The sequence below is a fragment of the Neopsephotus bourkii genome, unplaced genomic scaffold (genome assembly GCF_033783945.1).
Source record: "Neopsephotus bourkii isolate Nb327-2 ecotype Australia unplaced genomic scaffold, CSIRO-AGI_Nbou_v1 NB_1624, whole genome shotgun sequence".
In the NCBI taxonomy this organism is placed as follows: Eukaryota; Metazoa; Chordata; class Aves; order Psittaciformes; family Psittacidae; genus Neopsephotus; species Neopsephotus bourkii.
This window is the reverse complement of record NW_026902099.1, coordinates 9,221,205-9,343,100: the sequence shown is the minus strand read 5'-3', so window position 1 is coordinate 9,343,100 and position 121,896 is coordinate 9,221,205. Positions and strand designations below refer to the sequence as shown.

The 121,896-nt window shown below is 37.8% G+C and overlaps 1 protein-coding gene across 9 annotated transcripts; it reads right to left on the bottom strand.

Moving 5' to 3' along the window:
* Positions 1-2,911: 2,911 nt before the first annotated feature.
* On the bottom strand, positions 2,912-91,225 carry CTTNBP2 (cortactin binding protein 2). 9 transcript variants are annotated; one of them, XM_061373044.1, is made up of 24 exons: positions 90,834-91,221; positions 79,985-80,092; positions 54,087-54,311; positions 47,804-49,457; positions 41,971-42,174; positions 36,513-36,612; positions 33,004-33,154; positions 31,677-31,931; positions 29,217-29,334; positions 26,909-27,184; positions 26,027-26,122; positions 25,530-25,609; positions 24,370-24,456; positions 24,187-24,286; positions 20,419-20,571; positions 19,970-20,157; positions 16,834-17,012; positions 12,780-12,985; positions 12,368-12,553; positions 10,528-10,588; positions 9,555-9,687; positions 7,553-7,654; positions 5,204-5,264; positions 4,260-4,520 (listed from the first exon to the last, which is right to left on the bottom strand). In XM_061373044.1, the coding sequence occupies exons 1-24, from the start codon at positions 91,122-91,124 to the stop codon at positions 4,468-4,470; spliced, it is 5,067 nt and encodes a 1,688-aa protein (XP_061229028.1). In that variant the 5' UTR covers positions 91,125-91,221; the 3' UTR covers positions 4,260-4,467. The 9 variants fall into 9 exon arrangements, 6 of the variants coding, with proteins under 6 accessions (XP_061229027.1, XP_061229031.1, XP_061229032.1 ...); XR_009728399.1 differs by having other exon boundaries at positions 4,433-4,520; positions 5,204-5,332; XM_061373043.1 differs by lacking the exon at positions 5,204-5,264 and having other exon boundaries at positions 2,912-4,520; positions 90,834-91,219.
* Positions 91,226-121,896: the final 30,671 nt, after the last annotated feature.

Sequence of the window (121,896 nt, the reverse complement as noted above, 5' to 3'; positions counted from 1 at the left end):
TCACTCTGGTATGTTCAGGGGCCTACAACTGCTGCTGCTGTGTCTGTGATGTGCTGGTGAGCTCACTGAAGCCTCTGTATCCAGAAAAGGAAAGCGCCACCAACTGGACCTGCCAGTTACTGGGGCACTGCTTTCTCCTAAGCCTGGGCTGCACGGCAGGACACAGGGGAAAGCACCCCAGCTCCTTTTGAGCTAGTATCAGCCAAACTACAATTGGACCACCACTGTGTGGAGGAAGTCTTTCCCCTCTTCTAGGCTTTCTTATGTTCCTCGAAATCCTTAGAATTCAAAGTCCTTTCTTTCCAATACCTTAACTACACAAAAGCAAACCTCTGCCCCCCGTGTCTGCTTTTGCTACAGCCCAGTACAAGCACACCTTGTACTGCCACCAACAGTTGTTTTGACTTCCAGTTTCTGAAGGCAGCCCACTTTGTAATCCTGGTCTCTTTAATTATGGTTTACACATTGTAAACATCGCTTTAGCCGGAGTTAGCACCAAGAAAGTGGTCCCTCATCCTTTCTCCAAATTGGATCCTTCCAGAACTATCTTCCACCTGTGGAGATTCTTCTGCTGCTCTGGTTTTATATGGAAGCTGAAGGGTTTTGATTTGTTTTGCATACCTTTTGAGCAGTTTATGGAAGGAATGTGCCCCAGCAATTCAGGCCTTCTGAGTTTGCCTTTGTTGGATGATGGAGCAGGCTTCTTCACCCTTTTATTGTAGAGCTCATGCTCAGCAACTCGGTAACGAGGCAAATGTTGTCTGATGGACTCGTTCTTTTGAGGAACATATTCCACGTTCTTTGCCATGAAATAAGAACCCTAAGGAGATGTGCTGAAAACTTTTCTTTTCAGGACTTTGGGAGCTCAAATGTTTAGGATTTACCAAGGTCACTGGTGGATGAGAATGACCTTTCACGTTCGTCTGGCTGAGGGGATTGAGCTGCATATAAGGAGTGTAGTGCAGTTATTGTCTTTCACTGACCTAGTGGCCTGTGGAATGAGTGCAACCTTAGAAGCTTCCCTACACTTTCTGAGGTGGTACTCCATGTAGGCAGGGTATCTCCCTCTTTACTTACCTCACCCCTTTTAAAGATATGGGAAGAGGGTTATAGATGGGAGTGGAGTGCAGCGTGGAGCAGCATGACTCACCATAGAGAGCTCATTTAAAACCTCTCTGCTGACAACACAGGAAAGAATGAAGAAGAAAGATTTTCAGAGACCCCCAGAATGGTTTGGGTTGGAAGAAACCTTAAAGAGCATCCATTTCCAACCCCCTGCCATGGGCATGGTCACCTCACACTAGACCCACGTTGCTCAAAGCCCCATCCAACCTGACCTTGAACACTTCCAGGGATGGGACAGCCACAGCTCTGGGCAACCTGTGCCAGTGCCTCACCACCCTCATACTGAAGAATTTCTTTCTAATATCTAATGTAAATCCTCTCTCTTTCAGTTTAAAGCCATCCCCCCTTGTCCTATCCCTACATTACGTTGTAAAAAGTCCCTCTCCAGCTTTCTTGTAGGCCCCTTTTGGTACTAGAAGGTGTTCTGTGTCTCCTCAGAGTCTTCTCTGCTTGAGGCTGAACAAGCCCAACTCTCTCAGCCTGTCTTCATAGGAGAGGTGTCACAGTCCTTTGAGCATCTTTGTGTCCCTCCTTTGGACTCAATCCAAGAGGTCCATGTCCTTCTTACGTTGGGGGCCCCAGAGCACGATGCCGTACTCCAACCCAAAATGAGTAGTCAGTATTACAAGCCATGTATGAGGAGCACTGTCTGTGGCATTGCAGAAAGAACCTGAAGATGTAGTGAAACCCTCAGTGCACGACCAGTGCCTTGCCTGACTTCTGCATGATCTGTCACTATCCAAATGAGCAGAGAAGCAGAGAAGCCAGTGTGTTCAGATGCAAACTACTGTATGGCTATATGCATTCACCTTTCGAGGGCAGAACTGATACCGTGTAAGAAGAGAGCTTCACAATTACTACAGAAGATTAGATTCAGTTAAGTGACTGAAAAATAGCATGTGATTGAAGATGTATGAAGATGACAGATGTGCTGAACAGACAGACATGTTAGCAGATAAAGGTTAACCAAGTAAATGATGCAGATGGAGGGAGATTGGGACAGCGGGCTAAAAAGGAGGGCTAAGGGGGGCATTGAAAGGCAATGCTAAATTTAGTGAGAGACCTAACTTTCAAGCATGAACAGAAAGTTACTCTGTCCTCTGCAGATATTCACTCAAAGTATAGCAAAGGTGACTTTTGATTCTCACAGACAATATGCACAGTCTTAAAATACGTCTCAAAATGTGCTTTAGGATGCTGTGCCCAAGATCTTCCCACACAGGAACACACTGCTAAGTTGTGATTTAAATGAGGTCTGACATCTCAAGGTGTATTTTCAATGTAGGACAAACCTAGCTTAGAAGCATGTCAGGACTTTTATTTTCTTTACAGCCATATTTAAAAAAAAAAAAAGCAAAAACAAAAGTATTTATTGCTATTCCCTCACCAGGGAATTCATGCCTGAGCATCTCATACAAGCTACTGCGCCACTGCTCGCACTGGTTCAGGGATCCTGGTTTCTGAGATCCATTGCTCTGCTCTGACCTGCAGCGGTTTGCAGCTGACTTATTCTGTTGAGAACCAACTGCAAAAGTACCATCTAATTTTTCAGCACTAAATTACTGGGAAAAAAAAAAAGAAAATAAAAATTAACCTCTAGAGAAATCACCAGCATTTGTCTTTGTTACTATCACAAAACAAATGGAAGTTTTAATAAAACAGTGGTTACTGAATGGTAAGGCACTTTCTAAATATATTGTGTGGGAAATGATTACAGAAATAATCTACTAATACTCTATACGTATCGAGATAACACACATCCAAACTAACGGACAGAAAGACAATATGCAATACAAAAATTTTATTGACATGAGCTTGGGATGACTGTTCTACATACAAAGGTGAAGCGTTAGGAAACAGTTCAGTAACCCTTTCCTTGTCCAGGCTTAATTTGAGAAAAATGCTACTTTGGGAGTTATAGGCATGACCATGTTACTGTCCACAGCTCTTAAAACCATCCCTGGGTGGCCCATCAGCAGGCACCCAAGTCTGGTCTTTGGAAAACTCTACACTTTCCTCTGCCTACCATAAACCAGGACCTACACATGAGTGTTTCCACATCACTCCATTCACAAGTATGCAACTAGTGACCGTAAAGAGAGACTGGGGAAATACACCCTTCATAGAAACTCTCCCTCCGGGGAACACGAGCTACCTCTGTAGTGGGGGGAAAATGATAAAGACTTTAATTTTAACTGCAACTCAAGTATAATTAATTCCACAGCAATTACATCTTAAATCCACAATAGAAATTGATAATTAATTACATAGTAACTCATGTTATCGCTACTACATTATCTCTGATAATACCGTAGTTAAGCTTGCGCTCAAATTCCTTTTCAGTAAAGTCTGTTTCTGTAAAACACTGTTATTTCTCAGATACTTTCAAAACACTAATGAAGTATATAAAAGTTTACAGTATACAAGAAAAGCTAAAATAAGAAATGATCACATTGTTTTCAGTTTTATCAAAGAGTAAGAGTCTGAGAAAAATAACTTATTGCATTTTAATTTCTCAATCTCTTTCCTTTTTTAAAAGATAAAAGTTATAACGGAAAGCTATGACATTTTAGATGAAGAAAAGATTGGGAGAAACAAAATCACAATTTAGCAGGCAGAGGATGGGGAAATCAAAGTATTCAGTATGGCTTGTAGCTGAAAGTAATTGATCTGCATTTCCAATCATTTTAATTATTGCCACATTCCATTAAGTTTTCAGTAAGTGAAGATAAAAACACGTCTTTAAAATGCATGTACAATAGCATTAAGCCATTGCTGTACATATTGTGCAACTCATCTGAATGCAGTTTAACACGTGAACTTAATAGGATATATTTATGTACAGTATATACACAAACAGAATCCTCTGGTAATACCCCTGAATATTATCAGTTAAATGAGTAATTTTCATAATAAAAGAAGAAAAAAAAAAAACAACTCAAACATCTTTGAAGGTGGCAAAACTGCCCATTTCTGAAGTTTAAATCAATATAGTTTCTAGCTGATTTACACAGAAATAAAACTGTGGTCCTGTACAAACTTTACATTACAGGGAAACAGTTTATTTTAAAAAAATATTTACATATTTGAGTACTTGGTTCTTTGCAATAGAGATTATATGAACACAGAAAATAGTATGGTAGGCAGGTTTATTTATTAGATTTTTCTATTGGTTCTTTTTTGTGCAAATTCCAGATCTCTCGTTTTGTGGTGTTATCTGCCTCTATTTGCCTTGTATTACTGCTGCTGCTTTTTTTAGTATTCTGAGAAGGCTGGGTGACTTTACTTCTAGGAACAGGAAGAAAAGATTTAACTCTTGAAACACCCAACTCTGTCTTTGATTTACTGTTGCTGCTTTCCACAGTTCGACTGCTGCTGAGAGGACGCGTTCCATCCTGTGAACAAAAACACCCATTTTCTATATAAATAATTATTGCCATTTGGGCTGAAAAACAACCAACCAACCCTACCAGCCCTGTAGAACCCATGTTATTTACAACCTTTTGCAGTTTAATGACAGCATCTTACTACCTGGTGAAGAAACTATGTCTCTTTTTTGCTTCTTTGACTGAAAGGAACTATCAACACCTTCAAATGGGGTGTTTGCCACTGAGAAAAAAACTTTAGATTTCCTTCTCAGCTGTTTCAGTTTTAGGAGTGCCCAAATAAAAAATGCATGTACTTTCTTCCATTAGCGTGGAAAAAATGACAGGTGCAGACACAGCTAAAAGGGAAAAATGGAAATGTAGGTAGTTACGAGCAAAAAATTCAGCAGTTACGGCTTGAATAAAGATAACTCATTTTTGTACCAGCAAGGCCATAAATAAAAACAAAATAATTCTGACAAAAGCCAACATTTCAAGAATGGAGGTTGAAATGGTAGTTACATTTTAATTATTTGTGCTAAGTAGCTACAGTCTTAACAATGGGACCATATTCACCCTGCCCAAATTTAGATACCTGAAAATGCCAAAGTCAGGTACGTTGTCACTGTTTGTTCCTTTATCGTCAAACAGAAAAAGGTTAGTTAAGCCATTTTATGATGGTCACTACCATACCTTTCATGAGAGATGCCTACCTTTCCACTGACAGGAAAGGTGAATTGGGACTGTTGGCATCAGCTGAATCCCGATCACCTTCTGGGCAGCAATATTAAAAAGTTCATTTTCACCATTACCATCAGCTACTGATCTTCACGTAAAGGTTGCTGTCATGAGAACAGACTACCCATAGCCACATATTCCTTATTAATTCCTGATTCCATCATTATTATTTTTTTTTTATCCTGGATTAAAGATTTTGCATCTCTTAACAGTTTTCTCTTTCCCCTTCACGTCCTTGAAAGCATTTCTTCTTCCAGCCAATTAAAAAAAATAATTATGGGTGTGTTGCCCTTTGAAGTCATTTGTCTCTTTGCTGTTGGTAAGATCTCTGCTCCTGCAGTACTGCTTTTGTTACCTGCAGAACTCTGTTTACTTTCAGAAAAGAAGGCTTTTCTAATTGCAAACTTTTTCAGACACCAGATTTTGCAGCTGAGTGTTTATCATTGTTACAAACTGCCTCTAAAAAGTTTCACTTTTTCTTGCAAACTGAGACTGTGCTCTTCCAGATTTCTGAGAAATTTGTTGTAGTAATGACTAAATCTAGAACAGATCTAGATTAGATCTCTTTCCCCTCTAACAAAAAGTTGGGTTCTCTTTCCTTCATTTTGGCCAACATTTGTGCACAAAGATACAGGAAATTATATTTTTTTTTATTCTGAATGAAATATTTTGACTAAGTTCTTCAAAAAACTCAAAGGTAGCCAAGCCTGTCTGCCTCCAAAGTCAACAGTTATGCTTTACGTTCTTAAAAGGCATTTTAAAGGAAAAAAAAAAATCACTGGGAAAAACTTACGGTAGGAATGGATAGGTCAGCTGGCTTACCAAATGATCCAGGCATGACCACTATGTGGAGCTCTGTTTTGGAATGTCCAAAGTTAATGTTTAAAGAAATATTCAAAAACAGTATATCTAAACGTGGATCTGCAATGTTAAAACTTTTTCCGTTAGCAGAGACTGTTCCCTGGATTTTAAATAAAATTACAAGAAATATCCCAACATTTTGAATATATGTGTATGAAAAAATACAATGGTGAGGGTAGTGGGACATCTCATCCAACTTCAGCTTTTTTAATGCTTAGGTCTGCAAGTTAAGCTGTTTTCAGGGCTACTTCACTGTACCTGCAGAAAAAATAGACCATCTCTAGAAAACAATGTGTCAGTAAGATAAAAGTGTCTGGACTGGACTCTACATAACCCCTTTCAAGGGAACATAGAGGGCCTAGTGAGGGAACACGGGCAACAGCCTCTGTTCTGGCTGAGGTCAATTGAGCTGTGTGCACAGGGACTCTCTTAATGTTCAAAACCACAGGCAGCCAAAAAGAAAAGAAAGAAAATTTTAACAGAGAAAGCGTAATTTTTGCTTTATTATCCAAAGAATGAAAACTAAATAGGAGGTAATTTCATCTTCAGGTTTAGCAGGGATGTTAGCACCCACAACTAATTATTTCAGTTTGAAAGGATGCCAGTGGACCTGTTAGACCTTCCAGTAGTATTCAGCTTATCTTCCCACTCTGAAACTGCTCTGAAGTTGAAGTTTGTTTACATTGAGACATTTAGTTTGTTTACATTGCCAGTATCACCCAACTTACAACATAGGGTTTCTTGTTTGGTTCTCATAAATAAGATGGCAAAATAAATATATTACAACAAGACAAGTATATTAAAACAAATAGCCAGGTAGAAAAAGAAACTGAATACCCTAAAAAAAATAAATGCTACTCTTCACAAACTCTGGTAATACCATCTCTTCTCAAAATTTCTACCTCTGAGATCAGAGCTTTCACACCAGAGCAGCTCAATTCTACTTAGATAACAACACTTAGGAAAACAGTGGTTTCAAATAATAAATATTTGGGTAACCACTGCAAAATAAATAAATAAAGGTACAAAAATGAACCACAAGCCAGCAATTTTGCATGAAGAATTTTGAAAGGTTTTACGCTTTTGCAAACTTACTGTATAACATTAACTGTGGGTGCTGGAGGGTGAACAATGAACTCAGGTTTTATTTCTCTTAAAAACTGATCCAAATAACATACAATGTCAAAGTAATGTCAACAATACTTGGCCTAGGGAGATGGCTTTATGTAAACATGAAAACTGAAGCAAATACATCCATTGTTTAATGAATCTTTAGTTTCTATTAAGACACATGGAAGAGACTTGGCATGGTATGTTTAGCAAGTTTCCTAAGAAACATGACAGTTTATTCTTGCAATAAACAGGGCCCTGGAACACAAATTCTTTGGATCCAATCAGGAATCCAAATTTTGGAGAAACTCAAGACACCTTCTCTATCCAACTACAAAAATCATTACACTTACCTTTTGTGCTGTTGTTTTATTTGGGTTAGTACCACTTGCTGAAAACACAGGATTGTTCTGGGAGTTACTGAACATCAATAGCTCATCCTTAGAATCTGCAATCTAAAAAAGATAGGAAAATTGTGATTTTTTTAGTTATTCACAGCAGAGATTAAGTTTCAATTTGCCAAATTTGGGAGTCTTTATTTTATTTTTCTATAGTTTCTGTGCAATACAATGCATAAATATCCAAAGAACATGTTAAATATTTTCGCTTTACTCTTGAGTGCATCTGTAGGAAATAAAGGGAGAGATTTCACATCAACCGTTATCAGAGGAAAGTGAAACGTACATTTCCAGAGCAGTACTATTCAGCAGAGCTTAAGGGTAGTTTCCCATTGAATTTTATCTAGCCCCAGGAACATCACAGAAAGGAATGATCCTCTTCTATTCCTCCTGCTATGTGTCTTGCCTATTTTTTTCCATCAGCCCTTGTAACCATCAACACAGAAAGTCTTATCAGCCTTCTCTCTTCACTGAAAACTGGTTATTTATCCTGGGGCAAGCTGATCTGATTCAACTCAGCAACTGCAAAAGTTCTCAATCTAAACATAACAGAGGCAGCAGAAACATATTTGAGTGAAAGGGCAAATCAGAGAGTAGAAGCACTTACTTTGATGGCATCCTGAAATTACATCACATAAAGAAAACATGCAACAGCACCCTCACTTCTGTAAGACTCCACTAGGCAGCTGGCAAATTAACAACAGAAATTCCAGCCATGGATGGTTCCACCCATGATGAGGAAACTGAACAAAAGACAGTGACATCTATCTCCTTCCTTATCTAACCCATATTTCCTTGAATTGTAAACAACAAGCAATTACATTTTAAATGTTATTAAACACAATTTTCAATTGGTTACCATTTCTTTAAGCACATCCCATTCTTTCAAGGATAGCTATGGTAAATCCCTGCTAACTGACTACAGAGGAGCTTGCCAGCTTGGCACATGTGACTCATGCAAGTACTGTAAATACTTTAAACAACCAACCCCAAACAAAACACTATAATAAAGGATCTTATTAAATAGGTTGAAAAAATCTTCCCAAACACAGTATTTCTTTTTTTTTAATAAAAACTTGGTTGACTTCTAAGGATAAACAGAATACTTAATAAAGTAAAACTAATGAAACTGCTGTTCAGGGAGATCCTAGAGGATGTAATTCACAGTCTAACTGGACAATAGCTGAAGACTGACTCCATCTGTGCTTCAAAAGATACCGAACAGCTGCACATCTACTTCTGCTGTGCTAGGAGATAAAAATGAAAAGAAAAAACAGCTGCACCTACAGGGAGAGCTGGATGCTTTTAGTGTAGAAGGAAAAATGAGAGAGATCCACGACTTCACCCTCTGCTCCAACAGGCTTCCCATAACCACCCACAATCCATTCCAGTGTGGAACACAGCCCCAAACCTGAGCTTTGCAAGCATCCCTCACCTTCTTATGCCACTGTTAAAGAAAATGAATTAGGCCAATCCATTCTTTCTTGCTTGGGGAAGCAAAATGCATTTTGCCTACACAGCAGAGGAGTTTTGAGCCAGTTCTGTGATGGCTATTGGGATTACATCAAACAAACCAAATGTGCAATGCATATTAGGAAAAACTTCCTATGTCCTTAAGGCTACAAAATAGTTTCCCAGTGGAAGCAATGATAGCGTGAAAGATAACATGGGGAGCAATAATGCAGCTATTGCCACCTGCGTTTATGAACTTTTAAATTTCAGCCTCCACTGAAAAAGTCTTTGCACGAAAAAATAGTGAAGGTGTAATTTAAAATAATGTATATTAAACTAGAGCACTTACTCTCAAATGTATAATTTATTAGTTGACTTTGGCTTATTCCCAAATAATTATTTTCTTCAGTTCAAGCAGTGCTTGTAAATTAAAAATTAATTTTAAACACATAGCAAACAACTGCATATGGTAATGTAGTAGATTATTTAAAAGCCTTGTGTTTACCTTGCTTATATCAGGCTCAGATTTGCTGGAACACATACTCTGAAGTTCCTGCACAAGATCTACTTCATCATCAGAACCAAGGGACAGTCTCTGCTCCAGATTTAATGTTTTCAATTGATCCTTCTCTGAAGATCTGGTTAAAAAAGAAAAAAAAAAGAAAGAAAGAGAACAATTAAAATTAAGCTATGATACAGAATTTAAGAATAAATAGTATACACACCTGAAAATAGTAATTTCTTTCCAAATCACCTTTACTACCCCAAATTATTCTCTTCATTCTTGTCATGGTTTAAGCTAAACCCAGGACAATTCTGAAATTTAACAAAGGATTCTTCTGCCTACTCTCTCCAAAGATTCTCCTCTTTTTAAGGTGAAGCAATCAATTTTATCCCACTCTCCTTTTTGAACTTCATTCTAAACACTTAAAAAAACCCTGGCATACTGGAAGCATAAATATTCTATGCTCTCTGTGCTTGAAGATCCAAGGCTTCATATTGAAGTTTCAAATGCAGTTCCCTCTGGCTAATTCATACACTTTCTTAGAGAAACTCTGTATCATTTAGACTAAAATGCATGCACTATACCATCGTGAATTGCCATTCAATAAGATGAATGAGCCAGAGGAGTTTTTATAATATATTGCCAGGTGAGAAAAGCATATGGGTGGCTTTTCATGGCACAGTAACTGTTACATAATATTCTCAAATCACAGGCTATTCTGTTATATATGAAAAAAAAAATGCAGTGCTGCAAGGTTTGAGTTACAGAAATAGATTCTAAAATTATATCAAAATTATTTTCTCTCAGAAGTTAAAATTAAAAAGGATTCCTTTCTTCAGAACCAAACCTTTGGAACCAAAACATTAACAAATACAAATTCTTCATATATGTGTTATAATATGCAGGCTTACAACATAATTTTATCATCTTTCTTGTTTGCTAAATGTTATAAATACCAGAAACCAAAACTTACTTGGTGTCGAGAGAAGCTCTTTTCTTACGGTTTGGTTGCAATATAGTCTTGGATTTTATACCTGCACAAAAGAGAGATTGACTTATTCGTGTGTTATCATGTACACTGATTTCTTTATCCTAAAATCGGCAATAAACTGGAAAAATGGGTTACTATTTACTGCCTAATTATATCAATAGAGTCTGTCAAAGATCAGAATACATCCCCTGAAACTGCTCAGAGTAGGATTAGGAACTGCTCAATTGGCAAACAGGGCATGAATTGCCAAAGCTTTTGTAGAAGACAGACCATTAAGTTTCTGTGTGAGGCAGCTGAACCACCTTTATTGGTTCTCTCAAAGAGAAATCACTTGTCAACAGGAAAAGACTTACATTTGCTTCATTTATGTAAAATCAAACAACTTACCTTTGGAAACAGGAACAACATTTGATTCTGACAGTCAGAAATGGAAGGCTACTGAAATTAAATTCACCTTTTTTTTTTTAACTTATATTCACATATATTAACTGAACTCCAAAAACACTTTCAGGAACAATATACTGTATCAAACATCCTACTTTAGGTTGTGTTCATCTGATATCTTAAATCCTCTTAGTGAGATTAGATAAATTCACAATTCAGAGAACCAGCAAGCAAAATCAGGACATTAAGCTACATTTCAGAAAAAGCAGACTTCTTTCTGAACAACAGCCAAAGAAATGAATAGCTCAATTTAACATTACAAAGTACCAAGTATTACAAAGCATCAAGTATTTCAGTCTTTTCTATATGAAGTAACTGAGGCTAGAATCACTGTTTCTAAAGTGTATGTGAGGAAGCCTCTAAATCCCATCCTAACTCTCCTCTCTGAAGGAGTTACCTTCATTTTCTGAAAGCAAAACAAGTAACTTGTTTTTGTCCTCTATGAGTTTTTCCTTGTTTATATTGCATTCAGTTATGGTATTCCTATGTTGTTCTTCTAGACAGATGTGTACTTCTAGAATAATGATATGCTGCTTCTGTACATACCCAGACATTATCCCAGTGTGGGTAAACTGCTTATTAGATGGCGTATGATCTTGAGTTGAAAAGACATTTCAAAAGTGTCAGTGACTAAGGTAACTTGCAAAGCCATACACATGCATAGACTGAGTCATATAAAGCCTTCTTTAGCAAGCAGCATGCTGAAAATGACGTAGGAACTTCCTGAAGGCATTACAGTACCTGTTACTACAGAGTTTTTTTTGCAATTAAAGTGAAAATCAAACATAAATCTTTTATTTAAAACCAAAAATCTCCTCCTCCCACTACAGGGCTTCTAGATTATTCAACTCATTTTATCTAGTAAGATTGAGCAAGGGAAGCATGATCTGAGGATGCATGTATTTGTTTATTTTCACATGGATTCAGACAATAGTCATAATTGTAGTAAAGCTATAAAGCACATGTAAAAACAACCCCAAATGTAGCATACTGAAACTAGGTGCAGAACTAAGGAGAAACTTTCTCTCATCAGGTGTTGGGGAAAAGACTGATAGAGAAATGTTCCATGCAGTATGAGGTGGAACCAGTCCTCGCTTTCCCATCATCTTAGCCAAAGCCTATCTCAATATCAGACAATGGGAAGGGCATTAGAACAAACAAACAAACAAACAAACAAAAATAAATTAGTTAGGATACCTCATAGCCACAAAGAAATATTTTTTTTGAGGAAAAAGTAAACAATTTTTTATTGGTAAACATAAACATGAGTGTTATTTAACTGAGAATTTTTAATCCACAATATAGAAGAAAAGTTAAGATTCATACCTATGCAGCTTAATGCCCCACACCTTTCAGAATTCAAAATATAAGGCTTTACCTTCAGTATGTGTCTCCTGCTTATTCCATGACTGAGAGGATAAATGGCCCGACTTTTTGCGAGGACTGGTGCTCACTTTTCTCCAAGAAGTATTCTCACCTCTTTTCTTAGTACAATTTTTGTAGCTTGAAACAACGGATAAAGGAAAATTTCCTCCCTTAAAATCTGCTATATAATTATCTAGCTCTGAAACAAAAGTATAACAATGTTAAGAAGAACTGACTGTTGAATATGGCTCTTCCTTAACTACCTTATCCAACTACTTAGTTTAGCAACTGGAAATGCTTTTAACCACATGCCTCCCATCATTACTACAGTCATGTTTTGCGCAAGTTTTGAAAAGGAATTGAAAAGTTAAAAGCCCCACTTTGGCCATATACAACTGCTTGCCTTTTAGACAGTTCATTGTTACCTGTTCTGGGTAGAGGACAGCCATGCAGAACAGCTTTATTTAGCAAGATACTGAGAGCAGCTTTAACAACAGCCTGTTGACCTTGGCTAGGATTTTTTTTGGCCATTACTTGTCCTGGTACAGATGATCTTTTCACAGAGGCTCTGGAGAGTATTGCTTCTTGAACTCTGGGAGCTATCACAGCATTCCATAATTTGGACATCCACCTGTAGGCACACAAATAATCCCTCAACTTCAGAGACAATTATCAAACCCCAAGATTTTATACTTTGGATAACATAGAAGATTTTGCATTTTCACAAATCACATACATTTTGGACTTAATAATGTACCTTATGTCAGAGAGGAACTGATTTTATTAAAGGTAGAGTTTACTTGTTTCTTTTATATTAAATTATTTGACCCTTCAGGTTGTTTTGGCAAACTATTTACCATCTGAGGCTTTGCCTCCTTCAGATAAGGACTATAAAACACCCTTTTCATTTTAAGGCTAACAGAAAGGATGTTCCAGAAAGATGTGTGTTTATGTATATACAAAAAAAAGGCCCTTTCACCTTTGCCAGTGCATGGAGAAGTTTCTGTGCCTGCAGGTGTTCATTCATAGCCTACTTGCTGCCAGCGTGAGAAAAAGGAGGTATTCAGTTATGACTGCACCCTTTCCAGTATTCCTCCATTTCAAAACTTGTCCAGTTTACAGGACTTTTCTATTCATACAGCTGCCTTGCTCTCACTCTCCTTTTGTTTATTTGATCTATGATGAACTCTGTTTCCAGGATGCTGTGGGTTTTCCAGATAGCCTGGTTTAGAGATTCTGTCTGATTACAAGAATTTGATTCAAAAGGACATGGTTCTTCTGGGATTTTTGCTTTTCTAAGGGAGAAATATTATGTTGTTTTTAGCACAGAAGTGAAAAATTTGTGTTAGGTAATAAATAAATGCTATTTTTTACAGCTTATAGTTCTCAAGGGATAAAGGCTACGAGTTTCAGACTTAGGGCTTGGCTCACATCTATAACAGACACTGAAGCAATCTTTTTTAGATCAAATCCAACTTTTTTTTGTTATAGCCTCTTATGGGAGGTAGATGGTAGGAGGGTTTATTTAGAAGAAATTATAACTATAATTCTGTGCTTCTGCTCTGCAGAAATCCATTCTAAAAAGTGAAGGCTAAACTGTCAGTTTGACTTAAACAAACCGTTTTGTTGTATACACTGATACACAAAAAACATCTTATTATCCAACAGATTTTTATTATTTATTTATTTTTTAGTTAGAATGCATAAATTATTTGATAGATGTATTTCTGGTTGGTTATGAAGCATAAGATTGAGCTTCTATGATGTATAAATATGCTACAAATGCTGGTATAAGCTTGATAAAAGTTAATTACTTAAAAAAAATGATACAGTTGTTAAAATAAGATGTAAAATGCATACTGGAGATGGTCCTTGAGGCTTTCTTAGCATAATACTATAGATACCATTTCATATAGATACAGCCTGCATCTGCTAGCAGAGTTAAGCTACCAAAATAAACAATTGCTTTAGTTTTAGTAATAAAGAACTCTGTTTCTGCTTGTGTAAGCTTTTGACATTTTGCAGTTCTATTCTATTTGCAATACTATTTCTATTTTGTAACAGAAATGGTCAGAAACGAATGCTGCAAAAATAAAATTGATTGAGCCCATTCTAAGCTAACAGTTAATAATTGATGGACTGTACAATGTCGTCTTGTCTAAATAAAATTCCAACCTGGTTTGGGCTCATCTCGATCAAGTCCCCAGTTGATACTTGCGAAAGGTAGAGCACACTCCTGCCCCTGGAAAAGAGCTGTAAAGTGAAACTCTTTCCTGTTGGAACATCATCTTTAATTCCCTACATCAAAACTGAGAAAAAATGGAGCTAAAATTTTCCTCATTTATTCACTCTACTCTCCAAACCATGGGAAGCTACATGAAATAGCACACAGCAGGAAACAATTTCCTGTCATGCCTTCTCTCCCCTTCCCGGCCGCCTGCTTCTGCCACTTGCCTCATGCTAACACTCAGCCCATAACAAACCCAGACTGTAGATAGCTGTTTACTGTCTTAATGAATTAAGCTGGCTCAGTGAAGCTTTAACAAATGCCAAAAGCAGCAGAATAGCACAGCGGAGAGAAGGGGCAAGAGGACAGGAGCAGTTAATTAGACTGAAATATTAGCAACCAGTGAGCTGCTAATTACAGCTATTTATTGCTAGTTATGTGACCACACTGTTAGTCATCATGCTGTTAAACTAAAAGTGTCCAGTAAGTGCTCTCTGGAGCTGTGCTTTCTAATTGTTTATTAGTGGACAAAAAAATCAGATTAAAATGAAAACTCAAATGGCATACCACTACTCTAGAAGGTTGTGCCCAAAATAAAGCATTGTGAATCCAGTCAAAGTTACACATAGAAGAAATCCAAACTCAAAATGCATTATTAAGGTGTCTACGGAACAGTTTTTCTGTCCTCTACTAATGCCATTGCAATAAATAAATGATTAAGACATTTCACAGGACATGATTCAAAAGGGAGGAACAAGATAGATGCATGGTATAATTTACTCTTTTTTATTTCACAGCACCCACAAAATTTCAAGTCAATGTTACATCCACATTAGATGGATTAGATTTAGTCTTTGATAATTACTCTGGATATTAGATAATCTGCCTTTAAAAAAAATACAGAACATGAACAAGCAAAATGTTCCAAGTTCTGTAGACAGAACAAAAGATAAAAAACCCACTGGGTATGCTAAGCAAAGGACCCTGTAAGAAAGTCAGCAGAAACCAGTACAAGAGAGAAAAGTCAGACAAGGAAGAGAAGTGGCAATTCAGGAGGAAACTACGAAGCAGGATGAGAAAAGTAATGCCTCATCTCTAGAAACCAATGTTATTATTGGAATTCTGAATAATTTTGAATATTAGGGGCTCATTAGAATCATAGAAACATAGAATAGTTAGGGTTGGAAAGGTCTAGTTCCAACCCCCCTGCCATGGGCAGGGACACCTCACACTAAACCATGCCACCCAAAGCTCCATCCAACCTGGCCTTGAACACTGCCAGGGATGGAGCATTCACAACTTCCTTGGGCAACCCATTCCAGTGCCTCACCACCCTTACAGTAAAGAAGTCCTTCCTTATATCCAATCTAAACTTCCCCTGTTTAACTTTTAACCTGTTACCCTATCACTACAGTCCCTAATGAATAGTCCACCCCCAGCATCCCTATAGGCCCCCTTCAGATACTGGAAGGCTGCTATGAGGTCTCCATGCAGCCTTCTCCAGGCTGAACAGCCCCAACTATCCAATACAGCTAAGCAACATCTTAGCATGCAATTAATCTATTTTAAAATTCTGTAACTATTTCTTGTATCACTTGCTAGCATTTGCAGGAAAGTTGGAATGTGAGCAGATGCTTGTGAAATCGTAGGCAAGAAGAGACAAAATTTTCATCATTCTTCTTTTATTCTAATGGTAATTTAACCATGTGTATATATCTGCATTATTTACTATGCTAATACATCTGTAAAACTGCACGTATGTTTAAAAATGATACCAGTATTAAAAAGAGTTCGAAACCATTCTCCAAATTTCCCACATCTGTAACTTTAAAAGGAAACTTTATCAAATTCTGATGCTCAGAATTGTAGAATTTTATTTTGGTCTGTTCACTAATGAACAGCTTTCTTTACAATGCTCTCTTGAAATGAAGAACAAAACCTTTAAAGGGTTGAGGAATATTAGCCATTGCAATACAAGTAATACTGAGCAACCTGTGTGTGTCAGAAAATAACTGAAAGATCACAACAGGACTGACTTTTAACCAGTGTTAGGCACCTAGTTCACACTTGTGCCCTTCCAAATTACCCTTCCAGTCATTAAATATGAAATAAAAATTTAGAAATTTCAATTTCCACTAAAATACTTTCAGGATTATTCAGTCAGGTGGAGTTTGGCAGAAACATAACTACTACATTTGTAATAAGTATTTAGTTGGCATTGAACAGTGTCAAACAGGAAACAGCAATCTTACTTCACTGTCACTTGGCCATGCCCTGGCACCACTGGACAAGAGAAGAAATGTTTTGGCCCCATAAGTGCTTCAGGAGCTCCTAGACGCGATAAGCAAGAGTTCAGCTGGTGCCAAACAGCAAGAATCCAGTCTATGATCTTGCACACAGGATCACACGGAGGAGGTACTTTGCCTCTGAACTGCAGGGAGAAAAGATGTTTGACATAAGGCCTCTGTTGCAAACACTTTTCCTTGAAAATCCAGGAAGGCCTATTTGTTTTTTCTTTTCCTGCTATATTGCCATTAAATAAATCAGGAACAGTCAAAAGCTGGTCAGACCTTTTTATAGAGTATACTGAAGTTTTCTTGTATTAAAACTTATTTCCGCAACTAGACTTTAAAAGATACCTCGTTATGCATAAATTGACATGCCTCTACTTTTTGTGGGAAACTGAGGCACAAATTTGTCAGCAGTGCTTTTTCTATGGTGTTTAGGATTACAAGAGATACCTACCATATCCTCTGCAATGTATGTGATATACAATTAAGGCGTATAAACATACAATCACACTGAAAATGAAGGTCTGATCCAGGCATGACCTCAGTGGATTTCCATATTGATTTTAGATTTAGCAGCAATGAAGGAAGATGCCTTCCTCTAAGACTCACATTTTTCAGTATGCCTTGTTAAAGGCAAATTATTTTGTGCCAGAAAAATCTTCTATTTCATCTGACTCCAAATTACAGTCTTCATCATCCTAATCCTAGGATTATCCTCTGGAACAGTTTGAATTAAAGGAAGCATTAAAAGATGCACTAGAGATAGTATTTGCTAGCACTAAAGCCAGAGCTTCTTGACAAGAGTCTACACATAAACAAGTTAAAGTTCATATAGAAAAAAAAACATTTAAATTTTTACAATATATCCTAATAGTTCAAAATAAGGGCAAAAGAGCTTTTCAGCTGAAAACAATATTAAGGCACAAACAAGGTATCAGAATACAGAGCAATGATCTCCGAAATAGTATTTTTGTGTTAAAACAATAAATAAGCTTTTACTTTCCTTTAGATTTTTATAAGACATTAATCTTCCTTTTATTTTTTACTTTGAAACACATTATTTCAAGCCCCACACCAACCCACATTTGAGTTTGCATTTAGGCCATGTTTGTATTTAGAAAAAAAAAAAAATCTACTGGCACACTGGGCATTTTCATTCCTTATTTAAGTGGGGAAGACAGAGGAAGAAGCATGCTTTTGTTTGGGGATTTTTTGTGTTTTTGGTTTTTTGTTGTTTTTTTTTTTCTCCAAATGGCCACGATCTGCATATATGCTTTAGCAGTAACAAATTAAAGGAGATTACCACCCAAATTAGTTCAACTTCAGTCAGAGGTACCAACCTATTACATTGCTAAACTCTAACCTGTGAGACTAAGGAGTGCTTTTAAGCCTAAATAAAACAGCCTGAAAATGACAGCTGTTACCTGTGCTGCAAGTCTTGGTAGGCAAAGCAGTCTGGCAGAATAAATTTGACCCTGCCTTTGCCTGTGAACAAGTCAGAATACCACTGCTTCTGGGATTGTATGCATTGCCGTATTTCTTGGCTTTATGCTCAGCTGAAGACAGTCCTTCTCTTTGATCTTGAATGATCTATGATCAAAGTTTTTCTGTCCTTTTATAAAGGGGCTTAGATCATGATATTCTCCAGTGTAGGCTTGAGGATATGATCTCTTTCCTTACAAGGACGGAGGAGAATTCTGCTACACGCTATTATTGCACTGTCCTCTGGCTTATACCTCATTCCAGCACTATAGTTTAACTGCAAGATACCAGCTTCTACCACTTGTCTATAGACAACTGTGACCCTCCCCATCCTTTCCAAGGATTCTGGAAACTATTCATACACTCAACCAGACAACCATTCATAGCAGTTCCAGCTTACTATGCCTGTAGGGATCCAAAGATTTAAAGTGCACGTGGAAAAAAAGGAAACAATCTTTCACACAGAAAAAAGTACTTATAATAACTATGCACCTGAAAAAAGTAACCTAAGTAATCTATTAAGAGTTTTCATTGATATATTTCACAATTCTTTTTTTATATTCTGTATTCATGCTCTTGCTATTAAAGAGTACCTAGGTTTCTAGATTTCCTCATTGAAATGTGCAGTTACTGCACATTTCCTCTTCAGGATCTCTTTGAAACAGTAAGCTTTCATAGATGAGAACTGTGGCACAGGGTACAGGAGATGACATTCCCAAGAATAAGCAAGACACATACAGCTGAACACTCAAAACCAACAGTAGGTCTGTTGTCTCACACTGAGACTCTTTAATACTGATAGCTTTTTCTATTCCTAGAACAATCTCCCATTTTAAGCCTGCTCAAAACTCTGCTGCCAAAATTATTTTCCTTTGCAGCTGCTTCAATTAAATTCCCCTTCCCAGCATCTAACACTGCCTGACTGTCTGCAGTAGCTGATATCACACCGGAAAGGTTTTCTTCCAACTAACTTTCAGGATTCCAGAATTCTGCTTTTGCCCACATCTCTGTTTTCATTTCGCATCCTCCATTTATTTATTCATCTTAAAAACAGACTTCCCATCTTTATTTTTGTTTGGAATTTTGTTCCAGCTTCAGTAGGCCTTTTAGCTCAAAACAACTTCCCTACTGATATATTCTTATGCCTCTTTCCTCTTCGATTTGAAAATCATAAAACTTCTTTTTGCTGTTTAAAATTTAGACAATACACACAGTACATAAACTATCTTATTTTACATATATAAAAAAAATTTCTCAAGAAAGGAATTTATTTTTGCTGAGCAGATTCTTGTTATCTGAACAGATTCTTACTATCATGTAAGAGATAAAGGAGAGGAGACAAAAGAATTACTGAAGGATATTTTCATACAGTGGATAAACAAGTATCCACTGTGCCATTATTTGCAGCCAACTTGAGTGTTTATGCTAATCAGCCATGGCCACACACCTTCTTAAATGAGGCCAAGCACAACATTTACACAGAATCTATCTTCCCAGAAGTATATTTTTCCTGAAACAACTTGGTTATCTGCTCAGCTTTTGACATTACCACTGTACATATTATTTCACAGACCTGGTGATGAACAAAATTGCTAAAACACATTAAAGTTCTTACCTTATTTATAACTTTTCTTCTTAAAAATCTTTGAAGCAAACCACGCATTGGTTCCCCATCCCACCTAAGTTGAACCCAACGAAAATGCTGCTGAACCAGCAGGTCAGAGCCATGAAGATGACACTTTGCGATTGTCCCCAGTAAAAAGCAGTTCTTATGAAAGTAAAAGGCACCAGAAACTCCATTTGCTAAAAAAGAACCATAAACCATTTTACTGAAATATTCAAAGCTTTAGCACAATTTCACAGAAAAGCAAGAAACAGTGACAGAAAGAAAACAGCCACCATAAATTAGCCTTAAAACTTGCTATATTTGGTTAAGAACAGCTATTTGCTATAAAATTAAAACCTGAATAAATTGTATTTTTCTGTTGTTCCCTTGTTTGCCATGTATTATAATACAGCTGTATTGTAGTAAAAACATTTCTCCATCCCAAATTCTTTAAATACCTCTTTGAATAATGCAAGGATTTTCCGAACTCCGATTCTCAAGAGGTGCCAGAAAATCTCCTAGTAATTCAGACAAAGAAGCTCTCTCCAAATTTTCTAAAATCACAATAGTTGTCTTGCTTACAGGAGGCTGTTTAACTGGGACCAGACAAGCTGAAATATAAAAATCCCATTAACGTCTACTTATGAAAATTGACTTTTACTTATATATACAGCTTTTACTGCTACTAATGCGACACAGGATTTTTATTTTATTTTTTGCCTTTTAACTTGTTCACAGATGCAAACAGACTGCATAAGATGTTCAAAACTGGAAGCATAAAAATCAAACAATGGAAAGAATATCATACTGTACAGTAAGAAAATAATTGAAAGCTAATATTAAAATATATTCCTGAAATGGCTATCATGGGATCTTCATAGACAGGAAGTATTTCAGCACATTGAAAATAAATATAACACAAAAGATAGCAAAGACCTCTGAAAACATTTATTTAATTTGCTGTAAGACATCTTAAACTTTTAACATGTACTCTTTATACTATATAGTGATGAAAGAGTTCAGAATATTCCACATTTGTAAGAAACTTAATCCAATAGTATCCTGGGATGCACTGGGAGGAGCCTGCTGGCTGAGGGATGTAATTCTCCCCCTCTGCTCAACCCTGCTGAAGCCAAATCTGGAGTATTGTGTCCAGTTCTGGGCTCCTCAGTACAAGAAAGATAAGCAGCTACTGGAAAAGGTCCACAGAGGGCCACAAGGATGATCAGGGATCTGAAGCATCTTTCTTATGAGAGATTATGGCAGCTGGGCCTGTTTAGTCTAGAGAAGAGAAGACTGAGAGGGGATCATATTAATGCATATAAGTATCTGAAAGGCAGGTGCCAGGAGGATGGTGCCAGACTCTTTTCAGTGTTGCGCAGTGACAGGACAAGAAGCAGTGGCCATAAATTAAAACACAAGAAGTTTCACCTCAACTTGAAGAACCTCTTTACACAGGTAGAGCAACGAACAGGTTGTCCAGGGAGGCTGTGGAGTCTCTCTTTCTGGAGACATTCGAAACCTGCTTGGATGTGTTCCTGTGTAACCTGCTCTAGGTGGCCCTGCCTTGGCAGGGGGGTTGGACTGGATGATCTCCAGAGGTCGCTTCCAGCCCTAATGATTCTGTGATTCTATAAGATTGCTTTTTTCTTTGCTACTATCCTCTCTTCAAAAATTTTTTCAATATCTTTAAGAATCACCCAAGTAATCAGAGCTAGTCTGAGGCACAAACAGCAGTGCCTGAGCTTAATAGGCATAAAATTTTTTTACATATTTATGTGTGTATATATATATGCATGTATGCATATATATACACATAATTTTTTCACATTTCAGGTATTTTCCTTTATTTTTCCTGACTTTAACATCTTCTTGCCTAAAGATACAGCGTTTACAGGTCTTCCTGTAAAACTAAATCCCAGGTGAATGCTTCTGTAATACAAGTATTAAACAAAACACTGGTTGTGAGTACATTGTGTCTTGCATTGTTTCATAACTTTTTGAGGGTAGTACTAAAGATGGTCATTAAGTAAAATGATGAGTAATAAGGCAAAACTTAGAGAAACTCACTGTAGCTGCTGACTGCTATGTATTAGCTTATTATTGCTAATTATTATTGCAGATTCCTGAATGTTACTGCCCTGTTTTACTAAGAGGATATAGCTGGATGGCAGGATGGATGGAACCATTTAGAGAGAGGAGGGTGTTCTCCTAGGAGAGAAGTTGTGGCAGAAAAATGGGTCAAAAAGCAGGCAGAAAAATGAGAGACTCTACCAGCAGCACAAGGCTGAAACGCAAGCACAGGCTATTAAGAGAAGTGTGGCTGACACAAAGTAAAGCATCCAAAAGCTTTCATAAGTGGCTAGTAAATAAACCAGACTAGGAATGATTTTCTTGCCTGCAGGCCAGACACCAAAGCCTAACTGACTTTTGACTAAACTTCTCTTCTCCTCTCCCAGCAATGTGATGGCACTGAAAATGACATGTGGAATAATCACTGACACAAGCTGTGCTCCAAACTGTGACCAGGATTTCCTGGGGAAAAAAATGACCTACACTGAGGTTACACTGGGAAGTATGCTAACAAACAGAACATAGCACTGCACACAGTTGTACAAGCCCATGAGGTGGCTCTGCTTTTGTTCAAGAGCACAGATTTTGTCGAGGTTGCAACCAAGAAAGCCAATGAAAGCTCCAGGATGAAAGCATACTTGAAAAATATGCCCCACACTGCAAATGCACAGCAGGTAGAAATCAGCATTCAGTCTCACTCACTGAATTGTATTTTTTCTATTCAAAAGTTAGTAATTCTAGTTTGTTTGAATAAAACATTCGTTTATGAGATTGGTAACCCTCTTGGTATTCCTGATCCGCCCATACTGAGAAGGAAAAATGTAGGGGCTGATTCTCTCAAAGCTCTGGCTGTCTCAAAGTTTCACCACGGCAGCACATGAGAATGCATCCAGAGGTGTTGCACTGGTGCAATCAAAACTGGTCTCATTTCAAATGCCTAAAGCCCACCCTCTTTCAATCCAGACAATGAAACATGTAAATTACAGTTCCTGGAACACCAGGCTATCCCAAGCAATAATGACATTTATCCCTTTTATTTTTAATGTGAATGACCATATTGCATAACTAAAGTTAAAATCCTAGAGCTGTAGAAGAGGCCATAGTAATAAAAAGAAAACTCCCAGATTTTTGAGTGAAAACGAAGTCTTGCTACCAAAGTTAGATTCAAATTACATTGCTAATTTTTGTCAACAAAAATCCCCCAAACTAAACACTCATTAAAAAAAAAAAAAAAAAAAAGAAGAAAGCTGTAAAGGGATGAAAGCAGCTACATATCCGAGAATTGCTTGCAAACAGCAAAACTGTATTTGAGCCAAATTAATTTAAACAATACCAGAGAAAAGGAAGCATATCACACAACTGACCCATGTGCCCCCATTTTTCTGATTCTACATTTAATTTGCTCATTTTCAAGGTCATTCATCTTTGGCTACATTGTCCTTTTTTGCCCCTCTTCCCAATCATTCATCATGAATTTACACAGGTACAGCCTACTGACCACTCTGAGAATGCTTTATTGTGGAGCACCCAAGTAACAGGACTTTAATCTACAGGTAGCTATTCACATCTATTAAGATAAAACTTTTGATTTCAACGGAAATTCAACTTCGTCCTGTAGTAATGGTCAGAATACTCATATGCAGTAAAATTTGTCTGTTCAGGTGACAAAATTTGGCTCAGATCCACACAAATATCCAGTAAACAAGCATATATCAAAAGCAAGTGGTCTGACTTTTAAAGAACTCCTTCACTGTAATAATTATAGCTTACGTTTTCATATCTTTTTCTTAAAAAATATAACAGCTATAGTAAAAGGCAACAATAGATCTTTATTTCTGATTCAGTAGATCTGAACCACAGCACATAGCGTTTAAAGGCTCACAAAGGGAAAAAGAAATGAGCAAAAAATATTAAGAACTATTCATTTTACTTAAATGTCATGAACTTTTGACAGAGCTCCCTATTGGACTGTCACACTTACTTCTACCTCAATTTAGACTCTGATTATTCTGCATTATTCTCCAAGCACCTGGAAAACTATGGGTTCTGTTAAGACATGCCACCATGCAGAAGATTTTAATATTTTCCTTTACTTTGTACCATTAAAAACTTTCCTAAAATTACCAAAACCAGTCCTGCTGAAATAACCTTACCACTGCTGATGAACAGTTCTGCAAGCTGCTCCTTAGAGAAACCAGCATCCACTTCAACTTTAACGATTTCACATGGGGATCCTGCAGCCACTTGTTTTTGCTGTGTTGAAAATTTATAGATTTGGTGAAATGGTGCAAACTCTAATTTATGAACTAATTAAATGTATTTGCCTGTGTTAATACCTTCATGCAGGCTGCTATCTGATATGCTATATAGTCTTGCAAACTTCCTTCTGGACCATGGAAAATGACATTACGATATTGTTCAACCTACAGACAGAAAATAAATTATTCTTGAAAGTTCACGTTTGGTTTGGGTTTTTTTTACCTACATGAGACAGTCGGCATCTAACAGACAAAATTCTTTGGTTTGCACTACTGGAGTTAATAATCCTTACTATATTAGTTCCAAAATAGGCAATATTTTCATACATCTTGGAAACATATTGATAAATTTAGATCCTTATTTGTAAAACCACATGAAAAGGTAATTTTTCTTTCTAACAATCATTAAATCTTGAAACATTCATGTAGGAAGGATGACTTTTGGAATCACTGAATCAAAATAGATAAACCAGAATGATGTTAAAATCAGAGTAGATTAATTTGCTCCTAACTTAAGGACTTACACTATGGACTTTATTTCCAATTCAAATGGGATCATGTTAACAATACTGCGGAATAAAAATGATTTAATCTATCTTAAGTGTAAAATTATTACTAAAAAGTCAGTAACAGCATAAAATCGTATCTTTGTGCAATATCGGTGAATGCAGCAGCAATCTGTGGCACGTAACTGTTCTAACAACATAAAATACTAACCAAGGACACTGCAGAAATTACGCTGATTTAAAATTAATTCTGATTTGACTAGCAATGTTAAACAAATGCGCTATGAAAGTTAACTCATATTATCCAATCATCCTTACATTTTTAGGAATTAAATAAATTGTAAGAGTTACAGGAGATATATATGTTAGTAATAAAATTCAAGTCTCAAATAATTGTTTACATGAATCTTACTCTAATTTACTTTCCCCTCAAAAAGCAAAATAAAATAATTTTAGAAAGAAGTAAGCTATCTCAGAGCTTTTAATACTTTTTCTTAAGCAGTTCAATGAATTAGATGGCAGCTATTTGAAGAAGTTAACACCCTCACATGACTAAATTTCTTGGGGTAAGATTTAGGGGGATCTTTATTTTAAAATAAAAGCTTTCATCCCATTCATATTTTAGAAGTCTTGACATTCTTTCACAGAGTAGACAACTTTTTCAGTCAACAGTATTATAGAAGTATTTTCATGTACAAATAGTGTGCAGAGAGAGGATAGCCTAGCACTTACCAGGCGGAGGTAATTCTGAAGTGTCTGAAGACGGATCATAGATGCATAAGTCACACTATTCAGGCAGCCTTCCTGAGGTCCTTTGTAAAGAGACATACAAGTAACTTCTACAAATCTCTCATGTTTATAAGCACATATGATGGATACATACGCTTTCCATGCAGTATTCTACAGTGATGTCCTAAAACTGCATGCTCTGCAAATTAAAATGATTTATCTAGCAACACAGATTCATGAGTATCCATGACATAAGTAAAATGGACACTACTACACAACCGAAAAAGGTTGTAGGGCATATACGGGCCAGCATATTTTCTAAATGTTGTAGACATTTTCAAATCTAGTTAAACAATTAATTGGACATGATATTTCTGAGGATCAAGCAAGAGGATCAAACAACACTGAAAAACAAACCCAGTAGTGAATGCTTTTCAAATTACATATTTCATATGGACTGTCTTGACATTCAAACCTGAAAATCATTAATTGACAATTACCAAACAAAAACACTGTGATATGCTCAGCTCTGTTGTTCTTCAAAAAGTCCCATGGTGGTTGGGAAAAAATCTGACCTCTTGACCATGAAATGTTTCCTGTTAAAAAGAAAAAAAGAGATATTCCTTGTATCTATATGAAGTGTCTTATGCTCAAGCATATTCACTTGCTCACAAAGAGTTCCATGCATTAAATCATACTATTATTTGATACGACTGAGGATAATAATGTTTTCTGCCAACTGAGACACAAGTCTAATAGTTAGCCTGTCTGCTATTTATCTTTAATGCAAATTAAAGTAAAATAAGATTATTTGCCCGGTGTAATATGAACAGGGTTTTTTTTTAGGGTGATAGGTAGAGGGGGGAAGAGGATTCAAGATGAGGCACATGAATTTTCAGAATCCTACACAACTACTACTATTACTACCATGTTTTGGCTAATTTCTCATTATTTTAAAGATTTGTGTGTTTTACCTTGATAAGTGAAGTTAAATAAAGCACTAGTAGTTCTGTTCTACCTATGCTGAGGATTTACAGTCTGGATTTACTGTACATCCTGCATGTACTGTAAAGACATAGTGTGGGCCTTGCTTTGAATTGCTTTGTTTCATTCTCTCTCTTCTGGATTACTAAATTGAATAAAGGACAAGCTAACATAGGGCCTCATGGTACCCAAGGTGATTAATGAATTGTATCAGACACAACTAAAAGTAAAGAATTATTTCATGCCAGCACTGTTCAAAGTTTCATAACTAGTATTGGTATTTCTTAGTCTAAGCTTTAAAACACCCAGAAATCTAAAGATATTTTTATCTTATTTACAAGATTTCACAAATTCAAGAAAACCCCCATTTTTTTTTCTTATTATACCAATATTGATACCTAGTTTGACAGATAATATACTGCTTGCACTGAGGCCAATGTTCGATTCTGCAGCACTACTGAATGACAGGTCATCTAGGCTCCTCCATCCATCAGAAGCAATTACTTGGAAATGGTTTGTCACTGCCTGACTCACTGCCTTTGAAAAATCATCCCATGATGTCTGTTTGCGGATATTTAAAGCACATATTGTGTTTTCTGTATCAAATTCTTCTGTACCACAATGGGCTGGTTCAATGCCACTGACTGAAATCCTTACAGGTACGTTAAGAGCATCTGTTGAAAAACAAAAAACAAGAATGTAAAACTCAGTTAGAAAAAAGTCCTATTATTAAAGACCAATAGCATGTAATATTGCAAATAAAAGCTACAAAAGAACTCCTTCTACAGAAAAGCAAATGGTAAAGAGCACACAGATCACCACCATCAAATCGGAGCAGTGATGACAAACAGAGGTATCCATCTTTTTTACATTACAAAAAAAATCAGTATTATGCTTAAACAACAGGAAGCAAGACATAACTTAATCTTTTATTTCCCTTTTACAGACTAATTTCTTTATTATAAATAAAGACATATGGCAGGTAGTCGTAATGATTCAGTTTATTGTGGTTGTGCACATTTTTATTATCAACGCAGAAAGCACTTTACTGGCACTGGTGCACAAGTGGAAAACAGCTGAGCCAAATGTCTTTAAATAAAAAGCTAAGAGGTAAAACAGAACATTCACTTGGAAGCGTGTATTTGATTTGCTGTAAGGTAAATTGACAAAATATTAAAAAAGAAAGTACAAAATTTACATGCACATTCTAGAAAAAGAAAGTTTTCTTAAATCTTGTTTTTTTGAAAAATGAAACACAACAGAAGCAGCAGTCTGAATCATTTAGATGACTAAAAGTTAAAATGAAACTATCTTCTAACTTTAATGCCAAAACAGTACCTTTCAGAAATTTTCCAATATTAAAAATAAGTGCATCACAAAAAGTTATCAGCTCATTATGAAATCTTGCAACATCAGCTTTGCTTTTGAGTTCGGAAGTCAAGTCTTCTGCTGATACAAACCAATGAAGCATTTCTGATGTCAGAAAAGCTCTGATTTAAACCCAGTAGCCTACCATAGGGAAAAGATTACTCAAAGGCACCCTTCTGGATGAGGGACTGTGAGGAATGTATCAAAGGCTTGCCCTTCCGAGAGCTGGATCTCAGGGAAATGAGCAACAGCTAAAGGAACTACATTGACTTCTTCACAAGGAAATGGGACCCTAGGACAGAGGAGCAGTGTATGCCTAAATTTCACTGTATGGGTCCTCTGTGGCACAGTTGGCAAACTTGGCCCACCCTGCCCCATCTTTCAGATTTGTTGGAGCACATTCGCCTGTCCTACATGCATATAATTCCTTACAATGGAAACCTTACTGGGTTGTGAGGAAGGTAGAGGATGGTACATGCACAGTTACCCAAAATTCAGTCTTGGCTTATTGAGGAGTATGCACATATAAAAGTGGTGTTTCCAAGCTTCCACAGGTCAAATCTTCTTGGGGCAAAAAAGCTAATTATGGTGGCACTGATGTTAACTACAGGCTTAACAAATGAGAGAAGAGAAACTGAGCCCAAATACTTTTGAGTATACAGAGCAAACACAAAATGTGTGGATGGACTAAGTTCTAACTCAAGAAATATAGAGGTCATCCTGCTCTGCCGAATTTTGAGAAAACTTATGGAGAAGGAAGACAATGACAGGTTCCAACAAAAGAACAATCTCCTGAAAGAAGTTACTGATATTGGAAAAAGGACATTGTCTGATGTTGTCCCCAAGACTTTTTTTTTGAAGACTAGAACAAAGAATCCCCTCAACACTAAAGAAGTGACAAATAAAATTCTGCTTTAAGAAGAGATTCAGATGAAACTAGATGATTGTTTTAACCTGAGCAAATTTGACAGCTATTGGCAACTAAGCATTTGGGTTTTTTAATGCAAGAATTTGAAGAAAAAATAAGAAGGGGATAATAGCTTTGGAAAAAGTAGTTACTAATGTTAAATTCAGAAATTTTAGAGATTATGGATGCTTGCACATGTATACCATATTTTCAAAAGGTTTAAAAACAAGGAAATAAGTAATTTAGTCACCTCTAACAGAATTTTACCATATGCTTTTTCATAATTTGGAGAATAGAAACTTGCCAGGTTAAGGAAACTTAATGTTGTGGTGCCAAAAAAGTGACAAGCTACCCTTTTCAAGTTTCTCTTTTTTGTCCCACAAGCTCTTTACTAAAAACATTTTTATGTCATGCTGATAACATTTACTTACTTAAGTTTTCTAGGAGATGTTTGCAATCATCAGTAGCAACATCATGTAATGTTCGATTACACTTATCTTTTCTCTCAGCCTCTAGTCCACCATGGCTGCAAAGGATTTCTAGACAGTTCTGCAAAGGTAAGAACTGTATTACTGACTTGTCCATTTGGTGCAATATAGAGTTCTACCAATACGCAGTTAGACTCCTAACTGAAATTCTTACACATCTTACAAAGATGGCCAGCAGTAGGGTTTCTGAGTGTCCAGATAATGTTCCTCACAGACTTTAAAGCCAGGAGTAAAAATATTTTAAGGCAGACAGACTTGAAAGTCTCAAACCAAGATTTTGAAAAAGCATACTGTACACAGCCAGGCTTCTACAGTCTTCAAACATCACGTGCTAAGCTGAATTGAGAAGTTCTTAACATCTGGCCACTAGTTCAGGTATTCACATAAAGAAATAAAAGCCCAACTATGCATCGTATTTTAAACATCTTGGCCTCAATGCTCAAGCAAAATTAAAAGAAATTCTAAAGCTTAATGCGGACTAACTAATAAATCTGTTCAGATGGCAATCCATAAAACCAGTTTTCACTTTGTGATTCACCAAACAGGAGTTTCCATTGTGCCTGATACCTGACTGGGATGCAGCAAAAGAAAAACAATAATTTTAAAAACAATATGTAAGCCTCTTCTTTATCAAGTAAATCTTTTTATTAAAGTCAGAGCACAAACACTTTGTGCATGCCAACAACATGATGCCCTCTTGAAATTCAAGGACTCCAAAAAGAGTCATATGCTTCACAAAAGCAAAAAATTATTACAATTCATTAGAAACAAGCTAGTAGCAGATAAATTTAGATTGGTACAATCATACTATTACATGAAGCAAACGTTAATGATATAGATCCTTCCAAACTAGGTGGGGGAGGGAGAGGGGAAAAAGAGGGAAGGGGGAAAGCACAGGACATGGCCCTTTCAAAACTGCATTCAATTATTCATCAGTGCTCAGAAGACACTTATTTCTAATGATCATCCGTTCAACAACAACACAGGTGGCCTTCATGAAAGCTTTGTCATTCTCAGACATGCCTTTCAAGGACAGACATCCGTATTAAAAAAAGACACCATCAGGAATTATACTAGTTAATACTTGCTGCAGGTTTGGCTACTGTTACCTGTTTTGTACCTGTCCTAACAGAAAGATTTTTGTCAGTATATTTGATACTCTGACACCTTTCACAAAGATAACAGTCATTCAAGCTATATTTCTATGTGAAGATTAAATTCTACCAGATTGCTGTTCCAGCACTTGTTAGAACTTCTTTTAAAAACAAAAAAAAAAACAAAAAACAAAAAAAAACAGCCAAAAACCAAAACCCAATTAGATCACTAACTTTACCAAAAGAAAACTGACTAGGAGAAAAAAAAAAAGCGTATTTTTTTGCCAGGTTAGTAACTTAATTCTGTCGCTCAAATGGGTGCAATGAATGGCAAAGACAGCAGAAAGCGGAGAACTAAAAGTGAGAAGTAGAGAAGAAAGAAGTGAGAGACAACAAAGTAATAAGGCTTATTTCCTTAGTAAAATGATAATTCTGTTGGCTCTGTTGCCTATGAAATAGCAGCTAATATGGCCTAGCATAATTCATCTTTAAAGAATGGCAACTACTAATCTCAAAAGAAAAGGGTGTTAAGTGCCAGCGCTGTTTATATGCAACTATCATGTAGTGTCATGAATGACATGTAATGTAGGTAAAGGATTAGAAAATGGAGTGGAAGTGTTAACAGTACTTGAAGATGGCTATTAAGCTTTCTTTAGCTTCTTAATATCGCAAACCTCTCTCAAGTCAATAAATGCATTCAAATACAATTGTGGAAAGTCTCTGCAAGGTCCCAAATCTTCCTGTTTATCATCAGTAAGACATGTCACGTTATTTTCCATGTTATCATTTATCCCAACATACAAAAACCTTATTCACTGCCTGCTAAAAAGGCTGCCCAGAATAACAAATTAAACTATGTATTACTGCACAAATCTGATTCTCATCTCTTTTATTCTCCCCTCCTTCCCTCAGGGAAAACTGTTCATAGTTAAATCTTCCCTAATGGTATCTGGGAACGATGTCCATCTAATATCTAGAAGTGCAGAACAGCAAATGAATTGGCATTTAGGGTGGATTCACCTCACCTTAACTTTGAAAGTAAGAATCCAAGTAATCATATTTTCTTTTTCTGCTGTTTTCCCAAATAAATAGGCATTTAAATACAATTCACTTCATTTGACACCTAGCTTCTAGGATAAATTTTCCAGTGAGAAGTTATCTCACTATCTCTGTTAAATTAAGTATGACAATAAACTAGATAACAAACACAGATTTGACACATAAGTTTTAGTTCTTTAAAGATAAAAAAAGAAGGACTTATCTTGCCTAAATTCTATCAGGTTACAGTAACTTGTTCAAACAAACTGACCTTAAAGCCTTTCGATGCTGCTACGTGGGCAGCAGTCCAACCCTCTTTGTCAGCATGGTTGATGAGATCTGCAGAAATAACAGGCTTTACTCTAGTGCTATAGTCGTCTTCTCTCTTGTATAACTCAAAGTAGTCTAAATTAGGCTCTGGATCAGTCAGAGAGTTCCCATTGTCTGGTTCACTGTAGTACATAAGGAGCTTGAGACTGTCAACATTACCAGAATCCACTGCTGCGTGAACTGGGGACCAACCATCCTACAGAAGCAAAAGCAAGAAAAGCACACTCCCACTAAACACATAGAAAAATGTTTGCAGAACTTGTATTAGCAATGAATCTGAATGGAAGGCAATGTTTGGAAATTAAAAAGATAAGCAAGAGTGACAATAATCCTTTGGGAAAACAGTGTTGCTTGCATATATTCGGGTTGGAAGAAAAAGAGGGGATAAAATGTAGCAGAAAGGAAATTTTACAGCTTTCTCCAATAACAGTCCAAGAGACAAAGACTTCAAAATTTTCAGTGGAGTCTAAGTGACACAGGACTTACATGTTGTTAATAAACTGTTTCCTTATCATGTATCAAACTAACACGATTCTAGCAATAATCTGTTTCATAAGTTAATCAACTTATCAGCCTGATATTTTCATGCTTTTGCCATCATAAGTTCCTCTCATTTCAAACAAAATAGATTTACTTTCAAATAAATAAATAAATAAATAAATAAAATCTGTGGAATAGCAGAGTCTTTGTACTGTTTCTTCACAGCCTGTATCCCCCATTTATAGTCATGTTTTCATCAAGTCTTAAGAAAAACTTCAGGAAAGCACACAAAAAAGGCAATACCTACATGTTAGTTTTGAGACAGTCCTCCTCATTTTCCTCTATAGATACACTGCTTTTGGTCACCTGTGATATATCAGACTTTACAATCCTGGCTGACAAATTTGGGGGTGGAGGTCCCCTCAAAGACAACAATAAAGCCCCCTAACATAAAAGGTGGAAGCATAATCCATATCTCCACTTCTCCACCTTAAAAATAAGTCAAAATAAAGGAATTCTGTTTTGCAAATGCAGTGCAAAATGCAGATGGAATCTGAAATATGTAAAATGATATGAAAGTCACATAACTTACAGGATTTTAGACAACACACAGCTTCAAAACCCCAAGAAGTATTACGAAAAGAAGAAAATATTAATTTCAAATTACGTTGCTTATTCCACCTTTAAAAAAAAACACCCTTTAAATAAATATTTTAATGTAAATATTTCGCGGTTGTTTGCAGATATTCAATACTATACAAGGTACTTTATGAAGTATTTCAACTTACACTGGTTTTTACTGTTCGATCTGCTCCACCTTCCAACAATAGCTTAATACAATCATTATTTCCATTTTTACAGGCCAGGTACAAAGGTGTCTGTCCTCTTTCAGCAGCATGGTTAATATCAGCCTGATACATAATTAATAATTCTGCACACCTAGAGCAAACAGTAAGGCGGTAAAATAATCTTATATTTGATATCCAAAACATCTTTATAACTTACAACATTTAAATATTTTTAATAAAGTACTGATTTTACAGATCTACCCATAATTTTATCCATCATGTATACACAAGTATAAAGTACAATTTTATATGTAAGCATAAAGACAGAAAATCAGATTACTTTAAACCTGTAAATCCTCATAGAATACCATATCTTAAACTACTTGAATCTTAAACTACTGTAGATGAATCCAAAATATGTGACTGCAAAACATTTAATTTCACAAAGCTACTAAAATCTGATGACAGATTCTTAAGAAAAACCTTCAGCTGAGAAAAAAAAAAGTAATATTTTCTGCTGACTGATATTTAAAATCTGATTTAATACTGATATTTAAAATACTTTTTAAAAGAAGGAAAAAGAAAAAAAGAAGGACTAGGACTAGCTTTAGATACCAACAAAAGGGTCACCTGCCTAGAAGAGTAACCTGTTGGGGCCAGCAAAACAGAAATGGCACTATCTACCTTTCACATCCCTGAATGGAAGCTACTCCGGAAGGATGGCTTAGGGTGTGCGGTAATGGATGCAAGATCCCATACTTCCTCATAACCCTGTAGCAGTAGGTCATTTTCTTCCCAGTTCTTGTGCCAGGGATGGCTCCTTTTCCCTTCCCAAACCCAGAGTTTCAACAACTCTCAAGATTTTAGAAGAATATTAATGCCAGTCTAGTCCTTCTGCAGCTCAAACATGGGCTATAAACGAAGTTAATTCCCCATCTCTGGGTAAATATTTATCAGTCCATGAATAGAATGAGATCAACAATAAATCCTCAAGGCAATTAATGCAATGCCAACTAACTACTGGAGAGGAGACCATACTATGACAAAGAAGATGACAAACTATTTAAAATAATGTAAGACATATATAAGAATGTATGTATATAAGAAATTACAGATTTAAAGCAAAAAAAAACCCACACACAACAAAACCCAAGTATTTTTAAAAAAATCTCTTTCAAGTTGTTTAGTCATAAAAAAAACCCCGATAAAGACAAAATGCACAATTTTAGAAAAGAGCAAACCATACAAAATTAATACGAATTACGTAGCTGTGCTTACTGAAAATGCTTAAATGAACAAAAAATCCACAAATATAATTAATGTTCTACCTTAGCAATGTTGCACATGTATCCTAACCATCTAGTCACAAAGGTCTTAAGACAGGCTCATAACAAGACACCTCCATAAAGCAATTCGGATTGAGTTTTAAGTCTGCTATAGCAAAATATCTGATTTGTTATTTTGCATTGTATTAAATGATTCTGGAAATGCTACATGGACTTTCCACCTGAACAGCATGCAAGGTCAGCCTAGCCTGGACCACATGGGAAATGATTTGAAAGTTTCTCCTAAAAGCATTTTCTGAATTGGTGATATTACTGAACATCCTCAAAAAACTATTTTTTTTTTCCCGGAGTATGTAACTAGGGCTGGAACGATAGTATTGTCTCAGTTCAGGAATAAGGTTAATGAACATGTCACAGGGGACTGGCTAGCAAATCTATCACAGGCAAGTACTGTGTAATTGATAGTAGTTTAGTGCTGTTATTAACCCCAGATTCTTAGTGGTGTAGTACAAGTAACAGGGACTATGCAACACAACATTTGAAAGAGGAGGGACAATACTATTGCCCAAAATTCTGCCTATTACTGATTTTTTTCTGAGCTAGAACTTTAAAGTGATCAACCAATCAAACAACCTGAAGCATTCTTAGTCTCTCTGGTATTTTTGGCTGGCCCTATTATTCCATGCTCACTTTTACAATTTGATTCACGTTTGGAATCTAGAAAAAGTGAAAGCAAGGAAAGCATTTAGAGATATCATACTCTTACATAACTCTAAAGGAAAAAGAATATAAAATCTGCAATATCATAACAGCAGATGATATACAGCAAAGTGTTGTGAGGGTAAGAAAAATATATAGCCTCCTATTTAACCAACATCTAAAACATTTATTTTAGTAAGAAAACGTGAAGAGTGTATTTTTTGGTTTGTCTTGTGAAGTCAAATGTAATTTTTACAGATTTTATGTAAAACAACCGAGACATTTAATGAAATATGTATTTCTGTGCTCAGAATGTGCTATTAAGAATCTGCTACCTCCGTATTAAAAATTCCAGTAGAAGATGTCCATTAGTTAATAAGCTTAAAGTCCTCCAAGAACTGGCAAGAAACTAACAATCCTTGTACACTTACGGAAGATCATGAGGAGGACAGAAATCCCACTCTTCATCACTGTTGGGTCAGGACTTATTACAGTATAACACTCAAAGACTCGGACCCCTACATGTTACTATATCAGAGTAAAATCCTTAAAAATAGTAAAGTGAATCATTAAAAGAATAAAAACCTGAAAGATAAGTGTAACCAAAGATACATAAACCAAAGGTAAAGTATGTAATAAAGATTCCTAGCCATGCTGTCTGAGATTTGCATTTGTAAAGCGGTTTTATCTGGACAAGGATGCTCTGGAAGAGATTACCTAATGGTTGCTTCCAACTTTCAGTTCTATTTCGTATGAGTCTATGATAGACAGTAAAGCTGCAGAGCAGAAATACATCAGTCTTCAGCCCCTCTGATGAAGAGAGGGAAAGTGAGGAAAAATAGAATCATCTGGATAAATTGTTGAATATTGGTTCTCAGTAGAAAAAGAAAACAGAATCTTCTAATCATGCTGTCATAAAACACCGATCTGTAAAATTAGCCTCAAAAAAATAAAAGGAAATTACTGTAACTACATTTTGAAGAATGTTCTTAGAAAGATTCTTTGGCTCATACCTAACTTTCAGGCTTTCAAAGTTACTGATAAAAAAAACAAAACAACCCTTAAACCTTAAAAAACCTGTTTTGTTGTTGAAAGCATTTGACTCTTTGTCACTCAGGAGAATACTTAGATTAATATTATTTTGTCTCTGAGTATGATATTTACAGTTCTCTATTCTTCAAAACAACCAGCACAAAATAATTTATTTCCTTCTTCCTCTGTTTATCCTGTATTATGGCTGATAACTCAAAGAAAAATAAGAAATTCAAAGGTATGGCACCCATGTAGACCAGTATCATACTATGGTTACTAAGAAAACATGGTCAGCAATCTGAAGAGCTGCAATATTAAAACCAGAATGGCACTTAAATATGAGTTTCAGTAGATATTTTCAGTAAATGATAGTTAAATACACAGTTACCTAAAAATGTAACAGTAATGTAATGGAAAAAGCATATAATATCATGTAAAGAGAAAATAAAAATGAGTAACAGCTGACAGGCAAAACCTTAAGACTTCACTTACTTGACATGTCCCTGAGCGACTGCTGAACACAAGGGTGTAAAGCCATTTTTATCAGCAGCATCAACTTCTGCTTCTGCAGTCAGCAGCAATCTCACACAATCTATAAATTGAGGAGAAAGATAGACTGATGCAACAAAAACAAGTGATTAAAATTACCAGAAGTTAAAACCTGCTCAAGGGGCAACAGCAGCAAATCTTTTTGACTATACATCACATACCTTAGCGAACCCAAGTAAAAGCTCTGGAAGCAGTTTGCAGGAGAGAGTTGAGAATTGATTCCATGGGGGCATCACCACTCTTTTGCAAAAGGGGCTTGGGTTGGATTCTACTGGGGTCCAAATATGTGCCCATTGCTGGGAGCTCCCACAGTGTTACCCAATTTACCTCTGAAGTGGGGATTTGAGTTATGTAGCAGCCCCTAAAGGCAGCACGGCCCCTTTGGCAGTCACATGACACAGCCCGAATATGACAGCCACAGGGGAGATGCACACAAGCTACACGTAAGTTAAGCAACATGATAGCCAATCTTGTTTTAGGATGGTGTGGCTTAGGACTGAAATGACAAATAAGACAAGCTGACAAACTCAAACCTTCCCCCAGTTGTTCCCATTCATAGATTTCCAAAACAGCATGCTAAAAATAGCACCAGCCTCATTCCACCATCATAAAGCCAAGTTAAGATAATTAATTACCCAGTAATTGAACTGCTTTTCATCCATAAATTGGAATATCATTTGATGCAATTACGTCTGAAGAAAACAATCTGCTCTATATTCTTGATACTGGTTCTAGACCAAAATAAAACAAGTCTTCTGTAGTTGAAACTATGACTTTGAAAATAAGCTCCACTAGAACAGCAATTATAAACTCCTGGCCTGATTTCTGAGCAAGCTTAACGTGCTCCGTCCCAGCACTGAGGTCCTGAAGCCAAGCTTTGCTTGTGAAGCTTATCTCTAGATATCAGAAAAATGCACTCAGAGTTACTTAAAAATCTAAGCCAAACTATTTCCTGAATGCATTTACTCCTGTTACAAATCTTCCAAATATTAATACAGATGTTGTGGAGTTGATTAAATAAATATTTAACATTAAGGAATAAATTTTAAACCTCTGTGAATTCTTGTAAATTAAGATTCATACATTCTTAAATAAGTCATCTGATCTGACATGAATTTTATTTTTTTTTAGAAAAGGTTGATTGTCAGGATAAGCTACCAGGACTTGGTTTTTTAAGTAATAAAGAAGCTCTCAATTAACTAAGTTACCTAGTATTTCCTAACTTGCCACTTGTAAGATAATACCAATTAAAATAAAATTATATTTTCAATCATTTTGTACAGAAAAAATACTCTGCTAACCACAACATGGGGTTTTTTCCTCTCTCCATTGTCAGTCCCAGTCTTACATTAAACAATTAACTCCAAAATACAGATTTCTGCTTAACATTTTAAAATACCTTTGAAGTTTATGAAGGATGTTGAAAACATTTTCTTCTATCAGTTACACATATTTGGCTAGAATATTCACTGGTTTCTTCATAAAGCATATGTTTGCCATGCAAAAGCTATGAAGAACACACAGAACAAGAACACCTTTCTAGAAAGGTATGGTTCACTCACAATTATTGACTGGCAGATCATTTAGGCTGTAGCTTAGCTATGTGAAAATACTGTTTCTGATGAAGGTCATTGAAAAGGGCTGTTTATTCTTAGGGACAGGTGCAAGCATGAGGAAATACAGCTACTTTCATAAGGTATACCATGTGAGCTAGTAAGCTGTACACAAGCCTTTTCTGGTGGCATATAAAGTCAGTGAACAACAATCTCCAAGAAGCCTGGGTCCTCTGGATGGATTTTGGATCGGGATTTGAAGAAGTGTGACTTGAGTAAGTCCAGGCTTATTAAAGCCAGTTCACTGCCATCTGCCACAGACTAACCAGCAGTGGAGATGACTGAGCAGAACGGCAGGCACAAGACAGACACTGATGTTGTCACTCAGTTTTAGGTTTTGGTCAGAGCAAAAACAAAACATGGACGCATATTAACACAAACACCTGGATACTTTATTGGTTTCCACCACAGCTGGGTAGTTAGTTCTTCCAGAGTGCTGACAAACACCATGTAGATACATCCAGTGGCTTGGCAGAGCTGACTCCATGTAGCTGTATGTCTCTGCACCTCATTTCTTTCTACTTCTCACATCATTCCAGTTTTTCCTATCAATGAGGGTGCCACAGCCTCCAAATACTCAGGATAGAAGAGAATCAATTATACCATAAATGCATATGATTAACACATAGCTGAGTCCAAAGGACATAATTATTATTCTCTTTACATCTCTCAGACTCATGAAGTCTTTATTTTATTCCATCCTCCTTAACGACCTTGTGTGCGGCAGAGAATACTGGCAACACAATACAGATATACAGGTACATTAGCTAAGTGAACTACTGTACATGTTATCAAGTGGTCAATAGTCTGAAGTGGCTCCTGCTTTGTTAATGGATCAAACCAAGATGGCCTGACAAAACAATCTGTTCAGCTATCCCAATCTAGTGGTTAAATCATAAAATTAACAGCTTCCCGATGTCCACTCAAACACAAAGGAAGTGTTTGGTGTATGCTTTTAGGGTGTGAAGTTCCCTCTCTCAGACCTACAGATTCGGGAACAGTGTGTGCTGGAAACAAAGCAGCTGTTAAAAGCTTCATGTGCTGGAACAACCCTCAGCTGCAGCTCTCAAGGCAACTCTTCCTGACCAGGAAGGCTACACATTTTGCAAATAGGATAGATTAGGAAAGAAAATTTGAGGGTTCTCTTCGTAACTCAATTTCCTCTACAGACTGGGCTGAAAACACAAAACAGTTGCTGCCACCATGCTGGTTACAATGTGCTCTACCATTCTCTAGTTATGGACACATCTCAAATCCTTTATTTCATCACTAAAAATGTGTAGCAGTCATTTGCTTTCCAGTCTTCCCAGACTCTCTGCAACACGGTGTCTGTTTCTGAAGGGAGGTACTCACTATGCTGGCTTTTAACAAGTGCAGAGCTACTCTTCTGGCCAACTATTTCCTAGGAGAAATCAGAAAATCTGGCTAGTTGACTTAGTAAAAACAAGGGGTCTTGGAATGCTGTGCATCTATTCAGTCACTAACTCCAGGTTGAAAGTATTCTCAATAAATTAAATCACGGTATGATCACCCACCAGGGTAAAATTATGTGTTCAGTCTTACAGCTGGACTTAGTGATCTTAAGGGCATTTTCCAACCTAAATGATTCTATGATTCTAAGGAAAAATAAAACCAGCCAAAAGAGAGTAACTTACTATTGCAAATCCTACTGAACATAATGAAAAAAATCTGTACAATGAGTTATATTATCCTTCTTAAAATGTCATTAGTGTCATTTCTTTCCACCAGGTTAGTGAAAAAAGCTATTATAAAGTATTTTTCTAAATGAGAGATTTATTCCTATGCTTCCTTTCTTAAGCCTATATATTTTTATATAAATCTGTTTTTCAAAGTCTCCATTTCGAAGAGCTGCACCTACCCATGAATTTGGGAACAAACTGCAAATAACAAAAAAAGGATTACATATTAAAAACAAAAACCCTTTCTCCAAAAATATTACATCTAATGCTGAAAATTTTCATATACTGCATTAAAGAGACACCAGTACTGCTGCTGTGAGATTCTCTCATTCCGAATTCATACAGTCCATTCAGTCACGAAACCGGAATGACTTGTACAACAAAGTGTTTTTCACATCCTGTCAACTATAAATAGAAGAGCAACACTAAAATACTTGTAATACATGTTTTAGCTTAAAAAGTAAAAGACACTAAACAACTACAGGATGAATATGCATGGTTTGTTTTTATTATTGTTTTCTCATACTTCTGTCAAATGCCTCTCTTACTTGTAATTTTGACAATAAAACAGGAAACCTAATTGCCTCTGGTGTCAGTAAGAGCTGCTTAGTAATTGTAATTGAAAATCAGGGTATTTGCTTTGAAACATATTAGGAACACAAAAAGAGTAAAGAAGAGCTGGGTCAGTTACAGTTTCTCACAAACACCAGCAATGAGAAATGGATGTAAGCCTAGCATATTCCACAGAACATTCATTCAGTGGGGGGGGTGGGGAAATAAATATAATAAATTTGGACTTAATACTGAAGATAAAAAGTTCGGGAAAAAAGTGCCAAATAATAAAATAAAATACAAATAAAGTACTTTTAAAATACTTTACAGGTCTTGGCAACAGGAAAAGAATCTGTCAGATGAAAAGGTCCAGATGTTTCTACAAAGTAAACCATAGCACCTAGCAAGCAAAGTCAAAATATAACATTCCAAATAAAGGGAAAATCACTTCTAGCCCTATGTCTGGTAGTAAAATTAACCCTGACCATGTCAGAAAAATGTACACTATCTCCCTAGCTATGGATTTTGGATCTTAATTTGACTTATTTTTAAAATACTTGAGAACAATAAATGGAATAGTCTCTCTAAATACTATTTTGAACACTGGATTGAGATTTTCTAATTGCGTCACCAACAAACATATTGTTAAATAAAACTACAAAATACTCTTGAAAGCAGCAGCATTAAAGGCAGATGTTCCACCTTCTACTGTGAAATAAAATCTTGACCTTACTAAAAATAGATGGATTTTGTTTTTGTCATTGGTGTTGGTGGATTTTATGTCCAAAACAGCATAACGGTATTATTTGCAGTGTAAGAGTCTAGGAGATTTCTACATAAGTAGAAAAAGCTACAGTAATGTGTGCTGGAATTTTAAAAAAAGATGCTGTTTGAGAGCCTTACGAGTCTAAAATTATCACTTGGCGTTTGTATCCATGAAATTTGTATCTGTTACTAACATATTTGCCTCATTTCATAAATATATTCATAAAATATGAAAACTGACTGTTCAAAGGTTCAAATATCCCACCTCATCAATACAGAGAATTGGGGTAGTGGGGAAAGAAAAATGTTATCTCAGTAGAGCTGCGAGAAGAAACTAAGGCTGTTTGATCTATTTCAAAAATAAGACAGTTTTTTTTATTTCCCAAGTAACATACTACTCTGAAACCTTCTTCCATCATTTTCACCACTGCTGCAGAAGATCGAAACCCTGGTGATGACCTACTCTTTCCTGCATATTCCATGTAGAAATCTAAAAGATCTTTAGTTTGATACAGAACATGGGGTGATGATACCTGGTGGAGAATCACCATGCAGAATGTTACCACTAGCAACAATGCTTTCTGTGTTACAAAATTCTGCCTCCAGAAGCATTGTTTATACATGTATTATGACTTTTTGTCATATAATCTTATCTATCTCAATTTCAATTCCAAAACAAACACACATTTGACCTACTTATTAAAAACCCATGAAATAAATATGCTTTCACGATTTCACATGAATGCTGTTACAAAACTTAGTATCACTTACCTGTATGTCCATTCGTAGCAGCAGAATACAAGGCAGAATAGCCATCTTCAGAAGAGTAATTAATGTCCAGTCCTTCTTCATTAAGCAGCATTGATAATAAAGTGACATTTCCCTGGGCAGCAGCTTGGTGAAGAAGGGTGGGCCTGCCACCCAGGGGGACAGGACCACCACTTGTTAACAAAGGGGTTAGGGAGGAAGACCAGCCTGTGAGTTAAAGCAACAGAAGTTAGATGGAAGACATCAGTAAAGCTCTGCATTTTCTGTGTTTCTTTTTTAAATTAAAAAGGATCTTCAAAATGACAGGAATTGTTAGCTTAGCACAGGTTTTGTGATGATGCTTTGTCTATACATTAGAAGGCATCCTGAAGAACAAAAACTCTGTACAGGGGTGACAGCTGTTAATGCAAATGAACAGGATTTCATTACAAAAGGTTAATGTGAAACTTGTTACGAACTGCAGTAGTAGCTGGATGTCTCAAAAAAAAATTATATTATTAAAATTCAGAAACTACTAAAGTTTTATACAAATTTTAACTGAATTGTTGGTATGCTGGGAAGGTTTTCTAAAGTGTCTAAAGAAAGGTTTCCAAAACATTTATTTTCATATATTTTCATATGAAATTATTTGCATATGAAATTTCATCTTCCTTTACAGTCTCAATGCAAACCTCAGTATTTATATCTCACCTGCAGTTATAAACTGCACAGAGAGCCCTTAGTAGTTGTAAGCAACTTCTAATAAGTTTTAAAAAAAGTAGGCATCATTTACACAAATAATACAGAAATAAATATATTTATTATTGAACCGTACCTTACTGTTCCTTTTACTCAGCAATACTTAACCAATGTATTATAAAATGCTCCAGTGAATGAATAACAGGTTATATAAAATTTATGAGTGAAAGCTTTCAAGTCACCCCATTAAAGAATAATATTCAAGTCCATTCAAGAATGGACATAAAGAATAATATTCAAGTCACCCTATTAAAGAATAATATTCAATATTGAAAGTTTAGGAGTTATCTTGGTTAAATATTCTGTTCATTACTTATCAGCTTTAGTAGGGAGCTTGTTAAGAATACGGAGTTTGCTGCATAAGGCACAGAAAATTTTGTGCATACCTTCTTGATCAAAGATTGCAAGAGAAAACAGTAGAAAGATTTTACTTTCCTTAGTTTCACTACTACCTATAAAAAATCCACATTAAGTTTAAAAAAAAAAAATTATGTTTCTCCCTTCAATAAATTTTTTATCCTGTGGCCACTATTATATGAGCCTGAAATCTGACAATAAAAAGGAAATTTAAGCAGCTTTTACTGTGGTTCTGCAAAACCCAAGACTGAGGAGGAGCTACCAGGCGTTACCTCCAGCTCCATCAAGCTAACCAAGTGCTATTCAATCTCCAACAACTAGAACCAGAAAAAACATACAGCAGCAGCTCTACCACGCTGGGATCATCTGCTGTGTGTTCTGAAAAACCGAAATTAAATACAGAAGTTCCCAACATAATTCTACAGAAATGATAGATTTGGGAACCTTACAAGATCTGGACAAATTTTAATTAAGGTCCAAACTTACACAAGAATCCACCATCTGAGCACCCCCAGTGAAGAAGCATAGTTTGATCCCAGTTCAAAACAACAGAAAAATAAATTATTGGAGTATTTTATATTTATTTCTAAAGGAAGCTAAATTTGTCATTACACATTCAGTTTATTAGCTTAGTATGTAAGGGAAACATTTGTAGTATTATCACCATGTTAGCTTACTATTCAACTTATTTATTTATTTGATATTGACTATAAGGAGCCGTCACTACAGCTATGAAGTTACTTGAAAATAAAATGTAATGTTAACTCCATCCATTTTCATAAAACTTTAATTCTGAAACAATCTTCTGACTATGAATGTGCTCACTAATATTTGTTTTTCCAGTATTTTTAATCTCTCTCTCTCTGTCTCTATCTATCTTGATGTTTTTAAATGGTACTTAACTAGATTTACTTTCTTGCCTTGGTATTCAATTGATAGTGGACACAGCTTAGGTGGCACTCCAGACTGCTAACGTTATCTGTCCATGTTTGTAAGTATTTTGTGAATTTGAAGAGACTGACTCTATGCTTTATGCATGACACTTCGCCAAATGCACTTTGTAATACAAAAAAAATTTATGTGTTCCCTTCCCTATTGAAAATGGTGCAAGTTTTTTGCTGGTGGGTTGGTTGTTTTGTGTTTTCCTAATAAAAGCATCATTAACAGAAATGTCAAAATAAAAGGATTTCATTGGTGCCATTTGTGGTATCTTAACTTTCATTCCAACTCCTTGAAATGAAGACTACATTGTTGCGATTTCAGGGATGAAATTAATGATGCTAGCTTATAATTAGATGAAAACCTGTTTAAAAAAAAAAAAAAAAGAGGATACAAAACCCAGATAGTAACATAAATATAACCTTACCTTCTATTACCAGTGTAAAGCAATATAATAACTGAATTCATCCAACAAAATACAGCACTGTTAGAAAATACCAATAAATAAGGTACACCATTGCAGATGCAAAAGTTAGGAAATGTGAAGCAGCTGTGAAAGCTTGTAGGGCATGCAGTGATGAAGGGCAGAGGTATAGACAAAAACAGCTTCTGGCATCAGCTTCAGAATGTGAGATGGTTAATTTCAGAGCCTTGATCCGTCCCTCACCCCCTGCTTTTATCTTTGAAGCCAATTGTATAGAAGAATAAATCAATCATTACAGAAATGAGCAAAATGAAAAACATATTTCATTGAAGAGTGACATAGAAAGCGCAAAACCAAGAAGAAAGTGAAAGCAGAAATCCCAGGGGTATGAAAATCCAACCGCCTACATTCGTTTTCATTTTGAAGTCTAACAGCCATTGAAATGTAGAAATCCAAACAGAGCAGAAGCATTCTGGTGCCAGTTCAAAGGCTGCTAAGTTAATGAAAACACTGTCACAGATTTTGAATCAGGCCATAAATGTTCATTGTAATTTCTCTATGTGCAGTCTGTTCAACATTAATGGCAAAAGCTGGTGTCTTTTCCTACTAGGCATGGAAAGAGCAACATGCAGCACAGTTCTCTGCCTTTAAAAGAAGGTATTGTCATGTTAATTTAGCAGAACACCTAACTGAAAGAACTGGTACTCATTCTAAGTTTACTTTGAATAGTTGCTTTTCCTATAGCCAAGATCCTCCCTTACTGAACATCAGGATGTAGATATGTTCTTACAGCAATCTGAGATAACTAGGCACTGTTTTAAAATGAATATATAGTTTACTTTAGTGATTAGACTATCATCAATTCTGAGTCCATGGCAAGAAGAAACAAACATGAGTTTGTTCACAAAAAATATAAAAACAAAGGATTCTTTCAAGACTTTTCTTAAATGTTAGTTTTGCTCTGCACCGTTGTTTAAAAATATTAACAAATTCTGATTGAAGCTCACTATTTACTATACAATAAAATATGAATAAGATTTCACCATGCTCTGCTTTAACTGGAAGTAAAACTGAAATTCTAAACATTTTCTGGGGAAAAAAAAAAAGTAAAAAAAAAAAAAAACAAAACAAATAAACAAAACCATTACAATCAACCAGAACATTAATAAAATTAGCTGTGCCTACAGAGCATGAAAATGCAGATATGGGAAGGAGCTTTCAGTAGTACTTGTAGAATGTTAGATGTTCACCTCAAGCAAACTCATACTTAAAAAAGGAACTGAAAAAGTAAGTGACATGAATTCAGGCATTACTGACGACATTATCTTACTGAAAACACTGTTATTAAGCTTGGGTTATCTCTTCTAAGATGAAGTCTATTTCCATGTATAAAATATATTTTCTTTTTTCTCAGAAAGAAATTTTTAAGGAAACGTCTTTCCACACTTTCATAACATCTGTTGCTTAAAGTTTATTTAGTTCTGCAGTTTGCCAGAACTCTTGGACAAAATAAATTAAGTTTCCTTGGAAAAACATAAATAAAATGGGACTGGAGAATAAGTGCAATAAAATATAAGCACTGGTTTGGGCAGAGACAAAAGAGCTCCTGAATATTTACCTGAATATTGCAGAATAGGTTATTAAAGTGCTGTGAGTCTGCTCAAAGCCAGTACAGGAAAAAATAACATCTCTATATTAATAAAAAATTGCTTAGACCTAACTAGTGTCTAAGCAATTTTTCTGTGCAGACTTCTGATTATGGAATATGTTTCCCATTTGTAATTGCAAAAATTAACAAAAAGCAGTGTCACTTACAAAAGACAAAGTGTCATATGTTCAGAGCAAGGATTATAAGGGGATTAAATGAACCCAAATGTTTCTATCCCTCCCCAAAACAAGTCAATGAGGTGTAAATGAATAAAGGTGATCTTGAGCACATAAAACAGCACAATAAAAAAAAACACAACAAATCAAACTAAAACAACAAACAACAAACAAAACAAACAGCAAACACACACACAAACCCAAACTATAATTTTTTCACAAAAAAATCCTATCTTTGAGAATTGCCTCTGAAAAGAGTCACAAATTTCATAAGAAACACAAACTGACTATTTGTCCGAAGGCTCACTGTTCTAAGAAAAAAAGTTTACACTTCAAAGTACAAACTAAAGCATTAACAATACATGGAGTTAGAAGTCAAGTAGTGGTAATCTAGCTTTTAAGAACATTAACTTGAAAAAAAAATAAAAACTGCCTTAAATGGTTACCAAACATCATTTAGTTAATGTAAGACTAGCTGAAACATGCAGCCTAATTCATGCTGATAGGAGTTGTGGAAGACAGCCTCTTGCCTACAAAAACTAATCACTCTGAAGATGATTTTGCCAATAATGGTATATATTAAAAAAATCTTTGATTATTTTTTAAATAAAATTTTATTTCCATTATGAAGCCTAATAAGTTTTGGAGACTATCTGGAATACTGGGAGACTAGATCTATCTGACACGGCAATCAGACTCAGCTAGGAATAAGAATTTATGATGAAGATTCAGGATACCCATATGAAAAACAACAAACTGAGAGGCAGCCATCAAATCTCACAGTTTTTAACTCTGAGAAGTAGTAGACAAATGGAAGATTCTGAGCTTATATTTTATGGTACTGTTCAGAAAGCAGTGAGGATTTTGACAGTGTGATGCCACAGATGTTAAAAGCATGACTGGGTTATTCCAGAAACATGAAGAAGGTCTTCATTGAAGCAGAATGGGAACAAAAATTCCTTAACAATGTGACCCCTAGAATCTCCTATATATACAGATACAAGTTTGCCACACACTGCTTTTGGAACAGCTTCCCCAGGATAAATATTCCACGGAAGATCGCCAGCAAAGGTAATTTTCAAAGCATTATTTCAGACTGATAAAACATTCTGAAGTCCAAAGTAACAGCATTCACCAAAAAAAGACAAAAACAACATAAAAACATATATATGTTTTATGTATACCATATATGGGGTGCAGTTTATGGCATATTATATATATGGTATATATATACACACACCATATATATAATATATATAATATACCATAAACTGCACCCCATTTCCTTGACACATTAGTCCTCGACCTTTAAAAAAAAAAAGTTTTCAATTTGTAACTTCCTTAAGGAAGCAAACTAATTTATAACATTAAGAAATCAGCAAAAGAATTCCCATACCCATGGAATGTGGAAAAAACATAAATGAAAATTTCAGCTTTTAGAAAGTAAAAAAAGAGAAAGGTATAAAAAAGATAAATAAAGCGAACAAGTGATGTATAGGAAAACCGACACATTCTGTTAGAGGGAGACAGTTTGTAGCATATCAATCCCTTTACCTGATGCTGTTACCAGGAGTCTGTCTGAATCACATGGTCTACAGGATGAAGCACTAACAGGGTTTATGGAGGAGCTACAGGCAATGGTGGTGGGAATGACAAAGGAATTTTCTGAACATGCAGGTTGGTTCAGTCCAGGGAAGTGGGAAGGCCAGGCACCCACCTGAGATGAGGCTATGGCTGGTATGGTACAGCCTGCAGGTGCCACAGATAAATCTATAGCAGGTTTTGGTGGCAGCTGAGGTGAGGACTTAGAAATAATTTCCTCATTTATTACCCTGATTCCTTGTGGTGAACTTGAAAGAGGTGAGGTCACGGTTTTGCTGTCAGTTTTTGCACTTGTATTTGGGGAACGACTACTATCCATTAAAACTTTAAGCTGTGGGTGTGGTGGAGAAGGAGTTTGTGAAAGCCCTGGTTTCTTAGGAGGAATGGGTGGAGGATTTCCTCTGTCAATTCTTGATACACTGGGAGTCTTTACGCTTGTTCTACCAACTGGGGGGTAAGTGGCAACCTCCATTGAATGTGATGTCCCTGACCGTGACAGAGTGCTGCTCTGAGGGCTTGTAAACCTAGAAAGGACTTGGGTAACAGTATTCCGAGCTACCTGCTTGGCAACTAGGTTGTCACGACTAGTAGGAGATACATCCCTTGCGGGAGGGCTTTGGGTTGTGTTTCCATTTTGGTCTGGGTCATTTGCATTTGTTTGAAATCTAAACCTAGCTGCTTGGATTCGTGGGTTTAGGCCTGAATGGCCAGTTGTGCTGGCAGATGGTGAATGCAAACTGTGCATAGATGAGGAATTCTGAGCTGCAGCAGTCGGTGCTGCAGGGGTGCAAAGGGAAGTACTACTTGAAAAAGGGGAAGTGCTACTTGGTAGATCAGGTGATGAGCCTGTACTTGGTCCATTTTCCTCAATTCTGTTTTGATTCTGCGTAAGGACAGGAGTTGTGGGAGGGATGAGTTCACTAGATGAAGATTGCCTATCAATTACAGGCTTCACCAATGCTGCATTGGTGCACACATTCATTACAGTATTGCCAGACACTAGTGGGTTCACTGTAGAAGGCTTTACAGATACAGTCAAAGGCATCTTCTTTACATTTTCTGTGCTACTGTCCATCACTACAGTATCTGTTTGGCAGGCAACAGTTCTTGAAATTGGCTCTTCTGTTTCAACAGAAACAGAAACAAGACTCCTATCTTTATTATTATCTTTATTTTTAAGAGAAAGACTAGCTTTACTTTCATTCTCCTTTTTTAATTGCTCAATCATTTGGATCATTTTATCTCTCTCTTGTCTGAGGTCACTGGTGTGCATTTCCTCTCTATGAAGTTTGGCACGCAACTGCTCTCTCTCTGTGTCAAACTCGGACAGCTGCTTTTCCATTTGAGCTTCCATTTGTGTGCTCCTTTGTTTCTCAGCAGCAAGAGACTCCTCCAATTCAGTAGCCTTTTTCTTTTCCTCTTCAAATTTTGACATCAGTTCTTCCAGTTTCTGGGCTTCCTCTACAATTCGCCCAGATAACTGCTTACACTCTTTCACTAGCATCAATACTATGTGTTTATTCTTTCCACGTTCTTCTTCAAGACGAGTCAATAGCTTTTTGTGCTCCAGCTCAAGATTCTGTAACTGAGATTTTTCCATTTCCAACTGTAAAAAAGCATAAATAAAAATTCTCATTAACAAGATGGAGATTTTCAGTATAACTTAGTACTAACCTGACACTGATATTTTAACCTTTGAGAGTACCACATAATCATTAGAGTTGGGATGGACCTAAAATGAACCTATCCACTTAGGAAAGGGATTTGTGATATCTGATAGAAGTGCCTATAATCTTATACGAGCAAAAGAAAAGAGTCAGGCATCTCTGAAGAAAAATTCAGAAACCAAGTAAACCCATCTACTTTCCCCTGTTAACAACACAGGCATCCCCTAAAATGATTAAATTCTTGTGATTCCTAAGTAAGGAGCTACCTGTTCTCCAGAAATTAGCCATAAGATATCAAAGAAAGTCCTCTTGCTAGTAAAGTAACCAGACACAAGCAAGTGGTAAGCTTTGTATATAAACTTTAAGTTCAGTAATGAAAGGCTCAGGTTTTAGGTCTTTCTCACACTGAAGGAGATTAGGGTTGAAATACACAGTCCATCATGCCCATAATAGGTGTCTTATATCTTGTTTTAACATTTATAAATAAAACATTCATTTCTGAGACCAACTTTTTGGCACAGGCACAAATTTCTTCCTTTGCTTACTAATAGTGGTATATCTCACTGACAGCAGTGTTGTGTAAACTATGTTAGAATCAGAAAACTACCTACACTGTGCAGACAATGGATAAGAGTATTTTTCTCCTCATTCATAAAGCCATCACCTCTAATTCATCTTACCTGCTAATTATGGTTTTATTCAAAGACCATGCTCTAGAAAAGCACTGGAAAAAACACGCTAATGCACCATCTTATAGAATACCTCCTAGTAATAAAACAACCTAAGTTGCTTTGTGTTTTCCTGGATGACTGATACAAAGAAACCAACCAACCCCCAAGGAACTGCTGAGTATTCCTTCTGTACTTTTTAAATTGGTTTAGCTTTGTCAGTTCTGCTTCATATTTATGTACAGATCAATACAGAAATACAATTCAGAATTGTACCAATACAGTGCATTTTCTACGTGGGCATTTTTTTTTCTGTAAGAACACTTTCAGATATATACAGAAAAAAAAATAATCAAGTGCTCACAAACATGAAAGGTTAATTTTTACTGCAACAGGAAACCATTTCATGCTTCTACATTATGACTGATTTTACAATGCTCAAAAATTAATCAAAGAAAAGCTGTGGCAAGTAGTACGCTAAAGATCTTACTTGGAATAAATGTTTCACTTCAACAGATGGAGGAAGAGTCATAGATAATAGATTCAGATTATAGTGTCATGCTAAAATGATACTAATTTCAGAGTTTAAGACAATTTCAGAGTTTAAGACTAATTTCAGAGTTTAAGACAAATTTCAGAGTTTAAGACAAGATACTAATTTCAGAGTTTAAGACAAAAAGAGTTTAAGGCAAAAACAAGAATATATTTACTGTAAACTGTAATGTGGGAAACAAGATGGCCTCAGGGATTGGTAATAGCTACTGAGTATCTCGTCTCTCAGTCAAAGCTTAAAATATTGTTTTGGTTGCTACATGAAACAGACATACGGGCAAAATAAACCAGCCAGGCATTAGAATATAACAGCTTTTTCAGAAGCCTCCTACTATAGCGCACTATTCCCTGTTCTCCCCAATAGATGAAATTTTCTTAACTCTGAAACCCTTTTTTCCACAGCACTGTAGATGTGTCTACAATTCATTTTTAACTAAGCTGCATTTAAACTAAAGCTAATATAAATACTATTTTAAATAGCAATTTTGTTACTCTCAAGTTATACCATAGAGTAACAGAACTAAATCACACTTGCTATAGCTCATTGTCTTGGGTTATTTCCCCCTCCCCCGGCATTACCACATGGAATTCACTTTAAATACTTAGCAAATTCACTAAGAAAACACTTAAAAACCAAGGGAAGGGAAATGACATACAGAGAACAAACAATAAATCCTGCATGAATTTATACTTGTAGATGAACGTCTGTCTCAGTCTCCCAACATTTCTGATCATGTTACCTGACTGTAATTTTCTCCTCCGTTTTCTTCAGAAGAATCAGAAAAGCATAAAGAGGTGATGGCAATACTGATGTGATGTATATTACAGGAATAGTAAAATTTCTTCCTGAAATAATTACCATTATCATAAGAAACAGTAAATTAAGAGGAAGAAATCACTGTGGGAAACTATACCTATGTTATAAATGTTATTTTGTCTTCCAATAGCTCAAAGCCTGTTTAGCAGTGAAGGGGCTCCACTGGCATTTTAAAGCTTCATCCCAGGTTAACCAATACACTCTGTACAATACATTTCACAAACCCAAGTCCACTCTTTCTTAAAAACAGTGTTAACCATAAAAAATAAGGTATGGCATTATTAAACAAACATTGTTAAATGAATAATATCAGCAACAACACCTCATGTTAAAGACAGTACAGCTGCAAATTAAATTAACAAGCTATTATGATGATGCTGTATTTAGGAATGGTCCCACTCATAATTCTCCACATGCAGAAAGACTATAGTTTTTCTCAAGCATTTAATTGTTTTTTTCAGAGCATCCGACAGTATTTGTATGCTTCACAAGCATTTCAAAGCCAGTGGAGCATCCAACAGTAACAGTGGAGTATCCATTTTCTTTTTTGTTAAAACAGATACAAAAATCATGGGAAATGTATACACCTTTTAATGCCTGGAAATGCAATAAGGTTATACTCAAAATGTCTTTTATCAAGATTTTCTGTACTTTATTATTCCTACACTTTGCTTTTGGACAAGGGACTGCTCTGAAATTATATTACTTTCAACTAATTACAAGCAGGTTTTAACATATAACTGGGATGAAATCAGTTTACCATACTATTATATCACTTTATTTTGTAAACATTACATATAAAGAATCCCTAATATATATACACTGCATTTTTTTTTCCTTTAGATAACAGATTTGGAACTAGCTGTAATGAGTTTATAAACTACGGCCTGATTTTTGCAAAGTGTGCTATATACACTGGATAGGGATAGCATCAGTAATGTAAACATCTGGAAATGTGTTCAAGAAAGATTTGAAAAGGGGTAGAAAAGGATACAGAGAAAAACTATAGTGTCCCACAAAGAACTAACCAGCAAAGGCCCTTCAAAGGTAAACACAGAGTGTATGCCTTGTGAGAAAAGGTTGAGGGAGCATGGCTTGCTTAATCTAGTGAAAAAAGACCAAGGGATGATGTAATAGCAACATACCACCCCTTTTAAACTGCCCTTACAATGATGACAGAGTCAAATTCTTCTTGATATTGGCAGGTGGGGCCCCATAACAAAAGGTTAACATGAAAAAATGCCCTTTAAGAGGCCCAGACTTGGAAAAATGTTCTTCACAAGGATAGTACTGCAGAAAAGGCTGCAGTATTGCCATTCCTGGGCTTTTTCAGGGCTCAGAAAGACAAATTCACAGATGACAGATGTACTGCTGGTAATAATCTGCTTTGAGCACAAGGTTTAGCCTAAATCGCATCAATGGGCCTCCCACAACCAACATATCCGTCTTTCTTTGAGCATGCCTCCCAACAAAACTACTTTGCAAACACTTGACAAAGAAGAACTGTCATTTGATTATCTGATTTGAGTTCCCAGGAAACTTCAAAATTAATTTTGATAGCAACACCAGGAAAAGCATTCAAAGAGATGGGAGAGGATGGAGGCTTAATACAAAGCAGATGACATTTGGAGATTAGGTGTTTGGTATATGGTAAGCCTGTGACTGGCAATCATTTGTGCACCTCTTTTATTTTTCTACATTCTGGCATATTGTTATGAATTGCTTTTTAAGATCAAATAAACAATTTATTCAAAGAATATTTTTAAGGTCACTATATTCACAGAAAAATCTCCAGAAATAAAAGTCCAGTCTGAGCCTGTTTAAAGTCTGGTAATATCCAGAGAGAATAAACACAGCTGTACACACACTTCATTACTGAGGGTAAGAGTGAGACAGTGAGGCAAAAGAAGCAACAGATACAGGAATCACGTATCTGGAGAAGGAGGAACTGCTCTTGAATGAAGTACAGCTGGCTCTGTATTTGGGTCACATTTGTCTAGGCTTAACTTTTTTTTTCCTTACATTAGGTCACCCTACTTTGTCAAACATTTCTAGAAATCCCTTAAAATACCCCAAATAATTTTCTCTTTACAGCAAATGTTCTGAATATGCAAAAAAGGATGGTTTTAGAATTACAATTTAGTGTTACTGATTTATGAAACAGAGCCACCATATATAAAATGCAAATAAATTACTTTATGCTATTTAGGTTAGAATAAAAATAACAGTAGCTCCTCTGGGCTTCAGTGGTGTTGGTTTAAAAATATACTGTGATGATGCTTTCTCAGCTCATGCTGAGCTATCCACTTACATACTGCATCAACTTGTAACAGTTACATTCCATTTATTCCATAAGTAGAGCTAAATTCATGGAATGAAGGAGGTGTGCACATAAAATATCACCAGAAAATCAGCACCTCACTATTTATGGCAATTAAGTGCTAACATTTTAACACTCATAATGATAACCTAGTTAGACAAAGACGCAAATTTTAAAAGTGGCTTAGAAGAATGAACCAAGGCAGGGATACCTTCTTCTGCCTGTTTTCAGCAGCAGCCAACTGAGCTGACATTCTTTCTTGCATTTTCCTGCAGTGAGCCATAACAGCTTCTAAAATGGATAGAGGATTCATGCATATTGGCTTCTTTTCTTTATTACCAGCACCCGCTTCAAAGTCTCTCTGAAGAGCAAGAAATGGGTCACTCAGATTAAATCTTCCATACCGCTCCTGGATGAAAACCTCTTTGCGCCGGGCCTAACAAAAAATCCAGACAGACAATGAGATAAACCTAAATGCATGCTTTGGTGTATATCAATACACAGAACAGACCTAAACCACAGAGAAAATTATGTGAGTTATATATGGTTTTAAAATATTTTCTTCACGTATTTGTTTAATATCTCTAAAAGAAATAGTTATGTTGCACACAGAGTTCATTATACTCAATACAATTCACTACATTAAAAAACTCCAAACCCTTTTCCTTCTCAGTTCAACATAGAAATATCAATTTGGAGCAGTTTCAGAAGTGTCACAAAAATAACCTCTTGGAAACTGGCTGATACAGAGGCTGATAGAGGAATGAGAAGAAAAACATTCTAAAATAAAGTTTTCTATTTCTGTGTATTAAAATGATGCTAATAAAAGATATGAAAACATGCTTTGTCTGTTAACCATAGTAATAAAATAAGTATTTTTCAAATAAAAACACTGACGGTACATTTACACATACAGAAATTTCCATAAGTAACAGCATAAACAGAAAGAAAAAATACCACCAAAGTTTTTCTGTAATTAAGACACTCCTCATATCTCTGTTCAAGAACTTCACAATCATGTTTCTCCATACTGGTATTTTAAAACACGGTTATATTTTTAAATTGCAGTACAATTCTTCATGGTCATTAAAAGAAAAAAAAACCAAACCAAACAAAGAAACAAAAAAACAAACTCCCAAACCAAATTATAAAATAAAGACCAGAGGTAGTTTTGCTTGACAAATATTTAGTTCTTCAGCCCAATGGAAAATGAAATCAGTTTCAGACAAGCTATTGTTATACATTTAATACAAAGTACACAGGAAGGCCACAGGTAAGTACTTACTTCTAACAGTCTTCATAGATATTGTTCCAAAATCTCAGATTTAAGACCTACCTAATTTGGGGGGCACATGGCAGGAGAGCAGTTCTATAAAGTTGTATGTCTCATAAAAACCAGGAAGAAAAAACACCGACAGTGCAGAGAAACACCATCAGAAAGAGGAATCCCTTCCGAAATGGATGGAACATTTATCTGTGATTTGGTTCAAATTCAGTTTTGAAGAATAACCAAAAAAAAAAGGGGAAGAATAAGCCAACTCCAAGATACAAAAGAGGAAGAATAAGCCTGATGCTTCCCAAATCAGTTAAAAGATCATTTGAAAAGCTTTAAGTTAAAATTGTAACATTTGAAAAAGGTCATAAAAGGTGACACGTATTTCAGGGCATGAGAAACCAAAGAACATAAGAACTATGTTAGAAAAACCCTAGAGACAAACTACAACTAACATACCTTAGTGAATGCCCAACTTTTTCCTATATATTGTCTACAAAATTGAAATGTGGGAAATTAAAAGAGAATCTGACTTCAACAGACAAAAGTGTGCTTACATATTCTGGTGTTTGAAATACTTCTGGTCTATTTTTTTATTTGGTATTATAAATAGAATTTGAAATTATTTATTAAAAAAAAAAGACAGCCCTTTGGGGCATAACTTCAGAAAAACCTTGGAAAGTTCATTCAGAGCTGAAGCCTAGCTAGGCTTCCAAAGTCAGATAGTGATTGGTTGAAGAGACAAAAATAAGATGATAGAACCTAGTTACTTTTTATAAATTGCCTCACAAATAACTCCTAGTCTAGTATTTTAATCCCTTAATTTTTATTTTCAATTTTAAAATTAAATCAAATAGCTAGTTCCAAAGGTAATATTGCAAAGCCAGGTGGGGAGGGAGTATATCTGTAGCGCCTGGTTCTACATACTGAAGTTACAGGATAGTATGCAGCTTAGGAATTCAACTTCCATGCAAAGGAAACAAAACCAAAACCCTGACTGGATTAAGGCACCAAGCAGCTCACAAAGATGACAAACCCAAGCAGTTTAAGAATTTAAATGGAGATGGAGGCACAATGCATATATGTAATCAGCAGTGTAAAATCCACTTGTTTTATAGAAAATGAGTCATCAAAGTAAAGGAAAAAACGAAAAAACACTGAGGTAGCAGCTCAGATGCAAGTAAGTAAGTAAATTAATAAATAAATAAAGATTACCAGAGCCCCCCATACTTAAATTCAGTAACCAACAGCAAAAAGAGAAGCTAAGGACATGAACTGGTCTCAGAGGCAAAGGCAACCATTCATGCCTTCAAGGAAACACAGGTAGAAAATAGTGAAATCAAGTATACTTTCCATATTTTTTTAATGACCCATGAGTAGCTGTCCTCTCAGCAAATACTGTATGTATGCAATATGAATGTAGTCTTTAAAATGTTTTCTAACATTCATAGAAATTTACAAAGCAAGCAAGGCACCTGCCAAAACAGCAATAGAATTGGGTGTCTCTATTCATTAATTAAGGGAAAGATTAAACTATATAGAAGGGACCAGCTCCACCTGAATGAAAATCAAAACAATCTTCTGGCATTAAGAATTAAAGTGGCTACAGGAAAATCTGAAAGCTAAAGACTGTGGAAAAAACAATGGGTCTTGAACAGCACATGATTTGGAATGACTAACCCTGTCTGTACAGCTGAAGCCATAACTATATCCCCACAAGCACAGGGTAAAACAGACTCTCAAACCATAAACAGCAAAGTCATCTTACGATGCTTCTAACTCAAAAGGGAGCTAAATGCAAAATATTAAAACAAATGTTTCCATGTTTCTATATAAGGACTAAAAATATAAAATAAAATGATGGGATGAGGATGCATGATTTCAAATGAAGATAAAGCAGCTTGGTAGAAGGGAATCAGTGAGTAGCTCCCTACAAGTTAGGCAGAAAGTTGCAAGTTAGGCTTGGTTGTTTTTTTTCAGATGATTCCTCTGGCCCCTAAATAATACTTCTGTCCCTTTGCACTTCACTAAAGTACATCACATATGAGGAACAGAAATACCAGAATCAGAAAAGTTTCTCTCTTACATCATCTTTCACCACTAACTTTCAAGTCATAAATGCTAGCAGCAGTATCAAGATACCTGATTTTTATGGCACTCATTATTTAGGGAATGTACAGTCTAATGCCATAGGGTAATGAATCCTTTAAAACAGTCTTTGCATAACTTGGTGGGTGTAAAGAATTTCTTCCTAATATCTAATCTATCTAAATCTACCCTCTTTCAGTTTAGCCATTCCCCCTTGTCCTACCCCTACAGGCCACTGTAAAAAGTTCCTCTCCAACTTTGTCAGCTCCTTTAGGTACTGGAAGGCTGCTCTAAGGTCTCCCCGCAGTATTCTCTTCTCCAGACTGAACAACTAACTACCTGAATAACTCACTGAATGCATTTTGAAACAGAAAATTTTCAAAACCAGGCAGAATATGCATCCACCATAGGAGGTAGTCAGGGCTGCTGCAATGTAAAAGGTGCTATATGAAATTATAAACCATCAGCTTTATTTTTCTGTACACACCTATCTCCACAGTGACTAGCCTTTTAATTGAAGGGCTGACATTGAATTATTTAAAGGTATAAAAAGACATCCCTGAGGAATTACTTTCTGCAGCCTATGCTAGTGGTACACAAAATTATGACTTCAGGCTTTAGCTAAATCCTCCAACAGGTAACTGCTAATGAAAACTGACAGTAAGCACACACAAATCAAGAGAAAATATCTAAAAACAAAGGAAAAGCCCTTTTAAATAGTTAATTAATGAAATTCACTACAGCAACAGAGCAAAAGCTTAACATTGCATACAACTGCTTTTGAATTCAGTCCAATAAGAACATCACATTTATATTATTTAAATCCTTAAACAGGATCTGTGATGTTAAACAAGGAGACTAAAATAAGAGAGAAACCAGTACTTAAAAACAACAAAAACCCAAAGGTTGATCTATAGCATTATATTAGATCAACAATGGACTACTAGTTTATACTGAAAAAAAATATAGTAGAACTGAAAAACATCTTCATAGAAGAGTGAAAGATGATCAAAAGGTACAACATGGCTGCTCTTCAAGGAAGAGCTAAGTAGAAATAGGACTTTCCAGTATGATACAGAGACAGTGAGGGCTAAGCGCAGTAGAGGTCTGCACACTGACAGGACAAATGGCAATTGTCCCATGATCTAATGAGGAGAATTCAAGTTGGAGACAAATTCTTCTCACTGAGCACTGATAAGCACTGAAACGTGTTGCCCAGGGAAAAACATAAAAACTGTTACTGGGAGATTTCCAAAACTAGATTGGATAAAGTCATCAGCAACCTGATCCATGTTTGACATTAGTCCTGCTTTAAGTAGAAGACTGGACTGAATGATCTCTGAAGGTGCCTTCCAACCTAAATTACTCTATGATTAGTGATTTCTTCAAGGACTGTTACATTTTTATCGTGTAGATGCCCTCAGTGGAAGGAAAAGCAATCAAATAGTTAATGGTGGAACAAGTCCTATGTCTTGGTTTGGATCATGAAAACAATTTCTATGACTTAGTGATACTTTGAAAAATAAAAATCAGCACTGAATGCTAGGGATTATGCATCTGTGTGACACAAGGGGAAGGTTTAGTCTCAAATTTTCTCTCCTAGATCTGCAGCCAAAAGAAGGGTCAGGCTGTAAGATAAACTGCTTCTTTTATTACTCTACTATGTACAGCAAGAAACTTCATTTACCCATACACCATTTTTTTTTCCACACTGTTCAAGTCACCTCGATGCAGCTATCTACCAGCTCTGTCCTGGACACTTCCATCTCTTAAGCTGACCCTTTGCAGTCACTGACACCATTTATCATCTAGCAGATGAAGACTGGCAGCGGGGTGTGCAGGAGTGGAGGTATCTGGATGACTGGCTGTGGGATAAGCAAATCCAGTATAAGAATTGGCCTTGCAGCCACTTGTATTTTATGTTCTACTTCAAGAGGTGAGGGAAATCTATTTTTGAGAGCAAACTTAGAATTATGAAGTCTAATTAGATTCCCCCCACCTCCCAGTTACTGAAACAAGAATTAAGGGGGCAGAGAGGCCTTCAAATAGTATTGATCGCACTGTGGACTTAAAGCTAAAAGCTTTAAAGAAACAAGGAAAAACAAATACGACACAAAAATAAGCCCAATGATGAAAATGAAAAATTAAACACACAATATATGTCATCTTGATAGTTTTCTTTTGGTAATAATCTATGTTGATATTAGTTGTACACATTTGCTGAAATGTGTTTTCATAATCAGATTACATAATCAGTAACAGAATATATAAGCAACAGTATTCTTTCCCCAATGTATCTCAGAGTTTCCTCTTCGTTTACCTGCCAAGTTAAGAGTTCAGCAAGTCCAAGTCTTCCATGCAGTAACTGATGATAAACATCAAAATAGGACTGCATGTCCTACACTGCTGTGGAACAATGGAACTGAATTAAAGCTGCCCCAGAACCCTTAAACAAAATTTCCTTCCTTTCAAGAGCGTTTGTTCCTCTGATTAATTTCCTTTTCCACTTATACTAAAGCTGTTTCAACAGATGTTGATAGGCTCATATTAATATTTTCTGTTGACATATGTATTAGGGAGTGGTAAAAAGTTTTCTAAAACTAACCGGCACAGGAGAGGAGGTAGTAAAAGCTTATGTTAAATGTTACGTTAAAGACAAGGAAGAGCCCTTTATTCTAAATAAAACTGAAAGGGTAATGAATTTTTTAAAAGAGGAAAGTGGCTGAAAGAGAACATGTTTATAAATCTTATTCAGTGGCATTGTACAGTGTCTTGAAATGATTTCCTGGAGGTATTTATTTAAGCAAAAGAGAATTATCAGTAAGTATATACTCATAATAAAAGCATTACTTTCAGAGACACCTGCATATGATGTCTTACTGTGACTAATTAAGAATGACTCTTTAAAAAAATGCTAGCAATTTGGTTACATAGTAGGGCTTGGGATCTTTCTTTGTTGGCTTTTTTTTTTTTAATGCAGATGTAAATTAATGTTTTCAAAGTATCACATGAGATGTCACTTCCATGTAAAGTTTTACAAAACAAACTGAAAATTGAAAAGTAAACATCAATGACTGCTGAAGGAATGGTATGCTGCAGCATGATTTCTGTCAACGAACACGTGATGCTCCATTTCTCCACACAGTCCTAACTACAGTCTAAATCCCTTCCTTCAACACCGTGACATTGCATACCTATGCTCTGAATGTACAGATACGTTGTTTTACAGCGCTGTTATCAGTAACCTCCTTTTAAGGAGATGTATTAAAAAATATATAATTTTAAGGCATAAAGGGTCAACAATGTAAACAACAGCAAATCGGATTTTATCTATTTCATGCTAAGCGTTCAAACATTAAAGTGGTTTGCAAAAAATCTATACAATACCCTTTTCTCTCCACTAAAAAGGAGATTTAACAAAAGTACAACATGCCTAACAATTACTTCAAATCTATGTATAGGAGGACAAACATTTAATTAACTCTTTAAAAATCCAATTACACAACCCAGGTAATGACCAAGCCTGAATTTCCTTAGGGATCTGTCTCCATAAAATGAGTATCACCCAACAGCAACAGTTTACTAATACTGCTATGTAGTGCAAACTCCTAATACTCCTAATACTGCTATGTAGTGCAAATACTACTCCTAATACTGCTATGTAGTGCAAACTCCTCCTTCTCCCTGTTACCTGACAAAAACCTCCATGAAAGGAAGAGGTACAGACAGGACAGGTGGACATGTTTCTAATTCTTCATTATTAATTTTCTCTCTCAGAATAATGAAAAGCCACTATTTCAGATTTTGTATTTAAAAATGAAAAGGCCGTATTACAAAGCTAAGATCAGTTACTAACACAACAGTACAACAAGGAAAACCAGTACAGTCAATATAAAAGGTTCTTCACTTCTCACAGATGTGAAAGGTGAAACTCAGGCCTTGCACTATGTTTCTAGATAAGGAAGGAGGAAAAGCTCAAATGGTGAAAGTACATGTGTTTTTAATTGAGAAGAGCCATTCAGATGTTCTATATAAGACATTGGACCTATTTTATCACAGCTTTGTTGTCTGATGCTTAAACATTCAAAAATTATAAGCCAGAATCTTGTAAGGAAGTAACACTGTTAAATGCTCTCATTATCAAACCACCCAGACATTTACTTCTGAATATAATACAGATTTTCATATTAATAAGTCTCAAAAAATAGAAGAGACTTGAGCTTTCTGGTTTCTTTAAATAACCATTTGGCATCTAACATTTTTGTATGTTCAAATTTACAGTTCAAATTCATGCAAATCAATTCATAATTCTTTGCATGGAAATGTGTCAGTCATTCTTCTGAAGAGCTGAAGGAAATCTGACTTCATCTCTAACGAAGAAAGAATACCTTAACCTCCATGCTTAGCAGTTAAAAAGTTTCTGCAGCTCAGTAACAGACAAAACATACCAAAGGCATTCAGATTTTCATATTTTCAAACTATCGAAAGCTCAGTTAAAATATCATTCCATATTAGTGCATGGCAATTACATGATTACCAAACTTTAATTATTTAAATGAAAATGTATGCAAATTATGAGTTTACAATGCACTCATCCAGCACAGTCAACATACATTCACAAAGTGAAAGTCATGTTTAACTGATTTGATACTCTTCTGTGATAAGGCCGATGAAGACAAAGTGGTGGATGTAGTTTTCCGCATTTTAGTAAGGCTCTTGTTACTGTATGACACAGCATCCTTCTGGACAAGGTCTCCAACTGTAGGATTAGCAGGCTCACAGTGTGCTGGATGAAGTACTGGCTGAAGGGCAAAGCTCAAAGGGGTGTAGTGAATGGGGCTATATCTGGCTGGTAACCAGTCACCAGTGGGGTTTCTCAGGGTTGAGTTCTAGTTCAATTCAGTTCTGTTCAATATATTCATCAATGATGCAGGAGCTGAATGTGCCAGCGGCAAGTTTGTTCATAATACCAAACTGCAAGGTGCTGTTGACTCTCTTGAGGGCCAAGAGGCCTTGCAGAGGGATCTAGATGGACTAGATCATTGAACAATGATTAATTGGATGAAATTTAACAAGTTGAAATGCCGGATTCTGCAACTGCATGTAGTAATGCTGGGCACAAGTATAGACTGGAGTGGCTGGGGAGCAGCCCTGCAGAAAGGGATCTGGAGGTGCTGGTTGGCACCAGGCTCAATAGCAGTCAGCAGAGTGTGCCCTGGCAGCCAAGAGGTCAAACAGCTTCCTGGAGTGCATCAAGCAGCATGACCAGCTGGTCAGAAGATTATCCTGCTGTATTCATTGTTGGCGCAGCCTCACCTTGAGCACTGTGGGCAGTTCTGGGTGTCACAGTTTATGGATGCAAAGGTCCTTGAATGCATCCAGAGGAGCGCAGTAAAGCTGGCGAAAGGGCTGGAAGGAATGTCTTACGAGGAGCTGCTGAAGACTTTGGGCCTGTTCAGTCTAGAGAAAAGGAACCTGAGGGGCAACCTCATTGCTCTCTACAGCTTCAGGAGGAGGGCAAGTGTAGAAGAAAGGCCTGAGCTCTTCTCCCAGGTGTTCAGGGACTGAAGAAGCTGAATGAATAGATTTAACTAAAGCTTATTTCTAGAATGGAACTTTTTAAAGTAAACAGAGTAAACTCTTCTACATTTTATATTTTTTACTTTATGGCTTTTATTAAAACTTTAAAGCAATTTTCCAGCTAGTACTCTCTTTACAGATATTGTTACTTAAAAGTTACAGACATCAAAATTGTCATATACCAGGTTATACTTCCGGAATAGCTAGCTATATTTTACTCTGCGATTCCAGAGAGAACTCTCTATAATCACTGTTGCTTTATTTTCTAAAATTTTCCATTTATCTGTACAAATGGAACACTGGCTTTTATAAGAAAACCAGTGCTAAGTGTTTTTAGTACACTGCCAGAGCTTCTAAGACAGATGCTTCTCTCTGGTAGAACTGAAGGTGGAAAGACCTAACCACCAGTCAGAATAGCATCAAAATGGAGTGGGAGGAAGAAAAGTGTGGGAACACATACACCCAAGTGTAACCAAAATAACTGCTGCTATATGAATCTTTTAACAAGTGTTGCACTTGCAAATGACCCAAATAAAATCTCTTCTTCATAATTATTTTTATATATTACTATCATAATTTATTTTGAAGAACCAAGAACAAACCTTATACGTTTTATTCCTTCAGCAACACTAACATGAAAAGACACACAAATAAAAGAAAGGTTATGCTATCAGTTGTACTTTAGTGTTACCGTCAAAATTAACTGTACCATTAACTGGCATAGAGGAAATATCTGGTGTATGTTCCCTTAACTAAAAGTGGAAAATTTTGGTTAATGTAATAATACAGACAGGATGACCCAGTTATATTTCTCATTGTGAGCAATGTGAGTAATGATGGCAACCACATCAAATATTGTAAATAAGTTAATCTAACAATGAAGTCACAGCTGTATTATTCATAAAGATCACAGAAATGGAGAAACAGTTACATGAACAAGATGTTGGAATTTATTATTATTACTTTTACAAATAGTGCATGTATATTTACTCACTAGTTTATACTGGATTATACAGAAAAATCAAATTAAGACATGAGGAATCAAAGGGGAAAGGCAAAGTAATTATCCAAATAATAAATCAGCAGAATACTTTCAGCTAAAGTGATAGTTACATGCCTGGCAACAATAAAGAGATTCAGAACGTATGTGAAAAACTAACAAAATAATACTATTATTAATTTAACAGTCACTGCTGGAAAGGGCAGAGTGAAAAGGATGTTTACAATGCAAGGTCATAATTTTCATATGAGAAAACTAGTCTAAGTTCCATACTTGGAATCTCCAATTTTAGAAGGGTATTTACCTGAGTAGTGAAGCTTTAGCTTAGTAAAAACCACATATACAGGACTTTTTTAATATAGTTTAACAAAAGTTTTGCTTTGCTCAATGCTTAATATCTCCCTTTGGCAAACAGCAAATAACTACCACAAGAAATAATGTAATATGACTGAAAACTTATTTTGTCAGTAGCTCCTAGAAAACGCCTTTACATGTGTCAGAATAGCAGCATCCCTCAGCTCAAAGCAGCTAACCAGTCCAGGGAATGCTGCTCCTACATCCCCAACATATATTGGAAAAGGTGAGACTTGGTTCCATTCAAATTGAAGTGCAAGAAATGAAGATGCTTCTTAAAGGAAAATCCAAATACAATTCACTTGACACCTTTCAACATGCAGAGAAAAGTAATTTTTTTAGTTATCCATGCTTACAGAACTTCATCATGGCTTGACTTCGCGAAAGAAGATTTGGGAAGGGCATTTACCCACGCTTACTACAAGCGTGCTGATGACTAAGAAGGCCAATGTGGGATAGGCAAATCCGGCTACAAAAAGCACAGCAGAAGGTCTCCTTGGGTGGAACAGGTGGGACATGATTCTTCCTGTGTTGTCTTTTCTCCTCGAGACTAGTTCTTCGTGAACTCTCAAAGGAGTCAGCAGCATTATGTGTGGTGTGCCTCCAAGTCTCCCGATTGGAGGCCAAGGTGGACCACTGATGGTAGTCAATATGTCCAAGGCTAAGGTATTGTTTCAGGGAGTCCTTATATCTCTTCTTTGGGGCACCTCTCTTGCGGCTACCGGTGGCAAGTTCACCGTAAAACACGATCTTGGGGAGGCGGTGATCCTTCATTCTAGACACGTGCCCTGCCCAGCGCAGCTGCAATTTCAGCAATGTGGCCTTGATGCTGGTGACCCCTGCCTGTTCGAGGACAGTGACATTAGACACATAGTCAGTCCAATGGATGTTTAGAATTGTACGGAGGCAGCGCTGATGAAAGCGTTCCAGGAGTTGCAGGTGATGACGGTAGATGACCCATGATTCAGACCCATATAAAAGAGTAGACAATACAATGGCTCTGTAGACACTGATCTTTGTACTTTTCTTCAGGTGTTTATTACACCAGACTCTTTTATGGAGTTTTCCAAAGGCTCTATATGCCTTTGCTATTCTGTTGTCTATCTCTTTGTCGATCGTGGCATCCGAGGAAATGATGCTTCCCAGATAGCTGAACTGCTGAACTGTCTTAAGCTCTCACTCGCCGATGGTAATATGGGGATGGCGATAATCTTCTTGCGGTGCAGGTTGGTAGAGGACTACTGTCTTCTTCAAGCTGACTTCCAGCCCAAAAACCTCAGCCGCCTCCGCAAAGCAAGATGTTAAACGCTGCAGAGCTGCTTCTCTGTGGGCAACAAGGGCGGCATCATCAGCAAAGAGCAGTTCACGGACAAGATGGTTTAGGGTCTTAGTGTGGGCCTTCAGTCGCCTTAGATTGAATAGGCTACCATCGGTACGGTATCGAATATAAATGCCGTCTTGTTCGTCGAGGTCTGCTGTAGCCCTTTGGAGCATCATGCTGAAGAAGATTGTGAATAAGGTCGGTGCGAGAACGCAACCTTGTTTCACACCATTGGTTATTGGGAAAGGCTCAGAGAGTGCGTCACCATGCCTGACTTGGCCTTGCTGATCCTCATGTAACAGAATAATCATTTTCAGGAACTTGGGGGGACAACCTAATCGTTCTAAGATCAGCCACAAGCCTTTCCTGCTCACAATGTCAAAAGCTTTGGTGAGGTCAACGAAAGTTACATATAACCCCTTATTCTGTTCTCTATACTTTTCTTGCAATTGTCTGAGAACAAATACCATGTCTGTGGTACTTCTATTAGCCCTGAAACCACACTGACTTTCAGGTAGAAGTTCTTCTGCGATAGCAGGTACTAGTCTGTTCAATAGTATTCTTGCAAGAATTTCACCAGCAATGGAGAGCAGAGTTATACCACGGTAGTTTGAGCAGTCTGACTTGACACCTTTTTTCTTATACAGAGTGATGATGATTGCGTCACGAAAGTCTGACGGTATTTTGCCTTGTTCCCAACAGCACACAACTAGCATGAAATTTAGCGTGAAGTGCTTGGCCTCCATGCTTCCATATTTCAGGTGGGACTCCGTCAACCCCAGCTGCCTTGCCAGTTTTCACCTGCTGTATGGCCTTAAGAGTCTCTCCCATGGTAGGGGCTAAATCCAATTCGTTTTTCACTGGATGTTGCAGAATGTGCTGGATTCCTTCGCCTTGGACTACATGGTTAGCACTAAAGAGGGTTTGAAAATGTTCAGACCAACGATTCAGGATGGAAATTTTATCTGTAAGAAGCGTTTGGCCATCTGCACCAAGTAAGGGGCTTTGAAACTGGAATGTGGGTCCATACACTGCCTTCAGAGCCTCATAGAATCCTCTGTGGTCACCCAAATCTGCACATAGTTGAGTCTTTTCTGCTAGGTTGACCCACCACTTGTTCTGGATGTCTCTAAGTTTCTGTTGGAGTTTCCTACATGCAAGATGAAAGGCTGCTTTTCTTACATGGCAGAGTGGCTGAGCGAGGTGTGCTTGATGAGCAGATCTCTTTTTTGTCAGCAATTCCTGGACCTCCTGGTTGCTATCGTCAAACCAGTCTTTGTTTTTCTTTGAGGAGAACCCAATGGATTCTACGGAGGACTGCAGGATGCTGTTTTTGATATGTTGCCAAAGCGCTTCAGGAGAAGAATCTATAAGTTGGTCTTCAAGCCTAGTTTGAAGGTTAGCCTGAAAGCTGTCCCTCACTGCAGCTATTTGAAGATTATCAACATTGAGCCTCCTCCTCGGAATGCCGCCCCTCTTAGGTTTGGGCTTGAAGTGGAAATTAAGTTTGCAACGCACAAGGCGGTGGTCTGTTTGGCATTCTGCACTAGGCATCACTCGGGTGTGACAGACATCGCAAATATTTCTCTGGCGCACTAAGACACAATCAATAAGGTGCCAATGTTTAGATCGAGGATGCATCCAGGTTGTCTTCCAGCTGTCTTTCTGCTGGAAGATAGTGTTGGTGATGGTAAGCTGTTGCTCTGCACAGAACTCTAGTAAGAGACGACCGTTATCATTGCAGCTGCCAACACCGTGCTTGCCTAGTACTCCTTTCCAGGCTTCAAAGTTCTTTCCTACTCGGGCGTTGAAGTCACCAAGGATTATGATCTTATCTTCTATAGGAACTTTCTGAGTGAGGTGACGCAGGTCGGAGTAGAATTTTTCTTTTTCTGCAGGGTCAGCTTGCAGAGTTGGAGCATATATGGTGAAAAGAACAACGTGTTGCTTATTGTGCAGTGGAAGACGTAAGGAGATAATACGGTCAGAATGACCTATCGGCAAATTTTCAAGTTTAGAGGCTATGGAGTTTTTAATCATGAAGCTGACTCCAGAAAGATGACTTTCAGTTTTGGGTTTGCCTGACCAGTAGAGTGTATAGCCAGCACCATGTTCTTTGAGGCTACCTTCCTCATGAAGGCGAACTTCACTGAGTGCAGCGATATCGATGTTAAGACGTGACAATTCATGGGCAATTAGCGCAGAACGGCGCTCAGGACACCCACTGTTCACTGTATCAAGCATGGTTCTGATGTTCCAACATGCGAGTGTCAATCTGGACACACCTTTGGAGGCAGGTGTATGCCTTTGTCTCTTTGTTTTTAATTGACCGCAATAGAAGATGCCCGTTGGCCGCGGCTAGCCAACCAGGTGGAGGGGGAGATGAGCTTTGGTTAGGCCACCTTTTCTAGGCCTCTCTCCATATGGAGCAAGCAGTGCTGTCCTTGAAAAAGGCTGCTTGGTCATTCAGGATGCTGCCAAACAAGACTGTCATCTCCTGGGTCAGACTTGAGCGACCAATGTCCTGAACCGCCTGCATGCAGGGTTGGGTCTGCGACTTCCAGTGCACCTTATCACCTGCCGTTTCGTCCCTCGCCTGTCGCTGCAGGGCTTTGCAAGTGTGGGTAAACCCTTTGGGCCTGCGCAGTGGATTTATTTTAGGTGAGGCACAGCGTGCGCAGAACTGGCCTCACCCTTTACACCTGAGGTTTATCTGCCAGGGCCTAGCGAGCTTGGACGGTGACAGCAAAGTCCTCAGGTTGTAGGTTTAATTAGAGTATCCTTCTCTTAGATGGATGGCCTTACAGGGCTACACGAGCTCCATCTGCCCGGGTTTGAAGTTGGAGTTGTCCTTCTCCTAGGATGGTTGCCTGAAGGCTAGTGAGCCTATCCTGCCCATGGACACACTTTGTCTGACCCTTCATTTGAGAGCTGACTGGCATGGGAGACCCTACCGGAAGCATAAGCCACCACCAGCATAACTCCCAACTTCACAAGGGCACGCAAGCTCTTTCCCCACGAAACAGCTTACAGAACTACTACTTCAAAAAAAAACCACTAGGCATCTGAAAAGATCTTTTAAATAACATACTCTACATAAAGTCAACTCACCAATACTATAAACAGTATTTCCAAATTATTACAACATGGACTTTGGCAGTATCAAGGATAAGGTGTAAGACTATCCTTTAATTTCACAACATTTCCTGAAATAGGGTTAGGCTTTGCTGTCTTAAAACAGGCTAGGTCATTTTGTTCTCATGCAACATAAACTATTTTCTTAACCTGTAACCAGTCCTGCGATTCTCAGAAATTGAGGTCCATGCAGATATTTACTTGAATACAGTTAGTTTCTTACACTGTTTTGCAATAAAGTGCATCAAAACATGTCAAGTAATTTTTTTAAAAGTAAATTTAGCACATATAATAAAAACTAAAAATAAACAAAAACCCACCAAACCCAAAATCAAAACCCCCAAAAACCCACAACAAAAACCAAAACAATCACCCCACAAAACACAAATACCAAACACCCCAAACAAACAAAAAATAACCCCCAAACAAACCCCAATAAACAACCCAAACCCCAATATATAAACCATGATCAAAATAGGGAAAAAAAAATATCAAAATTTGAACATTCTTTAAGGCTGGGTCTAGCACCACTTTTTCAGTTAGGTAAACAAAGAACAGGTTGCATTAATTTAAAACTTTAAATAAACCACAGATAAAGGAATCATTCCAAACTAAGCTCCAAGTCATTTCATCTACCAATCTGTCTGAGGTTTATTCATATGTCATTGTTTCCTTGCAATCAGTTTTAAATAGGTTGCAATAGTAAAATAATACTTTGGACACCCATGTTCAGAAAATTATAATAAACTAATATTATGAAAGTAAAAACTTTAATCATAACCAGAATCATTGCACAGGTAAAGACATACTGTATTTAAAGGCAGAAAAAAATGTATACTCAACCATAATTAAAGTCAATAAATCCACAGTAGTGAACAGATTAGCAAGGACACAAGTTGCAGATCTTTATGTCCCTGAAGTTTTGTCAAAATTAAATTTTTGCAAAGAAACTGCAACATGAAAAAATGATAACACAAACAAGGCATTTTCTGACTTCTATTTCATGGTTTGCTTCTGCCACCAATGCCCATCATACTGTCTACAATAATAACCTTCTACTTCATACAGTTTAACATTTTCTGCTCCTCCTTCTACCTAATCACCATTTTTCAAAGACACCTGCTACAAAACAGGCTGTCTTACTGGCTGCCACCTGTCTTACCTCTAAAGTCGCCTTCTGTGTGCTTTTAGCTCCATTCTTTGCTACCATGGGATTCAGATACATAAGAGAAGTTTAGATTTGCATTTTAAATTCACAACTTAGCACAATTACTGCAGGGAAGGTTCTTCACAGTTTGTAGGCAATGTAGTTAACTTTGACAGATTACACTTCGTATACATGTAATTTTTCTACCTATAAGGGAATTTGAGAACAATTAAACTATACAGATTCATTCCTTTTTTCCGTATAGCTCTCAGGTTTTTTCCCTCTAGCCTCAAAGTCCATTCTAGAAGTACCAAGCCTTATAGTACAGTTCTTGTTGACTTTGTGCAGTAGCTCTTTATCCAGAAACAATTAACAATTATGGCATATGTAATGATTATATTTTAATGTGTAAGTTACAGAGTACAGGCAAAACCAAGTATCACCCCATCGTAAGATGCATAAAACAATAAATCACATTTAAAAGAAAATTAAACTCTATCTGGTAAATCAAGTTTTCTTTAAAATCTCAAACTGCAGTAGGCAAAAGTCTGCCTTGGCCAAGGAAGGGAAGCTCTTTTGCTAGACAGAAGTCACTGGGAAGCAGTGACAAGTATAGCTTATGAGCATCTACAGCCAGTCATGAAAAGCTCCTTATTCTGCATAGCATTCCCATTTCAATCTCTGTTACCTACAAAAAAACCTTATGTTGTTATGCAGTATATTGTTATGATAAACTGTAATGCATTCAGCTTTCTTTTTTTTTTTTTTTAATATTGTTTGACCTTCACCTACTCTTAAAGAATTGTAGAAGTGGAACAGAAATATGTAAATATGACAGTTAAAATAGTCTATGTTTTCAATGACATTAAAATAAAACTGTACTGTTCACTGCTTAATCACTGTCAACCAAATTGAAAGACAAGTTTGATAATAATAGCCTTCCAGAGTGCTCAGCTCAGGACTTGAAATCAAACTAGTTTGAGCAGAAAATGCATTCTGCCCTCTGGGGAGAAAGAGACTCCAGATGAACATTTTTCAATGATCCATCTGGCAATTTTACAAGCAGGGTCCACCTGTCTTAAATACCTGAATGATCATAATGGTAAAAAGCATTGGGGAATTTTATGCAGTAAACATGGAGATATAAAGAGGGTTTTTGTTTGGTTGGGTTTGGGGGGTTTTTAATAATAAAGATCAAATCAAACTATATTTCCTACTATATTTTAAAAAGCAATCCTGGAGCAGGGCATGTATAGGAATATGGTGACTATGTCAACATTAACAGGTAGTGCAGCACAGCAGAAACAAATTTGTAGAGCAACACAATCAGCACTGGGGAAGTGCCTGTGGTCCTGCCGTTTGGAAGGAAGTGTTACTTAGGACTAGCTTTGCTCTCACAGATCAATTTACACAGTCTCTGAGTGACTTGTGAAGCAAATCAAACCAAAGGTAGGTGGGGACAACAGAGAGAGTTTCTTCAAAAGTGTGCTCTTGGTTTGAATGCTAATGTAGTTCACTCAAGTAGCTCATTTACACACACACATATTACACAGATATGTAAAGGCTTTTTCGCTGACACCTCCTTGTCATGGTGAAAGAGCTTGTGTACCCTTGTGAGGTTGGGAGCTATGCTGGTGGTGACACATGCCTCTGGTAGGGTCTCCCATGCCAGACAGGTCTCAACTGAAGGGTCAGACAATGTGTGTCCATGGGCAAGATGGGCTCACTAGCCTTCGGGTAACCATCCTAGGAGAAGGACAACTCTAACTTCAAACCCTGGCAGAGGGAGCTCATATAGCCCTGTAAGGCCATCCATCTAAGAGGACACTCTAATCAAACCTGAGGACTTTAGTGTCACCATCCAAGCTCGTTAGGACCTGGCAGATAAACCTCAGATGTAAAGGGTGGGGCCAGTTCTGCACACGCTGTGCCTCACCTAAAAAATCCACTGCGCAGGCCCAAAGGGTTTATCCACACTTCCAAAGCACTGTAACGACAGGCGAGAGAAGAAACAGCACGTGATAAGGTGCACTGGAAGTTGCAGACCCAACCCTGCATGCAGGCAGTTCAGGACATTGGTCGCTCAAGATTGGCCCAGGAGATGACAGTCTTATTCGGAAATATCCTGAATGACCAAGCAGCCTTTTTTTCAAGGAGAGCACTTCTTGCTCCATATGGAGAGAGGCCTAGAAAAGATGGCCTAACTAAAGCTCATCTCCCCCTCCACCTGGTTGGCTAGCTGCAGCCAATGGGCATCTTCTGTTGCAGTTGATTAAAGACGAAGAGTCAAAGGCATACACCTGCCTCCAAAGGCAGGTCCAGATTGTGTGTCCAGATTGACACTCGCATGTTGGAACATCAGAACTATGCTCGATACAGTGAACAGAAGGTGTCCTGAGCGCTGTTCTGTGCTAATTGCCCACGAATTGTCACAACTTAACATTGATATTGCTGCTCTCAGTGAAGTTCGCCTTCATGACGAAGGTAGCCTCAAAGAACATGGTGCTGGCTATACACTCTACTGGTCAGGCAAATCCAAAACTGAAAGTCATCTTTCTGGAGTCAGCTTCATGATTAAAAACTCCATAGCCTCTAAACTTCAAAATTTGCCGATAGGTCATTCCAATCGTATTATCTCCCTACGTCTTCCACTACACAGTAAGCAGCATGTTGTTCTTTTCACCATATATGCTCCAACTCTGTAAGCTGACCCTGCAGAAAAAGAAAAAATTCTACTCCGACCTGCAGCACCTCACTCAAAAGGTTCCTATAGAAGATAAGATCATAATCCTTGGTGACTTCAACGCCCGAGTAGGAAAGAACTTTGAAGCCTAGAAAGGAGTACTAAGCAAGCACGGTGTTGGCAGCTGCAATGATAACGGTCGTCTCTTACTAGAGTTCTGTGCAGAGCAACAGCTTACCATCACCAACACTATTTTCCAGCAGAAAGACAGCTGGAAGACAACCTGGATGCATCCTCGATCTAAACATTGGCACCTTACTGATTATGTCTTAGTGCGCCAGAGAAATATTTGCGATGTCTGTCACACCCGAGTGATGCCTAGTGCAGAATGCCAAACAGACCACCACCTCGTGCGTTGCAAACTTAATTTCCACTTCAAGCCCAAACCTAAGAGGGGCGGCATTCCGAGGAGGAGGCTCAATGTTAATAATCTCCAAATAGCTGCAGTGAGGGACAACTTTCAGGCTAGCCTTCAAACTACGCTTGAATACCAGCTCATAGATTCTTCTCCTGAAGCGCTTTGGCAACGTATTAAAAATAGCATCCTGCAGTCCTCTGTAGAATCCATTGGGTTCTCCTTAAAGAAAATCAAAGCCTGGTTTGACAATAGCAACCAGGAGGTCCAGGAATTGCTGACAAAGAAGAGATCTGCTCATCAAGCACACCTCGCTCAGCCACCCTGCCATGTAAGAAATTCCAACAGAAACTTTGAGACATCCAGAACAAGTGGTGGCTCAACCAAGCAGAAAAGACTCAATTATGTGCAGATCTGGATGACCACAGAGGATTCTATGAGGCTCTGAAGGCGGTGTATGGACCCACATTCCAGGTTCAAAGCCCCTTACTTGGTGCAGATGGCCAAACGCTTCTTACAGATAAAATCTCCATCCTGAATCGTTGTTCTGAACATTTTCACTCTTTAGTGCTAACCATGTAGTCCAAGGCGAAGGAATCCAGCACATTCTACAACATCCAGTGAAAAATGAATTGGATTTAGCCCCTACCATGGAAGAGACTCTTAAGGCTATACAGCAGGTGAAAACTGGCAAGGCAGCTTGGGTCGACGGAATCCCACCTGAAATCTGGAAATACGGAGGCCAAGCACTTCATGCTAAATTTCATGAATTAGTTGTGCGCTGTTGGGATCAAGGTAAATTACCATCAGATTTTCGTGATGCAATCATCATCACTCTGTATAAGAAAAAAGGTGTCAAGTCAGACTGCTCAAGCTACTGAGGTATAGCTCTGCTCTCCATTGCTGGAAAAATTCTTGCAAGAACACTATTGAACAGATTTGTACCCGCTATCGCAGAAGAACTTCTACCTGAAAGTCAGTGTGGTTTCAGAGCTAAGTACCACAGACATGGTATTTGTTCTCAGACAACTGCAAGAAAACTGCAGAATAAGGGGCTCTATGTAACTTTCGTTGACCTCACCAAAGCTTTTGACACTGTGAGCAGAAAAGGCCTGTGGCTCACCTTGGAACGATTAGGTTGTCCCCCCAAGTTCCTCAAAATGATTATTCTGTTACACGAGGATCAGCAAGGCCAAGTCACGTATGGCGATGCACTCTCTGAGCCCTTCCCAATAACCAATGGTGTGAAACAAGGTTGCATTCCCGCACCAACTTTATTCACAGTCTTCTTCAGCTGATGCTCCAAAGGGCTATAGTAGACCTCGATGAACAAAACGGCATTTATATTCGATATCATACTGATGGTAGCCTATTCAATCTAAGGCGACTGAAGGCCCACACTAAGCCCTAAATCGTCTTGTCTGTGATCTGCTTTTTGCTGATGATGCCACCCTTGTTGCCCACACAGAAGTAGCTTCGCAGCGTTTAACATCTTGCTTTGCAGAGGCTGCTGAGCTTTTGGGCTGGAAGTCAGCTTGAAGAAGGCAGTAGTTTTCTACCAACCTGCACCACAAGAAGATTACCATCATCCCCATATTACCATTCGCGAGTGAGAGCTTGAGTCAGTTCAGCAGTTCAGCTATCTGGGAAGCATTATTTCCTTGGTTGCCACGATCGACAAAGAGATAGACAACAGAATAGCAAAGGCATATTGTCCTGGGTTTAGCAGTAGCAGTCTTTTTTTCTCTTTCTTGGTAGCTGGTGCAGTGCTGTGTTTTGACTTTTGGGCTGGGAACAAAGCTGATAAAAATGATATTTTGGTTTGGACAAGGACTTTGTGAGCCTCATGCTCTGCCAGGGAGGAGGGGAAGCCGGGAGGAAGCAAAGACAGGACATCTGACCCAAACTGACCAAAGAGGTATTCCATACCATGGCACGTCATGCCTGGGATGTACCTGAGAGTTACCCGGAAGGGCTAGTGGCTGCAGGGTTGGAGGAGGTATCGGTGCTTGGTCGGGCTGGGGGGGGCGAGTTATCGGTTGGCTGGTGGTGAGGTGTTGTATTCTCTTCCCTTGTTATTTCCTTTATCATTATTATTATTGGTGGTAGCAGTAGCGATTTATGTTATACCTTAGTTACTAAACTGATCTTATCTCAACCCGTGGGAGTTGCATTCTTTCTGATTCTCCTCTCCGTCCCTCTGGGAATAGGGGGAAGGCAAAAAGTGGAGGACTGAGTGAAAAGCTGTCTGGCTGGGTTCAAACCACTCTGAGCATGATGAAGGTCTGCTCTTCAAAGGCTGTTGGTCCTCACATGGCTAAATCTGTCCAGCACCTTAAACTATTCTGGCTGGTAACATTTTTAAATCTGAATTTCTCCAACTTCCAAATTTCAGACTGCCACTATACCTCAAAAAAAAAAAAAAAAAAAAAAGAAAGTGTTCAGATAGATTAACTCAGCAAAATATTGTGAGTTTTGTATTGTACAAATCAGAGTATAATAAATTTAAATACATTAAGTGCAAAAAAAACCTGAGCTTTTCTGTTTACATCAAAGCACTATACTACTTTTACAGCAATAGGAGTTGTTGACCCAGTTAGATAAAGTTTCAACTGCTGAAGCAGGAAGCAACAGTCCTGTTTTAGAAGCAGGAATGCTATGTGTCCTTGTGTATCTGCAGTCGTGGGTATTATAAAGGAACAACTACGCACTGTGAAAACACAAAAGTATACAGATGTAATCTCATATTTCCTATGAATGCAGTTTCAATTTCAAGATTGGATTTTGTTTCAAAGGCAGACTTAAAGGTATCAAAATTTTATATAGAATACAATGGAAACTCTACCACAGCTTATGCACAAGATGCAACAAAAGGAGTTAACTGTTATTTGTGACACCTTGGGTTTGGTTCTTTCTAATGTATCATGTGACACAAATTCAAGTGCCTTAATAATAATCTACCGTACGAACACTATTCACTTTACTAACAAAACTTATCTTCCCTAACCCCAGCCCCTGGGATAACTAGTTAATTTAACAAGATTTATACCCATAACCCCAAACTACTGGCGTTTCTCACTTTTAATTTTTATTTTTTTATTTACAAAGAATAGACAAAATGGACACCCTGCACTGGAACGAGAGCCGGGGGAGATACGTAAAATGCCTAGCTCAATCTTTTCAAAGCAGAGTAACAAACTCAGAAGCCTTTCTTCTTTCTCAATGGACTGCACTTTTTTGAAACTAAGCTTTAAATAAGCAAAAAAAGTTATGCAACATCTTAAAGTTGCTACATGAGGAGCTGGTAGCCATCTAGAAATCAATCTGAGAGGGGAAATTGACCCAAAAGTCATAAATACAATTTCATTTTTATGAAACAATGATTAAATTGTAAATGAACAGCCAGAAGACAAGTATCTGAAGATAACACAGTTCTGAAATCCAAGGGCATTGTCTACCTGTCAGAAAAGCAATGTTACGGCAGTACTAACTGATACAGGGTATTACTTTGTAGTTTGATTTCTTTCACTGACACCTCAAACTGCACATAATTTTATAGCTACTTTACCAAAAAAAAAAAAAAGAGAAAAAACATCTCACAAGTTGCAAAAATGTAAGACATTCGGAAAGTTAATATTTTTAGATTTCTATGACCTATTAAATAGCACAGTTTGCTTCATATATAGGACTGTGGCTCAATCCACAAAAACAAAGACACCATAAGTTTTTTCTGCTTAATCCATCAGAACCCGCAACAGATAAATTGCGCTTTTACAATATATGAGGACACATTAAACTGTAATCCTGAAAAAAAAGAATAATCTAAATTAAGTGAAGAGAATTAATTTAAAATACGATTTTAAAAGTAATTTAAGTGACAACTCCGTAATGCATATATATATACTCTATGAATATACCACAGGAGAAAAAAATGTTCCAACTCCATATATTACCAAAAATACTGTTCCTGCTCCCTAGTTCTTACCCCTTAACTCTGTCAGAAATGTTTTGCATTCCACCAGGGAATATTGTGAATCAGGTATGGATTGTGATCATATGACATGTATACCAAGATTAAAAATAACGTGGCACTGTGACAAGCAAGCTCCAGTAAGAGCTGGCCTGAAAAGGAATCCTGCCTATGGATATTGAAGGTAGGTGTAGGGTTTTTTACATAGCTGGCTTTATAGGCAGAGAAAAAAAACAATCAGATCTGTTTCAGATCTTCAGTAAAGCACATGATGTGGCTTTACACAAAATCCGTAAAGTGGGAAATGAGAGATCAGCATAAGAATTCATACAGTGGGAAAAGGACAGACTAACAGATGCATCAAACAGGTCGTGTTAAAACGAGACTTCATGCTAGGTACAGATTAAAAGTGGTACCATATGAGTAAGTTTTTAATTATATTATTATCAGTTCTTTTGTGATCAGTCAAGACTGATTCACTTTAATGCCAGAACTTTCCAGGAGAGGTACTTCCAATAGATACATAAGGACTATTTATTGCATAATTTTTACTAATGATCTGTGAAACCCTAAAAAATATTTACAGGTAGAGGCACACACATTTAGGAATGACGTAGTTAAACATAAGTAATTACAGAGAAAAATCTAAGAGGACAAACTCAAGAATGAACAGTTATTTTCTAAAAGATTAAAAGATCCAGTTCTTACAAAAAGACCAACATACAGACTGCTTAATAAATATATACACCACAGTGACTGAAAACTGGCAACAAGATCACTTAAGGGGAAAAGACAACACATATATTATCTAGTACAGCGCTGGAAATCATTATAATTTTACCTATTGGAGAAATTAGCTTTCAAACAGTTTTGCAGTACTAGTAAGATTAACAAACAAAACAAAAACAACAAAATAAAGAAAAAAAAAAACAAAAAAAACCAAACCAACAAAATCCGTAACAAACAAAATCCACCATACTCTCCAAATACCAACACCCACAAACATTCCTAGTTTTGAAACACAGCTTGAACAGTGTTTGAAATAACATCTTTTCCCTTATATGAAATTCTTTTCTTCTTGCTTTAAGGATACACAAAGTATCTATGCCAATTTGTTGAAACGAATCGAAGTACCACATTTGACACAATTCCAATGAAATTCTCTCGTTGTTCACTTTTATAAAAGACCTATATTTGGCTATTAGTAGGCTATTTTGTGAGCTGCTTGGAGACCCAGCTGCTGATACTGATGAATTGCAGCTTCCCGCATAAGAAGCCAGAAGATCCAAAAGTATCATATTCCAAGATACCAGACTACAGTTCTTCAGCAGGTATAACTTCCATGTTTTCTAGTGCTAGTACAGTTAACCAGGCAGGCTGCCTGGAAGACTTAAATTCCACATGGATTTTGTTTGAAGGATTTTACTACAAAACACAGGAACCAGAAATTGAGATGTAGGAGAATAAAACAAAAAACAAACCAAAACTAATTTTCAGCACTTACATACCTTACATGAAACTGGGCTATTTTTTTAATTGTTCTACATTAGTCAGTAAAAAAACACTGCATACATACTAGTACCCATTTGAACGGTTCATGGGAATCTGATGTAGGCTTTTCCTCTCCTGAGACTGCACTATCCTGAATGTCCAACATTTACTGTCATTAAATGTGCACTGCATTATTTTTTTCCAGTCAATTTCAATACATCTATTATTTGGTATGCAGTGTAGTAGCTTGTTCATGAATATGTATTAGAGAAAATTGTCTGAGTATTCTATTTGCATTCCTCCAAAGTTAGAAGAGTCAAAAAAAGATTCTGAATGTGGCATGCATGTTGTTTCCCCTTTTACAAAACCTTAACTGGCAGTCAGGATAAAACACAAGTCCCAGTCCAGGCAAATGAGATGTGAAATTGTAAAACAGCTAGATGAAAAGGCAGTACATTTCAACATATGTGTATACCTGAAGGCCAAACACCAAGGAACTTCAAGTGCAACAATCCCCCAGAAACATACCGCTTCCAGTGCCTTATTGTCATTACAAAATGAAAATTGCATTTTATAAGAGATTCATACCTATAAAGACTTTACTTATTAATGCAGGTACATCAATGACAGATTGATTTGCATCAAGTGATCTGAAGCAACCACAATCACCAAAAAAATTAAAACTGAATAAAAATGCATTCACAATAGCGACTGTAACATTACAAGTGGAAAATGTTCCCACACTACTTGATAATCATTATATATACTACTAAACACTAGTATTAAATGTATTTTATTGCACTGAGGTTTTGCTTTAGGTGACCTTAAAGGGCATAGTTTCCCCTCTACCTAACTATGAAGCTGTAAGTATTTTCAAAACACATAAGGCTGTTTCCCCCCCTAAACCTGCAGTCTGCTTAGCAGCTCTGTTAAATTTTATTCAGTTCCAGATCAATTTTAAAGTCATTACAGTCAGAAAAAGTATCATCTTTTGATTAAAAGTTTGTAAATTTCCAGTCAACTTTTTAATTTGCCTTTCAGACTGCAACCTTCTGAAGCAGAAAACCAATGTTCACATGTGCCTAGCACAGCAAAAACCTAATTAGTACCATGAGTACTGTTAAGAGTATATATCCTGTATTTCATCTTTCATTAAAAAAAAAAAAAGTCAAAACAAAAAAAACCCTATGAAAACTTTTCCCTAAGTGGCTATGACGATCCAATTCTGTCATTCCCTCCATTTCATAGAATATTAATGCATTGAAAGACTAGATGAACAAATATATAGATATTAGAACAAATAACAACATAGAACAAATAACTGAATTTTCCCTTGAAGTTCTTCCTTCCTTTCACAGATAACAGACTCACAATATTAAATAATATAGAGGGGCAGTAACTTTGCAGGTTTTGCACTTATTTCTCTGAAATTTTATTGATATTTTATACAGAAATTACATAGAATTGCTGACTAGCAACAAGTAAATGAGAACATATTTTGTGATTACTGAGATTTAGTCAACCTAGAACATTAAAAATCACAATTTCCTCTTCCAGTAAAAATATTCTATGCACAGCACAAATAAAGTGGCAAAAGGGAATAATCAATAAATAAATAGATAGATAAAAAACCCAATAGCCCAGTAACTTACCCGCAAGGCTTCAATTACAAGGTCTCGTGCTTCTAGTTCTCCTTCCATTACACTCAAAAGCATGCGTAATTCCGGCTTGCTCAAGTTATCCACATCAAACTCTTTTTTCTGTAAAAAAACAAAACACTGGTAAACACACTAACTGACTTCAACAGTTACTGTAGATCCGAAACACAGACATTTCAGCATCCTAATTCTGGGTTCCTCGAACATCGGTAACTTTCAAAAGTTGAGGTGGCTTTAATTATAGTATATAAAGTCAAAATTAATGTCAGTCTATTATTTTAATTTGAAGTGAATAAATTAACACACACACACACACCAAAATGTTTTAAATCCCATGCTGTTGCAAGGAATTCCTTCAAAGTCTTGTGATATGGTAAAGAAACTTTGCCATTAACAGCTCCCAAATGCAGCCTCACAGAGGCCGAAACAATTCTGCATACCTGAAATAGCACATCAGGGATGAAGGCAAGAGAGAGTTAAAGAACCTAAACCACAGCACACATAATCCAGTATAACCTGTGCCTCATTGGCAGAAAAACTAACTCATCACACCATACTGAGCTGAATGTGATTTTTTTGAAGAACAGTTTGTGAGAAGACACGAAATCTTGTATGTATGCTTTATTTGTAATCTCATTTGTTTGGCTGAAGGGTCCAGTTCAGGTTTAAGAGGTGCTGACAAACAACAGTTCACAACGATATCTTCTCACTCCACAACAAAGATCAGTGTTAAGTTTGACTTCCAGACAGTGAATGAGTTTATGCTGATGAATAAAATCACTGAGCACATGCATGAACACTATATGCTGGGAATATCAGTACAGCTTCTTTAAAACCAAATCTACTCCATGAGCAGTTACAGTTCTGTAACAATGTCAACAGACCCATGGGTAAAGGGGATCCACTGGACACTAACATATTTGGATTTTCAAGAAGTTTTGGACAAGGTTCTGTATCAAATTTTATTACAGAAACTCCTATCCAATCGTATTGCATGAAAAGACACTTCATGGATAGGAAGCAAACACTATGGGTAACAAGCGCTTTTTGAGATGAAGACATGTAAGCAGCGGGGCACCTCTTGGACCAGCCTTATTCAACTTCATCAATAACCTGGAAAAAAGCTAGAGAAGTGGCAGGGACATCTACTTCATGTGAGACTTTGCAGAGAACTCCTCACTTAAAAGGTTAACATCCTCATTTTGCCACTACATAAAATCCTGGTAAACCCATATCACAAGTACTGAATAAAATCTAAGGTGTAGAACAAACTTGATCAACAAGAGGAGCAATGATTTCTATTAAGCGTAACTGTCTTGGGAACAAGGCCATGCACTCTAACCAGTATTTCTAGACTGAACAATAGTAATCCTCTACTTTTGCTGCCTGGATCAGCTATTCCTCTAATCCAGAAGATACACCTTACCCTCCACACCAATGGGTCAAGAAAAACACTGGTTTCTCTGAAGGCTTTTTCCCAATGTACGCTGCAGCCTCTCACAGTGCTCTTCACAATTCTATACAGCGCTCACCAATCTATGGACATGTATAAAGTGAAAAGTTACTAAACATGTTCCTCCTCACGTAATCTAGTGTCAATAGACTGGATGTTACTCCATAGGCTGCAGCAGATTTCACTCTAAGTAGGTACAACTACTAAATTTCATTCGGTCAGGTAACAGGACCCACCTTTCCACCCTCCTTCTTGAACCACTTAATATCTAAATAGCTTAAGGACAGCAACTGATTTATTCATATAACTTCCTTTAGAATAAAGAAACACTGTCTCCATTGTTTGGATAGAAAATTATGAAGGGATATTTTTTCCAAACAACACAGAAAGCAGGTAGTATAAAACACAACATTCAACAACAGTCTTCAAAGTCTTTGTTCAGGTATTTAACCAATACATTATTTTCCCTTTCTAAAATATGTTTGCTCCTCTGATAAAAAAAGGCACCCAAGTTTTCTGATAGACAGGGACAAAGTTAACAAAAATACAGTGCAAGAAACGTGATCCTGCTCTTTTCCAAGTCAGTAAACCCAGCTTGTCAAGATGTATAACACAGGGCAGCTCTTTGCCAACTCTGTACATCACAGGTGAAAATTCTCATTTCTGCAGTCTTCCACAAGACACAAATGAAAACACTCTTACATTCTTAATAAAAAAAAAGACATTCTTCAACATATGCGATGCAGTGATGAGCTTTTTTTAACTAAGCACCTGATCAAACAATTAAAGTTGATTTTGCTCAAGTACACACCTTGAACTAGGAAACATGAAAAGACAGCAATAACAAGCAATTAAAAGTACTCTCTGTCAATTTCTAGTTTGATATAAACAAATAAAAATGTAAATAGTCGTAAAAACAAGACACACAACTTGGGTTTTATATTTTCACTTCAAGAGCTGGAAATAAGAACTACCAAAACCACTTAGTATACAAACAGCTCTAGCATATCAGACTAAAACCCCACTTACCTGAGCATCCTGTCTCTAAAAGCAGCCAACAATGGATGCTTTGAAATCAGTACCAGAGCAAGACAAGCACATAATGATGCTGCCCAGAAATACTCTCCCAGCCTCCAGCAATTTTCAGCTTATACCTTCGAGCCAGAAATTGTGATTTTTCATGTAGTAGCCCTTGGCCAACATACCTGTTGTGAAATTGTCCCATTGCTTTTTGAATCTCTATGTCACATTAGCATCCACAACATTCCACAGCACAACTACACAGCTTGTGAAGTACCATCAGCTTTGCTGTCAGCCTGATATCCGCTACATGTTTGATGCCTTCTGATTTCTTAAGCACAGAAAACATAATCTATTATTACCCACATTCTCTATGCACAAACTCTGTCAGACATGTCTTCATGTACATACAAGGAATTCCCCCAAACTGATGTCCAAAATCAACCAGAAATGACACACAAGCAGAAAAAGTGAAATAAAGAATTTAAAAGCTTTTAGGATGAAAGAGAAGTCCACCATTTTTCAAGTCTTGTTTAGGAATAAATTTATGCTCACTGAGTCTTTCTAATCATTCTTTAACCAACAAATTCCCAAACTGGAATGACCACTTTATTCCAGAACATTAAGGACAACTCTGGTTTGTTCACTATGGATAAGCAACCTCGAATCCCCTCACACAGGGTTAGAGCGTGCATGGCAGTTGCTGAAGAAGCTACCACATCTTCCTGCCATGCACATCTCTGAACCAGTGCTTATGGAGCTCCAATGTAGCTTACCCTAAGTGGACCAAAATGCATAGTTTAAAGATTTAATATATTTTCCAGCACAATTTTAAAAATATTTTTAAGATTTGATTTGATAAAGCATATGATGAAATAAAAGTATCCTTCCTCTTAAACATTCCCTGCCACCTTCTGGGGATCAGGATGTCGGTCATGGCAGGTTTGCCCAAAGTGCTTATTTCAGATGGAGCACTGTTTGCCTAAGTTACAGAGAAAACTTGTTTAGATTTAGAAAAGTAATCTTTATAATATCTTCCACTGGAGCAATAAGTCTTAAGATCGCAAGAAAAACTAAAGACTACATTAGTAGCTCATGGCTTATATGTCATCTGAGGTTTAGCTACAATACCTCCGGTAAAGTGCCATGCTGTAACAATTTAACCAACAACTTAACAACTATGTAACAGAGTCATCCATTATATTGGTTTCATAACAGGGATATATTAATATGTTGCCCCAGGGTGACACTTGGCATACACAACCAAAGCATAAGAGAACTATTTTTTCCCTCTATCTCTTTTGAATTTTAAAGTGTCTGGTTTATTTGATTTAGAAGAATAAAGAACGTGAAAAAGACTACAACTTCAGTCCTCTGTGTCTCTAAGCCTTCACATGTTATTTTTCAGATCAGTTTTATGAGGGGGGTGTGTTGCCTGGCAGCAAGTGCACTGACAATAGAACAAACAGCTAATTAGCTAAAACTCATTCAACTACCTGTGAATGCATCGCAAAAAGAGTACGGGCAAAATGACAACCTGCATTGCTAAAGATTAAAAGAAGGTCTACCATGAACCAAAAAGAAGACAAAACAGCTCTTCTGAACAAGAGAAGAATGACCTGGGACAGTATTGATCAAAGCGGACATTTTCCCACCTTTAAGAGAATGAAATTGCAAGGTAAAGAAGAGGCAGGGGAACATAGCACAGCTATTTAGAGCAGAGATGGTTAAAATCTTTAGGATTCAAAAAGAAAAAAAAAAATCTTGTGGGGGAGTGGCAGTGTCAATACTTTGATTTTGCTGACCAAACCCACTTGCTAGTACTGGTATAGTACTGGCAGTACTGGCAACTTAATGAACTAAAAGCGCTGTTCATTGTGCTACCACAGCAGCTGTTACAAACTCTGCTGTCTTCAGCAGAAGTCTGAATAGGTAAAGTATAAAAGACACAGCTTCATATATTTCCTAAGCAGAACAGAAGCAAAAAACATCTTAGCTCCAGATTAACCTTAAAGACCATGTAAAACAACCTCCTTCCTCCCCGGAAAGCAGCTACATAGCCTTTTTACAGATGGAGCTGCAAACCCAGGAACTGGGAAAGAAACCTGGGGTGCATAATTGAGGGCTGAAGTCAAAAGACAGGGATGGAGAAAGGAGTATAAAAATGGTGTATAAGAAACACATACGGAAAAGCTGTAAAAAAAAAGCCCTTTCAGGGAAGGGAATGGTACATATCTACATTTGTTGCATATTCTATACTGAGTTCCATTACATACAACAATCTTCTTGAGGAGTCACAAAGCAGACTTCCAAGATGAGATTCTAAAAATAAAATGTTTGTTTGCTACTACTTATTAGGCTATACAAAGTAAACTTTTAACATCATGAGGCCTCACATCTGTCACATCTATGGAAAAACTACACCAGAGAAACACAACCCTGAATCATATGTTTTACAACACTGAATATGTCCCCCAGATACAACTCATCTGACAAAATATAAAAGATCTGTTTTGATTAATTCTATTTACTTGCCTAAATTCTATTTAGTTGGCTAATTCTATTAGTAGTCGCCTACTACATAAAAGTATCTAGTGTGATTTAAAATGTCTGAGGGATCAGAGGTATCTTTTGGGGACAGGAAGATATGGCAGAGGATTTAGGAGAATCATCCATGCCATCTGGATGGGTAGCGGGAGGCCAGCAGGGATATATGGACCACTAAAGGAAGCCCACAGGACAGGACTAAGACACCTAAACGTAGGTGTGAGCTATGTAAGCTAGGTACCTAATGCCCCTTTATTTCCAACAGATCAAGCCAGTCAAAACAGTCAACTATTCAGCTAACCAGCCACTAGAACTATTTAGTCACGGCTTCCCTGAAAGTAACAGGATATTAAACACTGTGCATACATGCAGACACATAAATTTCAGTGCCTTGAACCCCACCCATACCTCCAAGAGTCAGCTGCCTCCAAGAGTCAGCTGGCTAAATCACTTCACTCAAAAACAGAGAAGCTCAGAAACCCGTTCGTACAAAGACTTTATTCCTTCTAACCACTTGCTTCACTCCACCAACTATAAAAGGAAGTTTCAAGACCTAGCTCAACATAAACATGGGTATGTGGTCAAATAAATCCTAACCCTTTTCTAATAAAGAACACTCTGAAAACGGAAAGAGTGTTAAAAGAAGTAGTTATAACATCCATACAGTATTCATGAATACTTCAGGGAAACCCACAATTTATTGCTTTGGCTGTGGAAGGTTTGCTCTTTAGCCTGAAACCAGGGTAAGTAACCTGTGAAGCCATGCTTCTCCAGAAATTATCTAATGCAAAAACACATGTCCATTTCCCACCTTACCCAAGATGTACTTAAGAAGATGTGACCGATAGGAATGTTTTGGCAACAGGAACAAATATGAAGGCACAGAAAAATCTTTCAAGCAAAAAGCAGTGCTGTAGAACTTGTATGTCACCTAAGGCCAAGTTTCTTGCTGAAGAGAGTTATCATCTGATGTTATTATCCAAGACTTATATAAATTTCATACAATCATATCTGAGGGATCATGAGGGGACTGTACATACATTTATTTATGCCCATCCATTAGCTCAATGACTTTTATTGGATTGTTCATCACATGAAGTTACCTGCTTTTTCTGACATCCTTTTTTCCAAGCACAGCTCCATTGCTTTCTGGGTTTTTCAATGGTTTTCTTTAAAAGGTATGGGGGAGGTTTTGTTTAGTTGTTGTGGGGGTTTTTCTGGCTTGAGCTAACTGCAAAACTTTTAACAGCTTCCACATTAACCATAAATATACCTCAAAACTGGAATATTTATTTTGGAAATAAGAAAACACAGCCCCCAACCCCTCCAAAATTAGTAAGATACTGACCTTTACATACACCCAGATACTGTCACAGCTGTTAAAACATGCTTGCAATCTATTAACAACCACAAAGGTACTTAGTCATTTTTTTATTTCAGTGCAAGTTAGGTAACAAAGTCCTCTGTATAGATCTAGGCCCACAACCCTTCAATAACCAAGTTTAAACACCTAACAGGTAATGTCTATTCAGAAAGTCACTCTCAGATAAGTCACTTCTAAGGCAAACAGTACATTATTAGATCCAGGTACAGGTACACGCTTATGAAGCTTTTACACCTTACCCTGTCCTACAATAGAACCAAAATCAATGCCCAAGAAAGCATTAGTTCACATACCATAGAGGCAGTACCTCTTTCCTAAACCTACTTGACACCTTCCTGTTTACATATTCAAGGATTATACAGGTATTGTCAATCAACTGATCCCTGTCTTGGGTGGCAAACCCCAAACTGTTGTCTTCCCAAGCTCTGTTGTTCCCATCCCAATTTCCATCTCTGTTCCTATCCTGCCATATCATCTCTGAGGCCCAAGCAATGCTTATACAAATAAAGTCACAGCAGTTAGGAAAAAACCAGGACGTACTGCCTCCTACGGATTTGCACCTCCATGTACTTCCACACATCTGGCTCATAGCATTGCTTTTCTGCACTTCACTTTTATTGTCAGACATTGTGAACAAGTCCCCATTTGGAAGAGAAAGGGACATTTACAAAGTGGACTACGATCAGTGACTTTCTCTTATCCCCCCGAAACCTTCACAGCAAAGGAAGAGAGTCCATGCTGCAGGATGTGAAGTAGAAGGCACAGAAAAGGCAATGCTGTAGTCTGAACTAGGGGGAAAGGAAACAGAAGAGAGGTCTGAGGCGTATCACTGCCAGATGGATCAAGAGATCAAGACCTATCTCTCATCACAGAGGAGCAATGGGACTAAACTGGACAGAATTGCGCTCTGCATCTCACCTACATGTTGAAACATCACATCAGCATTGCAAATCTGACTAGATGAAAATAACTTCTCTGAATAATAATGCTACACTGAGAACTTGTACTCAGATGAGGACAGCGGTAGTTAACCCAAGTCCTTTTGCAAGTGACCATTTTCCAGAATATAATCCCTAATAAGAGACATAGTGTTTGCTCTTCAAGGGTTGTGTCTCAGTTTGTTACTTGCAGTATTTTTCAGGAAAGAATCAATTGGAATCAGTTGGAAAGCCAACTGATCTAAATCAGCCTGCATAATTGATTTGACCAAACCATTATTTAACATTTCACAATATTGACCAGAATGGCAGTTCTGCTATAAACATTCCTGCAGATCAATAGATAACGAATACACTTAGCTGAGCATAAAGTCCTACACAATGTCCCCACAAAATGTCATGGAATTTCTCTCCATTTATCTTTTTATTTTTTTTAATACTGACAGTTTTCTCTGTAGTGCAACTTTTTGGTATGGTTATGTGACCCACAGCAACCCAGACTGATCCTTTTGGGTATGCACATATTATTTTTAACAAAATTTTAACTGATGAAGTAGCAAAATCCCTACTCACTTTAGAGGATTCAAGATTTCACTCTACCAGTATCCCCTATATGTACAGCTTTACAGACAGCAGAAGGTACTCTCTTTCAGAGAAAAACAATGCTTATGCTTTTGATCACTGGTCAAGCAAAACCAAACCAAGAAATTTTACTGAATCATTTTAGCAAACTTCATGTTTGCTATTTCAATAGCAAAAATAGGCTTTTCATAAGCTTTGTTAAAACTACACTGAAGCTGTGTGACAAGCTAGCCCTCTACGTGCAGCAGACTGATGTTCAACGTTTCAACAAAAAGACTGTCAAATTGGATTGTTTCTTGCTATTATATAATCATTATTGATAGACATTATGCAGATGGGAGTCATTCAAAGACATTTTAAAATACACACATGTTTTCTCTCAATACTAATCCAAATGCATCAACACAATTTCACTGCTTCAGTGCAATCAAGCTGTGCAGGTATGAAAAAGGACATGAACCACTCCCCTGCCATTTTCCCTTGTCATCCTTACCATGATAAAAATACCAGGATTTTGTGGGAAAGAAGTGGTGGGCTTACCAAATGCTGTGTTTCATCCAAGGAAACTCAGAATGACAAGATTATCAGCTCTGCTTCTAAATGTAACACACTACAGAACAGTCCAGGCTTTTTCAGTCAAATTCCCTGGTGAATGTAAAAAAAAAGGAGGGAGGGAGGAACTTTTCTACAGTGCTTTTAAAAGCAGGGGAAAAAAATAAAAAGTTTTTTTTTTAATTTTTTTTTTACTGAGTGTACCAAGATGTAATAACAGCATTCAGTATCAAGAAACCCTACTGTACCATCCTGTTCTGCTTATGCCATGAAATCAACACACTAAAACATTACTATTACAAACACTGTTCTTGCAGGTTTTTACTGCACCATTTCTGCAATCAGAATTCTGAGAACTGAAGAAAAAAAAAAAAAAGAAAAAATCCTGAAACTATACCAAAACCAGTATTTTGTTCTAATCTGTAGTTTAGCGTGACTTACAAGACAGTCACCTGGATGCTTACTGTCATCTTAAAAGTAAGCATGATGATTCAATTCGTAATTCTGTATCTTGAGATTAAAGACGGAAAATAAGTTTTCCATACTGACCCTTCAAAAGGAATATTGCAGTACTGTATAAATACTTTTTTTTATCTTTTCATTATACAGAGTTCTTTTTACTTTCCTGTACAAGAAATAAAAACGAAATCAACAATGCAACCTTTATAATGGCAGGGAAAAAAAGGCTAGAAGGAATATTAGATATTTAATGACTGAAGGCAAATTAAAGTAATAGCTTAATAAATACCTCATTATCACTTAAGCCATTACTTTTGTTAGGGAGCAATACACAGGTTATTTCCTAGCACCTCTTCAGTTTTAAAAACATATTTTAAAAGCAGTGTGGAGCTATCACGCCCACCTTCCACTGTGAGAACAATAAATTGCATGTGTGGCTTAGGCTGCACTGCCTAACAGGACAATATTGGTGTGCTACTTGATTATGAGCTACTTGTTTGCACTTTTCAATCTGAAACCTAAGGCAGTAATAATGTGAGTATACTAAAGAATTTAGCATAAACATATCTTACTCAAAAATATGGATCTAAAGCATTAGTCGCTTTTTATGAATCATATTTATTTTTATTATGGTTATGTCATTGTTTTAAAATACAGTGATGTTATAAATATTCACTGCATGAGGTTTACTTTTTTTAAGTACAACTCAATTTCCACAACACTGCAGAAGTTGTAAGTGCACAGCTGGAACAGGGTTTCGCATAAGAATTAGTGCCTGTTAGAATGAAAATAAAATAATAACAAAAAAGGCCAGTAATAACCTCAGTTTCACAGATACTAGTATCTCCTTCCTTCGGGGGCCATCACCTCCAGAAACGATGCCAAGCAAGACGTATACCACTGTGGTTTTACTGCCCTAAACTTTGCACGTCGAGCACTCGCATCATTCTCACGACGGCTGCCAATCAGGCGACTGATACGGGCTGCTTCGCCCCGATCAGTGCCCGGGTGGGTTTGATCGCTCCGCGCCTGTGATTAGAGGGGGGCTGCGGGTCCTAGGGCTCTGCCACAACTGGGGTGAGGAGCTGGGGGCCCGCCACCGGTGCGGGCGGCCCGAGGGGCTGACTCTGCTGCCCGCCTCAGCAAGGGCAGCCGCCGCCCGACACCGTTTGAACGGCTAACACCGCACCGCAATCCCTCCACCTCCCCAGGCGCCTCACCCACCCGCATGGCAAACACGCAGGGAGCGCGGATTCTGCTCGGCTTTTGCGTGTATTTTAAGCGGGGAGCCAGAACCCGCCTGTAGGGTCCCCACACACCGGCGGTCTGGGCGGGGACAGCAGGGTAAAAGAGGCTGCCCCAGCGCCCAGACCGCCACACAGGGGAAAGGAAGGAGAGAGCAAGCTCGTTGCGGGCCCAGCAAAAGGTTAAAGATCAACGCTCCCCCCGGCTGGGGTCTGACAGGTCCCACCGCCGCGACCGCTGTCACCACCTCAGCCCGCCCGCAAGACCGGGCTCAGCCACCCTCGCCGCGGCAAGCGGCGGGAAAAGGCGGGTGGGCGTGAGGGAGGCGAGACCGGGAAGCAGACCCCGCTCCGTGCCCCTTCGCAGGCGGCGCACGCCGTGGCAGCGGGAACAATGGGGAGAGAACCCGCCGCCCCCAGCTGAGGGTAATAAGGAAGCCAGCGGGAAGGAAGACCCCACGTCCTTCTCTCTTCATCCCCGGGGCGGACGGGACTCGGCTGTGGCGGGACCCGCATCCGAGTCCCGTCCCGCCCCGGGAAAGAAGGAGGGCGGAGGTTCGGAGCGGGAAAGGCAGGTCTCCAAGCGCCGCTTCATCTCATCCCCACAGGCAGCTATCCTAGCCTCGGCCGCGTCGACCCCCTCCCCTCCCGGCTAGCCTGTTACCGCTGCCGTGGCCGCCGAGTCCTCCCGCCCGCCAGAGCTCGGCTCGCTGCTCGCGCCCTCCGTCGCCATCTTCCCGCTGTAACGGCTCCGGCGCGGAGAGCGGCGCGGAGCCGAGTGGCGGCAGCCGCCGCTGCCAAGGCGCTTAACCCCCTCCCCGCCGGCAGCGAGGCCACCGGCAGCGGGGGCGCTTAACTCCTCCGGTGCCGCGCAGGCGGGGCTGCCGCAGCCGAGCCGTCCCCAGCTCTGGCTGAGGCGAGCGACTCCCGCCGGCGGGTGCTCGGATTTCCCCATTCATCCTCTCCCCGTCCGCCATAAGGCGGCTAGGAGCCAGGCGGAGGAGGGGAGCGGGACCCTGCCGGGGGCTGTTGGCGTGCCGTGATGGCTGAGGGGAGCGCCTCCACGCAGACGCTACTCTCCTCCCGAGCTTGGGAGCAGGAGAATGAAAGAAAGGGTTATGGATGGGGCGATAAAAAAATAAAGGGTTTTTATAGTGGGCTTGATTCACCTGATCGGTGAGATGTTTAAACCAGCTGAAGCCGTTGAAGGATAGTCATCTATTTACCTCATTCCTTTCATAGTGATGCTGACAGAGTCATCTCTTCCTTCCCGAGACCCGCAGAGGGGCTGGGGAGGACATTTCTGCCGCCAGTCCGTGCTTACTGACTTATTTTCAAGGCAGGGAGACTTCAGAGCTGGTGTGAGGACAGACCTTTTTCCAGGCCCAGTGCTTCAGCATGATGCAGCCCGGCAGCCCACTCCGGCCTGGGGCCGCCCTTTGCCGTTCCAAGCTGGTACTGAAGCCAAAGCCTCTGCTAAGTCCTCCAGAGGAAGGTTTGGACTGCTGCGCTGAAGCTGCCACTACACAGGCTAAATGTTTCCCTTGGAGAACAACACCTGTGCCATGCTTCCTGCTTCCAGGGTATGTTCCTGAAGGTCCCACTGCTTCCCCTCCACAGTGGGAGCCTACCTGGTGGGCTATACACTGAAACCAAATTGAAATGTACCCTTCTCTGGAACCGACTTACATCCATCATAAGCTGAATTTGCAACACTGTTTACTCTGCAGCCACATAAAAAAGGGCAGGCTCATCTGAGCCTTGCCAGACTCCTTGTTTCACAGGGCTGTGTCAGGTCTAGGTTTGTGCTGAACTCCCTTGGCACCGCAACCGGACAGAAATGGGCCACTACCTTCCCTAGATCAAAGATAGCAAATATTCTTCTAAGCACATGGTACCTAAGGATGTGAGTGAAAACATGCATGAACTTTTTCCCCTTTACATTACTGGAAGGGGAACTGAAGAGCAATTAGTAGAATAAACTCCAACTGTAACACAAATGTACACTGAACAAAGTGAGCAGAAGGCAGTGCACGTGGTCCATTACAGGGCACATAAAATCCAGTCAAACAGATGCTTTCTGAGTTTAGGGATTGTTTTTCCTTAAAAACCATCTAGCTCACCTCCTACTCAAGCCTTACACTTTTTATAACTGTAGTGAGTGCTTGCATCCTTTCTACTGCTGAAGCTGAGCAACTCCATTGATGACACAGAGCTTAAAGCAACTTGTTTTTTTCAATTCCCAGTACTCTAATTCCATTTAAATGGTTTTAGGATATACTGTTGTTTGCTTACTTTAATGACAGCCAAGTACGGTATATTACTCATAATAATAATTCATATAAATTTTGAAGAGTACCTGGTGCCATGCCACCAGAAAACTCATGGAAAAGTCTTTTGTTTCCTATGGGTTTCTTATGGGTATTCAATCTACTCCAAAATGGTTTTAAACACTGAAGTTCTTAACCTGGTTTGAAAATGTATTTTCTCTTATTGAATCCTGTCTAACATTATCATTGCCGGTATTACTCTGTTTAGAATCATCTGCTGACCATCACAGTTACTTATGTGACTTTCTAACTGAGTTGACACAAAGCATGCACACAACATCCTGTGTAAGTACTATTTTTTAAATTCCATCCACATCACACCAATGGTGCAGCAAGGGCTGCACCATTTATCTCTTGCTCTGCTGAGATCATAAACTCTGGTTTATCTGATATTTTCTCAATTACCAACCGTACATTTATCAATTAATATTAGATTAGTCATAGCTTTATGTCTCAGACTTGAGAACTGATCTGTCTTTCCTCATCTGAAGATAAATCTACAATGATTTCTGAGAGAGATGGGGGTGCTTAGATCTCAGCCAGCAAAAAATTAATAGGATAGATGGACCAGCAGCACTTCAGTTAAAAGCCTGCTCCCAGAATATCCAAGTGCTGGAAGCAGTTTGACCTGCTGTTGTGGTCAAAAGGATGACAGGCATGCTTTTGAAGCAAGAATGATCTATATTTCTTCCTTATTCCATTAAATGAATAGTCACAACATTTTGAAAATATTGATTTGTGTAATTCTATGAGCCTATACTTCACATTTGTGTTTCTTCACTCAGTCCACTAATGACAGCAACGAGACTCACTGTTGCTATGAGATCACTAAAATCCATATTAGACATTACCAGTTCCTACTGGGGGAGGATTGTCATGCTGCATAGCAATCATAGTTGCATTGTCAGGGATAGTGGTAGGGCCCAAATGTCTCTGAGTTTTTGCAGCATGAAGAACACCTTTGGACTTGGTATCATCTTAAAATTAGGAAATGTTTTTTCCCTGATTGTTAGTACTGCATCACTGGAAAAGGTCTGTCTTATTCTCTGGTTTGTTCCATAATTTAAAGGGTGGCTATGAAAGCTATGTAAACTCCCTTTGTACAAGGAGTCACTTGGGAAAGGGGGAATGGGCACACATTAGTCCTGGGGATATTCCAACTGGACACAAGTGGAAAAAATTTTCACAACGAGAACAATCAGCCATTGGAATAGTCTCTCCAGGGAAGTGGTGGACAACCCCAGCACTGGACACTTTTAAGATTCAGCTGGACAGGGCACTGGGACATGTAGATTAAGTCATGTTTTGTCTAGAAAGGTTCAATCAAATGATCCTGGAGGTCCCTTCCAACCTGATATTCTATGATTCTTTGATACTATGATTCTATGATACTATGTTTATGCTGCTGACATCCTCTTTCAGAACTGACTTTAAACCCTCAGCATCTACACATGTAATAAATGAGTGCAGGGAGAGGGACAGCATGACTTCGTGACTGCTCCTATAGTGAACTGTCATTGCTATGACTGTACTTTAGTGCATGGCTAAGCCACAGTCCTAGGAGAAAAACCTGCCTGTGCTTTTACAGATAATTTTATCACTACTGTATGGCAAAAGAATTGCTGTGCTTAGAGGAAAGTGCTCACTGTTTTACTACTAGCGCATAGCTGGCAAACTGAATGCAATTAACTCTTCTTCTGCTGTTCCAGTTTTATTTGGCTCAAGTGACATAAAAGAAGGCCAAGCCTAGGAGCAGGCCTTACAACCAAGCTTTAAATATATTTTTTCCTATGATTAGAGAGCTGGCACATAGTGGTGGAATGTCCACACCTTACAGGGTGCAGCTGCTGAACAGAATGGTGCTCATTCCCTCCATTAACACACAACTGCTGTGACAGAAAATGCATGCCTTGGCTTTACATTCTCAGGGAAACACTATGCTATATATCTAAATCATACAGTGTTTTGAGGCTTTATTGCCTTGCTAGTAACCGTTTGCATGAAATAAAAAAGTGTAAAATGGTATATTATTCACCCTTTTCTAAAAAATAAGCCTGCATCTGAATTTAAATCAGGCAAGAGACACTGAAGTCCCAAAATAAGTTTTTACAGAATATTGAATATCTGAGAAAAAGTAATTAGTCATTGTATCATCACAATCTTTTCAAAGGTCACCCCAGTGCTGAGTTAAGACATTTGTGCCATCACCCTCATGTAGGACTCATCTAGTCAAGCTGAGCAACATAATTCATACTGCACTGATTATTTCTTCAGTGAACTTTGGTCTTGGAGACCTATAAGTAGTACAGAGAGTTCTAATAACTGAACCATTACCTTGGGTTTTGTGAATAAGAGTTGGCTTTCCCTGGAAGATGGCACACCACTGTCCGGGTGAAATTCAATAGGAAAAAAAAATCAACATTCTAGAAGGCATGTTGGCTGTTTCTGAGAATGTTAAACTAACATGAAAAAGGAAGGTGAAAAGGAGGTAAAAATCAAAGCCTTGAGAACAAAATGGAATCTCCAGTAGGCATCAACAGAAGAGATGCTTTAATTGACTATGCACAAGGAGCATAGCTAATAAATAAAAGGTGTTGGAATTGTTGATTCATGACCATAAATTCAAAAGTGCTGCATATTACTATAAGCTAGTGATGTGATCCACTTGACTGGAAAGTTGAAAACTGTCTATAATCTGCTTAGAAAGGCACTAGTGAATGAAAAGAAGGGAAAACACTATCAATATAGACTATTCTCTCCGTCAGCATTTCTGACATCTCAGGAAATATTATTTAAATATTTATGAATTGTTTTTTACTGTTTAAAACGTAAAAGGAAGCATTAGATAGAGCCTACTGCAAACCTCACTCATACTAAAGAAAAAAGCTCAAGATCATTAAGTATCTTTTACATAGAAAGAGAAAACTGCTATCACTGAGGCCCCACCTTGAATGACATCGTTCTGCCAATAGTGTAACATTCTGGAAATATCTAAAAATTACGGGTGACAATTCAGAAAGTTAACCTTGAGCAGGAAGATTTGGAATGAGACCTCATTGTGAAACATGAAGAGGGAAAGCTAGCTCCAGCTGGAATCTGGAATCTAAAATTTGAGCATTTGCTGTGCCTAACTTTTAGGAATATGAGCCCAGAATGGGATCCAGAAACTAAAAATGGGTACAGCCTATGAATTTGAAAAGTTTTTTTTAGAGAAGTCTTGCAGTCTGTGTTATGCAAAAATAAATGATCACACTGATCTCTTTGAAGCTAAAATCCATAAGCTTTTACTAGACTATTAATATATTTCAAGTCTGTGCTGTAATGCCTGAAAACTGGGATATTTGATTGTTTTGCAAGTGTTTCCCTACGAAGAAGAAAATGATAATTATTTTGCTGTCAAGGCAAAAAAAGTGTACATCTTAAATACTGGAAAGGTATAGGATAGTTATCAGACTGAAAATGTATGAAAATATTCAGAAAAGCTAGAAGTCCTCTTATTCTTCTCTGGCACTCATCTTCTCATGAGTGCCAGTAAAGAATGTGAAGTTGATCTGTAAGAGATTGCTAACTGAAGCGATGGAGGTGTAGGAATCAAGAATTCTCAGAACCAGTTTCCCTGAGCTGGCATGATGACTAATGTACTTTTAAAAGCATCAGCAGTTCCAGGCAGAAAACACTTTTTTTTCCTTTTTTTTTTTTTTCTGGACATAGGAAAAATGCATGCTGCTGTGATAATATTGCCTGAGTGGCAGGAGGCAGAGGAATTCATGCTGCAACTGCCAGACGTGGAAGACGTTCCTTCACTGGCAGGAGTTGTGTAGTGATCTGCAATGCTGGGAAGTACACTCCTATTTTGAAATTTAACTCTTTGGCCACAAATCACCACACCGTGAAATTGATTTTTTGCAGTGATTATTAAATCACTTTCTTTTTATTGCAGAATATTTTTTTCCTCTCTCTCCCCCCCCCTTTTTTTTTTTTTTTTAGTTATTTGGGAAAGAATCCATTGATTGCTATCCCCACTGTTTTGGCATTTCCCTCTTTTCATTATGCAAAAGGTTCGTTTTGAAATTTTCTTATGCTGCTGACATCCTATGAGCAAAATTGGATCGCTAAATGCTCCCCTGTAGGGATGAAGCTGTACCACTGCCAAAATGGACCTCTGCATCTCAGAAGAAACTCGGCTGGAACTGAAGTGATAGTGCACACAGTGAAGGCTGCTCTCTCTGCCAAAGCTTAGATATTGCTCTGAGAGCAAACTGTTGGAGCATTTCATGTGGACATTCAGCACAGGAAACAGCTTCAAGAGGACCTTTACTCTAATTGTAGAACTAAAATCTCAAGGGAGGTTAATCAATTCATTGCCAAGAAGTATCAGTTTCAGTAAGGTAGTAACTACCTTAGCACTTCGACTGAACTTCTATATGGGGACTTGGTAATGAAATGTTTGTATCAAAATGCTTCACTAGGGAGAAATTCCCTTGTTAATGAAATAAAACCGCTTCAATAGGTTGTTAGCTTCACCACTGACACCGTAGAACCACAGCCCAGGAGAATTAGCTCCTTTGCTGCTGACAAAACCCAGAAAACATTGTGCTGAGGAGTTAACTCCCTCCTGGGAAACAAACATTTGCTAGAATAAAGGAACAAATCTGCTTGCCTGTAGGAAAGTGATGCACTTTCTTACTGATGCAATTCAACTTTTGCAATGTCATGGTTTTTACACTCTCAAAGTTAAAAATAATTCTGTGAAAAAGCAAGAGATCTGAGAGTATGTGTTCTGTAAAATGAGCTAATGTGAACATATTGCCAAGACTCGCAGTGAGCTGAACTAAAGACCAGCAACTCATGTAAGTCTGTGGTTGAAGTTTGTGGGAACACAAGAGCTGATGAGTGTTTCCATCAGGAAAAAAAATCATAAGCAAAAAGGGCAAAATGGTAGTTTATGTGGCATTCAGTATATGTGCAAAACTCACTTATGTGCATGTAAATGAGACAGACAGATGAAAAGCAAAGAGCAGTATGGAGATAACCCTGTCTAGTCTTCCCTGTCAAGCACAAGCATCTTTCAATGTACAACTGCACTGAAGTTTTTCAGTCAGGGATTAGGGATTCTGACTTTGGTGTGCCATTTAAATTCTGAATATCCATAAGATTATCTTTCATTAGAATTTTGCTCAGCATGATCCTCAAGATTGAGATGTTTTACACTGTCATTTAGGTTGTATGGGACTTTGGCCCTCAATGTGTCATTTGCTGGGAATTAAGAAGGAATGAAATTAAAAAAACTAGTATGAACCAGCTGTGTTGTAAAATCAGAAAGAGTGCTTAGTATCCTGAGTTTCATCAACTCTTAATGGATGCTGGGGGCTCTCCTGCCTTCTGTGCCTCGACAATTTCCTCTGAGATTTCAGGATGTGGCGTGAATATAAAACCGAAGCTCTACAGAACATATGCTGCAGCCAGAAATCTGTATGAATATAATGACTTTACAAAACATCTCAAAAGACTGAATAATCTTCCTGCTGGACAAAGGCAGAAAAAAGGAAAGTCAGTGGATTTGGAATGAAGAATGTTTACATAATATTTGATCTTTGTTATTTTAAAACAGCTACAAAATATGATTCATAGAAACACAGGACTGGATTATCTATCAATTAATCTAACCTCTTCCAGATCCTAGCAAACATATTGCACAGTTCTGATAATAAAATGATTACTTTAAAACCATAATTTTTGCTGTATCTTTTCTGTTCAAATAATTCTGAATGTGTTAGCTTAAAACTGTATAAATTCTGCATTATTTATGACAAAATTAAATATGTCAAGATTTTGGTAAATTTTCCTTAAGGACTATCAAATAACATAGTAGATACTAGTTAAGCACCACAATATCTTTCTGCATCTGAAGATATTTCAGCAGTTATTTCAATGTAAAAACAAAGATAAAAGAAAGCTCAGTAACTTGCAAAGGCCTACAGAACAGTTCAGAAACTGTAGCTGAGAAAGGAAACGCTGGAAAACTGGTTTCCAGCCTCTTGCTCTTATTGAAGTGACCATCTGAGTAAATATATACCTTTAATGAAATGAGATTTAGATGTTCTTGTGCCAAGATAAAGAGATTGCACTGGAAATGAACTGGCACTTAAAAAAAAAAAGGCACTGTCAAAAAGAAATACTTTCACTCCTGAGAAAGCCTGCATTTCAGTGAAATTTGTTCTACTCTCCACTGTATATACCACTGAGATACAAAAGTATTTCTACAAAAACACTACACAGCCCTAGTCCTCTTTTAAATTTAATGTGTAGTTTGTCCAAAAATGCAGTAGATTATTAAAAAAAAAAAGAACTCTGTCACAGAGGAGAGTCTGTTCTAATTAGAAGTAGAAATGAAAACACAGAAACACTTCCTTTGGAAACAAGGCTTCATTATTGGAAGATAACAAAAGGATAGTGTTTGTATTTCTGATTGTAAAAGGTAGCCAGAAGTGCAAAGAAATCCACATGTGCAGCATTTGGGTCCCGTTTACCCTCTGAAAAGGTTTTTTGGACATGAAACCTCTAAAGGGAGATTTGTTTTTCAGAGATCACTCCACAAACAACCAGAGCAGAGTAGCAGTCTAGAACAAAGCTGCTTCCCCCTCCATGGTGGTACGTAAGGATCACTCTCCTGCTTTTATTTGAGGCCCCCTAGGAAGCCTACTGGATGCTGGTTGCTAGGCAACACCCAAAGCAATGGTGTTTATAACATTAGGTATTAATTATTGTCATGGGCCTTTTCCACAGAAAATCCTGAAAATACACAATTAGACACATCACAGGATAAGTCACTTTGCATTCTGATGGACAAGCATTATTATGCTGCAGAAAATTCAGAATTTGATAAATTGTTTAAAGATGACTGTGCCAAACCTAATATTTTCTTTTTGTTGTGCTGTTTTTTTTTTTTTTGTAATTGCAGCAAGGGGATTTGAGCAACACTATGGTTACAGTAACCTGTTTAAAGGTTCTGAACTAGAATATAATTTGCTTCATTTGTTCCTCTGTTTAAAGTGTGTAGCCCTAAACTGATCCTCACCAGCTCTTTATTTTGTGTTCAGGTCAGTAGTTGAGAAAAAAACCTCAAGCCTTAGAATATGAATATGAAAGCTATAAAATGAAACATTTAATAGCAGCTGCATGTTGCAACATGGAAGTAGAAACAAACAACTCAACAAATTAAATATTGTGAAAGAGGCAAGGTTTAATCTGGTAGTGTTCTTGAGATAAATTGCTTATCATTCATGACACAGGCTTGTATTTATGAGAAAGGAGAACTGCTCTTCCTTCTCTAGCATTGCCCACCTTATTAATCATCACTAGCATAATGGGATGTACCCATGGTACATTCCACTTTTAAGGGGATGTTTACACTGTATGAGACAGGTTATACCTGCAGAAATTAATTGGGGAAGCCAAGAAAAGACTCCATTAGTACAAAGAAAATTGGAATTAATGCTAAATCAAGCCATTACCAATGGTGAAAACATAACCAACAAACTTCTGTGAAGTGACAGAAACAAAATGTAACCAGCACTAAAGCAAATAGATTATTGTCTCAGCACATAAATTGAGTAATAAGAAAATTTGAGAAAGAGATTATTAGACTTTTATCAATTGCTGGAAGAGAAAAAGTGCTAATAATTTTCTGGTTGAAGAAAGAAGATGAGACTGTGGATGGCAGAGGCTCAAGGATACATTAACAAGAGGTTGCGTCGCTGAAAATCCATCTACAAGGATGCCTTTTCTTAACATCTTCAATACACTAATATTTGTGCAGAGGGAGAGTGAAATGCAGCAAAGGGAACTGGAAGTCCTTTGGATTGTCCTGCCTGCAGATGAGGCACATGATAGAGGGTGAAGCTTCTCTACTGTTTCCTGAGTCATGTCTCTTTAGATGGATATGGGGTAGAGAAGTGTCGTGAATGCTGATGTCTGACAGTTTGCCTCAGGATGCTCCAGAAATTGGAACACTAGTCAGACTGGTGGTGTGCTTCTTCAAATGCCCAAAGAGCATGCTAGTGATCAAAATTATCAGGCAGGCAACAAAACCGATAAAATCAGAAAAACTCTGAACCTGTCTTCTTCCAGTAGGCAGTGAAGAGTCTAGACATTCAGTTTTGATTAAATGGGGGCAGAGAGCATGAATGTTTCACAGCTATCTCCATAGCCATTCTCAGTTCCAAAATATGACTGGCCAGTTGTTGAGGCAGCTGCCTGATTTTCTTTTTACTGCTTCCAACTGGAAAGGTATGAGGAGCAGTCATTTTGATGCATACACAGGTGAGACAAACTTACTGTCCCTTGGCCATTTATAGTGACAAATATTCTTTCATGAAAGCTAGGAGAACGTTTTTTGAATGCTGTTTTTCCAAGCACAGCATCTTACCAATAGTACATATACTTTTAAACGAACTGGTATGTTAGGGAAATTTGTTATTTAAAAAAAAAAAAGATTGTTCCCCAAAAACATGCTACAAGCATAGAAATGTATAAATTATATTCTTCTTCTTGAAAAAGAAAACCAACATACTGTAATTTTGTAATGAATGTGAATATGTTGATAACATCATATTGCTGAAACATTTGTCATATGGAATATCTTTCTATCTAGCAGAGATTTTCCTTTGGTAATGTCTCCAAAGCAGGTGGATTTGCCTAGTTCTGAGGAGCCAGGATGTACTACATAATGGCAACTGCAAATTTCAGGATGGCTCAGGATATGTCTCTGTGCTAGAGCCTAACCAATACATTTTGTTTATGTGACAGAACTCATACGACAACCTCCAAACAAGTGTGACTCACATCCTGCCTTGTTTATAATACTGCTTTTTGAGTACCTGCTACCACCTTATGAATGTTTATAACCCCCTCCTCCTCTTTTCCTGATAATCTGCTTGATCAATGTATTTGTCTTTTCTCCCACTTGTCTGATTTGAAAACATTAGATAAAAATAGAAATGAGCTGTGTATTGATGTTCTCTGTTTTTTCTACATTTTGAGGTGTAGCTATATAACTCTGAATTACTCCTCAGCATTTTTAGTCATTTGACACAGTGAATCATGGGCCTCAAGTTATTTATTTACTATTTTATATCTTCTTTACTTCCTTAATTTTTCTCATTAGAAATAGCTTAGATCTTAGATTTTTTAAATGATTATTTGATCAAAAGTTTTCCTAAGTCAGCTATTGTACACCTGAGTCTCATTGCCCAGCAAGCTAAAATATAGATTTGGAGGTGCCTGAATCCAACAACAAAATCACCTTTGATTAGGAATTCGCTTGCCAAATGTAGGAGGAGGCAGAAGTGGAAGGGCTTTGCAAGATTCTGAAGCCTCAGTCCCACTTCGTGGATATATAGTCTAGAGAATCTGAACATGAGCTGTTCTAGGTGTAGAGCGATTTCAGCTTCTTTTTTACCCTTGAACTATGTCAGAATAATAAAATCTCACATTTATTGGAGACAAGATCGTTGGCTGTTGTATGAAATGAACAATCAAAAGAACAAAACAATGCCAATGGACATCAGCTGCACACCTGACCCCAGCCTGCAATGCACTTAAAACTGGTACAGTATTTTTCAGTGACGCATTAAAAAAAAAAAAAAAAGGGCAGCCTATAAAAAATTTCAATTCAGTGTTCCACAGGGCCAGGAAGTGAGACCTTAAACTTGTCCCCTCTAGTTCACTTTTTCTTACAGCTTTGCTGAAGATTATGCTATTATTTAACAAAAAGAACCAGTCTTGCACATTCTAGCCAGCAAGATTGCAACTGGAAAAAAAAACACTTGTTGCAAGAGCTGAGAGAAACATAAATGCAAATGATAACTGGTCCTTGTTCTGAAAATCCTTAAATAAACCTTTTTCCGCTCACCAGAGATGTTGCTTTGGGAAGAGGCTTTTTAAAGTCCTCAAGTCTTTTTCTACTGGATGTACCTTTAATAAAACAGCTGGCAAAATTTGTGGCAGGGCTAGAGGTGGTCTTGGGTTCAAAGTCAGTGTTCTCTGAGGTTTCAAGTTGGTTTCACAGGTTCATATTAACTGGAGTGATACAAACATAACATTCAGTTATACCTCAATCTCTATCCCTGAAAGCTCATTCTCACTAGCCCTTTTTTTCACCATGCATGTTACTGAAAAGTAGAGCACAATGATCATTAAGGAATGCACTTGCATTCATAACTACCTATCCTTGCTACAAAACTTCACATTTTTGTAATTGTCTTCCTTAGAAATGGAAACATTTGCTACCTGCTTTAATTTCCTTTGCAAAGGTTTGCCTCAATATAATCTAAATTCCAATACTTTTACTGAAAACATGATTTAAAATCAGAGAAAGTCAAATATATTTAAATAAACTGTCTGAACAATGTCCTTATTTTCACAGTCATAGCTAAGCTACATTAGTACATTTTGTGTTACTTGTGCTGGAACAACAATGAATTATTTCTAGAGAAGGTTTTGTCTTTACTAGCTGTCCTATTCCCTCCTTGGATGGAAACAGGCCTCCTTCATCATATACACTCATCATCCAAGATAACAAAACATCATTATAGTGGCTACTGAAGGCTAAAAGGCAGACTGGTGTAAACAATTGTTAAGTATTTTCAGTACATAGAATTAGAAAAGCACATTTATCTGACAGCTGCCTTCTTAAAAGGTAGACCAGAACATGAGATCTGTCCTTGCTATACACATTATGGTAAATAGGCAGAACTTCAACTAAGCAGAAACAACAATAATGGATTTTAGTTAGCCTTATTTTTTCATTCTTGCTAAGTCCCTGCTGTAGCTTTTAGGACTCAATAATTCTGTCTTTGTAAAACTAGCATGCTCTGACTTTTTAACTTTCAAATCCTTAAGATTTTTGTTTCTGAGTTCCCTACTGAAATTGTCTATTTTTTTCTACTCATTTTCCTACTTAGTGTTTACTTATGCTCTGTTTTCCCAATATAATGGCACATTAATAGGCAGGAATATAGTACAGTTTGTCAGACTGTTCTAAATATTCTGGCAATTTTAGAAACTTGCTGGTCTCATTGGCTGCATATGTATATAATGACTTACATGATGCAGGAATGAAAGAGATGCAGTTGAAAATAATGCGATCATTGACGTAAAACTGTGACTTATAGGAGATGAGCTTACGCTACTGGTGCCAAGATCACTATAGAAACAGAATGATCTTGTGGCAAAATTCAAAATGCTAATCAACTGAAGAGAGGCACAAAGTCTGTGAGTGCAATAGAGGAGAAGGAAAGCAGCTAGCAATGCCCTTATGAATCCTGCCACTTAAAGTGCCATACCAATGTTTGTGGTTCCTCCTGCTCCACATGAGTGGAACTAAAGGAGAAAAATTTTTCATGCTGGAATTACAGTCAGTCACCCTTCTATATTTGTTCCAACTCCACTGCCACAAAACAGGTATTGTAAACCTTGTGTTATCATCTGGAGAAGTTTGTGAGGTTCCTCTGTGTACATTTGCATTAAACCATAGGTTCCACTTTGAATATAGAACTCCTGTGCTTCCTTGTCACATGTGGTAATGTGAAAAATCCTGTATCCTGTATGGAGATGAAAAGATGTGGTTTTCAAACTTCTGTGATGATCTATTCAAATGGGTTACCCTGAGTGAAAGAAATGCTCACTGGTCAAGACAGATTTTTTAAATCTGAAGAAAGCAATGGATTTTTTCGTGAGAGATTTGATAATTTCGTCTGATCATAAAATCACCTGAAATTGAGGTTTAAGAAATATACAAGGTAGGTTTTCAATAGATTGCTTCAGAGGAAGCTCAATCAGGACAACATAGAAGGAAATGTATAGACTGATTAGAGGTCAAGCTATATATTAGAAATAGAAAAGGAATCTGATCTAAGCCTATTCCTAGATCCTTAGATCTAAGCCTAGATCACAGGAAGAAACTGAAAAACAGAAATGCGTCCTAATATTTTGTTGTTCTAAGTGCCAAATAAGGGTTAATCGAGAACCAGGGTCCTGATCAGAAGAAACTTTCAGAAAGCAAAAGCAACTGCATAGTCAGTGATAGCACCAACAGTTTTGGAGCCCTAGAGCACGTGTAACAAAATGTCTTTATAAGAAGGTTTGGCACACAAAGGAATTGTTTCAGAGGGGCTAAAGAAAAACACTGTGCTGGAATGTACTTGCTTAGAGATGATCTAGAAATGCACTTACACTTCCATTGTCCGCATCTTGAGGTCTTAAGTAACGGAATACTAGAAAATTAATAATTAAGACTAACAAAATCATTCATTTCCATTGAAATAAAATCTTTTGATATGTTGAGAGACTCTGATCTTCACCATATTCTAATAACTACTTTCAATACCTGTTAAAATTAGATATTTAAATACAAAGCAAGGCCTTCCTTCAGCAAAGACACTTTCTTGGTTAGATGCTTCTATATATTTGATGACCGTTACCAAGGAACAGCAAGTCAGCAATGACTGCTCTTCTGATCAACTGCCTTGTTATCTTATTGATCTGTTTACTTTTCAAGAGAATTGTTGGTGAATAAGGAGTCCTTGTTGAAAGGCAGATAACATAAAAACTTCCCAGAATTAAGATGAATGTATGCATAGTGCTGAAAACAAAATATTTCAACGTGAAAAAAAATAATAGCAAGTAGTAATATGACTTCAAATTACACAGCATGAGCCCATCACTTGAACTGCATCAGGAAAGATGCTGGCTGGCCACATCATTCTGTGATGCTATTCAATCTAATAAGAATAATTTCAAGCCTAGCAGTGCTTCCAAATAAATTTGCTTAATGATCTTAAACTCTGAGGAAGAGATGTCCACCTATTGCTTAATTATTTAATCTAGTAAAGGACATGTGCACAATGCAGCAGCTTATCTGCCCATCAGTACAACTCAGCAGGAATGTAACTCTCTCTGATTGTTCTGTGCTGCTTTCCCTTTTGGCTGATGAATTGAGCCAAGGTCTGTTAGAGCCTGCTAGGACACTGGACCTGCTCAGTGAGGCAGTCACCATCTCATCCTATAATTCAGATGCCCTGAGAGATTACCTTCACTGAAAGATTAAAATAGTTCACAAACAGCAAAACACCTTAACTGTAAGGGGCTAGAGTTGTCGCAGTCCTGTAGCTTCACTGATGGCTGAGGTGCACTGGGAGCTGCATGCAACAGCACTCATCTGTAATCATATTTGGAATCCTGACAACACTTTCAGATTTTTGTACATGTGCATATCTGTATGTATGTACAGACACACAAACATGCATGCAATACATGTATACATAAAAAATCTGAAGTTAAAAAGCTTGTCTTTGGTGACAGGGCTGGGAAAACAGTTTTGCAGATTTTTCTGTATCAAACATCATACAGAGAAGTGATGCATAGATACATGTTTGTGCATTTTGTATGTTTAGATGCAAACACTGTATATGAAAAATCAAGCATTCATAATCTGCTATAAGCTCGGATCTGAATCCTGCTAAATTAACTCTGCTATATGTTCAGGTGGTGTTACAGTTCCTGTGTGAATGCCCACATCACGGGGCTGTTCCAGCATAAAGGTATAGGTTTTATCTTGTTTCCTCTAACATTTTTGAAAAGCTTAAATTTTGGTCAGAAAAGGTGTGGGGGAAGGATGAAGATCCTGCAAGACTGGAGAATAATTTCCTGTTCTGCTGCCCTGTGTTCTCAATTCAGATCCATGGAAATGAAGAAGCAATATAGTTACACGAATTAAGATAGCAGAGAATCAAGCCACAAAACGGAAATGGAAAAGCAATGAGCCAGGTAAAATTTAGTCACACAGCATGAAAGGTATACAGTCTAGTCCCAGTTTGACTTGTCTGAGCAGGGAAAATGAAAAGTGATTGTTTTATTTGAAGTTTCTGGGATCCCTTTGGATCAGAATGGTTGGGGCTGCTCCTGGAGTTGTTGGTGGGCTTTCTCAGTCCCTCCTGCTTAATAGCAGGAAGGGCCATACTGCAGACTCAATTGCCTGAGTTCCTTTGGGATCTCCAGACCATGGACTCTTTTCCACTCCTCAAGTCCTGGTGAAGTAACTGTGCCCAAGTAGTTAATACACAGCCAGTGGGAATGGTGAAGCTGGGTTTCCTTTGGGTCTGTGTAGTATATTCTTTGAAGTACTCTCACCACAATACACTCAGCTCATCCTTATGTTCCTTTGCTTTGCTGACATGATTTCTACTGTCCTCCTAGCTTGCCCCACAGTACTTCCAGCAACTTCCCAAAGCCCCATACGCTTTCTGCATACTAGAGTGGTTCTCCAGCCCACTGGTGTTAGCTTTCCCCTCACGAGCACTTCTTATGAGTTCAAGCTATTTTTTCAGCTTTCAGCTGTATAGCCTGGTAAAATGTGCATGCTAAATGGCCAGTCAGGGCATGCGAGCTGATTGACCAGCTAGATGCTACTAAAGAGATCTCATTTACTTCGGAAGAAGCACCAGCGGGGTCTCTTACCTTTAATCAGCATACAGATTTCAGTGTAGATGTTTGTTGTGTTTGCGATCTCTAACCATCTGCTATGTGGGGCTGAAATTGGTCAAGGAGTACCAAAAATAATGAGGAGAAGGGAACAGGGAGGCAGGGGGAACTGCCTTCTAGACACCTAAAAGAAGAAACAAATGGTGCAATTTTGTAACCTTCACACCCTTGGACGGACAGGCTAGAAAATAAAGTGAAAATGCCTCAAAACAGATGAAACTGAGTCCACTCTATGTTCCGAATTGCTTAGGAATGATTCTTTGGCTTTGCTCCAGAAGCCCTGCAGTAGAAAACACAAATCCAGGGAGCCAATAGCTTATTCTTGAATGAGAGAGCTGAGAGCAGAACCACTCTGTATCTTTCATATTTATGGAAGGACAGTGAAGTGGTAGCCTGCCAAGGGAGCTATTCAGCACTGTTTGACATTATTTGAAGTATCTCATTAATGCAACTGTTTTTTTCCGTAAGTTTGAAAAGAAAAAGCTTAACTGCAACAGGAGTCAGAAAGTCAAAGACAAAGCCACATCTTCATGCCTTCAGCAGTAGCTCTGAGCAACTTGGGTGTGCTGGGTAACCTACTCCTTCCAGGAGCAGCCCTTGAAGGCAGTATGTCTCTGACACTCTGTGCTCTCTTTTTTCCCCTTGAATATGTGACAGAAAATTATCACAAATATCCGTATCTACTGCCTGCTCTAGTGTCTCCCACATGGGAAGGGAATGAGGTAAGGAAAAATTACTCTTGTACAGCAGCTGGAGCCCAAGCTGAGAAGTGCTTCTGAAGTCAGAAAGAATTTTTTCCCCATCGGTTTGGGCAACAGCTAGGACAAGTTGGATCATATAGCTGTAATATATGATAGTAAAGATGTTCTACAATCTCTCTTTCATCTGAAACTTAAGAATATACTTTTCCATTATAAGTAATCCCCTTGAACTGTTTCACTATTTTTACTGGTGAATGGCTGTATCTCCTTTTTCCTTTTGTTTTGCTTTTCCTTCTTTGTATACTTTATTTCCTGCTGTCTGTTCATGATCTGAGCAGAAGGCTTCCATGTGGATTTAAGCTATAATTTTTCTGTTCCTTATTCTTATACATTCTTCTAGAGCTGAGAGACTATATTAAATCATTTGCATTTAGAAACCAGAGTTTGCCTTTGACTGTGAATGCATAGCATAAACCTGGAACTCCTGAAAAAAATTGCTTTCATTTTTGCTGTGACCAAAGAAAATTTTTGCACTTACTGTGAACCTCATGGGTGTGAAGGAAACTCTTTAGTGCTCTTTTTAGTCAATCGGTCAGAAAAATACTATTCTAAGATGTATTGCAATATACAAAAGGAGGAACACAGTTCAAAAATAAAAACTATCACTTGACTTGCAGAGAAACAGATGGGCATGATCTACAAAACTAGCTAGAATGAAAAATAGACCCAAAGTGAATTAAATGCTGGTGAGATGAAAATTAAGCATTTCTTTTTCTGCTGAAGTGAGAAAACAGTCCTACTTATGATGGAAAATTATTCACTCTGTACTGTAGCGTAAGGCAAAATGTATCATGCTGGAAGAAGATATTACTAGACTGTAGAAATACATGGTCTCACCAGTAGCATGGATTGTCTCACTCAAGGAAGAACTACAGGTATCATTTCAACTTTAGCATTTCTGGACAAAAAAAGAATTCTTCCAGTACTTATTTAAAACTTTTGTTGAATGCATAGAACAAACTGAACAAATGCTTTTTAAATGCACTAATGTTGCAAATATATTTTTATTTAAATTGTAAACTTTCTATGAGACTTCATCACATTTTTGTCTCAGTTGATCTTGCTGTTATCATTAATTACAGTTGTATTTCCACAAGCATTGAATGTTCCTATAGAACCTATCACTTCAGCTTTCAAAGGGCAAATGCTGTAATAAAATGGAAATTGCTAAATATCAGTTAATTCCCACAGTAATTATCTAAGTATTATTTATATCACTGTAACTCAGAGAGATCTTCACTGAGACTGAAGGCCTTTGTGCTAGATAATATCTGAGAGTAAGTTTAATATTCTTAACCACATTAATCTGGCTCGACTGAGAATGGCCGTTTTAAAAAGTGTCAGCTGTGCTGGAATGATCAGACTATTGTCTAATCATCTGAGCATTTTATAGAAAAATGGTCTAATTGTTCTAAAGGCTTGGGGCAGCTGAGCTGCTCTAAATTCCCAGTGAGCTGCAGGAAAACATCTTCATTCTTTGTGGGCACCTGGTGTAGTGCTGACTGTGAAGGTATAGGAAAAGTACTGAAGGGCTAACTACAGGACAGGACCACTTGCATGCCACAGCATGACCATGTAAGCCTCTGACAAATTGTTAGCTGTATTTTTCTACCCATTGGTGAGCACACTTCATTTTTAGAAACCTAAGGTACTGATATTTGGGCTGTTACATGCTGGTGTTACTTGACTTGGGGGTGACACAGGTTGCTACTGACCTTAATTTCATAGAAAGGCCCAAATTAGCAACAGTCTTTGTCCAAAAACATTATAGTCTAAATAAAGAAGCAATAGGCAGATGTTCTAGGAGAAATGAAATATCTTTATTTACTAGATGAGGAACATAAAGGTTAAGAACGAATGTCTCTGTGCAAGTCAGTGAGAATTTTGCCAGTGACAGCAACTGGATTAGGCCTTTACCCACAAGGATGTCACTTCAGTGGTACAGGCAGTACATAGTAGAGACAGGAACTGAATGCAGGTTTTCTGAATTCTGGACCAGAAAAAGGACCAGCTACAGGCTGGGCAGAGAAGAGATTCAGAGCAGCCCTGCGGAGAAGGACTTGGGAGTGGTGGTCAATGAGAAAATGAACATGAGCCAGCTTCAGTGTGCACTTGCAGCCCAGAAAGCCAACTGTATCCTGGGCTGCATCAAAAGGAGCGTGACCAGCAGGTCCAAGCAGGTGATCCTGCCCCTTTACTCTGCTCTCATGAGACGTCGCCTGGAGTGTTGTGTGCAGTTCTGGTGTCCTCAACATAAAAAGGACATGGAACTGTTGGAACAAGTCCAGAGGAGGGCCCTGAGGATAATCAGGGGACTGGAGCACCTCCTGTATGAACATCAGCTGAGAAATTTGGGGCTGTTCAGCCTGGAGAAGAGCAGGCTGCGTGGAGACCTCATAGCAGCCTTCCAGCATCTGTTGGAGGCCTATAGGGATGCTGGGGATGGACTCTTCATTAGGGACTGTAGTGATAGGAGAAGGGGTAATGGGTTAAAACTTAAACAGGGGAAGTTTAGATTGGATGTAAGGAGGAAATTCTTTCCTGTTAGGGTGGTGAGGCACTGGAATAGGTTGCCCAAGGAGGTTGTGAATGCTCCATCCCTGGCAGTGTTCAAGGCCAGGTTGGACGAAGCCTTGGGTGATATGGTTTAGTGTGAGGTGTCCCTTGCCCATGGCAGGGGGGTTGGAACTTGATGATCTTAAGGTCATTTCCAATCCTAACTATTCTATGCATGTTTTGTGAGGTAATCTGCAGAGAACAATCATTTTTGCTATTGGAATTGTATATCTAATGAATCTCTGAATCTCACAAATATTTGAATCTTTCAGCATTTCAAACTTTCATTTCCACAGAGGCTGGTTTTGGCCCTTTACACGCAATTTTTAAAATGTGTACAAAACCTACAGTATGAATATTCCCAGTAAAAATTTTTATCCCACAAAATGAAAAATCCCTTCAAGGTCACAATATTTAAAGTCTATTGGAAGGGACACACTCTGGCCTTAGATGCTGCAGTGTAAAATGTCTGCTGAAATTACTCGGATTACGGTGATATAAAACAGAGGTGAATGAAATCATGTGTGAAACAATACTAGAGGTTTTGTTTATGCAAGTGAATTTCAGATGCAATAAATGCTCATGGATTTTCCTCTCTCCGTGCATAGAATTATTTTAATAGGGTAAATTAACCAAGCACTGATTATACACAGGTCTTGCAGGTCCATGCACAAAGCTGTTTATTGTATTCAGACAGGGGCAGGACATTTTGGTACACTGGACACATTTGTTTTATTCCCCCCAGGTGTTCTTTCCTCTGGAGCTCTCTCCCACTTAGCGTTGCTGCCCTCTGTGCTCCTTTCAGCTGCCAGATGCTTCTTCTAGAGTCTGCCCTGGCCCTGCAGAGAGCCCTGAGGTTGTGGCCCTCACATCTCTCACCATCTGGTGCCTCTCTTGCCCCAGTGTGATCATGACTCTGTAGCACACATTGAATGTGCTTGTAGCTGACAATTCATGTGGGTATGGGTGTTGTGGACCAAAGATATCCTGTCTCCAGATGAAGTTTGTCTTAACTTTTGAGGATCCTTTGCATTTTCAAGTCAGTTTCACAGTGAGAATCAGGTTTAATCCTGGGTAAATACATAGAAAAGATTTTACAGAATCTTGCTTATGCCTCTACAGAGGAGATGATTTCACAGTAATTATGCCTGTGTCTGAGATCAGTACCAGACCCTAATGCCTCTAAGACATTGCTATGGGATACATTCTCTATTTTAGTCTCAGCAAAGTGGTTAGCTGCAAGGGGGATATTACCCTTCTTCTTCTGGCTTACTTTTCCAGTAAAGACTGAACCCTGCTTAGAAGAAGAAGCCCCTTGTTTCTATATTTTTAAATATCTTCTGTAGTTATGGAAGTGTGTGGTCCAGATGTAGTGTTGTCCTCAGTTGTCAATCAGGGGCTTCAGGGATAAGTATCGAATGCCAGGAACAGACACCCTTGTTCTGGAGCATTTAGGTCATTTGTGCTATATGACTTTAATGCTGCTACTACATTGAGTGTCACTTTATTTTGGAAAAACAAAACAAGACAAAACACAACAACCCTTTGATTTAAACAAAGCTTCTTGAAGAAGAAAATGATATGTGTCTGAATTTCTTAAGATATCTTAAGATTATGGAAGTAGTTTGTAGATGTAAATATTGTGGCAAAAAAATACAAATCCTCAAGAAGATTTTGCACATACAGGGGTAGGCAGTGCTAGTTCATGGTAGGAGCTGTAAAATCTTTTCCATTTAGAAAGCAGAGCCATTGGGAACATCTGAGTAGGGAATCTGAAGCACAGCCCATCTGGTCTATAATTTGAAATACACTGGTCTGTAACCTTGTGAAAAAGAAACTCCAAGGAAACTAAGTGCCCAACACCCACTTCACAAGCTTCCTAAGCATTTTCACCATATATGACAAAGCCACTTCTGTTTCTCTAGGTTCTTGACTTAATGCAACCTTTCTCTGGGCCATCCAGATGCATCTAAAGTATTGTAGCAGAAACAGAATTTAGGCAGAGATCATCTCGAGCTTCTGGAACCAAGGCAGAGGGTAAGTGTTGTTATGGAAGTACCTCTCAGAGCTGAGTTTGTTAACAAGAGCATGTAATTCAAATTTCTAGCTAACATTCCTGCAGAATCTGAATATAAACAATAGCTATATATCAGCTGAGGAAATTCCATTTCCATCCTTATTGCTTCCCAATGTTAAATCTCATGTAGCCAGGTTAATTTAAATAAATCTGCTGCCAGCATTTCAGTAATTATTGTAAAAAATGTAGTTAAATTTGCTGTTCACACTGTATGTGCATGCACAAATATATCTCTCATGTTCTGTGTCTTCGGTGCATTGATATACTTTGCTTTTTCATTATACAATTAGGTCACAAAATTCTCCAAACATGTCAGTTTGTAAATGTAAATGTGAAGAAAATATACATCTATTACATTTCCAATCTGTATAGAAAGTTAAATTTCAAAGTAACAGCCAGGAGAAAAACACTTAAAACCCACTGATAGCCACAGGACTTGTGCAAATGAATGAAAGCTAAATTTCAAGATGAAAAGCTTTCCCTTCCCTCCAACTAGGAAACGCTCTAGTTTCAATGCTCTGCTAGTCTACACTTTCCACCATGTAACTGTATTGAATTTGGGTCTGAGGGCAACCGGCAGACCTCACTAGCTTGCAGAACCAAGCAGCTGATGTCTGCAGTCACAGATACCCGCCAGTGATCACCATTCTTTTTCTGGCTTCACAACCCCTGTGAATGTTGAACTTTCAGGGGACTGAGCTGTGGTAACTTCAGGGCATACTTCATGACTCACTTTTCGTATGAGAGGGCACCAAAAAGCCGCATGGGTTAAGCCCTTGGAGTATGCAAATGGTGCTGCTCTTAGTGGGCATCCTCAAAGAGTTGCCAAAGAGGCCAGTGCTCTTTGAAAGCCAGGCCTCCTGTCTACCATCAGCACCCTTGCAGAAGTGGCTCTGGTCAGTGTTCACCATTTACATTTTTGACGGAAAGAAACTCAAGATTCCTGTCCTGCTTTCTCTTATTCAGGGGGGTGAAAAAAAAAAACCTAAAACAAACCAGCAATTGTAAGAAATAGAAACAACAGCAGTTCTTTAAGTCAGACTACCATTTATGTTAATTAGGAATTTTGTTCAGAAAAAACACTAATAAAGTACGTATGTTCTGACTTCTTTTTTCCTCTTCTGAGCACAGAGCAGAAACCCCAAATATATTCTCTGCTGACAATTACTAATGCCTAAGAAAGCTTCCAACATACCCTCTTCCGTCTTATAGAACCTAGTTAAGAAATACAGAATTAATTAAAACCCACAAAGTACAAGAAGATGCCATCCTCTTCCATTTGTCCTCAAGCAGTCAGCAGGCGGTGTGTCGTATACTATACCCAGTACTGAGGCACAAAGGCAGACAAATCCAAAACTGGTTCCCAGACTGCAGGGTGCCACAGCAATGTTTCTCAGGTGTGCCTGTGCAAATCAGTAGTTACACAAGGAAGACCCCAAACTTATGGGTGTTTGAGTCCAGGGCAAGCACAGGAGTTACCATATTTAAAGGAGTTTCAGAACGATTTCTGCGAGGACAAGATTTACAAGTGTTCATAGGGTTTAGGACCCCTTTCTTGCTGCCAGTGACCAGGACAGCTCATGGTCTCTGATCTGTGGCAGGGCATCCTGCCTCGTCCCATATCCACTCAGCCCATGGCAGCTGCATCTCTGCCTGCGCAGATTCATCAGCTGCCTTTTCTTGGCGCTGATTTGTGGTGAACGTTGTTCATACTCTATTCAGGTTCCTTGTCCATCGAGTTGCTTTCTCTGAGCCCCTTACAGCAAAGTGTATTTTGCAGTCAGTGTCAGATGCTGGGTTTTTTGCACATGTTATGGAAATGTATTTTTTTGTTTGCTCAGTATGTGTTTTAATGATCACATGTGCAATAAAAAGTTCCTGTTGCACGCTCTACTTGTAACCACATTAAAGAGCCACATGTGTCTGCAGCAGTCAGGATGTGTGTTGTGGTTATCCTCTCTTCTGAGGTTTTTGTGGTTTGGGTTTCTGTGAATTTCCCAAGGCTTTGCTCAGTTTGTGTTTTTTTTTCTCCATTTTGTGTATGAAGGAATTTTTAATTACTGAGACCTTTTGTCCATACAGTTTCTCTGTGAAAAAATTATACTGCACTGAACCAACATTTCCTTGCTAAATGCAAGAAGATGGTTTAGATGGTTTCTTGAAACCCTTGCAGCATTTCATTACTGTAGCCCTGTGTTTTTACTGCTGTTTAGGTGTGGGAGCCATATGAGAGGTGTTGATCTGTGATGAATACTCGCCTGTGAATTATAGTTTGTATTTTGCCATCTGGCTGCCTGATAATTAGCCCACCTTTTTGTCAAATGAATGGCACGTGTTTTCCTTTCCATAGAGATGCAAAACTATATATATTGGAAATTACTGTTTTCAACTTCAAAAAGTAGCCACAAAGCAGTGTCTTTCTGCAGTCACATGCATGCCCTCAGACAAACTTCACCCACATATGGACCTTGATTAACCCCTGCATCATACTGGAGCATTACGCACTCCAAGTGTTGGATTACTGATTGTGTGATGTTTTGAATTTGCTGCATACATATATATATTATAAGCTGAGGTCTGGGTGATATATTACTTTACTATATAGCTGCAATATGTAGCTGTATTTTCCTACGTTCAATAAATAAAGGAAATACGGAGTTTGACAGTGCGTTCATTCTGCTAGATCATCATCATTTGCTCATAACTGCTCCAAGTATATTTCTGTGAGATCCATTCCTGATGGGACACTGTGGGTGGGGACCCTCAGGAGAGGCAGGATGAGAAGCAGAATAACCTAAAGAGGACAAAGGCATCAGCTCCTATGGTACTACTGCTAGAGAAATCTGCAGTTGATTATGGCACATGAAGTCAGAAAATCATGAATTCAGTGAAACTCTACCCCCTTCCACTAGGAAAAAAGTACGTTTTCTGAAATTTTTTTTCTCATTTATCAGGAAGCCCTTGAAAAAGGTTGTCCAGAAGGAGATGGAAGGAATTTTCTCACTCTGCGGCTTGCCTTCTATTTTGGGATGTTAGATATCCAAGTCAGCGCTTAAAAGCTATAATTCATGAGTCACTAGCTATGTATTAAATGCACAGGGAAAATCTCGTTTATTAATATGTATTTCCAGAAAGGTATTTCTTATTTATTAAATTGTCTTTTTTTTGAGAAGCTAAAGTGGTTTTTCTATTTTTTTCAAGAAGCAGCAGATTCAAAATGAAAAGTGGGTGTTGGTTTGTGAATATGGCATTATTTTTGCCTAAAGAAAGAATTTTTACCATGAAATATATTCATTTATGCAACTTTCAACAGGTTGTTAAGTGCCAAACCACCTAAAAAGACAACCTAAGGGACCTCTTCTGCTCACTCATTGTGATTTTGGTAGTGTGAAAATCATCTGCTGGAAACTGATTTGAGGCAACAATATCTACCATCAAACAGAAGTGAATAAAAACATGCCATAAAGTCAGCATCTCTCACACAAATCATGCACTGAATCAGACTTCTAGCTATAACTAATCTAAGCTGTATTCAGGTTGACAGCTTTAAATATGTTTAAAGAAAATTACCATTTTCCTGAATGATCTAGTCGTATCTAGTGGAAATGAACATGTACTGATTTTCTAGCAAATCTGACTGTACATCCCCTTTCCTTTGGAATACCTTTGTTTTTCTACTGCCATTTGCATTACTATCTTTTGAAATCTAAAGTATTATAAATATTATTTATACAGGAAAACTTTCTTTTTTCCTTTTTTATGTTACCATGATCATGTGGATCAAGGTAAACTCTTCTCTTTGAAATATGTATATATTTAGGTAATAATAGCTCTACATTTTATCACTGATATCACTGACAATAAATGATGGCCAGAAAGGGGAATGATCTTCCTGAGGGCATTTCCTTCTATACAGTGAAAAACAGGTGTATGAAGATAACAGAACCCTTTGCCTTGAGCAAGCACTGCAAGATCAGTCTTTGGCTCATTTCAGGTTGGTGCCTATTACATTGATTAAACTGCATCTCAACTTCTTCATTCTGCTCAGGCCTATTGTACCCACTGTTGTCTCCCATTAACTATGCAGATGATAAGGTTTTGGTGGAGCATGATTTTTGTTATAGATGTGTACTGTGCATGCCAAGTAGGGGCCCTAATCTCCAGGTGGATTTGTAGGCACTAATACAGCTCAAAAAATTATTTTAAACAACTTTGGACTCCAATAAAAATAATGGATATTTTCTTCCCAGATTTGGTTTTGGTTTGGTCCAGAAATGCACAGACACGGATACTCACATACACAAATAGATTAATCTAGATGAGGGTAATAAACCTATCTTCCATAGGTTCTATTTTCAATTAACCTATGTAATCAGATAGAAAAAGATAACCTTAATAAACCATTAAGGGAAAGTAAATGCATCAGAAAAAATGTGTTCAGTATGCAGTGGAAATAAAATAAAACTCTGACATCCCTAAATACACATAGACCATATTTTGCCATGATCCCCAGTACCACCACCACATTTTTCTGCTGATGTAAAATGCCTCTCATGACAGAATTTAAATATGGTGCCCAGAATGTGTCAGTCAAGTACCCTGTCCTACTGGTATATGTTCTTGTCAAACCAATGAATCTTAATATGTGATATGGAGGTAGAAGGGCATAGACTTTCTGTGGAAGAAAGGTTTTTACAAAGCATGTAAAAAAAAAAAGTATGTAAAAAAGCATGCTGTTCTGAAGCCTCTACTCCCAGTTCCTTTGCCTGCACCTCTGCATTTCCCTGATGACCATCCACCAGCAGGTTCCTGGCACAGGGTATTTATTTTGCTGACTTCAGGTTTTGAAATATCTTTTTAGATCAGTATTCAGTTCTGCAGAGATAAAAGCTTCTCTTTTTTTTCCACAGGAAGAAATTATACCTGAAGAAACAAGTTTTGAAAGCTATGCCTTCCAATACCTGGTGCAGCCTTGGACAGACATGAATCTTTGGGTCCAAGTCTTCCAGCAGTTTTGAAAGGAAATTGGATCACTGCTCATGACATATATCGTATTGTATTAATCCTGTGCTTCAGGGCATTCACTGCCTGCCTTTGGGCAAGGAAGGATTTATTTTTTTTTTCCTTTTCTCTCTTGATGCTTAAATTGGCTCCTAGGTTGCTTTTTTTTTTATTTGTTTTTGCTATGCTCTTCTATTGACCAGCCAACTGGAAATAGGCCATGTGTCTGTACAGGATGCAAAAGCACTGCACTGCAGCGCTTCTGGTGCCATTTGAAGTAAACTTAAACTGGTAACCATATCTAGGATCAGGAAGAACTTTCCCCTAATCCAAGTGGGATAATTAGGGGATTTTTGCTGTTTTCTTGCGTTTCTCTATATTGATACTGCGTTTCTGTATATTGATATCTTTGTCCTACATCCTCTGTGAATATAAAAAAAAAAAAAAAACCAAACAAATAAAACCACAAAAAAGCAACAAGAAAAAAAATCCTGCTATGCTGGAACCTGCAATACTAGCAATATCTTGGATTTATCTTGCTTCCCTTCTGTAGGTCATTGCAGATATTTGTTTTTCACTTGCAGATGTTGTTTGTTCGCAATAAAAAAAATGGGCGGTTGGATTTGGGGTATTTTTGCCCATTCAGGACTTTGTGGCTACCTGCTAGTACAGGGAAATGTATTTGTTGACTGACATTGCCATTTCAGACTGATGGTCTTACAGAAACTGAATCCCACTTGCAACATCATCATCGCGATACAGCTTACATCCATTTATTGCAAAAGTGTGTGGCAGAGCAGAATTCAGGCTCTTCATGAATAGATGCAAAACAGCAATCAGTTTTTCAAGGCATGAGAATGCAACTCCAATAGCCAAGCTGATCACATTTCTATCAGCTTATTACTCAGAACGTTTCTCTAAAGAAATGATTGTGAGCACTATGTTGGACAAGACATCCAAGCAGTTAAGCAAGAAATGTCTGAAGGCATGTTCATGTTTGTTGAGACTTATATTTAACGCAGATAATTCATCTCAAGTGCATTTTCTGAATTGTGCAAGATGTGTCTAGAAAATAGAATGGACTTTTATGATTTCCTAGGGGGGGAAAATGTATGTGAAATGTGAGATCCTTGTCCTCTTCAAAATAAGCTTATCTGGTTTGTAATCCTCTTGTGCTTATACTTAAAGCTCTGTACTGTGTTTTTGCAGCTTAAGGAAGATTTCCCCCTTGGAAATTCAGTACAACAGAAATGGCAATGTAGCTGCTCAAAACATATTTAGTACTTGTGGATTTTTGACATTAGAACACCCCAATTTTGAATACATAAGGTAACAGAATCAGTCTGAAAATAAGATCTTTCTGTTATATTTTTGCTTCAGAAACATGTCTATAAATCACAATCTTATTGTGAATTTCTGTCAAGTCTGGAAATATTACAAGTAAATTCAGCCAAACAAAGAAATAACTTTTATTTCAGATAAACAGAGATTTCTGCTAATATCAGTCCCGTGCAGGCTCTAGATGGGACACCACTTGTTATGTCCACTTTCTGCAGTTAATGGCCATACAAGCTTCTGTAAATTGTATAAAGGTGTTATGTTCAAAAAGGCTTTTGTCAGAGAATTAGAATAATTAAGATTAGGCACTTCAAAATACACCCTGTTACGTCATTGGAGTTGGAGTTGGTCTAATATGGTGCTATAAATCTGCATTTGCCCAGGAAATCCGTGCCTGGGAGATGGTAGGTATTATCCACAATATTTTAGGATGCCTATTATGATGGCTAGTTTGTGGCCTCATAATGTCTGCTAGGAATACTATTTACAGAAATATGTCATTAGCCCTAAAAGTGTTTATCAAAGGTTTTTAATAGGAATAATTGCCTGTTAGGTAAACAAGAAGCTACAGTGGCTTATGAACTGATTTCTAATGCTTCACAGCTCCTGCACATTCAGACACAAAGCCAGAGATCAGACTAATTTGGTGGTAACAACAACCATTACATGTTTTGTGATGTTCTAATTTAATTAAAAAAAAAGGAAAGGAAATAGAGAAGAGAAAAGGAAAGCAAAGGAAAGCAAAGGAAAGCAAAGGAAAGCAAAGAAAAGCAAAAGAAAAGGAAAAGAAAAGAAAAGAAAAGAAAAGAAAAGAAAAGAAAAGAAAAGAAAAGAAAAGAAAAGAAAAGAAAAGAAAAGAAAAGAAAAGAAAAGAAAAGGAAAGGAAAAGAAAAGAAAAGAAAAGAAAAGAAAAGAAAAGAAAAGAAAAGAAAAGAAAAGAAAAGAAAAGAAAAGAAAAGAAGCAGTAGGTGCATCCCACCTTAATTCCCTGCTCCTCCCTGAACCAGGTCACAGAGCTCCAGAAGCAGCGCAGCAAGACGGAGTGCTGAATATAACTGTCTGTGACCTGCTTCAGACTGTGAACTGAAGTATCGATTTGAGCACATACAGTCCCAGGATAACCTGCTTTGCTCACAGGCCAGCATCATTCAGAAACTGGAGACCCATGAACCTGGGTAGCCCAGATACAGACTCAGGTCTGAGCCCCCAAAGCTGCTGAATCTTTTCACAGCTCTTCCAAACTTGGCTGCATCAAGCTGCTCCCTGCTTGGAGACCATCCCAGTGTCCTTCATACCAGAGTTCAGCCTTTAAATGGCCAAACCATGGGTGGCTAGCCCTGGCCTTCCTCTGTAAGCACTGTTCAGTACATAGCTAATTTAGCTAATTTGTATTTGGTACCAGAGGGCATCCAAAGTTCACTTGTATAAAATACTTAGTTCTCCTACCTTAAAAAAAAATTTGTTAATATCCAGAATTGCAACAAGGATGAACAAGGGTCAACATAATGTCCCATTTTTTATTATGCCTTTGCCTTTGTTAAAACACCTGACACTGGATTCAGGTTACATTTTAGTCCCATAAAATTCTGAAATCTAGCTATAGGCAATTAAAAATGTCATCTTTAATTCCATATTTCTCTCTGCACTTTCTAAGCTGTCATTTCAAACCTGCCTAGGGCAAACCCTTTAAGAAAAGAAGACTGGCAAATGACCATGGTTTCATTTTGTTCTGATCAAAGTCAAGTTTGAAAAAAGTGTTGTGTTCTACTTTGTGAAGAGCAGGAGCTGGACATTATTGTGTGTATTCATCAGGAGCATCTATTTGTCTCAATTTTTTCCCAGCCACTTTAGAAGACATATATTCTAATCTCAACACTTGGGTTTTCCTGACACTGTGTAATTATGATGAGCACAATATTCATCATAGGAAGCAGGGAAAACAAATAGTCAGATTCTGATTTCCCTTGCAGTGACATAAATCCACAAAGACTAATGGAATCATTGTATATTTATGTTCTGGTGAGTGCAGGATTTGGCCTGGCGGCTCTATAAATTCTCTAGTTTTCATCATAGCAGGACAGCTATACACACCATGCAAATTCTGAACCATCTGGTTTCTCTGAGACCACAGGAACTTTTTATGGAGTTCTTTCTAGCTCTGATTGAATATGGTCAGTTATTTCTTTCCCTATTCCTGCAATTGACTGCAATGTTCCCTTTCTTACAAATTTTAATTACTTCATGAAGTGTACGGCACTTGACTGGCTGTTACTCGGTTAAACTGAAGAGACTATATGAAAGGTTGAACTGACTGCAGCTTATGTGAAGAGAAAGAAGCAAAGCCACAAAATCTTCATTCAGCAGACTGGGAGAAAGATTTGTGGACTGCTAGCAAAAGAAGGTGAAACACAAGCTGAGGCTGAAATTCTCAATTGTAAACCATCAAGGCAGCAACAGAATACAGCAATAATGATAACAGGCACACCCATTTTCAAAAAACACTATATAGATCACATATAGCCTACATTACAAATGCAATTTGCTTTTATGCAAACATATGTCCAAGACTGCACAACTGGCAGGATTAAGAAAAAGAAAGAAAAGAGGGTTTTTTACAACAGATTTTATTTCACAGGCATGTTGAGACAACGTGACTTTCCAGAGGTTCTCTGGGAAATCAGAGAGACTTTTTTCCAAGTAGTTTACTACACTTAAAATGTCTTTCTGTCAGCTTGAGAAGGTGCTAAGGTTTAACAGGCAGTGAGCAGTATTTCAGAATATTTGCCTTGTTTGCAGTTAGAACTGTAGCAGAGCTCCTGATGTGTGTTGTTCTACAGTAATGCAGGGGAGGCTGAAAGGATCGACAAGTTCTGGAAAGTCAATAAAGTGCCACAGTGTGTTAGCCAGTGTTCAGTCAACCAAACTGTTTGATTAGCTCAGCCTTCCAGTATTGTTTCTCCAGGATAAATTGTTTGATGGCTTTAAACAGCTTTGACCTTACTTTACCTTTAGGATAACTTTACCCTTCCATTATCTTCTATAAAATAAATGTTCTTTTCAGAGCATCTTTCTTGCTTTTTGGAATAATAGCCATATAGTATTCGGCACAAGCTTTCTCAGCAC

Excerpts from the sequence above, each read along its gene's own strand:
- CTTNBP2 (XM_061373043.1), bottom strand. The coding sequence starts at position 91,124 with ATGGGGAAATCCGAGCACCCGCCGGCGGGAGTCGCTCGCCTCAGCCAG. Across the intron at positions 33,155-36,512 it reads GTCGCTCAGGGACATGTCAA|GTGTGCAGAATTATTAATTA; the intron begins GTAAGTGAAGTC and ends TGTTTGCTCTAG. Across the intron at positions 24,457-25,529 it reads TTCAGAATTACCTCCGCCTG|GTTGAACAATATCGTAATGT; the intron begins GTAAGTGCTAGG and ends TTCTGTCTGTAG.